The 125,816-nt window shown below is 35.8% G+C and overlaps 2 protein-coding genes and 1 pseudogene across 4 annotated transcripts in view; 1 reads left to right on the top strand and 2 right to left on the bottom strand.

Annotated features, from left to right (window-relative positions):
• Positions 1–5,717: 5,717 nt before the first annotated feature.
• SLCO1A2 (solute carrier organic anion transporter family member 1A2) lies at positions 5,718–68,066 on the top strand. 3 transcript variants are annotated; one of them, XM_032159786.2, is made up of 14 exons: positions 5,718–5,795; positions 20,816–20,957; positions 25,078–25,210; positions 30,036–30,142; positions 32,451–32,597; positions 35,761–35,859; positions 36,461–36,682; positions 39,322–39,486; positions 41,049–41,244; positions 42,749–42,914; positions 44,535–44,707; positions 57,539–57,603; positions 58,153–58,270; positions 62,948–68,066. In XM_032159786.2, exons 1-14 carry the CDS (start codon positions 5,736–5,738, stop codon positions 63,165–63,167), a joined length of 2,013 nt encoding a protein of 670 aa, XP_032015677.1. In that variant the 5' UTR covers positions 5,718–5,735; the 3' UTR covers positions 63,168–68,066. The 3 variants fall into 3 exon arrangements, with proteins under 3 accessions (XP_032015677.1, XP_058298888.1, XP_058298887.1); XM_058442905.1 differs by lacking the exon at positions 62,948–68,066 and adding an exon at positions 59,353–59,413; XM_058442904.1 differs by lacking the exon at positions 5,718–5,795 and adding an exon at positions 20,318–20,371.
• Positions 68,067–89,536: 21,470 nt separating this feature from the next.
• Positions 89,537–125,816, bottom strand: part of LOC116472758 (solute carrier organic anion transporter family member 1B1) — a 102,319-nt gene continuing 66,039 nt past the window's right edge. Inside the window, exons 9-15 of the mRNA XM_032159785.1 lie at positions 125,074–125,238; positions 123,054–123,249; positions 119,721–119,883; positions 114,493–114,677; positions 109,130–109,194; positions 106,683–106,800; positions 89,537–90,356 (exon numbers count right to left, since the gene is read on the bottom strand). Coding sequence (XP_032015676.1) covers positions 90,146–90,356; positions 106,683–106,800; positions 109,130–109,194; positions 114,493–114,677; positions 119,721–119,883; positions 123,054–123,249; positions 125,074–125,238 — 1,103 coding nt within the window. The 3' untranslated portion in view covers positions 89,537–90,145. The remainder of the gene's footprint in view (positions 90,357–106,682; positions 106,801–109,129; positions 109,195–114,492; positions 114,678–119,720; positions 119,884–123,053; positions 123,250–125,073; positions 125,239–125,816) is intronic.
• LOC116474066 (U2 spliceosomal RNA) lies at positions 99,719–99,919 on the bottom strand (annotated as a pseudogene).

Here is a 125,816-nt window from a genome sequence, read left to right as displayed (position 1 = left end):
GGTAACAAAGCAATGGTAACAAATACGGTGTATGTATCATCAAGTCAGTCCTTCTTGGACATTTTCCCCACACACATAACCTAAATAAGCAAACTGTATATATTTTGCTATGTGAAGACTTGGTGACTATAGTTGTGTTTACATGATGCAACAGTGATTAGGTAATGTATGCAGGTTGGTTAAAAATCAGTTGATTTGACGACAACATTTTGTTTTATTTGGTATGACATAGAAATTGCAATGCCTACATACGTAAAGTGGGAAGCTGACCAATTATGCACATTGTAAATCTCCTGAAATTTTCTTACTGAGAATCAAAAGAGCATTGAGGACTGAAATTATGTTGTTAAATATGAATAGTGATCCTTCATTGAATGTTGATTGCATGCTAGTTTTACATTATATGTGTGTATACCATATATCTTTTATCTAACTCTATTGCAATGATTTTGGTTGTGTTGGTCATTTGTTTATCTGGCCTCACATCCATTCTCTCCTATCCTCTGATTCTCTCTGTATCCCAAGAGAATAACTCCTGCAAACTAAGTTTTCCACTCCAATGCCACCTGACTTCCTTTTATGTATGTCAGTGGGAAGTACTGGTTTGAGACTGGGGTTGTGGAGAAGGGGAAAGCAAGGTATTTCTGCCTCTCACAGCTTCCTGCATGTCAGCCCTTCCCTTTTCTGATATAGCCTTTGGAGTGGGAGTGACTTTCCACTGTTATAAATCTCTGAGTTGCCCACAATCCCACAATTTTTTTTTTAGCTCTTCTTATATCATTATAACTAGTTTTCCATATAACATCCCTCTATTAAATTATCTATTGTGAGTTCTATTTTCCTATCAGGACCTTGACAAAGATAGATACTGTCTTAATTTTGTAGAAACATTAAGTAACTTGTACAAAAAACACATGGCTAGTTTAAAAACAGGCTCTCAAACCAGTTGTACATAATTTCAAAGCCCAAGTATTTGAACTACAATGCTGCATTCAAGTGATAGTTCAAATGAATACCCAAATGAATACTTTTCATTAATCACTTCTTTCTATTACTTAGCTCAAATTGTCTGCATTATGGCACTAACTAGCTATCATCATCACTGAACTATCTATCTCTCCCAATTATTTATAAGGTCACTTGAGAGCAGGCACATTTTATTCATCTTTGTATCCCCAGTACCTACTACTGTGCTTGGAATGTAGTGGAGTCTTAATAAATATTTGTAGAATAAATGAGTAGTAATCACTGTAATCGACAGAGTGACTTTTATTTCAGCAACCCTGCAAGGAGTCTTATGTAAATTTTATAACTCAATCTTCATGACAATCTTGCAAAGTAGGCATAAATATTTCAGTATCAGAGATGAGGAATAGGCTCAAAGTGTTTAAACAGCTCACAATTAATCTGGGATTAATGCTAGGCTAAGTGGATTACAAGGTCTGCTATTTTGACTATGTCTAGCTGCCTCCCTACATAAATTTGTGAAAAAAATACATAAATAAATGTGTTGGAAAAAACTCAAAGCATTTTATTGAATTTTCAGTTATTTTTTGAGCTTTATGAACAGATAAAGTCTTGTCTCTATGAGAAAAAGGAGCAGCTCAGTATTTACATGCCATATATTGGCACGTAATGGAAATACATATGTTTGTACTTATCTAGTCTACCCAGATAAAAGGAAAATAAGAATTGGGATAATAATCTGAAGAAATGAAATAGTTGATATTGCTGCCACACTAAAATCAGAGCTGGACAGTAAAGTGGTAAAAGATTTCATTCAGGGACTCCTGCGATAGGAGAAAGGAGACCTCAGTGTAGTACTGGGCTGAATTCCGAATATAGCTTGGACAGATGGAGATTTTTAGCCAAGGAGCAGGGTGGGAGTCAGAGGATGGAAAATTACTAAGAAGAAACATCGGGAGTGAGGAGGGATTGTGGCTAAACCAATGTGACAGGATTTTTGCTGACTGAAGGCCAGGATGATCAGATATCACCTGGGGGGTTCCGGGGAATGTAGAATTTGATCAAATATCAAGATGATCAGATGTCAAGAGTGAGGGATTCTCTCTAAACAGACTTGGCAAGATTCTCACTACAATTAGGCAGTAGAGGGCTGGACACCAAGACTGAGGCCTAGAGCGCATAGAGGAGTCAGAACTAGACTTAGGTAAAGGAGTTCATCCTGTTATCAAGTGTGGAAAATGCTGGTTATCCACATGATTATCTACTCCTTCTCTAGAATTACTTGGTATGGTGTGTGACACTGATGATATTTACAACCAATTCCCCTAAACACAGAATTCAGGTTTCAACTTTACTTTTCTGTTTCTTGGTCTATTATCTAGAGTTAGTACATTATCTAAAGTGATAGGGTAGGTATTTTTACTGATGGATTGTTGATGAAAGTGTTTACTTGTGTTTTTGCAAGTTCCCGTCTTTGCTTTGCATGGTGAAATCACATGTATGGGTAACATTTTATGGCTCAGTTAAGTTTCTCCCATAGTTTTTCCAAGCAATACATTCTTAGTACCTCCTCTGAATCTAGAAAGTAAAATAATGCTTATATTTCTAAGACTGAATTGCAGAATTCATTATTTTATTCTTTAGTTTCTGGTGAAAATGAACCAATAGAAGTAAAATAATTTGGTAGACAAAATACAAAAAGCCATTGTTGATTCTACATGTAATTCATTGGCACGTACTTGCTTGGATTAGTGTTGGTTGAAATTGTTTCAGCTGGATACCACCCAAGAGGCTGTTCTCCTCTCACAGAGCTAGGAGCCATTTCAAGATCCTGGAAATAAGTGATTTTTGCAAGATTTTTGCTGATGTAACTTTTTTTCCCCCAGGGAAAGGATGATCTCCTAAGTCTTCTTCATGTATGTACTACTAGCTTTGCTGTGAAGTAAGGTCTTTATTTCATTAATTCGAGAGTAGCGAATAATGTAAAATTAAACACAAGCATTTTTTCCCAGTTGATTTCTAACAATCACAAACTACATCAATTTATTTAATATTGCAAGAGCACGAAAAAGATTTGTTTTAGATTTGTTTTATATTTGTTTTATAAAACTTTGATTATTGTTTTATAAAACTTTGTATTATCTTGTGATTGAGACACATCATTAGGGGCTGGAAACCAACAGGTGTCAAAAGCCCCAGTGTTGCTGTTCAATGGATATAAAATTACAGTCATGCAAGATGAAAAATTTCCAGAGATCTGCTGCATAACAATGTGTATATAGTTAACAACTCTGTACTGTGCACTTAAAAATTTAAGAGAGTAGAGTTTCTCTTATTTGTGTGTTTTTTAAAATCCCAATCAAACAGAAAAACAACACAACACAGAGCTATGACCAGTAGGCATGGAAGAAATCCAACATTTGTGTGAGAAAGCATACTGAAGCATTACCTATTCCCATTTGAATGCTGAGAAAGAGTTAGGGAAATAATATGATTCTCCACTTAATAAAATTTCAGCACGTCTTTTTCATTAGAAGTGATGATTGACAGGGATTTGTTGGTGACACTGTGTGGTCCCGGGAGCAGAAGTCACTGTGTAAACAACGCTGTGCTAACAAAAGAGGACTGTTCACATGGCTGGCACTAGCACAACCTCGAGAAGATGAAAAGACAGCACACGGAATTTCCTGATTTGGGGCCAAGATGGACAACAATGACCATGATATTAACGGTTGGATTTCATGGATTTTATTGAATAAATGGAATAGATTTTGTTAATTTATTTTCCTCCATGAAAATGTTTGAAATGTATCTGAAAATAAAAAATATTTTCACCATATAAGTTGGAAAACTAGGGAAAGTTTAGGGTTAATTTAATCCCATTTAATTTTTTTCAAGTGCTTAGCCTTAAATATTACCTCTTACTTCAGTTAAGATAATAGTTTTTTAACCCCTTTTTCAATATGTTAAAACATTTTGAAACAAATCTTCCAGACATGGTGAAAAAACCTGCTCTAGATGGTTACTTAGTGTCACAATTCATGGAGGGAACTATATAGAATTCCCCTATATGGTGATTTTCTGTGGCACTAACTCCAGCTTTTATGACCTCTGGCTATATATGAAAAAATAGACATTTAATATAGTAATGTTTTTAGCCACAGAGAAGAGTGAAGACAGTTTTGACATGGAAGAAGAATAAGTTCTCTCCCTTAGTGTTTGATACTGTGACTATATTGGGCTAAGATAATGGTTAGGAGAGAGAGAATAAAAAAGGGGAGAGAGATTGGGTTCTAGATGCATGAGAAGAAAGAAATAAGGGCAGTTGAGAACAATAACCTATGAATTTTTTTACCATATACATAACAAGCAAATTGCATTTCCTTCTACACCGTCTGGTTCTATTCCAATGTGTTTTATTTAAAAGTTTTATCTTTCCCAATAAAAGTTTAAGTTCCTTGGAATCTGGGTCCAAGTATCTTCCACAGAAACATGCTTCTCTCACTAGTTTATATTCTCCGTAGGCATGTACTTGGCTTTCTTGCTCACTGCTGAATGCTGGTGCATAGCACCATGACTGGCACAGAGTAGATGTTCAATAAATATTTGTTGTATCTGTGAGAGAATGTGTAAAAATAACAAAACTCAAACATAATAGTGCAGTGACTATTGCCTTAATGTGTGTGTGTTTGGGATTCAGCACATTTGTAGAGGTAAAGCAGTTGGTTTTTTAAAAATTTAGTGCCATTCAGGATCACTTGTTAAATGGATATTGTTTAAATGACTTAATTAATTAATGCTGGGGATACTGTTAAGAAATCATTCTAGAAACTAGAATAAATATTGCCAAAGTGAAACACTTTGGTTTTGATACAAAATATTGTCTTAGTTTCAAGATGTAAAACAAACAAAATCTTTGATGGGTTTAGTAGAATTTATTTGAGTTAAAGTCAACTTTTTGTTTTATATATAAAAATGTGTGCCTGTATATTATACATCTGTACATATATTTCCACATATAACTATACCTATTACATATAGCTACATATAGATATCCGTTTATATGTTTAATCTCCTAAGTCTTACATCTTAGTTTGCAATTGTGGGATTATTTTCCAGATCATAGAATTATTTGTTATTTTTACTAGGTTGTTTTCATGATTAAAATTCCATGTCTCCCCAGGTTTCCATGTATCAGCAGTGCCCCAGAAAGTGTTTCCTTTCCTGAGACTCTAGGGAAGCCTTGGAATGCAAATAACTTGAAAAGAGAGCCTGGCCACAAAAAGATTTTTGAGCCTTGGTAGGGTTACTGAAGCAGGTTTTTAGCACAAACACAACTCAAACTATGAGTGTTATTAAAAGCAGCTATTTTCATGTAAGTCCTTTGGTACTATTTGTTTTGGCTAGAGAAGTGAAAAGCTTTCTTTTAACCATGTGACCATTATTTTGCAAGATCATAACAAACAATGCTAATATCTTTAATCTCATTAAAGAGTAACTAAAGTTATTTGATGTACCTTTTGAAATAGAAAACCAACGACTAAATCTTCTCTAATACCATGATTTTCTAATCTGTATTAAAAGCGTTCCAGGTATTTTTGTAATACAATGGATTTCAATTATGTTGTTCGTTTTCAGCACTTACTTCAAAAGAATGATGCTTTACAATTTTGTAGTTAATTTAACATGTTTTTTGTTTGCTTAAAAGGGTAGAAGTAAGACATATCAAGAGTAAAACATAAATAGCTTGGAACACCCTGAAGAGCAACATGGGAGAAACTGAGAAAAGAATTGAAACCCAGAGAATAAGATGTCTTTCCAAGTTGAAGGTATGGAATTTTTGTATGTGGATATATGTGCATGTACACTAGTTTTTAAAATACGACAGTCCTGGTAAAATTGCTCCTATCTGCATGAAGTGATCTAATATTAATGCCATATTGCCTGATCTATTGATAATTTCTTGCTTTAAAGAAGTTGGTTTTATAACTGAGGGTGCGTCTACAGAGGATTATTGATTCAGGCAAGTTAGTCCTAAATGGCTTTGAGGGACTTAAATGGAACATAGGATCCTAAAAATTTCCAGGCACACTTACTGTGGCAGGATTTATTTTTCTGGATCAAAGGCCATGCTCACTCTTGCAGGGTTTCTAACCCAGAGAAGTGTGGGAGTCACTCTCGGAAAATGGCTTATTGTACAGAAATGTTTTGTTGATTTGTATGCAATTACCCAGCAAAACAAACATTTTCTTTAAGCTTCGGCAACATAACAATAATTTCCTATAAGAAAAATGGCCATTTTGTCAACTGTTCTGATGTTTTTTTTTTTCTATTTCAGAGAAAATTCTGTTTTCTAGCTTCAATGTCATTTTACATTCAAACAAAATTTGAATTTATTATAAACCAAGGGATCTGGTCATTTGTCTTGATTCTATGGCTAGTGCCTGCAAGTGGTTTCAAAACTAAGACACTGTCACTCATTTTCTCCCTATCAGAAGTTTGTTTTCTACTTATATATGTGTTGGGGAAATTTAAAAATGTATACAAAATTGGAGAATTATGATATAAATCTAAAAAAAATAGACTTGCCTGAAATGTTATGTTAATTAAGAAAAACTCTTTTGTGTTTCAGTTTTCTCATGTGAAAAGGGTAATAGCAACATTCCTACCTTATAGGATTCTTTTATGTTTGAAACAATGACTGGAATATTGTAAACTTGCAATAAATATTAGCTATTAATATTAACAGCATTTGTGGAGAAAAGTCAAGTGGTATTTATAAACAAGAAGTCTTTAATTTTTGATTGCTTTGGAGTTTAGCAAGGTTAGATATTGATGTGGATGTTATGACAAAATGCTGTAAGCACAAGTTTATCAGGTAAAAGTGAGAGGCAATTGCTTAATAGCAAGTTAGTTTTCTCTGTTTCTCTGAACTTAGAAATATACTCATTAAGCAAAATTCATTAGGAAGCATGAAAGGACTATTTTCAACAAATTTGCTTTAAACTTTGTTGTTGAAAGAAGTTGAAAGGGCATTACTGCTAAAAGCTAGTAGGACTAGCTTTATAAATGTAGAGATTATTTAGCACTAGACATGAGTCAGAATAGCCACTGATTTCTTTCACTCTGTGAATAAAACCAAACAAGTTAGGCAACCCAAGTGTTTTAGTGAAAAAGCAATGGGGTCATGATCCATCTAACTTCCTTTCTTAATATGTTAAGTAGAATAAATTATTTTTCCAAATTTGATTTGTACTTGATTTAGTAGGACTTGCTTTTAAATATAAAATCTGATTTATAAAACTAGGTGAAAGTAGTTTACTCTCAAGAATATGCTCTGAGAAGGTTTATAGTGGGAAGAGAGAATATCCACAAATGGTATTTAATATAAAAAATAGCTAGAGATATGGCCATATTATGCTGTAGTCAATCACAGTTTTGATTCACATTAAGATTGCTATTCAAATTTCTACATCCTTTTCACATAAATTTCTATTTAGTTTTCTCAAAAATAATTGATAATTTTGGCTTAGATGTATTGTGTGGTCTGAATGTGTCCCATCCAAATTCCCATGTTGAAATCCTAATTTCTAAGGTGATGGCAGTAGGAAGTGGGGCCTTTGAGAGATGATTAGGTCACAAGGGTAAAGCCTTTATGAATGGGTTCAGTGGCTTTATAATAGAGGACTAAGAGAGATTAATTGCGTTTTCTGCCATGCGAAGACACAGTGAGAAAGATGGTAGTTTATGAATCAGTATGTGGAGCCTGTAAGACAAAAATAAAATTCAACCCTCCCACCCCCTGCTCCCAGCACTGAATGGACCTCCTCTTGGTCAAGAGCCTTCCAAAGTTAACCAAAAAACAAGTTTAGGCTGTGATGGGAAGGAGGTGTCAGACATGCCTCATTATACCCTCCTCTCTTTTGGAATTCAGAAATAACCAACCAGCATTAACATCAACACAGACCTGAAGTCTGATAAGAAACATTTATATCTATTCTCTATGAAGCCTGCTTACCTAGAGGCTTTATCTGCATGATACAATCTTGGTCTCTACAAGCCTTTATTGTAAACAAGAAATTATTTTTTATTATTGATAATAACTCTTCCAAACAATTGCCAATCAGAACATTTAAAAATCTACCTGTGACCTGCAAGTTCCTGCTTTGAGTTATCTTGCCCTTCCCAATTGAACCAACGTAAATCTTATGTGTATTGATTGATGTATTATGTCTTCCGAAAATGTATAAGAGCAAGCTGTACTCCACCTTGAACACATGTTTTTAGGACCTGTCTGAGGCTGTACTGTAGACATGCCTTAACTTTGCCAAAATAAACTTTCTAAATTGGTTGAGACCTGTCTCAGATACTTTTGGGTTCACAAATTAGCAACCATGAAAGGATCCTGAGTGGCGGTGCCCCTGACCTTTGATGAATCTCCTATGCATACTTGGTACCAGCTTGAGCTATCCTTATGGCTCAAACTGATAGGACAATTTGCTGAGGCCTGGGAGCCCCCACCCACTCCAGAAAATCCACGATCTCCCTAAATTTGGTCAAGATCTAAAATTTATTTTCTCTACAACTGCTCTTTTTGAGTTTTACTTGTGTCCAACAAAGAAGGCAAGTTTTCCTGCTTCCAGGACAATGGAGAGTGGGCAACTCCTTTCTGGAGTTTCAGCTAATTTCCAACAGGGAAGGCAAGTTTGAACTTTTTTTTTCCTGCTTCTAGGATGGTAAACAGCAGTCTTGAGCCAGGGTCTCATTCTTAGATAAGTAGCTGAATTGTTTTTTTTTTTGTCTCAGAGATTCTCCTTAATGACTAAAAATTAGAATTGACAGCCAGCTAGTCTTAATTTCTCCTTAGCGTTAGAGTGCTCAGTAATCATATTGTTGGGGTTTTTTGTTGTTCTGGTGTTTCTCCCATCAGATTTGACCAACTCTACCCAACTTGGTCAAATCAAACGAGAATTCCAAATTATGAGCAGCCAGGCCTCTGAAGTTGCTAAAATTCCTCAGAGCTGAAAAAAAAGAAAACGAATTATGCGCTTGATTTCTGCTGCAGCTTCCTGTCTTAAAAACACAATTGTTCTTTCATTTTCTTTTCTTCAACCTATTTCTCCTTCCCCCTTCACTGTCTGGTACCAAAAAAAGTCTAGAGAAGCCATCAAATGATTGAACCCCTTAAAGCACTCAGAAAAAGGGCATTACTCACCCTTTCTTTCTTTGCGGAGTTTCAAGAGTCATGGGCAGATTCTTCTTAAGGTCTAAAGTGTTCTTATTCAAAGGTAAGTAATTTTTGTCTAATTCAGAGGTTATTTAAGGATTATATATAAAATGAGGTAAAAGGGACCAGGAAATAGGAGATGTAAAGTTATAAAGAGGTATTTTTGGTAAGAAGCTTAAAAGTAATTTTATATGAGAAAGAATCTTGCATAATGAATTTTTGTCCTAAAATAAAATGACTCGTTGTTCAAGAAAGAGAAATATTTAGGTCAAACCAGAAAGTCCAAGCATGTTGTAACAGTCAGATGATCTGTCTGCCTTAGTCTCCCAAAGTGCTAGGATTACAGGCATGAGCCATGGTGTCTGGCCTTTTTAATAGTTGAAACTAAGAAACAGAATTCTTGAAAACAGGCAAATAAATAATATTTTGGATCTGCTTTTGTCTGTATGTCTGTTACAGCTCTATGTTTATATGCATCAGGTAGAAGTGATATTTCACTACCAAATTATACGAAAGGCCTCTAATCACTTGGCTAAAAGAAAATTAAGTGCTTTTCAGACTGAAGGAAGCTACCTAAGATGCTTTTTAATTCATATGACCTTAGTAGTTTTGGGTAAGACTAATTTGGTAAATTTAATCTCAAAATTACCTCCAGTAGTTTAAAATCTTAAAGTCATGTTATGTTAAATTAAATAACTCCTATTTTTTTCAATGGGAATCTGGGTTACTAAGAGTTAAAATAGTAGGAGAGTAAATGGTGTTTTTGGTAAAATTTATAAAAATCCAATGATGTAGCTTTTGCTAAAGAATGTTTTTTTCTAATTTAGAGACTAAGAATTGTTTTAAATGAAGATAAAAATATTATATAGATAAAACTAAATGGATAAAGAGAGAAATTAAAAGATGAGTGATGAGAAACCTTGACTCCATGGTTGCCATGTGGTTACCTATGGTAGGGAGCTGCAGCTGAGATACATTCAATTACAAAAGGTAAAAATCATTAGAATTTAGAGATGGATTATACTCCTGGGGAGTTAGCTCTCTAAATGCATAAGGAGATGCAAACTAATAAAAAAAAAGCAAAAATATTCAATCTCTTGGTTATTGTTATCTGTAATAGCTAAATGAATGTACAAGAATGCTGGGTTGATCCTTAAGGCTGGATCAGGCCCACATGTGGGTCTGTCCCAGCTCAGGCCACTAGCCTCCAAGCTACCCACAGAAAGAAAAATTAAACCAGGGCAACAAAAGTTACCTCTGAGAGCTGTGGTTACCAAGAAGATAGTCAATGTGTGGGAAGGGCAAAACCAAGTAACTATTAAAACCAGAGGGTATAATGCAAAGTAATTGTTCCATTTTGTAGATTGATATAATCAGCTTCTTGAGAAACCTTAACTACTTTAAGGAAAGAATCCTTTATTTTAAAGGCCATAAAATTAAAGAGCTTCTTTGGGTTGATGCAGGATTCACAAATCACGATTAAATTGCTGATGAATATATGTGATCCAAATGTGTAGGAGGTTATTCCTAAGAGAACAACCTGCCTAACTGACTGGATAATTGCTACCGTAAGATCTGTTTACCCTGGAAATGGGACTTCCCAACCATCCCTATACAATGCCAAGTGGAGCACCCCAGATGATGTAGTTGATATGCTTCATAGGCAAGCCATGTGAAACTGTCTTTATAACTGGGATATTCTCCCACTGAATATCATTAGTATCCAGGTCAGTGCCCTGTGACCTCTACCCTCCCCTTTGCTCACTGTCCTGGATTGGCACTGGCCTCTGAAGTAATTCTTTTATGGTCTTGGGACTAGTTCAGGGGAAACTGGGTGGGGGAAGTCCCTCCTGCCCTAAGTGCAGTTGGACTGTACAGAACACTCCAAGGGCCAATGGTAGTTCAGCACAAAAAGAGGGAGGGTCCCCAGGTCAGAAAGAGCTCCAGAGACCTCATGGCATTGTAGGGCAGGGTGGTGGACCAAGGTTAGGACACTGCATAAAACAAGCAATCCCACCACCTCTACTTGCTCATGCCAGGGGAATCCATAACTGCCTAGAGGCCTGAGACCCCTACAAGTGGTAAGGTGAGTAGGCATCTATCCAGCCTAGCAGGAGGATTGATGTCTGTCCAGCCTGGAAGAGGGGCACTAGGTGACTCTCTCCCCTTCTGTTGTAAATACTGTAATTATCAGAGAATTTAAGTTATTCTCATTTGTAACTGCATTTCTGGTTCAGGCCAGAGTCATTTGGTATTAAAAAAAAAAAAAAGACTGAGGCCTGTCCCCATTTCTCTTCTCTTTCCCATAGATTTCCCCACCTTTCAAACTGTTTTGTATCTATTTCAAAGGAAGATATACCTGAGACTGGGTAATTTATAAAGAAAAAGGGGTTTAATGGACTCACAGTTCCACATGGCTGGGGAGGCCTCACAATTATGGCAGAAGGTAAAGGAGGAGCAAAGGCATATCTTACATGGTGGCAGGCATGAGAGCATGAGCAGGGGAACCGCCTTTTATAAAACCATTAGATCTTGTGAGACTTATTCACTATCATGAGAAAAACAAAGAAAAACTCACCCCCATGTTTCAATTACCTCCCACAAGTTCCCTCCCTTGACACATGGGGATTATGGGAGCTACAACTAAAGATGAGATTTTGGTGGGGACACAGCCCAACCATATAATTCTGCCCATGGCTGCTGCCAAATCTCATGTGCTTACATTTCAAAACCAATCATGCCTTCCCAACAGTCCCCCAAAGTCTTAACTCATTTCAGTATTAACCCAAAAGTCCTAGCTTAGGAGCCAGTAAAATCAAAAGCAAGTTAGTTACTTCCTAGACACAATGGGGGTACAGGCATTGAGTAAATAAACCCATTCCAAATGTGAGAAATTAGCCAAAATGAAAAAGATAGAGGCCCCATGCAAGTTTGAAATCCAGTGTGCCATCAAACCTTAAACCTCCAAAATGATCTCCTTTGACTGTGTGTCTCACATCCAGGTCACACCGATGCAAGAGGTGGGTTCCCATGGTCTTGGGAAGATCCACCTTGGGGACTTTGCAGGGTACAGTGACCCTCTCCTGGCTGCTTTCACGGGCTGGTATTGAGTGTTCTGTGGCTTTTCCAAGTGCACAGTTCAAGTTGTTGATGGATCTACCATTCTGGGATCTGGAGGATGGTGCCCTCTTCTCACAGCTCCACCAGGCAGTTTCCCAGTGGAGACTCTGTGTGGGGGCTTCAACCCTACATTTCCCTTCCACACTGCCCTAGCAGAGGTTCTCCATGAGGGTCCTGCCCCTGTAGCACACCTCTGCCTGGACATCCAGGTGTTTCCATACATCCTCTGATATCTAGGCAGAGGTTCCCTAACCTCAATTCTTTACTTTTATGCACCTGCAGCCCCAACCAAAGCTTGAGACTTGCACTCTCTGAAGCAGTGGCCTGAGTGTACATTGGGTCTATCTGGGTCCCATGGCTGGGACCCAGAGCACCAAGTCCAAAGACTGCACAAGAAAACCATTTTTTTCCCTCCTAGGCTCAATGGGCCTATGATGGGAGGGGCGACTGTGGAAACCTCTGACATGTCCGGGAGACATTTTCCCCATTGTCTGGGTGATTAACATTTGGCTTCTCATTACTTACGCAACTTTCTGCAGCCAGCCTGAATTTCTCCTCAGAAAATGGGTTTTTCTTTTTTTATCACATCATCAGTCTCCAAATTTTTCTAACTTTTATACTTTGCTTCCCTTTTAAACATAAGTTCCAGTTTCAAACCATATCGTTGTGAATTAATAAAACTGAATGCTTTTACGAGCACCCAAGTCACTTCTTGAAAGCTTTAGTTTGAAATTTCTTCCACCAGATACCTTAAATTATGTCTCTTAAGTTCAAAGTTCCACTGATCTCTAGTGCAGAGGCAAAATACTGCTAGTCTTTTTACTAAAGCATAGCAAGAATCACCTTTGCTCCAGTTTCTAGTAAGTTCCTCATCTCCATCTGAGACCACCTCAGCCTGGACTTTATTGTCCATATCATTATCAGCATTTTGGTCAAAGCCATTCAACAAGTCTCTAGGAAGTTTCAAACTTTCCCACATCTTCCTGTCTTCTGAGCCCTTCAAGCCTGTAGGAAGCTCCAAACTTTCCTACATTTTCCTGTTTTCTTCTGAGCCCTCCACTGTTCTAACCTGTGCCTGTTACCCAGTTCCAAAGTGACTTCCACATTTTTGGGTATCTTTACAGCAGCACTCCACTCTCTGTACCAATTTACTGCATTAGTCCATTTCATACTGCTGTGAAGAAATACCTGAGACTGGGTAATTTATAAAGAAAAAGAGGTGTAATGAACTAACAGTTCCACATGGCTGGGGAAGCCTCACAATCATGATGGAAGGTGAAGGAGGAGCAAAGTCATGTCTTACATGGTGGCAAGAGAGCATGTGCCAGGGAACTGTGCTTTATAAAACCATCAGATCTTGTGAGATTTATTCACTATCACAGAACAGCATGGGAAAACCCACCCCTATGATCCAATTACTTCCCACTGGGTCCCTCTCACATGTGGGGATTATGGGAGCTCCTATTCAAGATGAGATTTTGGTGGGGACACAGCCAAACCATATCACATGGTAAATTTGGAGGTTAAGTGCTACATGCACACTCCAGGTGACATAACTACCACAGAATCACAGGCTGATCAAATTTGCTGTCCTCATGTGTCTTACAGATGGTTAATAAAACATTGGGGTAATTAACAAAGAATGAGAAAGGCAAAAGGGAGTCAGAGGGCTCACCATAGAGGGTGATCAAAATATTTGGACGTTTCATAAGAAATGAAATAAATAAAATGAAAATTTATGGGGTTGAAACAAAGGTTTTTACAACACTATCACAGGTTGGGTGGACCAAAGGGAACCCCTACTGGTCCTCCAACATTAAAGGGCCCCATATCAGTTTTCGGCATTTGCCCCGGATTGGGGAAATTGAAGAAACAGCAAAAGGCAAAGGTTATAATGAGGGAGCTGACATTGCCTGGGGCAATGCTGAGGCAAATTAAGATGAAGATTGAAAAAAAAGAGCCCAAGTCTCTTGGCTCAATCCCCTGCTGGGAACTCAAATCATTTTTCACCAGAAAAAGTAAAATGGTCTGGGGGCGGAAAAGAAAAGTTCCTCGAACCAGAACATAAAAATGTACAGGTTGATAGGATTATGAAATTTGAAATGTCTAAACAGCCTTTATGTAAGGTAATTTTAAGTCCTTTATCTAAATGTCTTGTGAAAATTGGTATTGTATCTGATTGGGGGATGTTTCTCTTATCAAGTACTATGAAACTGAAGTCATGTAAATGTGCCCTTTGAGGAATGTTAATTGGACACACTAAACGGAAACTAGTAAGATTGCCTGAACCTACAGAATGTAGGGTAGAAGCTGAAGGGCTAGTAGGGACAAATTCTCCACTTCATATCCGTTTGTGGAGCATTTATTAGGGCTTATGGTAAGAGACTGGGAGCACTTCCCAATGACAAATACTAGACTAGAGAATTTCCAGTTGAGAGACATTTACTGTCTTGTTATGGAATGTTAACTGAAGCTACCCTTTTGCTAAAGGAAATAATGGTGCCCCAAAGAGTTCCATAATAAAATAAAAATTGTTTGCATAGGATCTTGCTACCTGAGGATGCAAAGAGGAGATACTTATGAGCAGAGAGCATTCTTTTTCCCCTAGGGCTGACTCTGACTCTGTGAGGAGCTGCTAGATTCTACAGAGCCTGATAAACAGCTCTCATATGACAAAAACTGCTTAGCCTGTGAATGGCAATTCAAGGTGAACAAAGGACATGTTGTTTGGAAGGCTGATGCTCTGGTTAAAGAGACAAGAGAATCTTTTTCTTTTAAATTATTTATTCTTTAGAGCAATTGGGTGAAGTATGTTTTTATGAGCAAATTTACCTTTCTCTCCAAGTTCTCTCAAATTTGGAAACTGTGAGTATTCTGGTTTTATGACAATATAGTTATTTGCATAAGTTTAGTAAGAGTCTTTTGTTTTAAAACAGGACAATTGGAGACACTGGTTATTTTACCAAGTCTTTGACTAGAATAACATATTTTCAGGTAAATTTCCAGCAAAGCCAACTTAAAAAGAGCCTGTATGATCAGTCAATTTCTTGCTGCACTTTATGCAAATAATCAGGCCAAGTATAATAAGCCTAAAACTTATCTTTACACACAAACTGGTCTTACTATAATTTCTCTTTAATAGAAAAGGAGGGCTAGAGAGAGAGAAAAATTGTTTCAAAGGAAAGTTTAACAATTGTTACTAGATTTCAGCCCTGACTTTTGTTTTTGAATGCAGACTGAATCATGAATTATTTCTTGGCTATAATAATCCTCTAAAAATAGCAGATTATAGTTTTTCTTCATATTTTTAGTTGAAACCTAATGAAATAGCTTCCTTTTTCCATTCTGACACACAAATACTCTTTTGATTGTCAAAATATTAATGTTATTTATCTCTCCTCGTTTTACTTCTAAGGAAACTGGAATGATGGTATTCTCAAGACTAGAGATGCAAATCTCTCTCATTTGGCATCCCACTGGGCGCCATCTGTTTTTCACTGCAAATGCCCTTCTGTTAAGACTATACAAGCACCCTCCATCTAGGCCTAAGAACTGTTGAGGAAGAGGTGGGTGTGTGAGATTGTAAGGGCTAGGTTTGAGGAAGTGAATTAGTTCAGATCATCCAAATCAAGGATGGATACACAGATGCCTAAACAGCTGGTGAAACAACAGATTTTGCCTTCTGAGCTATTATGTGGCATCTTTTCATCCAGCCCAATCATAAAGAATGTCATGCTTTTTGTAGAATTAAAAGAAAATAACTACTGAGAGGATAAAGATACCTTGTGACAAAGGCTTCTGGATATAAGACTCCCAGTTATGAGTTGTGCAGATAGATAGATCTGTATTTTTAAATTTTATTTCCATTTATTTATTTCTTTTTTGAGACTCACTCAGAGTCTCACTCTGTCACCCAGGTTGAAGTGTAGGGGCGCTATCGTGACTTACTGCAGCCTTGACCTTCTGGACTCAGGTGATCCTCACACCTCAGCCTCCCAGGTAGCTGGCACTACAGGCATACACCACCATACCTGGCTAGCTTTTTGTCTTTTTGTATTTTTTTAGAGACAGGGTTTTGCCATGTTGCCCAGGCTGGTCTCAAACTCCTGGGCTCAAGTCATGCTCATACCTTGGCCTTCCAAAATCCTGGGAATATAGATGTGAGCCGTGGTGCCTGGTCAGTATATATTAAAAAATTTTTTTTCAGAGCAATGCTTATGTTTTGTGTAGCTAGTTGTTATATGTCCATAACTAAAACCAAGATTATAGTAGCTCGATGCATAGAAGTTAAAGATAAGTCAGTTTTGTAACCTGGCCTTTGGCTTTTTGTTTGTTGACATTTTACTGAAAAAAATTTAAGGGGTAATGAATGCTTGTCCATGTCCATTCCTATCTGGCCTAGAACATTTAATTTGCTATAAGTCTTTTGACTCTAAGTCCCTTGGCCATAGGGGGTCCCACTGAAGGACAGGATGGATCTCAAGCAGGCAGCCATGCCACCCCGACAATGGTATGAGACAAAATAAAAATTTGGTAGACATTGTTGTTGCCTCTGGCAAATCTTAGGTGGAAGAGGCAGGATGTAAAGCAAAAATAAAATTCTGAGGACCCCAACCATCTGAATGGACCCTTCCTCTCAGGCATTCCAAAATTAACCTGAAAAGCCATGATGGGAAGCGGGGTGGGTCAGACACTCCTCATTGTACCCTCCTCCCTTTTGGAATTCAGGAGAAACCAACCAGAACTAACATCAACACAGACTTTAGTCTGACAAGAAACATTTACATCTATTGTTTCTGAAGCCTGCTACCTCGAGGCTTTATCTGCATGATAGAACCTTGGTCCCCACAAGCCCTTATTATAACTCAGATATTGTTTTCTATTGATAATAACTCTTCCAACCAATTGCCAATCAGCACATTTTAAAACTTTAAAACTACCTATGACCTGGAACCCCCTGCTTCGAGTTGTCCTGCCCTTCCAGATTGAACCAATGAAAATCTTACATGTACTAACTGATGTATTATGTCTCCCTAAAATGTATAAAAGCAAGCTGTGCCCTGACCATCTTGGGCACATGTTGTCAGGACCTCCTGAGGCTGTGTAATGGCCACATCCTTCACCCTGGCAAAATAAACTTTCTAAATTGATTGAGAACTGTCTCAGATACTTTTGGGTTCACAGGCATCAGCCAACCCAAATTTGCTAGTGCCTTGCTCTTGGACTTTCCAGTCTTTGGAACTATGAGAATTAAATTTCTGTTGTTTATAAGCCACTCAGCTTAGGGTATTTTGTTGTAGCAGCCCAGATGGATGAAAACACTATATTTAATCTTATTCAATTTCATTTTACTTTCAGCTCTGATTTCTTCAAGACGTTTTTGATACCTACTCTGTCATTAATTCAGTAAACTTGTATTGGGTGCCTGCTATTTGTTAGGCACTTAGTAGGCCCCAGAGCCACAAGGGTAAATAATATATGGCTTCTGTCTCTGACTTGCTCACAGAATAATGAGAGAGGAACTTATAGGCATCCAAACCCATAAATAAAGTGCACTGTAATAGAGGTTGTAATTGAGTTAGGAACACAGTAGGGTGGGAAGATAAAGAATGAATGAATGGTTAGGGCTTACCTGGGGAGCACAGAGGCAAAAGAGGCTTCACAATAGAAGTAATAAAATACCTGAGTCTTGAAAATGAATTATACATTTACCAGATGAACAAAGGGAAGAAAGGCATTATAACTGGAGGAATATTATATAAAAGCACTGAACTATAAAATGGCAGGGTTAATTAACACAGCTACAAGTGGAACACTGTGTCTAAGGACAAGCAACAGGAGATGATACTGAAATATAGATGAGGCTTTGTTTAACATCTTAAAAATCGGAGATTTTTGTTTATGGGAATTACTGAAAAGTTTTAAGAAGTAGAATATGCTAACTATGTATTTTATTAGTTTATTTGACAAAAAATTATGATCCAAATTAGTGGAGGTGGCATGTGAAAGATAAGTTGGAGGTAGACAAGGCTAGAGGAGAGTAAACAGGATTTCAATTGTCTGAGCTAAACTGTTCATACATATGAGAGGTTTCATCATACGTGTGATAGTTAAAGGCGTGGATGGGCATGAACTTCCTAAAGAGAGCATGCATGGCAAAAGGATAGGAAGTACAAGACAGAGGCCTGAAAGGGTTGACCAAAGAAGAGAAGACTGAGTAGAAAGAATCGAGCTGTTAGTCAGAGATATAGGTATGCGTGGGGGAGGAAATTTCAGGAAGAAAAGAGAGATCAATAGTATCAAATGACTGAGAGTCATGAAGTAAGATGACAATTCAGACATAGCTTGTGGATTTGGGATATTTGGGAATCAGGAAGTTGTTTATGACCTTTTATGGAGGTAGTTTCAAGAAATATGAGGCCGTAGCAGACTATAGGGTGGATGGAAGGTTAAACAGTCTAGAGTCTAGACTATTCTTCTTAACAACTTTGTGGTAGCTAGAGTAGCTAACCATCAAGGCTGAGGGAAGGTGTTTTGTTTTGTTTTGCTTTTCTCAAAAGGCAAGAAATGCCTTGGATATATTAATAAGCTAGTGGGGAAACAAGCAATAAAGAGTGTGAGGTTGAAAATAGACAGAAAAGGCTGGTGGCTCATGCTTTTAATTCCAGTACTTTGGGAGGCCAAGGTGGGTGGATCACCTGAGGTCGCGAGTTCGAGACTAGCCTGGCCAACATGGTGAAACCCCATCTGTGCTAAAAATACAAAAGCTAGCCAGTCATGGTGGCACACACTGTAGCCCCAGCTACTTGGGAGCCTGAGGTGGGAAAACTGCTTGAACCCGGAGGTGGAGGTTGCAGTGAGCCAAGATTACGCCACTGCACTCCAGCCTGGGTGACAGAGTAAGACTCTGTCTCAAACAAAACAAAACAAAACAAAACAAAAAACAAAAGAGAGAGAGAGAGAAAAAAAAGAGCAATAATGGATGAATTTGAACCTCAAAAATGGGAAGAATGGATTCAAGAGCAAGATTGGAGGGATTTTATGTACAGGAAAGGGACACCAATCTTTCTAAAGACATAGGCAAATTAGAGAAGATAGGGATAGAGGTAAGTTTGCAGGTGAAGTTGCTGATATCATTTGCTGATCATGAAGAAAGAGCATGTGGCTGGGTTGGAGACTGAGAAACAGAAAAGGTTGTGAGTTAACTTGAAAGGAATATGTGAGGTAGAAAATAAGTTGTGTGATTGGCTCAAGACTGGAGGTGTGGAAAGTGGAAGGTGTGAGAATTTTGAGTGTGCTAGGTAGATAGTAGGTCAAATGGTCTCCCAGGATGCAAGTGTCATCAGAAATTATCTTTAATAGGACCAAGCAAAAATCCCTATGGCATGTGACTGAAGACCACCATTCAAGTTGATGTAAATCTATCTATAATTTGTTCATTTTGAAGCAGTAATTAATCTACCTAACTATACTATTACCAGTATACAGTGCTCCTGTTTTAAAACCTCTTACTAAAAGCTATCTTTTTAAATTTAATAAACCTATCAGAATTTTAACTTTTCATATTTTTAGTAAAATGATAGTAGCTCCTGGTGATTACAGTGGTTCTATCTGTGAACTCATCCCTGATGTTGTTATGGATTGCATCAACCTCACTGTTTCCTGGAACTATACCAATTCATAAGAAGTATGATTGATAAAACATATGGAAATTTACAGTATACATATTAGGCAGGCAGTAAGAATAAACAGAAGCCAAGGGTCCATGTGAGCTGATTCTCCAAGGTTCAGGAAAGCTTCCCAAAATAAAGAGGGTCTCATTTTTGTATGGTCCTCCATTTACACTGCAGTTGAGAAACCCTGAAAACACTCTGTCCCGGGCTTATATGCCTTAGACATAACTGGGATTGCTGAGCTCAAGGGTTGCAGAGCATCCTACTATGGGAAGAATGAGGACATAACTCAGATTGTTCTGGATATTTCCTTCATTGCTGAGAAGGCAGAATGTTTCTGATCAAGAACTGCAAGCAAGAACAGGAAACAGTGGGGTCGGCCAAGGTAATCTGGGGACCTATTGTCCTGCAGAGAGAACTCAAGCATATTTGCTACCGAAATAATGTATTTGTATAATTCTGCATTCTTTCTTTTCATTACAGTATATATGTGAATTCTTTTGTACTTTAGATATCATTGTAGTTCTGAAGAGCTGTTTAAATCATCAGCTATGTATTACTTAGAATGACTGTTTGTTTCTATGTATGTACCAGTATGCTTATACAATAATGAGGCTGCAACTGCCTACAAAATTAGTCTCACTTTGAGTTTTTAGAAAGAAATCACAGTATGACGGCCAAGAGGAACAGACTACCTTTTACAGTTTCTTGCAAATTCAAAGGTTACTTAATTTGGAGACAGTCTTATGGTGGAAGGCATTTTGTCAACAGATGGCAAGTATACAATTTAAAAATAAATTTTTCTATGTTTTCTTATATTTTTTCCTAGATGTTTCTGTTGGCAATAACATGTGCATTTGTATCCAAAACACTATCTGGATCTTACATGAATTCCATGCTCACACAAATAGAGAGACAATTCAACATCCCAACATCTCTAGTTGGATTTATTAATGGAAGCTTTGAGATTGGTAATGAATTATTTTTGAATTTCTTCTTTTTGTATTTTGTCTTATCTATGGAGCTAGTCTGAATTTTATTCTCCTTATTTGCTGTTTTAGGTCATTTAATCTGACTGAGTTATATGTTTTCTAAAACTGATTGATTAGCTTAGCTCAGAATATGCTTCGAAATAATTCATTTAAATATTACCTCATATTAAGACCTAAATATTGCCACATAACCCACCATTGTTCTTTTTATTCTAATAGTTTCTTAGTTATGTAGCATGAGTAGCAGAGTATTTACAGTATTTATATTGAAATCTATAATTTGATAACTCTAAGGGAAACTAAAGACTCCATCTTTATATTTAGAAGATACAAAGGTAGAAGACTGCTGGGGGGCGGTGGCTCATGCCTGTAATCCCAGCACTTTGAGAGGCCGAGATGGGTGGATCGCGAGGTCGGGAGATTGAGACCATCCTGGCTAACATGGTGAAACTCCGTCTCTGCTAAAAATACAAAAAAATTAGCCGGGCGTGGTGGCGGGCGCCTGTAGTCCCAGCTACTCAGGAGGCTGAGGCAGGAGAATGGTGTGAATCCCAGAAGCAGAGCTTGCCGTGAGCTGAGATCGCCACTGCACTTCAGCCTGGGCGACAGAGTGAGACTCTGTCTCAAAAAAATAAAATAAAATAAAATAAAAAAAGGTAGAAGACCTAGAAGATGTAGAAGATATTGTTGGAGACAAAGGAAATTGCCTTACAAATGAAAATGCAAATATTTTTCTGCTATTTGGTCTGGGAGGTTGACTTTTTTTTTTTTCTAAACATAGAGAGAAGAAAAGATTGCTTTTATATCTCTCTGAATTTATTTCAGAGGCAGCCTCTAGGGAAGAATAAAGTCTACTCGTAGATTCTGATTTTTGTGGATGACTGGGAATATGTGACCGTAGAGAGGGAGAATGAGGGAGAGAAAGACTCCTTCCATGGAAAAGTTATATAGAAATATGAGTGTCACTCCTTTCTAGTTTTATAATAGCTTCCACTTTCTTTAAGGTGATAATTGCCTTTAATATAAATATATTTAAAAAATCAGGATTGAGGAGAAGCAAAACTGAAACAAGTGATTCTTGATCTTGTCTACTAGTGTTCAACTCCCTTAGATCTTAGCCTGTATCACCTGTGTGCTGATCCCAGTGAAAGAGTTAGAACTAACTCCATGTATAGCCCATGAATTGACTCAGCTCATAATCTAACGGAAGGTAGAGATGCAGATAATAATAACATTAATTGAATGAAGTAAGTTTGGTAGCATAGATATATACAAGGTCTTACAGGAACAGAAGAAACACAGACTCATTTAGGGAAGCCAGATTGTTGGAGGATAACTAAAAGTTTTCTAGGAGAAGAAATGAGGTTAAGCAAGTGTGAAGAAAATTCCAGTAGAAGAAGCCTAAGAACGATGCAACGTATTAGCCTATGTGAGGAGCAACATTCAGCTTGATAATATTGGCTAGCCAAGATAAAGTTGGAAACGATTAGAATGTGATCCTGGAGAAATGGGCAGGGGTGAGAAATGGGTTAATGAGAGCTTTGTGTGCCTGCTATGGTGTTTATTTTTTAATCCTCTAGATGAGGGAGTGTCACTGAGGATTGGAAGGGGTTATTAACGTTTCTGTGCCAAGGACACTTTTAGCATTCTAACACCATATGATCCTGGAATAATAACTTTAATTGCATAAGAAAGAACCACATGGGTGCAAAGGAAGCCATTTATATTGCAGTAGAATTATCAAAATATTAAAACAAATTTTTATGTAGTAATATTTGTACTTTTAATCAACCCATTAAATTAAAACATTACTAATTTTAAAGTAATTATTATGTCAATATTTTGAATTGTTTGCAAGAGCCATATTGTCATCTGAACATATCTGTAACTTCTGTTGGTGACAATTGGTGACAAAGTTATATGTTCACGTTGCAGTTATGTGAGTCTGAAGCACTGGGGTACTATCTGGGCTGGAGCTATTGATTAGCAAGTAAGTAGGCATTTGCTAAAACTAGAGAGATAATTTATGAGGTTATTCAGGGAGAGGATATAGGGTGATAATTACAATGGACAAAGAATGGATCCTGAGCTGCACAAACATTTAAGGCACAGGCAGAAGAAAAGGAGTCTATGTTAAGAGAAGGAATGGTCAGAGAAACAAGAGGGGGAACTAGGAGAAAATAGTATTATGAAAAACCAAGGAGTAGAAATTTGAAAAAAAAATGTATCAGCAGTGTGAAAAGCATTAGAAATATCCAGTTAGATAAGGATGAAGAACTATTCCCTGGGTTTCATAATATGGAGATAACTGATGATCTTGCCAGGGCACTAGCAAATTTAGAAGCTAGGAAGCAGTGAAGGTAGGAGAGACAAAAGGGGATTAGAGAGGGGGGGAAAAGTGGAGTCTATGAATATGGATGAATGTTCTGGGAAGTTTGGAGAGAAACTAGAGAATATGTGTAGGCTAAAGTCTAGTTGAGAGAGAGAGGCTTAAAATATATATGAGAGATTTTAATTACTAGAGTAAGTGGCTGAAGAAAATGGCAGTGCCCTGGTGATGTGTTTAGTGTTGGGTGGTCAGATGGGCACCACAACCTCTCAAACTGAAGGAAGGTGGTAAGGCCATCGGGTGGAAAACTCAAATGCCTTCATGTTTGATTGCCCCAAATTTCTTGATAAAGTAGAATATATTAACAATTTCTACCACTAGTGGGTGGTGATAGGTAGCTTGAGGAGAATGATGAAGATTAGAAATAGTGTGAAATTTACAAATGCCAATAAACATATCACTTAGCTTACATCTCCCCAGTCAGTTTTACAGGCAGCATTCTCCATACCTTGGAAAAAAATTACTTACCTTTTCCCATGCTTTCTCGTTGCAATTATTTCCTGACAGAGCAAGGCAGTTTAAAACATGAACTCACTCTTACGTGAAGAAGGCAAGTTGTTCCTTTCTTCTCCTTTCAAAAAATAGATACGGATTTCAAACAATGGCCTCTGGAGACACTACCTTCAACACGGATGGCTTTGGTGATGAGATTTTAGAAACCTAGAGAGGTCAATGTGGCTGATATAGTTATTGCGGTGGGGTGCTCTCCATATAAAATAATGTACAAATGGACATATCTTCTACACACAAGGCAGACTAGATAAAAATATAGGTGGAAAGAAAACTTTTCAAAATATACACCACTTAGAAAATTATTAACGCCTTGAGGAAAAGAATTTTTGAAATTTTTATAATCTTGAGTCATTGCAGAGGCATTCTTTATATATAGTGGGAGCAAGGTAGATATTATTTACTGAATTGAAAAATGTATGGTTTGCAAAAAACTTACTCATATATTTGTTTTTTTCCAATCTTTACTCCACACTCTTCAAGGATCCGTCCATCAGATGGGCCTTCCCCCGTAGTTTCTTTATTCTAAAGCTTCATCCTAAGACATGGGGATACATTTTTCATTGCCATTTTTATTCCTCAAATCCAGACTCACTGAAGACCCAGTAGAAGTGGGGGTCTACTAATTTTTACTTAACTGCATTGTCTGATCTAGGGAAAGAAGTAGAAAAAAAAATAGATCCCTGTCTTGCTCATGTTGACCAAAATGAAGGTATTTTTAAATAATGAGTTACAAAACATTCAGCTACCTAAATCTGACTTTTGCTTCTCTTTCTGAGCATAGGAAAACATGATAATGTTCTATGGAGTAGGCATTGAGAGAGAGGCCAGAGGTCACATGCAGGCTGACACCTTCTTTTGAACCTCATTTCCCAAGTCTAGATAGTCACAAATAGAGCCTTTCAAATTTCCCAGAACCATTCTTTAGTCCCTTTCACTGGCTTCTCTTCTTCTCCCCTCTATAAATGTTGGTGTTTCAGAGATATCTGTTTCTGTATCTGTCTACATAACAAAACAGAACCCTTCTTCGGGGCAGGGATTGTGTTATATTCATTTATTATTTAATGCAACCCTAGCACAAATCCAAGTATTTAAGATAGTTGTTATGCAGTAAATGCTAGAATGTAAATGATTGGGTGAGGCTGTTAATTAAGACTTTGTTCATACTTTTTAAAATGATTATTCTCAATTTTTTCCTAGGAAATCTTTTGTTGATTATATTTGTGAGTTATTTTGGAACCAAACTGCATAGACCTATAGTGATTGGCATTGGATGTGTGGTTATGGGCTTAGGCTGTTTCTTAAAATCACTACCTCATTTCCTCATGAACCAGTAAGTATTCCAGTCTGATAATTTTGGGTGGTCAAATTTCACTTGCAGGAAATGAAGTTGCACTTTCCTCTCGGAGCAATGCTTTCCAACAGCATAGAGCACTGTCATGGGAAGGGGAAGATGCACATTGTGTTCCATCTGTCTATTTGGTGCTCTTGGCTGCCTCACTTCCACTTACGTAGTCAGTTTTGTCAGTTTACACAATGGGGATTTGGGACCTTTCTTGTGGAGTTGAGTCTGGTGAAAAGATTCTCAGGACCAGCCAAAACTTGGGATTATTCCCTTCTCAGGACCATGTAAATACTTCTAATTAATAATGAGATTCTGCTTAATTGCAGGTCACCAAGGGACAGACCAGTCAGAAGGCTGATTTTTCTTTTAATTTTTACCAAAGTAACTATGTACAAAGTCATAAAAATAGAAACTATACAAAATGGCTTATATTGACAAAAAATTCTCCCTTGTCACTTATTACTGCTTTCCAGAGGCAAGCATTTATAACTTTTAGCTCTTTCTTGTATTTGCCTCCAATTTCTTTCTTTTTTTCTTCTGTTTTTATTATTATTATTATTATTTATTTTTTTTTTTGAGACAGAGTCTCGCTCTGTCACCCAGGCTGGAGTGCAGTGGGTCACTGCAACCTCCGCCTCCAGGGTTCAAGCAATTCTCCTGCCTCAAGCCTCCTGAGTATCTGGGACTACAGTTATGTGCCACCATGCCTGGCTAATTTTTTGCATTTTTAGTAGAGACGGGGTTTCACTGTGTTAGCCAGGATGGTCTCGATCTCCTAACCTCGTGATCCACCCACCTTGGCCTTTGGTTTTATTTTTGGTTGAGACAGTCTCACTCCCTCTGTCGCCCAGGCTGGAGTGCAGTGGCGCCATCTCCTGGCTCACTGCAACCTCTGCCTCCCAGGTTCAAGTGATTCTCCTGCCTTAGCCTCCTGAGTAGCTGGGATTATAGGTGCATGCCACTACACTCAGTTAATTTTTGTATTTTTAGTAGAGATGGGGTTTCCCCAAGTTGGCCAGGCTGCTCTGGAACTCCTGGGTTCAAGCAATCTGCCCTCCCAAAGTGCGGGATTACAGGCGTGAGCCACCTGGCCCAGCCTTGCCTCTGTATTTCTAAGTAAATGTTATTCTATTAGTTTTGAATCCTGGCATATCCTGCTTTATTGCATTTCACTTTACTGCACTTTGCAGATATTGCATTTTTCACAGATTGAAGGTTTATCGCAACCCTATGTTGAAGATTAGAATCATTTTTCCAACAGCATGTGCTCACTTTGTGTCTGGGTCACATTTGATAATTCTTGCATATTTCAAACTTTTGCATTATGATTGTATCTGTTATGGTGATCTGTGATTAGTGATCGTTGATATTACTAATGTAATTGTTTTGATGTGCCACTAACTTATGCCCATTTAAGATGGTGATTTATTTATGTATTTTTTTTAGAGATATTGTGTTGCCCAAGGTGGGGTGTAGTGGTGTGATCTCACTCACTGTAGCTTCGACCTCCACAGGCTCAGGTGATCCTCTCACCTCAGCCTCTCGAGTGGCTGAAACTACAGGCACGTGTCACCATGCCTGGCTAATTTTTGTATTTTTTTTTTTTTTGGTAGAGACAGGATTTCGCCATATTGCCCTGGCTGGTCCTGAACTCCTGGGTTCAAGCAATCTGCCCGCCTCAGACTCTCAAAATGTTGGGATTACAGGCATGAGCCACCGTGCTGGTCTTAAGATGGTGAATGTAATCAACAAATGTTGCATGCGTTCTGACTGCTCTACTGACCAGCCACTGCCCCATTTTTTGCCCTCTCCGTAGGCCCCCTTATTCCCCTAGATACAAAAATATTGAAATTAGGCCAATTATTATAATAACCCTATTGTGGCCTCCAGGTGTTCAAGTGAAAGGAAGAGTTGCACATTTCTCACTTTAAATCAAAAGCTAGAAATGATTAAGCTCAGCGAGGAGGGCAAGTTGAAAGCCAAGATAGGCCCAAAGCTAAGCCACTTGCACCACATAGTTACCAAGCTGTGAACACAAAGAAAAAGTGCTATTTCAAGGAAGACACAAATGATTAGAAAGTGAAACAGTGTTATTGCTGAGATGGAGAAAGTTTGAGTAGTCTGAACAGAAGATTAAGCCAGCCGCAACATTCCCTTAAGCCAGAAGACCAAGACTCTCTCTTCTATTCTACAAAAGTTAAGACAGATTAGGAAGCTGCAGAAGGAAATGTTTAAGCCAAGAGAGGTGGGTTCATGAGGCTTAAGGAAAGAAGTTGTCTTTATAACATAAAAGTGCAAGGTGAAGCAGCAAGTGCTGATGGAGAAGCTGCAGCAAGTTATCCAGAAGATCTAGCTAAGTTAATTGATGAAGGTGGCTACACTAAATAACAGATTTTCAATGTGGATGAAACAGCCGCCTTCTCCTTCTCCTTCTCCTCCTCCTCCTCCTCCTCCTCCTCCTTCTCCTTCTCCTCCTCCTCCTTCTTTCTTCTTCTTCTCCTTCTCCTTCTCCTTCTTCCTTCTTCCTTCTTCTTTTTGAGATGGAGTCTCATGCTGTTGCTCAGGCTGGGGTGTAGTGGCATGATCTCAGCTCACTGCAACCTTTGCTTCCTGGATTGAAGCGGTTCTCCTGCCTCAGCCTCCCACGTAGCTGGGATTACGGGCGTCTACCACCACACCCGGCTAGCATGATCTCAGCTCACTGCAACATTTCCCTCCTGGGTTCAAGCGATTCTCCTGCCTCAGCCTCCCAAGTAGCTGGGATTACGGGCACCTACCACCACGCCTGGCTAATTTTTGTATTTTTTGTAGCAACAGAGTTTCACCATGTTGGCCAGGCTGGTCTCAAACTCCTGACCTCAGGTGATCTGCCTGCCTCGGCCTCCCAAAGTGAAAACAGCCTTCTTTTGAAAGAAGATGCCATCTCGGACTTTCAGAGATAGGGAGGAGAAGTCTTTTCAAAATATTACTGCTAATTGGCAATGCATCTAGTTGCCCAGGAGCTCTGATGGAGATGTACATGGAGATGAATGTTGTTTTCATGCCTGCTAACACAACATCCATTCTGTGGCCCATAAATCAGGAGTAATATGGACTTTCAAGTTCTACTATTTAAGACACACAGTTTGTAAGGATATTGCTGTTATAAATAGTGATTCTTCTGATGGATCTAAGTAACATAAATTGAAAACCTTCTTGAAAGAATTCACTATTCTACATTCCACTAGGAACAAGAGAGGAGGGCAAAATCTCAACATTAACAGGAATTTTGAAAAGTTGACTCAAATTCTCTTGGATAACCCTGAGGGGTTCAAGATTTTAGTGAAGGAAGTCATAAGACTTTAGTGGAGGAAGTCACTGCAGGTGTGGTGGAAAGAGCAAGATAACTAGAATTTAAGATGGAACCTGAAGATGTGACTTAATTGCTGCAATCTCATAATAAAAATTGAATAAATGAAGATTATCTGTTTATGGACAAGCAAATAATGTGGCTTCCTGTGATGGAATCTACTACTGATGAAGATCCTGTGAAAACTGTTGAAATGACAACTAATGTTTTAGAACATTACACAAAGTTAGGTGATAGGGCAGCAGTAGGGCTTGCAAGGATTGACTCCAGTTTTGGAAAAAGTTCTACTGTGGGTAAAATGCTATCAAACAGCATTATGTGCGGCCGGGCTCACGCCTGTAATCCTAGCACTTTGGAAGGCCGAGGCGGGCGGATCACGAGGTCAGGAGATCGAGACCATCCTGGCTAACACGGTGAAACCCCGTCTCTACTAAAAATACAAAAAAATTAGCCAGGTGTGGTGGTAGGCACCTGTAGTCCCAGCTACTCTGAAGGCTGAGGCAGGAGAATGGCGTGAACCCGGGAGGCAGAGCTTGCAGTGAGCCGAGATCACGCCACCGCACGCCAGCCTGGGTGACACAGCGAGGCTCCGTCTCAAAAACAAACAACAACAACAAAACAGCATTATGTGCTACAGAAAAAACTTTTGTGAAAGGAACAGTCAATTGACACAGGAAACTTCATCATTGTCTTATTTTAAGAAATTTCCACAACCCCCCCAACCTTCAGCAGCCACTACCCTGATCAGCCAGCGGCCATCAACATGGAGGCTAAAGCCTCTACCAGCAAAAGATTATGACTCGTTGAAGGCTCAGATGATTGTTAGCATCTTTTAGCAACAAAGCATTTTCAATTAATGTGTGTTCATTGTGTTTCAGACATAATGCTATTGCACACTTAATAGGCTACAATATAGTGCAAAACAACTTTTATATGCATTAGAAAATAAAAAAATTCATGTGAGTTGCTTTATTGTGATATTCACTTTATTGTGGCAATCTGAAACCAAACGTGCAATGTCTCTGAGATATGTCTATACATTAGTGTTACACAATATGTATTGAATTCCTTGTTTTGTTGTTATTCCTTCCAAAGCATTTATCTTCTTAATTATGCATTATTGAATGTCACATTTTTTAAAGTTTGTGTTCCCTATCTCATAATAATTATTTCCAGGAAATGATAACCTAAAAATCAAAGCAGGTTGATATTTGATAGTTTAAAGGTAGATCATCCACAGGCAGATTATTGAAAGCTAAGTATAAAAAGATTGTACATTTACAGAAAGTGGCAAGTTTTTTAATGATATTAACTTATGATAACTTGGATGCCAAAGATGAAAAGCCATTTTTACTGGATTTGGATATTGTGTTGTATGGGAAGCAGAAGGTAACAATCTGCACATTGCCCACATTGTCTTCATTACTTTCTTAAAATAAACTCATTTTCCCTGTGTTTATACAGATATGAATATGAATCTACAGTTCCAGTTTCAGGCAACTTGTCCTCAAACGGTTTCTTGTGTATGGAAAATGGAACCCAGATTTTAAGACCAACGCAGGATCCATCAGGTTGTCTACTTCATTGTGTTGATTTTTTGTTCAGCGAACTTATAACTAAACACTTTCTGCTGAGGGGCTTGAATGAGATATCGATTGAGTTAGATAAATAAACAAAGATATGTTCTCTCTCCAGGAACTTCCAAAGGAGTTACAATGGGCAATAAGAATAGCTAATAATAAATAATGTTATTTTTCTTATATTTGAATGTATTTATTGAGAGTTCCTTGTTTATTTATTAACATATTATTTAAAAATGAGTCAAAGGGCCAGGTGCAGTGGCTTACGCCTGTAATCCCAGCACTTTGGGAGGCTGAGACAGATGGATCACCTGAGGTCAGGAGTTCGAGACCAGCCTGGCCAACATGGTGAAACCCCACCTCTATTAAAAAATACAAAAATTAGCCAAGCATGGTAGCAGGCACCTGTAATCCCAGCTACTCAGGAGGCCAAGGCAGGAGAATCGCTTGAACCCAGGTGGCGGAGGTTGCGGTGATCCAAGATTGCACCATTGCACTCCAGCCTGGGCAACAGAGTGAGACTCTGTCTCGAAAAAAAAAAAGAGTCAAAGACATCTATCCAAGGACCACTGTCAAGTTCAACCCACAGAGGAAAACGTCTTAGAAGGATGGATTTATGCTGATGATTTGGTGTATATATGATTATGTAAATAGGAACTAGAGACAGAAACAAAGTTCAAGAGATTTGTGTTCTATCACTGATCTTTAATAGCAGGGAAAACAGGCGAGTATGCTATAGTTCTGAATTACTCTATTCCCTTTCTATTGACTTAGGAACTTGTCTTTCTGCTCTTTTTTTTTTCCTCAACTGGAGACAGTGCTTTAAAATTCTACACAATAGCAGTGCTTCTTTCAGCTTCTGGTAGCCCTAGGCACCAGTGTACTCACTTCTGCCCCTTCTGTCCCTTCTGCTAAGAGACTTGTATAATCTTCTGGTTATACTTGGTCTGGAGATGACTCTGATGACTCAGCATTTTTGTGGGGACATTTTTATTCTGGATTCATGTTCGTGGAAATTGCAGTAGTCCACAAGGGGGGGAATTTCATGACCATCATTGAGTCAGGAAACCAAAACAGTTTCAAAAAGTTGAAAAATATCTGTTTCAGAAGGAAACCAAAGAACCCCCATGGGGGAAACAAAGGAAAACAGTGACATTAACAGTGGCCTATGTTCTCTTCCTGAGCTGGCTATTGCCAAAGACTGACCCAGGTGCTATTCGGCTTCGCTGTGGATATAGCAAAACCTTCCCATTCTGGCACATCTCCAGGAAGGTGGATTGATGCTTTCAATTTTGCCCTAGAATAGGCCTAGAGTTTGCCTGTGATCTCTAGACACAAATCACTTTGTGCATCACACAAAAAATCCGTATACCTAGAAATAGAGACTATTATTTTCTGAGTGGAAATAATGGAGAGATAGTACTCACAAGAAATTCCTGCACCCAGCTGTGGTCAGGACCTCACAGTCTCACCTGGCCAATTTGTAGGAGGTAAGAGTGCATTGTCCTTCACTTCCCTGAAAACAGGACTCCACAGAGCTTCCTCACAGCTTACCAGCTATTTTGGCCTAGAACACAGATGACAAAGAGATTGACAAAATCCTTCAGAGATCTCCCTGTCTTTCTCACTTTCTATTCCCTTTGGTCTAGTCTTTGTTACTCTACTAAGCAGCTGCGGCTCCAAGGATTGGGGTGGATTTCTGTATTGAAAGTTATTTGGTGGTTACAGTATACAACACGCTCTATAGAGAACCTATGATGATTACCCAGTTAAATATTTTTAGTTTCTATGAAATAATTAGAGCTGTAGAGAATTCACACTTTAGCGAACTTTTGTTTAAATCTCATAAATATAGTACCAATTCTAGAGAAAGATATTTTTGTCTCCCCAAAGTTGGATAGGAATGGGGAAGCACTTGTAGCAGCTGAATGAGTCCAGAGTTGCTGAGAAACGGAATCTCTTTGATTTTTAATGTTTGCCAACTTCTGTGGTGTAACACTGCTATGAAACTACCAAGGAGGTGTCACTGAACACTGAGTTGGGAGGAGGTGTGTATACTCATCTCTCCCAACTCAGTAGGGACTGGCTCCAGCATATCACTTACACTTGTCCATACTCAAGTCCACTGTCAGAAAATGCACTAGGGGTGCCCTGAGAAGTCATTGCTGGAATAGTAATATAATTCATTGACAAGGGGCCATGGTCATATAACTGTGAAATGCCTACAGAAAACATAGAATTAATATTACTGACACTTTATTGTCAAAGCGCTAATGTCATGTCTTTTTTTTAAATGCAGAGTGTACAAAGGAAGTTAAATCATTAATGTGGGTATACGTCCTAGTAGGCAATATTGTACGTGGAATGGGTGAAACTCCCATCCTGCCTTTGGGTATTTCCTATATAGAAGATTTTGCCAAATCTGAAAATTCTCCTTTATATATTGGTAAGTTTGAAAATCTTAGCTTCTTTTCAGGGCAATATGTTCCTGGAGGTTAGAAATTAGTTATATTTTTGTAGTCTTAGTGATTTCCACAATGATGAGTAGAGTGTCTTGGCACAGTTGGGCTTCCATAAAAGTTTGTTGAATGGAGATGAGATATGCTAAATGACAATGAGCCACTTTGTTAATAAATCTACTTTCTACTATTGGAAATACGACAAGTCTAGTGCCCCTGGAGGTGACCCTTTCATTTGCTTGGCACCACACTACATCCAACTTGTTAAGAGATTTGCAAATATTTTCTTTAAAATGTTCTGTGCATTCAAAACCTTTCTCACTATTTTCACTACCTCTGTTTTTGTTGAGGTTCTCATTACTTCGTCTGTAGGTTCTCTTTATTAATTATTTTCTCTTCAGTATTTTATTTTCTCAGTTTTTAAGAAACATTCTTGCAATATAATTTTTCTCAAGCATTGTTTTAATCATGTCTTCTCTACTATATTTATGACACATATAAGTTCCTCATTTACTAAATCTGATCTGCCCACTTATTACTCATGGGTCTGCATGACATTCACTTACTTAGTTTCTATATAGTTTCTCTTCTTAATGATCTCTCCATATAGTCAGGCTTCTTCATATTTTTCACAAATATGTTTTCATCTTTTTGTTTATGTTTCTTGAAATTACCATTTTAAAATCCATGTAGGTCACCTGGAACAACAGCCAACTTAAGACCCATCTTCTTGTGCTGCCTTCCAATCTCTGAAATATTCTTAATTTATTATGCATGACTTGCTTATATTTTTTATTATTCTATCAATAGTTGGTCATAAACTCATAACGTTTAGTATAGGGACATTTTGCCATTAATGTATGTAGGCATATCTTTTAAAAACTAAAAAAGTCAGAGAGGGTGAGAGAAGATGGAAATGATTACACATAATCAAGATGGATGAAAATATTGAGGAATCATTAACCCAAGTGACTTTTGACACATTTTGGCAACTCATTAATTTTGCAATAATCTTTTTCAGTGATTTTCTATTCAGTCCTTTTAACTTCTTCACACACTTATATTAAAAGAATGCAAACACTCTCCTACAATAAATAACAAACACCTTGCTATGATGTCTATTTCTTTATTCAACAAATACTAAGGTGTATTATATATAAATGTAGCTGTGATAATCTCTATACATATTAAAATGAGGATGATGTGGTCCGTATAAGGTTAGTAAATAAAGAACTACATAATTATTAGTACTATATATATAGTGTGTGTATATATATGTATATACATATATAGTGTGTGTTCATGTGTGTGTCCATAACCAAATAACTATAAATCAAATAGCTCTATACCAAGAAAACAGTTCCATGTATGGCTCTGGAGTTTAGAAGAGAACATAAAAGCTAGGTTAAAAGTTGGAGAATTGACCAGGTGTGGTGGCTCATGCCTATAATCCCAGTACTTTGGGAGGCCAAGGCGGACAAATCACCTGAGGTCAGGAGTTTGAGACCAGCCTGATCAATATGATGAAACCCCGTCTCTACTAAAAATACAAAAATTAGCTGAGTGTGGTGGTATGCGCCTGTAATCCCAGCTACTCAGGAGGCTGAGGCAGGCAGATCATCTGAGGTCAGGAGTTCGAGACCAGCCTGTCCAATATGATAAAACCCCATCTCTACTAAAAATACAAAAATTAGCCAGGTGTGGTGGCATGTGCCTATAATCCCAGCTACTCGGGAGGCTGAGACAGGAGAATCACTTGAACCTGGGAGGTGGAGGTTGCAGTGAGCTGAGAGCGCGCCATTGCATTCCAGCCTGAGTAATAAGAGTGAAACTCTGTCTCCAAAAAAAAAAAAAAAAAAAAGTGGAGAGGAAATAAATGAAATCAAGAGGGAGAAATAAGGTTGCTGTGGAAGAACATATATATACTGAGAGACATTAGGATAAAATACTGGGAAAGACTTTTACTTAGTAAATAGAATAGGAGAAAGGAAAATCAAAGAAGGAATAGTCATAAGAACACAATGAAACAATACATGTATAGTTTAATGAAACTCTTAGGAAGAAATGTAAAAAGAGGATTTGGCCAGCAATGTCAAATAACCTAGAAAGCTAGGAAGATGAAGACCAAAAAAGGACACTAAATTAGTGACAAAGAGATCACTGTGGCTACCTGAGAGTATTTGGAGGAGAATGTAAAAGGATTTGAGTAAAGTGAGTGAGAGGTGAGGAAGTAGAGGCAGAGAGTATAGTGAAAAGGAGAGAAAGCAGGGTGGATTTGAGATTTTGTAGAATCATTGGCTATGGGGAAATTGAACGCGCACAAGAGAGGGAGTGTTTGGTAGAGCAAAACCTTAGAGAAGATAGAAGGGGTTGGAACCAAGAAGTTAGGTGTGAATAGGGTGGGTTCGCCAAGAACCATGGAGAAGGCAGAGATAATAGGCAAAGCCAAATTTTGAAGTGAACAGGAAGAAAGTTGAAGAAGCTCGTGTCTGGATTTTCAGAGATCAGGGAGGGTTCAGCATAGGTTCTGAATTGTAGGCAAGTGATGAGACAGCTGATGATGAAATTTTAATGGATAAGAATTCAAGTGAAGACAGATAGGACTGATGGACATGGAAAATAAAACCGTGGAAGTAAAGGAAGGAGAACATGATAAAATCAAAGAGTTGTATCATATAATAATAATGAGGACATAGCCAGAAGGAAGTTTCAAGTTGCAGATCTGAGAGTGAAACTTTTTTGAGGAATGTGCCATGAGAAATCCATTATAAGATGGTATTGCTTTAGAATTCTTCCCAAAACATGCCTGTGGGATGAATGAACAGGACCTTGGTTATATCACGACCTAGTCGATGGCATGATCCCAGCTGGGACTGCCTGTGCTGCTACAGTAAATCCCTCCCTGTGACCCAGCATGAAAGAGAATTTGGAGGCCAGGGAAAGTGGCTTTAAATTATGAGGCTTCTTTTTCAACATTTACAGAAACAATCATCATTTATATGTACATCAAGCTTAACTTTCATATAAATTGTATATCTAGTCAAAAGCATCCAAGGCAAAAATATTCGGTCTTCAGGCTTTTCATAGAGCTAGAACTCTTTATGTGGGCATATAACTGTACTATAACCTTATACTTTTATTTATTTTTAGGGCTTATAGAAACAGGAGCTACTATTGGTCCTTTGATTGGACTTTTGCTGGCATCATTCTGTGCAAATGTTTATGTTGACACTGGATCTGTGAACACAGGTAATTCAATAAAATCTATTTGTACAATGTCTAGAGTATACAAAGCATCTCAGGGATGTTATCATATATAATCATGGCCTTACTTGACCTTCAAGTTGATAAATGATCTCTACTTTAAAAGTGAGAAAATCTACTGGAGGAATTTAAATAACTTTTCAAATATTCCAAACCAGAAAGCAGTAGAGCAAAATAAAATGCTAATCTGACACAGAATCACATACTCTTTCTAGTGCACTTCAACTATATTTCTTGGTTTTACAAAATTTAAGCATGTAGGTTTGAATTTATTTCAATTAAGCAATCATTTGTTGATGATGAAATAGAACTTTAAGCAATCATTTGTTGATGATGAAATAGAACTTGTAGCTGTTTAGTTAATACCTGCTTTTAAATCCCTTACATGATAGACAGATAACCAGCCTAATTTATTACTAGACAATATTATAACACCACATATTATTAGAAAAATTTTATCAGCGTCTGAATTATAAGCCAATTTTATAGTTGGTTAGGACCCAATAATTCTAATTTTAATAATTTTCTAGAGTTCATACAGAAAATACTGACTTAAGCTAATAACAGTGTATGTATTTTTTTACAGATGATCTGACCATAACTCCCACTGACACTCGTTGGGTTGGTGCATGGTGGTTTGGCTTTCTGATTTGTGCAGGAGTTAACGTGCTCACTGCCATTCCTTTTTTCTTTTTGCCCAAAACACTTCCAAAGGAAGGACTAGAGAATAATGCTGACATCATTAAAAATGAAAACGAAGACAAACAAAGAGAAGAGGTCAAGAAGGAAAAATATGGAATCACTAAAGGCAAATATACATATTTTAAATACTATGCAATTGACCTTTTATTTCATATAGATATGTCTGTATTTTAGTCTAACATTATGATATGCTATGCTGTATTCAGACAATTTGTCATCAACAGTCACCAGTCAAGAATACCTAACTAGTCCGATTCTTCCTATGATACTACTTGAAAATAAATATTATAATTTGGAAGCTGAAATATTTCAGATCAGCATTTGTGTAAACTTTTATGTCAGTCTTGGCACCCTCCTCTCTCTCTTTCATATATATATATATACACACACACATACACACATATACACATATATACACATATATATGTACACACACACATATATACACACATATATACACACATATATGTACACACACATATATATATGAGAGAGAGAGGACAGAGAGGATCGTGTGTGTGTATATATATATATATATATATATATGGTCCTATTTGCTCAAAAAACCCATTTTACAGAGAACATAGGTTGAATTGAAACAAAATGAACAAGCAAATTTAAACTAAGAACAAAAGTAGGAAAAAGTATACTCTAATCTTAATAGGTAGTATAGTTTTGTAACCAATGTGTTAGTTTAACGATGAGCTTCCTGGAAGTTAAATCAGAAAAAAAAAAAAACATGATCTGTGACCCACCTCTCTATACTTGTTAGAGAGAAGAATAATAATTTATAAAAAGAAGCAGTTCTCCAAGGAAGAAATAGTAAAAAAAAATTTAAAAATGATCATATGAGATATGATACAGGTAATATTGTGCCACATAGTGGTTTTCCAGCAAATGAAAGGGTAAATTGCATGTAACATGTTTTTTTGGTACAGAACCTCAATAAAAGCTCAAAGTATAATTTATAGCAGGTTTTTCTGTGGGAAACTAAACTAAGATAGCCTAAGTATTTAGTACTCAAGAACACTGGTGCTCAAACTTGGCTGCACATTGGAATCACCCAGGAAATTTTAAAAATGATTGGTGCCTGAAAGTTCTGTAGTATTCCCAAAAGGTCTAATTTAATTAGTGTGGGTGTGTGGCCTGGCTATTGGCACTTAAAAATGTTTATTTGATGGATGATGAGGGTCTCAGTTTTCTGTCAAATGGGGATAATAATAGTACTTACTATAGAATTGTTGTATGAAGGTAAAAGACATTCTAGCACACATTATTATTAATACTGATACTAGTGTTAGTACTTTTATTGTCATTATTGTTTCTATCATCACCCATAAGTTACAACGTCAATTTGCATAGAATTTTTCTTAACTATTGTAAATTCTCTTAAATCATAATTGAGCATAATTTAATACATCTTCGGTCATTAGGAGCCAACTCAGAATCTTGCAAATTCTCAGAATCATTCTGATGATATTAAAAACTCTTCTTAAAGGATTGTTATGGACTGATAGACCTCTTGTGGTCTGCAAGATCGGTTCTATTTTCAAAATTAGGAAAGAGCTTAGCTTGTTGCAAGACATAGAAAACAAACTTGTGCTACTGAAACTCATCTATTAGGACAGGGATGTCAACAAACATGGGTGACTTAAAAAGCTTCAGAGTCCAGACAATAACTCTCTCTCCTGTCAGGTACCCTATTCATAAATATAAATTTTACAATTATAACTCATTTATTTGCATTAATCTGTGTGTCCTCCTCTTCTAAATTGTTTATTTATTGAAATTTTGTTCCAGAATGAATTGTGAGCAGTTTATTAAGCAAACCAGGATTGTGCAAAATAAGAAAGTCAAGACAGAGAACATGTGGACAGGAAAAGTGAAAGGAAATTAAAAGTGAGAACTTGAGCTCGAATGTAGCAGTGTGACCAAGAATATTTACCAGAGGCAGGCCACACATTACTAGGGGCAGGCCACACATTACTAGAGGCAGGCCAAATATTACTAGAGGCAGGCCACAGATTTGGCTCTGTGCTTTTTCTAACAGGAATCATTTTTGATTAAATCATTTACATAGTCCTTAGAATGTACCAAATGAATCAGCATCTCTGAGGGTGGGACCTGGATGTTGGTATTTTAAGAAATATCTCCAGGTAGATCTTGCTGAGAACCAATGGCAGAACCACTGAAACTGTTGTTCTGAAGAAGCAAAAAAAAATTCCGGATACTTGAGAACATTCATATCTCATTAATTCCCACATACCTTTATTTCAAATGTTCAGGGAGTGATAAAATAAATATTTATGTGAAATCTTCTTTATCAACTTGATTTTCCTCCAGACTTTACAGAACAGAACAAGCATCTTTCATTCTAATGAGCTGTAGAAAAAAGAATATATTAATAGAAGAACAAAAGATTAGAAATAAAATGCTGTGGATGTAGACAATATTTTGGTCACTTTGTAGTTTTGCTTATTGATCTTTAAGACTCGATAGTGACTTATTGAGAGCAAAACTATTGTGTTCTGATCCCTACCCAGTCAGCTACAACACTGACTTCCAGAAGCCACCAAAACATTGCTATGACTTCAGCTTTCAAGGGGAAAAAAGAATTAGCAAACACATACCTATTAAAAAATAGTAAAGAACATAATTTGCTGAGGAGGTGGATGTTTCAGGAAAAGTCAGTCACAAAATGCAAAGCCAAGTTCGTTTGACACAGTTGTCATTCTTTCATTTCAGATTTTCTACCATTCATGAAAAGTCTTTTCTGCAATCCAATTTATATGCTTTTCATACTTGTAAGTGTGATACAGTTCAATGCATTCGTTAACATGATCTCCTTCATGCCTAAATACCTAGAACAGCAATATGGAATATCATCTTCAGATGCAATCTTTCTAATGGGTATGTTTGTTTTTCTCTGCCTTACTAGCACACTTTTTCCCCTATGAAATGGTGAACAGTGTGATGGCAGGTGTAGCAAACTCCTAAGTTGAAGCCTTTTAGGATATTTTTTGTCTCTGGTGGATTTCTTCCTTCTAATCTCAAAAAAAGAAAGAAAGAAAGAAAGGGTAGAGAAGGGAAGAGGTCAGAAATATCTTGATTTTCTTCTCTCTGAAGTCAGAATGTGAATTTATATTAATGCAAATATTTGGGAGTGCAAAAATTACATATTTTCAGATAGGATTCTGCATTTTACTACCAAATTTTACTCGTTTGGTTCCAGTTCAAGGATTCTATGTTCCTCCTAATTTTTTGGTCCCCCTAGTGGTTTTAGGTGTCTCTGCAACCACACACATTCGGCTTTTCCTGCAACCACACTAACCTCAGTGGTTTTAGCCTAACCTGGGTTTTTCCTGGGATCTTTCCACTGTTTTGAAAAGTCAGTATCTCAGGCTACTTGTATCCACACTACCTAAAGTGCTTGTGAAAGCTTCAAATACCTGAGGTTCCCCCTCAGACACACTGAATCAGACTCTAGGGCGTGAGGCTCTGGAAAGGATTTTTAACAAGCTCTCTCAATAATATGATTCAGGGAGCCAGATGCTCACATTGTACAGATGGAACCTAGGGCTATCTTCTCCTTTTTCTATTCTTTTTTTTCTCTTATTGGGAAGCGTTCAGAGAGGAAGAGTGCTGGCCAGTAGCAGCAAAACATGAAATGTAAATACACCTGACAGCAACAGGCTCAGCAAAGTGACTCTCTAAAGTACCTTCAACTGGGTGTGGTGGCTCATGCTTTTAATTCTAGCACTTTGGGATGCTGAGGACTGAGGATCACTTGAGGCCAGGAGTTCAAGACCAGCCTGGACAACATAGCAAGACTTTGTCTCTGCAATTTTTGTTTTTAAATTAGCCAGGTGTGGTGTTGTGCACCTGTAGCCCCAGCTGCTTAGAGGGCTGAGGTGGGAGCATCCCTTAAGCCCAGGAGGTTGAGGCTCCAGTCAGCTATGCTCATATCACTGCACTCCAGCCTGGGTGATAGAGCAAAATTCTGTCTCTAAAAAAAGAAAAGAAAAAGCACTTTGAGAGGAGTCTAATTCTTGACAACCAAAGTGAGGATAAGTAACTGAAAAATTGTATATATATATTCTCATTACACAGAATAGAGCGTAATAAATGAATAAATTACTGGCCAATTTTGACTTGCCACTTCTACCTGGATCCTAAGAAAAGAGATTTTTATCATGATCTCTGCCTATAAGAAATTCACAAGCTACCACAATGAGTTAAATGAATGATAATATAATAACAAGAGTCTCCCAAAATATACTTCCCCATTATGGGGCATTTCGAAATCTCCCTGTGGGTAATGTGTAACTAAGTGGGGATAAAATTAAATCATCCTTCTTCACTATGAGTTGGACCTAAATAGTTTCTTATATAAGACATATTACATAAAAGTGATAACATGTTTGTTCCTTTGGTAAGTCATTTTGTAAATAATATTTTATTTGCATTTATAGGTATTTATAACTTACCTCCAATATGTATTGGATATATAATTGGTGGCTTAATTATGAAGAAGTTCAAGATTACTGTCAAACAAGCTGCCCACATAGGATGTTGGTTATCCTTACTTGAGTATCTTCTCTATTTTTTATCTTTTCTCATGACTTGTGAAAATTCTTCAGTTGTTGGAATAAATACCTCTTATGAAGGGTATGTTGTTTTCTAATGAATGTCAGAATCCTTCAACAAACGGTTAATATTATATTTTTTACAATGGCAATGCATGATCAGATCATTTTCTTATTGGAGTTAATGGTAGTAATCCACGCTCTTCTTGTATCTTTCCTCCATCTGTCGATCAAAAGCCAATCTATCCAAGCTCTAGGCTTATTAGCGAGGTTGGGAACATATCACAGGGTGAGTGAATTCATGACTGTATGTGCATGTGGGTGTGTGTGCATGATTGTCTTTGTGATATCCGAGTAGACATTATCCTATGAAAAAAACTACCTACAGTTTTAGGTTGTATTAAAATATGTTATCCATATATCTTACACTCCCATAACTGAGTAAAACTAAGAGTTGATTATACAGTCAAAATGGCCTTTATATGTTTCCACAATGGGCTTAAGTTTGACATAATTAAATCATAATACATGATAAATTAATTAATACATAATTCATATGTTTCATTTGTATTGCTATGTCTAAAATATTGAAGTTTCATATTTTGTATTTTAAAGGTTATCTGGGTTTTACTGAAATGTTTTCCATTTCAGTGGTGTACATTTCAGCGATGTACATTAAAAGAATTCACCTGTAGGGCGTATTTTGACAATCAAGCTATCAGTTAAAATGAAATAAAGAACATCCTAAAATGTTTTTTTCAAAATTATCAAGGTTTATTAGATTGAAATAATTTCAAATGTAAAATCATAATATAATTTTATATACGCTATTTGATTTGAGACTCATGAACTTCACTTAAGATAAGCATTATTATCTCCACTTTACAGATGAAATTGAGATTCAGAGAGATTTAATGATAAAAGGAGTTCATTTCAAATCTCTTCAACCACATGAATATAGAAATTGATTTTAAAATTGGAATAAATTTTAAAGATTGCCTCCATCTCCAATGATGCTGATTCCCAGACAGAATGTGTAGAAAGTCGCACTGTGATCTAGTCTGAATTCAGTCTCTAAACTGCTATGCAAGTGCTCTTTCAATCATATTACAAACACTGGTCACTTTTTATATTAGTAGAATGCATTTCTTTAATTCAAATACCTATGTTTCTGGAGCTAAATGTATTATCTATATTACAAATGGAACTTGCAGATTTTTATCTTCATGCTAGTCCTGTCTTGCTATTTGCTACCTAATGGATGAATCACAGAGATTAGTTCATCTTCATCTTCGAGATCTAATAGTATCTGAAAACATGACTCCACATGGTAGGCGCTCAATTAATGCTTGTTTATTGCCTATATATTCTTCTGAGATAAATCATTGAAAGAGCGGCTATGTGGTCACCAAAGCAGGTCTCTTTTATACCAAAGCTATAGTAAACAGGTCACACATTGATGATTGGAAGATTTCTCTTTCTATTCATGGGAGGAGAGGAAATCTAATTGGGGATTGAGATGAAAAGAAGAAAAAAAGGAATGAATCATCTTTTAATATCTATGGCATTATTTTAAATCACTTCAGAATTCCACAAGATTTATATATGGAAAATAACATCTTTGCTGATTGCAATGTGGATTGCAACTGTCCATCTAAAATATGGGATCCTGTGTGTGGAAACAATGGCTTGTCATATCTGTCAGCTTGTCTTGCTGGTTGTGAGACATCCATTGGAATGGGAATAAACATGGTAAGACATCCTATTTGACAGAACTTTTTTGAGTTGCATTGGTACTTCCCAACTATGAACTGGGCCTATATTTAATAAAAGTAAAATTAGTGTTTCCTCAAAACCAAATTAGTTTTTTTGTATGTGGAAAAATAACTCTATGATGGTCACTTGATTACCTTTTATTTCCCAGATCTTATGTGAAACCTTCATAGCATCTGAACAGTGATCTGAAATTTCCAAGAAGTTTATATTATTACTCAAATAATTTGGGTTGTAAATACTCTGGACTAAAAAAATTTTATCATTGAAATAAAGTTGGCTGTTTTGATCTCAATTGTCCAGCTAATTGCTTTGCTATATATATATATATATATATATTTTTTTTTTTTTTTTTTTTTTTTTTCTCCATGTATATGTATGGATGTGTTTTCTGTGTTTTTCACATTCTGACAGTTCTTTGAGAATTTAGAATTGGGAATGTTCTCTTGTCTCTAAGATATTGCAATATAATATAACAACAGTAGTAATACTAATATAATGTTGGTTGGTGATCAAAGTAAACTATATGTTTTGATTCTTATTAAGACCTGGAAACGTAACAATTCAAAAAAGGTTGACAATTCTGTTTTTGAAATAAACTATTCCTTTTCTTTTCTTTTTTTTGAGACGGAGTCTCACTCTGTCGCCCAGGCTGGAGTGCAGTGGTGCGATCTTGGCTCACTGTAACCTCCACCTCCTGGGTTCAAGCGATTGATTCTCCCACCTCGGCCTCCTGAGTAGCTGGGATTACAGGCACACGCCACTATGCCCGGGTAATTTTTGTATTTTTAGTAGAGACAGGGTTTCACTATGTTGGTCAGACTGGTCTCAAACTCCTGACCTTGTGATCCGCCTGCCTCGGCCTCCCAAAGTGCTGGGATTACAGGCGTAAGCCACTGCGCCCTGCCGAAATAAACTATTTCTTTTGAAGCAAAGCTTTGTTTATTTGTAAGCATCTAAATATTTCAATTGAGCACTCTGAAACAGATTTTGTTTGTCCAATGTAGTGTTGTATCAAAACACTGTTTTGAAAAGCGTATTGGCTGGGCGCAGTGTGTCACACCTATAATCCCAGTACTTTGGAAGGCAGAGACCGGTGGATCATCTGAGGTCAGGAGTTCGAGACCAGTTGGCCGACATGGTGAAATCCATCTCTGCTAAAAATACAAAATTTAGCTGGGCATGGTGGCGGGCGCCTGTAGTTCCAGCTACCCCGGAGACTGGGGCAGGAGAATCACCTGAACCTGGGAGGCAGAGGTTGCAGTGAGCCGAGATCGCACCACTGCACTCCAGCCTGGGCGACAGGGTGAGTCTCTGTTTCAAAATAAATAAATAAATAAATAAAATAATAAAAAAGTGTGTCTTTAGGGTAGCTTATTAGTTATTACAAATTTACTATTCATATTTAGAAAAATATACCATTTTTCTGAAATCACCCTTCCAGTTTTGTTATATGCTGTTATCTTGAGAGATGTCATAGTGGAGATGGAGTAAAGGGAACAAGCAGTCTCCATCTTGATCCAACTGGCTGTGTAGAAAATGTTTAAAATTTGTGTTCAAGATTTTTCTTTCTTAGTATAATATGTTCTTTTTTGGCAGGTGTTCCAAAATTGCAGCTGTATTCAAACATCAGGAAATTCATCTGCAGTACTTGGGCTGTGTGACAAAGGACCTGACTGTTCCATGATGCTCCAGTACTTCCTAATCTTGTCAGCGATGAGCAGTTTCATTTATTCTTTGGCTGCCATACCTGGATATATGGTTCTCTTGAGGTACAAAATTATTTTCTTTATTTATATTTTTTTGGGGTCATTTATTAAGGTAGCTTGTTCTAAGAAAGTCACTCAGGACTCAGTATCTAAGAACTCAGTGCTCTAACTTACCATTTATTAAGGGTTTTGTATTAAGCATTATTGAATTTCACAAAATTTTAAAGTTAGCAATGCACATGTTCATCTGCTGGCATTTCAGTCCTATTCCTCCCTATTTTTCTTCCTTATTTCTTAGAGTTAAATGAGTAGACCTCTCATTTTGTGACAAAAGAGACAGATTTATATCTTAGGGTAGGCCATATAAAATGGCCATTTTGATAGGTCAAGAGTGGGTGCCTAGCAGCCATTTCCCAGGGTTCAACCTATAGGACAGCAGTGCAAAGCTGTCAGAAGCCCCCATCTCGTTAAGGGCACTTGATCTTTCTGAGCTCCATTTTTCTTTAATAATAATGGGCCTAATAATAAATACTTGGCTCTCTTACAAGGCTACTGTGGGACATCAATGCTGAAAGACTTTCTAAAACTAGGAAATTGCAGAGCTAGTTTTTAAATTTAGGTATATTAAATAAATCTTTCAACTACACCACTCTTCGTGCCTAGTAAACAATCCTGAACATAGTTTGCATTTTTTCTCCCTTTTTCTTCTTCTTTTGGAGCTCGAAAGTAGTTAAGTTAATCACAATGCTCAAGTCATAACACGTTATCATCATAGGCCAGTGCAAGGATTCTCTTTTATTTTACTTCATTTATTTATTTATTTCTATTCAATTCCCTACTTCCAGTCACCATAGCTGCTCACTTAAATATGACAGATAGATGTCGTTAAATATGCATTTCCTTCGTAAAATATTAAAATTTTTTTTGTGTATATGTTTTTATATTCACACCAATGGTGGTGTGGTATTAAGTCTTGTTCTGGTTCATAAGGTAGATGCATAGGTAAATTCACCAGTCCTATTTAGAGTAATTTTTATATCATCACTTCATGAGAGTTGGAATTATCTAACTTTGTGATGTTGACTAATCCAATGGGTGTAAAATACTAATGATAGCTCATTGACGTGTCAATATGTGATTTCCTGATATACTGAGCTTAAGCATCTCTTCAAACAACTTTTTAGCTAAAAGTTATTCATGATGCTTATTCAATTTATTTTACCCATTTTACTCATTATATTTCCTACATCCTGTGTTTTTCTTGATGAATTTGATGATTACTATGTAAATTACAGATATTAATGTAATACTGTTTATATCATACAATTATCTTCACTTAGTCTGTCTTCTTTCTTTTAACTTTTACAGTGCCATTTATGAAATGAAATCCTAAATTTTGTTGTACTAAAATCTAACAAGTTTCTTGCCTTAGCGTTTGTGTATTTGGAAGGGAAGTCACATTTTAAAAATTGCTTCCACATTTCTAACTTATAAAAATATTCCCTTAAATTTTATTCCTCTCTAGCTTTCCAGCTTTACCTTTTGCACAGTTTTTTTAAGCCATCTCAAATCTATTTTTATATGTGGTTTAAGGGACATAGATATCCAGTGTTATTTTTCTCTGAATAATAAAGTTGTTTTCCAAAATCATAGCGTATATAATACATCCTTTTTCCTTTGATTTGTGGTGCCACCATCTCAAGTTTTTATGTAATGTGAGTCTATTTTTCATCCTTATTCTGTTCCACAGATTTATTTGCCTGTTCTCATACCAGCGTCACCTTGATTTAATTACTTTGGCCTTGCAAATGTTAATATCTCATATGGTAACTTTTCCTCACCCACCTGCCATCTTCACTTTCCTTTATTCTTTTATTCTCAAACTGATTTTGCTGTCTGTGGATCTTTATATCTTCATAAGAATTTTGATTGAGTTTGTGTAGATTCCATAGATTACTTGGAGAAAATCTGACACCAAATATTTTTGAACATGTAATATCCTCTCATTTGCTTAAATATTCTTTTGTATCCTTAAAGTTCTTAAAAATTTTTCATAAAGGTGATGTGCCATTAGATTGCTTCTTAAGTACTATATATAAATATATAAATTATATATGCACATATGTATACATATACATCTCTATATGCACACACACATATATGTACATACAGCCACACAGATACATACACATACGCATACATACACACACACACACACACACACACACACATTGAGAAAAACAAACCATTCCTCTGTTCAAACAGAACACTTCTGATAGGCAGATGTGTGGATTATTTTCCTACACTGTCCAATTCTGCAACACCAGCTGGGTGTTGTACTGTTCCATGCAATTCTGGTGCTATCTGCACAGACTTTGCATCAGATGGCACAAGTTAAAGGGTTCAGTCCTACAAGACTGCCCCCACTTTAGATGTCAATCACAAGTCCAGACACCCTGGGCTGCTGCTTCTTTTCTTTTTTTTTTTTTACCCTGGGCTTCAGACTGACAAGCTATGCATTAAGGTTGATGCCTCCATTTTCTAGAATGGCTCACAGAACTCAGGGAAGAAATACTTTTCTTACATTTACTGGTTTATTATGAAGGTTATTATAAAAGACACAAATGGAAACCAGGGTGGAGTTGGGGTGTGCCACTCTCCTGGCATGTGGATATGTTTACCAACTCAGAAGCTCATCAAATCTCCTAGTTCAAGAGCTTTTTAGGGAGCTTGATCTTTAGCACACACATCCCACTCCATCCTCCTGGAGGTCTGAGTATGGGGCTGAGAATTCCAATTTTCTAATAACTTGGTGTTTCTGGTGACCAGTCCCAACCTCAGTCTGGGAGCCCACCCTGTCGTTTCATTAGTATAGACTCAGGTGCGATCAAAACAATCTCCTTAAGAATGACAAAATACATTCCTATCACTCGGGACGTGCCAAGGGAATTCCAAGAACTCCAAGGACCATGTGCCAGGAGCTAGGGACAAAGACCAAATATATTTCTTGTGATGAGACACACACACACACACACACACACACACACACACACACACACAGAGAATGGTACCATTACCATCACAAACATATAATATACATATATATCCATTCACATGTAAATATTTGTGATTGCAAATATATAGAGACATGAATATGTATATTTGTGATTTTAAGCTGATTTATATTTGTATTGATTTTAAATATATTTAAATTTATATTTGTAATGCTTGTAAATAATTGTGATTATCAATGTGATTGTACATGGTATTTTGTATGTATATGTATATATGTGTATCATTTCCCCCATATACAAATATAAATTTTACATCTAGATTATAATTACATAGCATATAATTAAAATTATACATAAAATAAATCAGAAGTAAAAATTAGATTTAAATAATTATATAATCATATATAAGTATAGTTTTTTTAATTTTTAATTTTTATGAGTGTATAGTAGGTGTATACATTTATAGGTTACACGAGATATTCTGATACAAGCATGCAGTGTGTAATAACTATATTAGGGTAAATGGGGTATCCATTCCCTCAAGCATTTATCCTTTGTGTTACAAGCAATTCATTTATACTCTTTTAGTTATTTTAAAATATACAATTAAATTATTTTTCACTATAGTCACTCTGATACACTATCAAATAGTAGGTTTAATTCATTCTTTCCATTTTTTCGTACCTATTAACTATCTTTACTTCCCCACCACACCCAGGCTACCCTTTCCAGCCTATGGTAACAACACTTCTGCTCTCTATCTCCATGAGTTCAATTGTTTTCATTTTTTCTTTTTTTTCTCAGATGGAGTCTCACTCTGTTGTCCAGGCTGGAGTGCAGTGGCGCAATCTTGGCTCACTGCAACCTCCGCCTCCCTGGCTCAAGTGATCCTCCTACTTCAGCCTCCTGAGTAGCGAGGACTACAGGTGTGCACCACCACACCCGCTAATTTTTGTATTTTTAGTAGAAATAGTGTTTTATTATGTTGGCCCAGCTGGTCTTGAACTCCTGATCTCAGATGATGCACCCGCCTTGGCATCCCAAAGCGTTGGGATTACAGGCATGAGCCACAGTGCCCAGCCTATTTTCATTTTTAGCTCCCACAAGTAAGTGAGGACATGCAAAGTTTGTCTTTTGGTGCCTGGCCTACTTTACTTAACGTAATGACCTCCAGTTCCATTCATGTTATTGCAAATGCAAGGGTCTCATTCCTTTTTTATGGCTGAGTATTACTCCATCATGTATATGTACCACATTTTCTTTATCCATTCATCTATTGCTGGACAGTTAGGTTGCTTCCAAATCTTGACTATTGTGAATAGTGCTGCAAGTTCCCTTTACTCCACATCCTCACCAGTATTTGTTATTGCCTGTTTTTGTATAAAAGTCATTTTAACTGGGGTGAGATGATATCTCATTGTAGTTTTGATTTGCATTCCTCTCATGATCAATGATGCTGAGCACCTTTTCATATAACTGCCATTTGTATTTATTCTTTTGAGAAATGTCTCAAATTTTGCTCATTTGTTAATTGGATTATTAGATTTTTTTCTATAGAGTTGTTTGAGCTCCTTACATATTCTGGTTATTAATCCCTTGTCAGATGGGTAGCTTGCAAATAATTTCTCTCATTCTGTGAGTTGTCTCTTCATCTTGTTGTTTCCTTTGCTGTGCAGAAGGTTTTTAACTTGATATGATCCCATTTATCCATTTTTTTCGTTAGTTATCTGTGCCTGTGGTGTATTACTCAAGAAATCTTTGTTCAGTCCAATGTCCTGGAGAGTTTCCTGAATGTTTTCTTGCAGTAGTTTGATAGTTTGAGGTCTTAGATTTAAGTCTTTCATCCATTTTGATTGATTTTTGAATACGGCAAGAAATATGGGTCTTGTTTCACTCTTCTGCTTATGGATATTCCATTTTCCCTGCACCATTTATTGAAGAGACTGTCTTTTCCCCAGTGTACATTCTTGGCATCTTTGTCAAAAATGAGTTCACCGTAGATGTATGGATTTTTTTCAGAGTTCTCTATTCTGCTCCATTGGTCTATGTGTCTGTTTTTATGCCAGTACCATGCTGTTTTGTTTATTACAGGTCTGTGATATAAATTGAAGTCAAGTAATGTGATTCCTCCAGTTTTGTTCTTTTTGCTTTGGATAGTTTTGGCTATCCTGGATCTTTTGTGGTTCCATATTAGGACTACCTTTTCTATTTCTGTGGGGAATATCATTGGTTTTTTGATAGAAATTGCATCAAATCTATAGATTGCAGATTCCTTTGTTTGGTTTTAGCAATATTGTTCCTTTCAATTTATGAGCATATAATACATTTTCATTTATTTGTATCCTCTTCAGTTTCTTGCACCAATGTTTTACGGTTTTTATTGTAGAGATCTTTCACTTCTTTAAGCTAATTCCTAGTTATTTTATTGCATTTGTAGCTATTGTAAATAGAATTACTTTTTTTTAGACTGCTTGCTGTTGGCATATACAAACACTACTGATTTTTTATGTTGATTTTGTATCCTGCAACTTTACTGAATTTGTTTATCATTTTGAATAGCTTTTTGGTGGAGTCTTTAGGCTTTTCAAAATAGAAGATCATATCATCTACAAACAATGATAATTTGACTTCTTAATTTCAAGTTTGGATGCTCTTTGTTTGTATTTCTTGTCTGATTGCTCTAGCTCAGACTTCTAGTAGTATCTTGAATAACAATGGTGAAAGTGGGCATTCTTATCATGTCCCAGATCACAGAAGAAGGGCTTTCAATTTTTCCCCACTCAGTATGACACTTACTATAGGTCTCTCATATATGGCCTTTACTATGTTGAGGCATGTTCCTTTTACACCCAGTTTTTTGAGAGTTTTTTTTTTTTTTTTTTTTTTTTTTTTACCATAAAGCAATGCTGAGTCTTATCAAATGTTTTTTCCACTTAGTTGAAATGATCATATGGTTTTATTCATTTGTTCTTTTGGTATGATGTATCATATAGATTGATTTGCATATGTTGAACTATTCTTGCATCTCTGGGATAAATCCCACTTGGTCATGATGAATGATCTTCATGTGTTGTTGAATTTGGCTTGATAGTATTTTGTTGAGGATTTTTGCATCAATATTCATCAGTGATATTAGCCTTTAGTTTTCCTTTTTTTTTTTTTTTCTTACGTGTCTTTTTCTGGTTTTGGTATCAGGATAATACTGGCCTCATAGAATGAGTTTGGAAGGCTTCTCTCCTCTTCTGTTTTTCAGAATAGTTTGAGTATATTGGTATTATTTCCTTTTTAAATCTTTGGTAGAATTAGGCAGTGAAGCCATTGGGTCATTTCTTTGCTGGAGACTTTTTATTACAGCTTCAATCTCATTACTTGTTATTGATCTGTTCAGGTTTTGGATTTCTTCATAGTTTAATCTTGGTAGGTTGTATGTGTCTAGGATTTCATCCATTTCTTCTAGGTTTTCCAATTTATTGGCATATAGTTGTTCCTAACAATCCTTTGGATTTCTGTGGTATCAGTTGTAATGTCTTCTTTCTCATATATGATTTTATTTATTTGAATCTTCTCTCTTTTTTCCTAGTTATTTTGACTAAACGGTCATCAGTTTTGTTTTTCTTTTCAAATAACTATTTTTTTTTTGTTTTGTTGATCTTTTGTATTGTTTTCTTCATTTCGATTTCATTTATTTCTACTCTGATCTTTATTATTTCTTCTACTAATTTTGTGTTTGGTTTGCTCTTGCTTTTCTAATTCTTTAATATGCATTATTGGTTTTTTTTTCTTTTTTTCTTTTTTGAGTCGGAATCTCACTCTGTCGCTCAAGTTGGAGTGCAGTGGCGCGATCTTGGCTCACGGCAACCTCTGCCTCCTGAGTTTAAGCGATTCTTCTGCCTCAGCCTCTGGAGAAGCTGGTACTACAGTCTCACACCACCACGCCCAGCTAATTTTTGTATTTTTAGTAGAGACAGGGTTTCACCATGTTGGCCAAGATGGTCTTGATCTCCTGACCTTGTGATCCACCCACCTCAGCCTCCCAAAGTGCTGGGATTACAGGTGTGAGCTACCATGCCCGGCCCATTGGGTTGTTTATTTGAAGTTTTTCTTCTTTTTTGATGTAGGCATTTATAGCTATAAACTTCCTTCTTAGTACTGCTTTCACTGTATCCCATGAGTTTTGGTATGTTGTGTTTCCGTTATTATTTGTTTTAAGAAATTTTTTAATTTTCTTCTTAATTTTTTCATCGACCCACTGGTCATTCAGGAGCATTTTGCTCAATTTCCATGTGTTTGTATAGTTTTCAAAATTCCTCTTGTTATTGATTTGTAGTTTTATTTCATTATGGTCAGAGAAGATACTTGATATTATTTCAATTTTTTTGGATATTTTAAGACTTGTTTTGTGATCTAACATATGGTCTATCTTTGAGAATGATCCATGTGCTGGATTCATATTTGTATTCTGTAGCCATTGGATAAAATGTTCTGTAAATATTTATTAGGTTCATTTGGTCTATAATTTGGATTAAATCCAATGTTTCTTTGTTGATTTTTTTTTTTTTTTTTTTTGGTCTGGAAGATCTGTCCAATGCCGAAAGCGAGGTGTTGAATTCTTCAGCTGTTATTGTATTAGGCTCTCTCTCTCTCTTTAGCTATAATAATATTTGCTTTATATATCTGGGTGCTTCTAATGTTGGGTGAATACATATTTATAACTTTTATGTCCTCTTGCTTAATTAATCCTTTTATCCTTATATAATGATCTTCTTTGTCTCTTCTGACAGTTTTTGTCTTAAAATCTATTTTGTCTGATATAAGTAATGCTACTCCTGGTCTTTTTTGTTTTTATTGGCATGGAGTATCTTTTTCATCCCTTTATTTTCTGTGTCTCTGTCTTTATGAGTGACATGTGTTTCTAGTAGACAACAGATTATTGGGTATTTTTTTAAATCCATTCAGCCACTTTATGTCATTTTATTGGAGAGTTTAGTCTATTTACATTAAATATTCTTATTCATAAGAAAGGTCTTACTGCTGCCATTTTGTTATTTGTTTCCTGGTTTTCTCTTCTTCCTTTTTTTCCTCCTTTCAGTGAAGGTGATTTTCTCTAGTGGTATGCTTTAATTTCTTGCTTTTTTATTTTTTGTGTATCCATTGTATGTTTTTTGATTTGAGGTTACCATGAGGGTTGCAAATACTATCTTATAGCTCATTTTTAGGTGATAATACGTTAAAACTGCTTGCATAAGGAAACTAATAAGCAAAAAGAAAACTAAAAAAAAAAAAATTCTACATTTTAACTTTGTCCCCCTGATTTTTAACATTTTGTTATTTCTATTTCTATTTTATTTTACTATGTCTTGAAAAGTTATTAATATTTTTGATTGGTTCACCTTTTAGTCTTCCTAGTTAAGAGTAGTTTATACATCACAGTTACAGTGTTATAATATTCTGCATTGTTCTGCTTACTATTTCCAGTGATCTTTGTACCCTCAGATGAATTCTCATTGCTCATCAACATCTTTTCCTTTCTGATTGAAGTACTCCCTTTAGCATTTCTTATAGCCTGGGCTGGTATTGATGAAATCCCTCAGTGTTTGCTTGTCTGGGAAAATCTTTATTCCTTTATGTTTGGAGGATATTTTCACCAGATATAAAGGTAAAAGTTTTTTTCCTTCAGCACTTTAAATAAGTCATGCCATTCTCTCTTGGCCTGTAAGGTTTCCACTGAAAAGTCTGCTGCCAGTTGTATTGGAGCTCCATTGTACGTCAGTCACTTCGTTTCTCTTGCTGTTTTTAGAATTGTTTATTTATACATGACCTCGGGGGGTTTATTGAATTCCTTGAGGTAATCTTCCTTGGGTTAAATCTGCTTGGTGTTCTATAGCCTTTTCGCCCTTGGATATCAGTACCTTTCTCTAGGTTTGGGAAGTTCTCTGCTATTATCCCTTTGAATTATCTTTCTACTCTTATATCTTTCTCTACCTTTTCTTTAAGGCAAATAGCTCTTAGATTTGCCCTTTAGAGACTATTTTGTAGATTGTGTATGTGCATTTCACTTTTTTTATTCTTTTTTCTTTTGTATCCCCTACTGTGTATTTTCAAATAGCCTATCTTCAAGCTCACTAAATCTTTCTTCTGCTTGATAAATTCTGCTATTAAGAGATTCTGAGGCATTCTTTAGTATGTCATTGAATTTTTTTAGCTGTAGAATTTCTGCTTGATTCTTTTTATTTATGTCAACCTCTGTAAAATTCATCTAAGAGTGTTCTGAATTTTTTCTCTGTATTATCTTGAATTTATTTGAGTTTCCTCAAAATAGCCATTTTGAATTCTCAATCTGAAAGGTCACATATCTCTCTTTCTCCAGGATTGGTCCCTGCTGCCTTGTTTAGTTCCTTTGGTGAGGTCATATTTTCCTGTATGTTCTTTATGCTTGTCAATGTTTGTTGATATCTGGGCATTGAAGAGTTAGGCATTTATTGTAGTCTTCACGGTCTGGGTTTGTTTGTGCCATCTTTCTTGAGCAGGCTTTCCAGGTATTCAAAAGGACTTGGGCCCCCAAGCCCAGTAATGCTGTGGTTCATGTAGACTCATAGAGTTACCACTTTGGAGGTCTTGGATAAGATTCAAAATAATTTGCTGGATTACCAGGCAGAGATTCTTGTTCTTTTGCCTTAATTTCTCCCAAACAAATGGAGTCTCTCTGTGCTAAGTTGCCTGGAACTGGGGGTAGGGTGATGCAAGCACCCCTGTGGCCACCACCACTGGGACTGTGCTGGGTTAGATTGGAATCCAGCACAGCACTAGTCTCACCCAAGACCCACTGTTACCTCTACCTGGCTACCACCTATGTTTGTTCAAGGCCCAACTCTACAATCATCCAGTGGTAATCCAGCCATGTTTTTGTCTTTCCCTTCAGAGTTGTGAGTTTTCCCAGTCCCTAGGAAGGTCCAGAGATGCCATCCAGGAGCCTGGGATGCGTAAAAAATCATACAAATCTACCTTGTGTTCTATTCTAGTGTGGCTGAGGTGGCACTCAGACTATGAGAAACACCTTTTTACTCTTCTCTCCCCTTTCCAAAGTCAGAGGAGCCCCACCCCATGGCCACCACCACCACCACAGGCTCACAGGGGATACTGCCAGGCCATCACTGATGTTTACTTAAGGCACAAGTGTTCTTTAGTCAGCCTGTGTGAATGCTGCTAGGCCAGGGCTCACCCTTCAGGGCAGTTAGCTCTCCTCTGGCCCAGGAGGGCAGGTTCAGAAATGCCAGATCCAAGGCCCAGAATCTGGAACTGCAAAAACATGCTTGGTGCTCTACCCCTGGGGTCCCTACCCCCACTGGGCCACAGAATATTACCAGACCCTGGCCTGGTAGGAATCTGGCCTCACAGCAGGAGGGAGCAGCCAGTATTACCCCCTGAGCTCTGCCTCCTGTCAGATCAGCTGTAGCATTAGATTCTCATAGGAGCGTGAACCCTATTGTGAACTGCACATGTGAGGGATCTAGGCTGCTCACTCATGGGAATCTAACTAACGCCTGATGATCTGAGGTGGAACAGTTTCATCCAAAATCATCCCCGACTCCTGCCTGGTCAGTGGAAAAATTGTGTTCCACGAAACCAGTCCCTGGCGCAAAAAATTTGGGAACCGCTGCTCTACCCCACTGTAGCTGAGCTGTTACCTAAGATGCAAGACAGAATTCTCTTTGTTTCCTGTGCCTGTGCTTTTCTCAAACAGAAAGAGTCTCTCCCCACAGCTGCCCCAGCTCTGAATGTGCTGAGTCTCATCTAAATACAGCACACCTGAGTCTCACCCGGGGCCCATAACATACTACCTGAGTATAGCTGTTGGTTATTCAGGCCCCAAGGGCTCTTTAGCCAGCATGTGACGTATCCTGCCAGTACTGAGTCCTTCTCTTCAAGACAGCAGGTTCCCTTCTGGTCCAGGGTATGTCTAGAAATGCCAGCCAGGAGCTAGGGCCTGGAATGGGCACCTCATGACCCTTACCAGTGCCCTATCCTACTGTGGCTGAGCTGGTATCACAGATGCAAGACAAAGTCCTCTTTACTCATTCCTCCCCTCTCCTCAAGTGGAAGGAAGGATTCTCTTTTGGAGCCACAAGCTGTGCTGCCTGGGGTTGGGTGAAGGGTGGCACAAGCACTTCCTTAGCTTCCCTGGCTGGTGTCTCAGTAGGTGATGTGACTCCCAAGTCCATTGGCTCCGAGCCCAGCTCAGCACTAGATCTTGCCTAGGAGTTGTAGTCCTTGCAGCCTAGACTGCCTTTCAAGTTTATTTAGGGAGAGCACGTTTGCCCATGGTGGCGAGGCTTGCTGGAACTCAAGTTCTAACTGTGGGGCTGGATGATTACTTTCCGGTGATGGCTAGTCTAAATGCTCCCTCCGTGGGTAAGAATCAGCTGAGTTTAGCTTGGTTTTGCTTTCCACTGTGACAGGGCAGCATAGCATTTAATGAAGTCTCAGAACCACTGCATTCTTCCTCTCCCAAGTGCACAGATTCCTTCTCCATGCCATGTGGCCACTGCTGGGGGATGGGAGGGCTGGTGTTGGCAATTCAAGACCATTTTTCCTGCTCTCTTCTGTGCCTCTTTCTGTGATACGAAGTTAAAACCAGGTATTGTGAGTGCTCACCTGATTTTTCGTTCGTACAAAGGTTTTTTTTTTTTGTATGTAGATAGTTGTTAAATTTGGTGTTCCTTCAGGAGGGATGATTGGTGGAGCCTTCTATTTAGCTCCCTGCTCTACCCCTCCCTTATAAACATAAATTATTGCACTATTTTGGACAGATAGGTCTCTGTGTGTGTGTGTGTGTGGGTGTGTGTGTGTGTGTGGGTGTGTGTGTGTGGGTGTGTATGTGTGTGTGTGTATGTGTGTGTGTGTGTGTATGTGTCCATATTTATCTCTATCTCTATCATCTCTACGCATAAGTAAAGATAGGTCTATAGGTATATGTGTAGTACTGTTTTCTCTTATGTTTTCTAGTTGGTTATTGCTGGTTTAGAGGAATGCTGCTGTTTTTAAAAATTTACTTTTTATACCGCATCCTGTCTTATTTGTTCTAATAATTTATTGATTTTGTTAGGTTTTCTGTGTAGGTTTTTCAGTGTGCAAATATGACAAGTTTTGTCTTTTCACTTCCAAACCTTACACATCTGAGACTTCTAAAATTCTCTTATAGCATAAATTAAAACCTCCAAGATTTATTTAACTATAGTTGTGATAGTGAGTATTCTTGTTCTTTTCTAAATAAGAACTGTATAAGATTTATTTATTGTTATTCTTACTGCAGATTTTTAGTGTATCTAGTTTCTGTGTTATTAAAAACAATTTTTTTTTTTTTTTTGAGACGGAGTGTAGCTCTATCACCCAGGCTGGAGTGCAGTGGTGCAATTTCAGCTCATTGCAACCTCTGCCTTCCAGGTTCAAGTGATTCTCCTGCCTCGGCCTCCCAGGTAGCTGGGATTACAGGCACCCACCACCACACCCAGCTAATTTTTTGTATTTTTAGTAGAGACAGGGTTTCACCATGTTGACAAGGCTGGTCTCGAACTCCTGACCTCAGGTGATCCGTCTGCCTTGGCCTCCCAAAGTGCTGGGATTATAGGGATGAGCCACCGCGCCCGACCAATAAAATAGGCATTAATAAGAAAAAGTGATGGGTAAAGTGCCAGTGACCAGAAATGGGCTCCTGTGTAGGCTGCCAGCTGGATAATAAAGCCCTGAATAAACAATAAGTGAGCATGAAAGTAAATTCTGAATGTTCATTATGTGTGACTAGCTTACAACTGGCCTTTTCAAGACAATATGATAGTTTTAAATCTTTATTTTTCTTTTATTTACAAACTTATTTACTTTTCAGGTGCATGAAATCTGAAGAGAAGTCCCTTGGTGTGGGATTACATACATTTTGCACAAGAGTATTTGGTAAAAATAGTTATTTTTTTCCCACATCCTATCAGAACAATATTAAATACTAGATAAACAAGATAATTATTTCAGAAAAACAGTCTAGCAAATGTCCCTTCTTTATGTAAAAAGCACGTTACAAATATGAGAATGCAGCACACAAAGAGATAGAGAATCTCTTTTACTTGAAAAGGCCCTGTCTGACCTTAATTACACTATTCTTTGTTTGAAGATTTGAAAATAAAATGAAAGAAAATGCTCTGCCCAAATAAAATGTACATATAATTGGCCCAAAACATTTAAGAATATATATAAAGTTCAGAATCTTTAATTCAATGTTTTACTCTACTAATAATTATGTTGCATTTAACCATAAGATTACTTGTCTTTTAATAATTTAGAAACTTTACAGTAAAAGTAACTCATCATTTCTAAAAATAAAATTTAGACCATTAGATTTATGTTTTGATAAACTTTGCAGTACAAAAAAAGAAAATTGAAATATTTCCAAATAAATCAAGTATCTTAATTCTTGTTGATAGATTTTTCTTTCCCTGCTGATTGTAGCTGGCATTCCTGCACCTATATATTTTGGCGCTTTAATGGATTCCACATGTTTACACTGGGGAACTTTGAAATGTGGTGAGTCAGGGGCATGCAGGATATATGATTCCACCACCTTCAGGTAAAGATAATAATTTGTTTAAAATTGTTTTATAAGCATAGACTGTGCATAACACAGTACCATTCATATGTAACTTTTTCTTTGTCAAGTGAAAAGAATACTTTTGTGTTTATTTCCAAAAGAGATACTGATGTTATATCTCCATTCCTTATTTGCATACTAGAATTGTATTTTCCCATTATTTCTCAAGTGTTTGGTAAATATAAGAATACATGGCTTCCCTAACCTTGGCTTTCAAAGTGTTGTTTGTGAAATTCTTAGCAGTCAACACAATATTGAAGGTAATGGTTGTGCACTGATCCCTATCCAATTTATATTGCTTTCTAAAGGCCCTTTGTTTTATCCTGCATGATTTCCTCATCTAACGAGTCTGAAGCCTCACTTCACGTCCTCTCACCATCACTCTCTGGTCTCCAAAATCATATCTTTTCTCCCTCTTTAAATTTTGCTGAAACAATCTTTTTCATGTCTCCTAATGCCTTCTCTTTGGTAAATACAAATCTAATTTTGAATAAAACTCTTTGTTCTTTCTATTTTCATGTTCTTTTTCATTAGGAAATTTGACTTTTGTTTAAATTTGAATTAACTTCTCTTGAGGGGGCAATGATAAAGCTACTTCATTCAATATAAAACAATTTACCATCGTTTAAAGCATTCTAAGATATTGGTCTTGATCAGCAAAAGGACATATATCAAGAAGTATGGGGAGAGCAGACAGCAGGAGATTCATCCCTGTATCTATTCCCCTTTCCCCCAGAGCTCCCTAGGAGTGATGCTGAGGGAAATACATGCTATGTATGCTGTGGATTTCTACCACAGTTGAGGAACCCCAAGGGTCACTATTGAGGGCTGGCCTCATCCTGCTTCTTGGATTCTTGTTGATAGTATCCTGAATTAAATGGTGCTTGAGACACATTAAACAGACTTGGCTCCATTCTCTGTTAGTCAGACCAATTAGACTGGCCAATGAAATGGTGTATCCTGAGAAAATCTACCAGAAGCCAAGATATTCTAGAAATAAAGGTAAATATTGTTGGTAGACAATTCTCCATGGATCCCTACATTTCTGCTTTTCTTGTTAGCAGGGGCACTGAGAGCATTTTTTCTAGACTATATTTTCAAGGATGTTGGAACAGTAAATGACCTTGGAAGATATAAATAGTGTCTCTCTCAAGGACAGAGGGCAGGTAGTTTGTTGTCCATGATGATAAGAAAATGTCTGTCTCTGAGGCAAAGTTTGGGCAGATTTTTTTTGAAGCCCATTTAAAAGATTGGGGTTTCCTAAATTCAGGACTTTCTAACTGTGGCCCAAATCCACTGTGTGCACATTTACCTGGTTCTCCCTCTGTCTCACCACTTTGGGACTTGGAAGGTAAGGAAAACCAAACTGAACATGAAGTTTGTGCTGACTTCTGTGTTGTGAGTGAAAAAAAGTCCTTTGTCTCTGACCTATGAGCCTTGTATCTTTTGTTAGCATCCTTGAAACTGTGGCAGGCTAGCCTGTTAGCTTACGAATGAAGTAAAATCTTAGACTGTTTAACAATTCTTGAGAACAAACTTCTGATTACCTTTAAATTTTGCTAAAAATGTGAAAATGATTAATTAGATTTATTCCAACCAACAGAAGGGGAGAAAATGCAATAGTGGTAATTCATAAGAAAAAAACCCACACAAATAAGTTAAAAAATAGGCCTAAGTGGTTTTGCAGATTGGTTAAACGTGCTGGTTAAAAGATAGCAATTTTTATATTGGACTTTTCAAAATTTGAACTACATGTTGTTTATAAGAGACAGATCAAAAACATAAGATGATTGAAGATAAGGTTTTAAAAAGATCTACCAGGCACATACTAAATCAACTTCTGTAGTTATATTAATGATTTAAACAAAGTATAAGTTAAAGGGAAAAAATTAATAGGGTTAAACAGGGATATTAATAATAAAAGGAAAACACTACAAAAAATATAGAAAAATTATGAACCTATGTAAATCTATCAACATAACCTCAAATATACAAAACAAAAACTTATAAAATTATAAGAAGAAATCTACAGAATGGAAAATTTCAATATACTTGTCCTACAAATGAATATTAAACACAGATGAAAATGAGTGAGGATACAGTATATTTCAACTTCAAATTGTACAAAAGTAATTGAATATACAGATAAATGTATATTCTATATGAATATATATAATCTATATGAATCTATAATACATCTATATCTATATCTACATGAACACATGGATAATTGTTAACCGAAATACCAGCACCTACGCCACTAAAAAGTTAAAAAAAAGTATTGATACCACATATATCCTGTTTTCTGTTCACAATGCAATGGAGATGAAAGTCTATAATAAAAGATGCCCAAACCTCAAATGTTTGAAAAGTAGAAAAAAAATGCAGACTTAAATTACTCATGGTTTAAAGAATAAATTACAATAAACAGAATTAAATAATTAGAACTCTATGTCAATGAAAGCACTGAATAAGAAAACTTGTGGGATGAAGCTAAACCAACCAGTAATCAAAGGGATTTTTAGAGCTTTAAATGTATAAATACATATACACTTATGTATATATTTGCATATGTACAAATATATGTATATAAATATGTATATTAATACATACATATAAGTACATATATACATATTTATTTACATATGTGTATAAATAATGTATATTTACATATGTATAGATGTTTTACATATGCAAATATGTATGCAATATATATTCACATATGTATATACACATAGGTATATATGTTTATATACATGTATGCATATAAATATGTATATATTTATACATTTAAAATATAATATGTATATAAATATATACATATATACATTTACATATAAAGGCTGAAAATTAATGAACTTAGAATTTAGAAAAAACAATAAAATATATACAAATGATGTAGAACAACCTGATAAATGACTCAATAATTTACATATTGATGTATTTCCTATCTCAAATAAGAATAATTGATACAATGTATTTTTAAAATTCAGAAGGGACATATCTTGGTTAAAAGACAATATAAACATCATCCTAAACATCTGTTTTTTCAGAAATTAAACAGAAACATAAAGGAGTAAACAAAGCTGAATTCACAGGCTCTATGTCTCAAAATAGGCAGTGGTTTCTGATATCAGCTTCCAAAGGAAGAATAAGGTACTTCTAAGTCAAGAGACTAAATCCAGATTCAGTGTTTTAATCCAATTAATGAGGTAAAACACCTTGTACAGGGTTTAGTGTTCCTCAAAATTTGATACTCACTCAGAACTTCACAATGTGACCTTATTTGCAGATAGAGCATTTACAAGTGGAATTAGTTAAGTTAAAATGAGGTTATACTGGATTACAGTAGGCCTTAAATCCAATCACTGGTGTCCATTTTTTTCTGAATCCTAGTAATATTTCATAATAAAAGAAAATTTTAGAAGTAGAAAGATAAAAATGAGATGCAGAAATTAATAAATAGACTATATACCATAGAGGGAATAAGAAAGTAAAGAACTACGTTTTTGTAAAGGTGCAAAGATATTACTAATAACGACACTGTGGAAAGGCAAACAAAGAAAGAGAGGAGACACAAATAAAACATCATTAAGGATGAAGAAGCTAATATAAGTACAGATATTATAATACTTACATAGGGATTTTAGATATAACAATTTTGAAACATATTAAATAGATATTTTTTCTAGACAATTATATATTACCAGATTTTATTATAAATCTATAGAAATATGAATATTTTTATAGTTACTTAAAAATGCAAAACCTTCAAAAATGCTCATCTCCCAAAGCCACCAAGTTCAGATATTTTTCGGGAAAGTCTGAAAAAACCTACAATGAACTGATGATTCATTCATAAATTATGCAAGTTATTCTCAGAAACAGAAAAAGGGAAAATTTTGTAATTCATTTCACAAAGCTAGTACAATCTTAATAATCACACTGGACAAGTTCAGTACAAGAAAAAAATTTGTAGGCTAATCTTATACATGCAAAAATTCTACAAAAAAATTGATATATTGAATCTAATAATGTATAAAAATTACAAATATGGTTTATTTTAAGCATGCAAGGATAGGTCAACATCAGAAAATCTATTGGTGTAATAGACGCTATTAACACAATAAAGGTAGAAAACCTTGTATATTCTTCTGACTACAAGCAGAAAAGTTATTTGGTTATATTATGCACATTCATCATTAAAATTTTGAGCAAGCTCATAATAGAAAATAACTTTCTTAATCTGATCGAGGTCATCTAAAGAAACTCTCACAAGAGTATATATTATAATTCATGATGATTCTTTGGAAGCATTCTTACTAAATACTAGAATAAAACTGCTATCACTATCAGTATTAATTTTGAGGTGAAGATCCTACTCAATGAAAAACTAGTTATAACAACAATAACAAAACATTAGAAAAATGAAAATAAATTTGGATTTTCTCAATGGGAAAATTAAAAAAACATAAAATATTTTAACAAATACTGAAATTAATAAGAGAGTTTAGCAAAGTTGCTTATATAAGATCAGCATGCAAAACCATCAGCTGCTGTTTTTATCAAAATAAAATATAAAGATATACAAATTTAGTTTGCACTAACCACACTGTCTATGTAATATTTAATATGTTTTAACTTTAAAAAAAATAGATACATCTACCTCGGATTGCCGGCAGCACTAAGAGGATCAAGCTTTGTTCCAGCCTTAATCATCTTAATTCTTTTGAGGAAGTGTCATCTACCTGGTGAAAATGCCTCTTCAGGAACTGAGCTTATAGAGACAAAAGTCAAAGGGAAGGAAAATGAGTGCAAAGATATATACCAAAAGTCCACGGTTTTGAAAGATGATGAATTGAAAATTAAATTGTAATTGTCCTATTATATTACTTTTTTCAGAATTAGATAACATGCTGTACAACTTAATTGTTTTAAAAATCAATAGAGATACAATAGATAACTTTTTCTTGTCTTTAAGAACCTAAAAAAAAATCTCTTAACTCAAAAGAATAAAATGTTCACTAATGATATTTCTAAGGTATCAATGACACTTAAGTTTTCCTAGGAGGGACATCTATAACAGCCCCCTAAAGAAGATTCTTAGAGCCAGCTTTATTTTTATGTTGAAACAGCAATTTCTCTTAATTCATCAAAGTGAGGGTGTACTTCCTACATCTCCTTCTACTAATAGTTCTAAAAATTTTCTGTTATGAAAACCTATTTAATTCCACTAAATTTGTGCTTTGATATTGGAATTATTCAGATACCTAAATTCTCATTCTGTTATGTGAAGATTTAAATATTTTATTCAAGTTTATCACTTCCATGTGAGAGAGGCCTACATCTTCTTATTCTATTTAGGAATCGTTCTTTAACTCTTCTTATTCATTCTAGGCATGACTCCTATATAATAGATTACTCATAAATATACTCTCCTACTTTCAATTTTTTCTCTTCTTTATTACTCATACATTTGCTCAATTTGTACAGAGTACTGACAAACTTAAGCAGGTTATTAAAAATCATGAGGCAAAGATTGTTGGATTTTTTTTTCAGTAATTCAAATCCGGTGACTACAGTCTTTCTTAAAAACATGTGTCTGATTCAAAGGATGAAAGGACAGTATTATAAAAACTCCAGCTCTTAAAGGCTGTTTGTAATGTCAGATATTGTCAAAGAACCACTTTCTCAGATTCAGGACTCTTTAGACCAATGCTTATACCACCCATTGTGTCCTAAGGTAGAACACAAACACTAATTTTCCAAAAATAATCTTAGACAGTAGCTTCTGTTATGAAACAGAGGTTAGTAAAGGCTAAGGTACATAATAAAAGCTAAATCTACTTATATTATTATTTTGTAAATTATGGATAAAATTAAAAACAGGGATTTTAGACATAGAAAAGGACTTATTAATATAGGGCTTCTGGTAAAAGAGAACAGAATGAACAGACAAATACCTGTTTGTCTACTCCTTATTCTCCTTCCTGTTGAAATGACAATCAATATATAAGAATGACATAAATCCCTAATGAATGAAGAGAATGGAGTAAGGAAGGGTGGGAAAAGTGGGTGTCAATACACTATGGTTATTTATGTGTACTGTAAATGGAGTGAGAGTGTCTGCAGGGATACAACAGAGTGGAGGAAGCTGAAATACAGAATACACCTAGAAGGAGCCTGGAAGTATGAAACTGAGTTGCCAGTTCAAAGTGTGAGTTGGTAGCTGGACAGAAGGCAGGCCTGTTAACTGAAGGACTTTGTACAGATGCTTTATAGGTTAATATGATTTCCCAAATGATCAGATGCATCATATGGAAAAAGAAAGCAACTGAGAAAGGCTGTATAGAACAGGTTTAGGGGGAAGGATGAAAAGTTAAGTTTCAGTTCCATGAAGTTTGAGACTTCAACTCAGGGCATATAAAAAATAACCAAGGTTCAAGCTGAGACTGGCTTTGAAACAAGAGAGAGGAACTAAAATCATTGGAAAGGGGGAGTTTAACTCTGATGTAGGTATGACTGCAGCAGTGAGATACTGTATTAAGATCTGATGACATGAAATTTGGCGGCACTTCCTTCGTGGTGGGAGGAAGTGAGGAGAATGGCCTGGAAACTAAAACAAGGAGAAAAGACTTACCTATATTCACAGAGCAGCAAGAAAAAGTAAACAGCCACTGCAAGAGAAGGTTTCAGGGGAAATCAGATTTTGCTGAGTGTGCGATGCTGAAGAGAATGCTCACTTCTGAACTGGAATCTGAGATAAAAAGAAGCAAATAGGATATACATGGAAGTTAGACTTATGGAAATTAGAAGAAGGGAAATGAGAGATAGCTTGGAATTCTGTGGCTATTTAGGTGACTGACATAAACGGGAGCAGAGGACATAATGAGGTTAGTTCTTATGGATTCAAGGCAGATAGTGTTGGTGAAACCGTGAGTGTCAAAATTAGGCAAGGTGGTGACTGGGCTCCCTGGTGACCTCTTGTCATGGAGCAAAACTGAATAAGCAAAAACTTACTCAAGCTCCTGAGACCCATTCATCATCCCTATTGATAGATTTGAGATGATCTGAGAAAGCTGAGTCTTACTTTGTGGACAATTCACCCACTTGAACTCCCTCAATGGAGCATCATAGGCCCAGAGAGACATGGCTATGGACTTAGTACCTTGGCATCACTTTTATCCCCTCATGGAGGAGATGGCATTTTACTCTGAAGACGTAGGGTTCTCCTTTGACACTTCTTAGTGGGAGAAAGCAGGTCAGAGAAAGTGGGTGTTGGAGTGCTTTGGGATCCCTCATGAACTCTGTTGTTGGTATACATGAAGCCTGGGAGTTTAGTTCTTATTCTGAGCACTTGTACTACTCTCATGAGGGTAGAGATAATGGCATAGCAGACAGACATGGAGAAGAGAAACAAGAGAACAGGTAGTGGGAAGTCAAGAGTCAGTAATTTTTTTACTTAATATTGTGGGGAGTATAAAGTTAATGAAACTAGAAATAGTGGTTTAATATATTACTTATAATTCAAAAATTAACCTATATTTACAGATGCTTACACAGTTTCTTTGTGAATCCACCTATGGTTTTATCTTAATTAATTTTTTATTTCAAAGCAATGAAATGTTGCTTTGTGGAGTCAGATAGCATTATATCAGGTAAATGGGTTTCTGCTAGATCTCCACATTATTGGGGAGATGCTTGAACACCTCAGAATACACACACCCTTAAGGTTCAAGGGCTGGGGTTGAGTTCTCCATAAGGAACTTTTCCTCCTCCCAGAAGGGCGATCATTGTGTAGATAGACATGGAGACAGAACCAGAATGACTTCCATGGGTGGAAATAGTGCCATCAGAATCGTTTATTATTATGAAATAAATATTATTTATCTACATTGAAAAAATACTACTCCTCCTAAAATCATTAATTTCTCCTCCTAAAATCATTAACTTCGCCTCAGATGATTTTAAGACATTTGAGTAACAGCACATGAAGTGGTAAAGACCCTTAGTCTTTCTGGTATATTAGAGCAGACTTTTAATCAGTCTCTGGAAGGACACTAGGGATTGCAGCTGAATAAATATATTAAGAATAACAAATCAGTTCAACACTGAGTAGAGTCCGAGGTGGGATTTTCTGTGGAAATTCTCTTATGTCTCTACTAACAATAAGGCAGACAAGACAAAGACTAAGTAATTAAAGAAAAGCTCGAAATGTTTTGTAACCAAAAGCTTGAAATGTTATGTAACCAGAATGTTACGTAACCAGAGCTGTTAGATCAGATACTTGCTGATTCATGGGTGAACCTCCTCTTTGTGGGTCCTCTCATGCATCCCCATTTTCAGAATGTAAATAATTTGACTTTGTAGCCTTTCCAAAAAGGGTACTATCCCACTTCTCCTGGCATAAATCATACATTGACTGAACGTTCACCATCTAAAAATCACTCATGCTCCTTGAACCAAGGTCATTATCAGAGAAAGCTCCTGGTGGAAGAGGTAGGTTATAGATGTTAAAAGAGTATGATTTCTACATAAGAAAATATAGAAATTGACAGAATGGTTCTTATTTACTGGGCCTGGAGAATTCCTGTTCTGGCATTCTTAGATCCCTCAAATTTATTACCAAGGAGAAAAGGAAAAAGAGGCTAGCAGGCAGTAGGGTAAGCCATTGTTTGCTTGCCAAGGAACTGGAGAGTGCAGGTTTCAGGCCCCCTTGAGGAAATTCTCCTGAGCCCTTAGCCAGGAGAAGAGAGCAGAGAATGCTTTTCTGTAGGATCCCAAGAGGCATAAAAGAGGATGAGTAACTGGGTCCTGTGCCAAGTTCCCGACCCCTAAGCCTTCCCAACATGGAGAAACTACAGCAATGTTTAAAAGTTTCTAGGTTGGAGGAACAAACTTGAGCATCAAGGGCAGATGATTTGTTAACACAGTCCTGTGCAGAGGGCTCCTTCAGAAGGCATCCCCTGTGATCCAAACACAGGGAGCACCTTCTACTTTCTGGCCTTATGCCATCAATGCATCCAGCTGCAATCCGTCCTCAAACCTGGAATCCATCTCTTGACTTCCCAGCCAGACCACATTCCATCCCATCACTGTGTCCCACCCTGCCCAGAATGCATGCTGTTCTCCCAGAGTCTCATGGAAATGAGGCCTTGCACTGAAATAGGCTGTGGGAAACAAAAGGATAAGCAGGTCTGGACCAGTCTGTAATGGTAGCAGGTGAGAACAACTTGTGGAAAAACACATGAGTTCATTAGGAAATAAGGTGACAGATCCCCAGCTGGTGAAGAACTAGAATGTCTATTATGCTCATACAATTGATGTTTTATTTTAATACACCAGAGCTACCATACAAAACTTCCCTCCATGTGAAAGGCTCCAGATAAAATTCCGCCATCCCTCCTCTCCTCATGTCCTCCTGCTCAGACCCACCTTCATGCCCCTAAACCAATCTGCATCATGCCTGTTTCAGAGAGTCATGGGAAGATGGGCAGTGCCTCCATTGTCGCCATTCCCCACACCTCTGCACACTTCTGCCCCTTCCCCTCTAGACTCCACAACTTCACAGTCTTATGTTGTAAATATTCCTGTACAGTTAGTAATGATCAAATGATCCTGTGGTCAGAGGCCTCTTTGGCAGTGTCTTCTTACCCTTAAGAAAGGTCATGAAATTCAGAAGGGGCAACTTTTCAAGGAGAGCTTTGGAGTCATTTCTGTGTGAGACACTTGCATAATCCTGTAAGATTGCTTTTATATTTAAGGAATGATGTTACTTAACAAATGAACAAAAAAAAATTACAAATAAATTTTTTAACAATGTTTACATTGGCTTAATCATATCTTCTCTCTTCCATGTCCCTTCCCTTCTCCTCTTCCCTAGAGGTTACAAAAATATACACCACTTTCAGTTATCTAAGTTGTCTCCCCTCCTTCAAAGAGGAGAAAGGCTGGAGAGAACATGGGAAACATGAATCCAGTGATAATAACCTCAGTCAGCAATTAATTTCATCATCCAGTTTCTTCCAATGGAAGGGTTAACAGGAAAATGGTCAAAGGTTGACAAGAAAAAAGAATTGAGGAATTAAATGGTTAATTCACCAAATGTAAAATGCCCCCAAACTGGAAAAGCACTAAATTAGTTTTGAAGGAAGAACAGAAGGGAGGAGTGAGAGAACATAGGAAGAAAGAAAGGAGAGGAGAAAATAAAATAAGGTATAAACTAGTTTGAAGATTATAAAAACGCAAGGTTTTGTTTCTCTTTTTTATTGTAACTTAGACGAAGCTTCCAAAAACAATTATCTATGTAAAAATAATTTTTCCTAGAAGATTCTGGGAGGATAGCAGAGTAGGGAGCACCAGAAATCTGTCTTCCTACTTAGACAACAAATTCATTGGCAGATTATGTCTTATGTAACTATTTTGAAACTCTGGAGCCCATTGAAGGCTTACAACTTCCAAGGGAAGGCTTAGATATAAATTGAGGTTAATTTTGGTCAATTTCAGCCATTAGTAGAGTAGCAACTACCCATCCCCCACGACCAGTTCCATGGCAGGCAGCTGAGCACTTGTTCCAAGAGCAGCTTGCAAGCAATGTGTGGGGGCCAGGGCGGGCAAAATCATCCTGTCCTTCAAATTTCAGGTAGCTGTTCTCAGAATGCTGGTTGCTGCTTCTAACCACAAAGATGCAAACACATAAATGGGCAGCCATTGTTTTTGCACCTCCCCTCGTTGTTGCAATCCCCTCTCTCATCAATTGAAGTGATTTCTAGAGGATTTAAAGAGCCAGCACTACTTTTCCCCCTTTCATTTTTTTTATTTTTCTCCCTTTGGGAGCCAGACATTAAAGACTAAGATATTTAATAGCAACTGTATATATAGGGAAAATTAGAAAGGTACTGCACATGGCCAGGAAAAGACACAGGCTCAGAAAAGACCAGAGATGTCAAGTTTACACTTTATGCTGATCCCTGGCACAGAGGCAGCATATAAGTATTAAAAACAACAGCAAACCCTAAGGAAGGGGAAATAACTGATTTATAGTTACAATATTTTTTAGATTCAAATGTCCAGCTTCCAACAAAAAGTCACAAGGCATATAAAGAAACAGAAAAGCATGGCCTATTCAAAGGAAGAAAATAAATCAATAGGAGTTGTTCCTAGAAAAGACCTGATGGTAGATCTACTAGACAAAAACTTTAAAACAACTCTCTTAAATATGCTAAGGAAAGATGTGGAGGAAGTCAAGAAAATCATGTGCAAACAAAATGGAAATATCAACAAAGAAATAGAACACTTGAAAAGAAACATTTCCGAAGCTGAAAATACAACATCTGGAATGAAAAATATACTACAGGGATTCAAAGGCAGGTTCAAGCAGGCAGAAGAATCAGTACACTTAAAGACAGGACAATGGAAATTACTGAGTCTGAGGAACAGAAGAGTAGAAGATTGAGAAAAAGTTGAGAGATCCTAATGGACTTGTGGGACACCATTCATCAGACCAACATGCACATTGTGGAAGTCCAAGAAGGAGAAGAGTGAGAGAAAGAGGAAGAGAGAATATTTGAAGAAACAGTAGCTGAAAACTCCCCGTATTTGATTAATAATATGAATTTAAACATCCAAGCTCAACAAACTCCAAGTAAGATGAACTAAAAGAGATCCATACTTTGTCTTTTGAAAGACAAAGACAAAGAGAACATTTTAAGAGCAGCAAGAGAGAAGTGACTCATCACGTATCAGGGATTCTCAATGAGAGTAACAGGAGATTTCTCACCAGAAACTTTGGAGGCAAGAAGGCAGTGGGCAAGTACATTCAAAATGCTGAGAGAGAGAAAAAAATCAACCTGTGAACTGATACTTCTACATCTGGCAAAATCATCCTTTAAAAGTGAAGGAGAAATTAAGACATTCCTATATAAACAAAAGCTGAGCAAGTTCATTAACACTAGACCTTCCCTGAAAGAAATGCTCACAGGAGTCTTTCAGGGTGAAATAAAAAGACACTGGACAGTAAATTGAAGCTGTATGAAGAAATAAAGATCTCAATAAAGGTAAATATGTGGGCAATTATAAAAGCTAGCATTATTATAACAATAGTTTATAACTCTACTTTTAACTTTCTACATTTTTTAAGAGACTAATATTATACAAAAATTATATTGACACTTTTGTTTGTAACTCCACATTTTGTTTTACATGAAATTTAAAAGATTAATGTATTCAAAATAATTATTGGCCAGATGGGGTGGCTAACACCTGTAATCCCAGCACTTTGGGAGGCTGAGGCGGGCAGATCACTTGAGCTCATGAGTTTGAGACCAGCCTGGGAAACATGGCAAAACCCTGTCTCTACAAAAAAATACAGAAATTAGCTGGGCATGTCAGTGCACACCTGTGGTCTCAGCTACTCAGAAGGCTGAGGTGGGAGCACGGCTCGAGTCCAGGAGGCAGACGTTTCAGTGAACTGAGATTGTGCCACTGCACTTCAGCCTGGGTGATAGAGCCAGACCTTGTCTTAAAAAAAATTATTAGTTTATGTTTTGGGCACACAGTGTACACAATGCCTAATAAGGATGGAATTTTGTGGTCAACAACCAAAAGAGTTGGGGATGGAGTTGTAAAAGAGCAGAGTTGTGTATGTTATTGAAGTTAAACTGGTATAAATTCAAATTAAACTGTTATAATTTTAAGATTTTTAAATGTAATCCCCATAGTAGCCACACCAAAAAAGCTATACAGTATACACAAAAAGAAATGAGAAAGAAATATAAATACTTAATTACTAAAAAAATTAAACACAAAAGAAGACAGTAATTCAGAAAAGGAGGGACAAAAAAAGCAACATAGAAAACAATATAAAACAAGTAAGAAGATGACAGAAATAAGTCTTTCCTTATCAGTAATTACTTTAAATTTAAATATATTAAACTCTCTAATCAAAAGACAGAGATTGGCAGAATGGATTAAAAAAATGAACCAACTCCATGTTGTCTACAAAAAACTCACGTAAGATGCAAAGACACAAATTGACTGAAAGTGAGTGATAGGTAAACAATAACCAAAAGAGAGCAGGAATGGCTATACTAATATGAGAAAAAATAGACTTTTAATTTTAAAAAGGTTAAAAAAGATAAAGACATTTCATATTAATAAAAGGCTCAATACAGCAAGATGATATAACAATTATAAACTGTTACCCACCTTAATAGCAGATCATCAATATATATGAAACAAAAACTTTGGATAGAATTGAATGGAGAAATAGACTATTCTACAGTAATAGTTGGAGACTTAAATACCCTACTCTCAATAATAAATAGAATGACCAGACAGAAGATATATTAGAAAATAGAGAACTTAAAAAACGTAATAAACCAACTATATCTAACATATATCTAATAACACCATACATATTCTTCTTAGTGCACATGAGACATCTTTCAGGACAGAACATATGTTATACCACAAATTAAGTCTCCACAGATTTAAAATGATTGACATCATATGAAGTATCTTCTCCAATGAAAACAAGATGAAGTTAGAAATCAATAACAGAGGAAAGGTTGGAAAATGTATAAATTTGTGGAAATTAAGCAACATACTCTTAAACAACAAATAGACAAGCTAAAATTTTTTAACAAAAATTAGAAAATACTTAGAGAAAAATGAAAACAAAAACAGAATATATAAAAATGTTTGAAATGCTGTGAAAGCAGTGCTAAGGGGAAAATTTATAGCTATAAATTCTTACATGAAAACATTTTAAATTAACAATCTAACTTTTCATCTTAAGAAATAAGAAAAGGAAAGAAACTAAACCCATAGTTAGAAGAAAAAAGAAAATAATAAAAATTAGAGCAGCAATAAATGAAATACAGAATGGAAACACAATAGAGAAAATCAATGACAGCAAAAGTTGATTCTTTGAGAATATCAACAAAAGTAATGCTTTAGCTAGATGGACAAAGAAAAACAGAGAGCAGACTCAGATTGCTAAAATCAGAAATGAAGGTGGAGACATTACTATTAATACTAATTCTACAGAAATAAAAAAGATTATAAGAGAGTACTATGAACAGTTGCACAGCAACAAATTGGATATTCTAGATGAAATGAGCAAATTCCTAGAAAAACAAAACTTATCAAGACCAACTTATGAGGAAATAGAAAATGTGAATCAACCTATAAATAGTAAGGAGATTAAATCAGTAATCAAAAATTTTTAAATGAAGAAAAACCCTGGACCTGATGGCATCACTGGTGAATTTCACCAAACATTTAAAGAACTAACATTAATCCTTCCAAAACTTTTCAAAAAAGCTTGAAGGAGAGAGTACTTTCTAACTCATTCTATGAGACCAGCCTCACCCTGCTACCAAATCCAGACAAAAACACTACAAGCAAAGAAAACTAAAGACCAATGGCCTTTATGAACATTGAGGCAAAAATCTTCAACTAAATACTAGCGAACAAAATTTATCAGCATTTAATATTAAAATGATTAGAAACATAACCAAGTGGAATTCATTCCTGGAATGCAAAGATAGTTCAAAATATGAAAACTGATGAAAAAAAAACACACACCACATTAACAGAATGAAAGAAAAAAACCACATGAACATCTTAATTGATGCAGAAGAAAATATTTGACAACATTCAACACATTTTCATGATAAAGACATTCAACACACAAGAGAAAATGGAAACTACCTCAACATAATAAAAGCCATATATGAAAAGCCCATAGCAATCATCATACTCAATGGTGAAATACTGAAATCCTTTTCTCTAAGGTCAGGAATATGGCAAGGATGCCCGCTTTTACTACATTTATTCAACATAGTGCTGAAAGTTTTAGCCAGAGCAATTAAGCAAGAAAAAGAAATAAAGAGCACCTAAGTCAGAAAGTAAGAAGTAAAATTATCTCGGTTCACAGATGATATTATCTCTTATGTAGAAAACCATAAGAATTCTGGATGCAAAAATCTTCAACAAAATACCTGCAAATGAAATCCAGCAGCACATCAAAAAGTGTATCCACCACAGTCAAGCTGGCTTCATCCATGGGATGCAAGGTTGGTTCAACATATGCAAATCAACAAAGGTGATTCATCATATAAACAGAACTAAAGACAAAAACCACATGATTATCTCAATAGATGCAGACAAGGCCTTTGATAAAATTCAACATCTCTTCATGTTAAGAACTCTCAATAAACTAGGTGTTGAAGGAACATACCTCAAAATAATAAGAGCCATCTATGACAAACATACAGCCAATATCATACTGAATGGGGAAAAGCTGGAAGCATTCTCCTCGAAAGCCAGCACAAGACAAGGATGCCCTCTCTCACCACTCCCATTGAACATAGTATTAGAAGTTCTGGCCAGGGCAATCAAGAAAGAGAAAGAAATAAAGAGTATTCAAATAGGAAGAGAGGAAGTCAAATAATCTTTGCTTGCAGATGACATGGTTCTTTATCTAGAAAACCCCATTGTCTCAGCCAAAAAGCTTCTTAAACTGATAAGCAACTTCAGCAAAGGCTCAGGATACAAAATCAATGTGCAAAGATCACTAGCATTCCTATACACCAACAACAGGCAAGCTGAGAGTCAAATCACGAATGAACTCTCATTCACAATTGCCACAAAAAACAATAAAATACCTAAGAATACAGCTAACAAGGGAAGTGAAGGACATCTTTAAGGAGAACTACAAACCACTGCTCAAAGAAATCAGAGAGGACACAAACAAATGAAGAGCTATTCCATGCTCATAGATAGAAAGAATCAATATTGTTAAAATGGCCATACTGCCCAAACCAATTTATATATTCAATGCTATTCACATTAAACTGCCATTGACACTTTTTACAGAATTAGAGAAAAAATTGGAAAATTCATATGGAACCAAAAGGAGCCCAAATAGCCAAGGAAGTCCTAAGCAAAAAGAACAAAGCTAGAGGCCTCACATTTCCCAACTTCAAATTATACTACAAGGCTATAGTAACCAAAATAGAATAATACTGGCACAAAAATAGGCACATAGAACAACAGAACAGAATAGAGAACCAAGAAATAAGACTGCACACCTACACTCATCTGATCTTTGACAAACCTGACAAAAATAAGCAATAGGGAAAGGCTTTCCTATTTAATAAATGGTACTGGGAGAACTGGCTAGCCATATGCAGAAAATTGAAACTGGACCTTTTCTTATACCTTATACAAAAATTAAGTCAAGATGGATTAAATATTTAAATATAAAACCCAAAACTATAAAACCCTCAAAGAAAACCTGGGCAATACCATTCAAGACATAGGCACAGGCAAAGATTTCGTAACGAAGATGCCAAAAGTGATCGCAACAAAAGCAAAAATTGACAAATGGGATCTAATTAAACTAAAGAGCTTCTGCACAGCAAAAGAAACTATCAACAGAGTAAACATACAACCTGCAGAATGGGAGAAAATATTTGCAATCTATCTGTCTGACAATGTTCTAATATCCAGCATCTATAAGGAACTTAAATTTATAAGAAAAAAGAAACCATTAAAAAGTGAGCAAAAGACATGAGACACGAGCAGACACTCCTTAAAAGCATACATACATGCAGCCAACAAAGGATACGAAAAAAGCCCAACATCACCGATCATTAGAGAAATGCAAATGAAAACCACAATGAGATACCATCTCACATCCATCAGAATAACTATTATCAAAAAGTCAAAAACTAACAAATGCTGGTGAGGTTGTGCAGAACAAGGGAGACTTTTACACTGTTGGCAGAAGTGTAAATTAGTTCAACTGTGGTGATTCCTCAAGACTTAGAGGCAGAAATACCATTTGACCCAGCAATCCCACTATTGGGAAAATACCCGAAGAAATATAAGTCATTCTGTTGTAAAATACATAGATGTGCATGTTTACTGCAGCACTATTCAAAATAGCAAAGACATGGAATCAACTTAAATGCCCATTAGTGATAGACTGGATAAAGTAAATGTGGTACATATACACTATGGAATACTGTGCAGCCACGAAAAGGAATGATATCATATCCTTTGCAGGGACGTGGATGGAGTTGCAACCCATTATCCTCAGCAAACTAATGCAGGAACAGAAAACCAATACCACGTGTCCTCACTTATAAGTGGGAGCTGAATGATGAGAGCACATGGACACATGGGGAGAAACAACACACACTGGGGCCTGTCAGAGGGTTGTGGGTGGGAGGAGTGAGAACATCAGGAAGAATAACGAATCTATCAAAATATGTCACGTACTGCATAAATATATATATACCTACTATGTATCCATAAAAATTAAACATTTAAAATACTAATAAAAGAAATAAAACATTAGTAAATGGGAAAACATTCTGTGTTCATGGATTGAAAGACTTAATATTGTTAAAAAAATCCATGCTATCCAAAGCCATGTGTAGATTTAACACAATTTCTATGAAAATTTCAATGACATTTTATATAAAGATAGGAAAACCCCATTTAAAATTTATATAAAATCCTAATACATACTGAATGGCTAAAAAAAAAAAATCTTGAAGAAGAACACAATTGGATGCTTCACATTTCTTGATTTCAAAATATATTGCAAAGCAACTGTAATTAAGATGGTGTTTTACTGGCATGAATATATATTTATGTAAACCAATGAAACAGAATAGAGAGCTCAGATATAAACTTTTGAATATACAGACAAACGATTTTCAACAAGGGTGCCAAGATTACACTATAGGGAAAGGAGAGTCTCTTCAACAAATGGTGTTAGGAAAATGGAACACCCACATGCAAAGCAATGAAGTTGGGCCCTTACCTTACACTATATGCAAAAATTAACTCAAAATGGATTAAATTCCTAAATGTAAGACCTTAAACTTCAGAATAAAATGAAGGAGAAAGTTTTAGGGCATTGAATTTGGCAATAACTTTTAAAATATGATACCAAAAACACAGGCAGTGAAATAAAAAATACACAAATGGGACTACATAAAACTTAAAAATCCCAAAACAACAAAATGTAAAAAATAGAATTATTATATGCACCAGTAATCTTTCTTCTGAGTGTATATTCAAAATAATTCAAAATGAGATCTTGAAGAGATATTTATTTGCACATTCATGTTCATTCATTGCAGCATTATTTACAATAGGCAAGATGTAGAAGAAACCCAAATGGCTAGTGATGAATGAAGAAAACATTATATATACATATAGGTATGTATATATATATTTTAAGATACACGGTGTGTGTATATGTAGAGAGACAACATACACACACACACACACGCTAAAATATTATTCAACCTTAAAAAAACTTCTTGTTTGAGGGTCTTCACAAGCCAAACCCAGCCCTTATTTTTAGTCAATTTCTCAATTCACCTATAAGTACCTGCAGACTTATGGAACCAATGTTCCCAGAAAAAAGCTCTCTGCCCTCCTGTATGACTTTTCTCAAGCTGGAATGTCCTCCCTCATCTCTAGGTCATAAGAGATGGCTTATTCCAAATAATATCATTTTGATATTTTCTCAAGATACCCCTACTTTAAATAATTTCTCCCACCCTGCTGTACCACTGGAGAATGTGTATAGTGATAACTGATAACTCTTCTCTATATTTCCCCTAGTCTTCTAGATAACTATTCCACACCTCTCTTCTAGATCTTAGGATAAAATTCTAAGGGCTCAGAAAACAAGTGTGTAGAAAACACAGAACATAAAATATATATTTATCATGACCATCAAAATATTTCTCCCTGAAATATGTAAACATTTTGTATATAAAAGAAATGTTGATACTACAGAATCTCAGTGGTTCTTACCTGGATTTAGACATGCTGACATTAGAGAATATCGATAGTTCCTACCTGGATTTAGAACCTACAGCAACTCCAACAAGTCTATCCATTTTCTGTTGTTAAAGTCTCTTTTTAAAGACTTAGTATTTTTTTTTTTATGAGTCCAATGATGATTACCCAATTAGGTCTTTGTACTAGGTAAACAGAAAACAGAATATTTAGCTAATTCTAGGAATTCACTCCAGGCTCCTATATCTTAAAGGTTATATTACTAATTTCTCAGAACTAACATATCATTTTATGTTAATGTTAAAAATAAATTTTGTTTCTGGGAATGACTTGTATTATATTGTTTATTAAATTGTTATTATTAAATTAAGCATAAGATTCTTTTTTCTTTAGAAATACAAATACAACAGATTATTCAAAGTATTTAAACTCTTCCAACTAGTAGAGAAGAATCAAATAGATGCAATAAAAAATGATAAATGGGATATCACCACCGATTGCACAGAAATACAAACCACCACCAGAGAATATAAACACCTCTACACAAATAAACTAGAAAATCTAGAAGAAATATATAAATTCCTGGACACATACACTCTCTCAAGACTAAACCAGGAAGAAGTTGGATATCTGAAAAGACCAGTAACAGGCTCTGAAATTGAGGCAATAATTAATAGCCTACCAACCAAAAAAAGTGCAGGACCACACAGATTCACAGCCTAATTCTACCAGAGGTACAAGGAGGAACTGGTACCATTCCTTCTGAAACTATTCCAATCGATAGAAAAAGAGGGAATCCTCCCTAACACATTTTATGAGGCCAGCATCATCCTGATACCAAAGCCTGGCAGAGACCCAACCAAAAAAGAGAATTTCAGACCAATATCCTTGATGAACATTGATGCAAAAATCCTCAATAAAATACTGGCAAACCGAATCCAGCAGCACGTCAAAAAGCTTATCCACCACAATCAAGTGGGCTTCATCTCTGGGATGCAAGGCTGGTTCAACATACTCAAATCAATAAATGTAATCCAGCATATAAACAGAACCAAAGACAAAAACCACATGATTATCTCAATAGACGCAGAAAAGGCCTTTGACAAAATTCAACAACCCTTCATGCTAAAAACTCTCAATAAATTAGGTATTGATGGGACATATCTCAAAATAATAAGAGCTATCTATGACAAACCCACAGCCAATATCATACTGAATGGGCAAAAACTGGAAGCATTCCCTTTGAAAACTGGCACAAGACAGGGATGCCCTCTCTCACCACTCCTATTCAACATAGTGCTGGAAGTTCTGGCCAGGGCAATCAGGCAGGAGAAGGAAATAAAAGGCATTCAATTAGGAAAAGAGGAAGTCAAATTGTCCCTGTTTGCAGATGATATGATTGTATATCTAGAAAACCCAAGTGAAATGAAATTATACTGCAGTAGTGGAGGAGATGGTTTGCGGTAGGGGAGATGACCAAGACTTACAATTCCATTTTTACTGAAATATTGAATTAACTGATGAAAAGGTGTTTTTCTCCTTGAACTGTTTGATGACTGTGGGAGTAGAAGTATATCTTTATGTTAAAAGAAAAACATTCTCAGCTTAAAGGCTATAAAGGCAAAAGGGAGTATTTTTTTCACAGCTAAGTAGCTGGCATCATTCAACAGTTACTAAGCACCTCCCAGGAGATGCTATGCTAGTCATGTTCTTCAGCGTAAAGAGATAAATGATGCTTCCTCTGAACTGAGTGACTAGAAGAAGTCATTTAAACTTTCTTAGCCTCAGTTTCCTTATTTGCTAAGTGAGGATAATAATATTTATCTCATATGTTATGAAAATCTTCAACACAATGAACTAGCACTGTAAACCTCAATTTTATTTACACGTAGTTTCCCCTTAAAGCTTGTAGGAGAGTTACCATTTATTAAGGTTCTCAAAAGTATTCAAGAGCACTTATAAGATTAAAAGGGGTGGCTGGGCACGGTGGCTCATGTCTGTAATCCCAGCAGTTTGGGAGGCCGAGACAGGCGGATCACGAGGTCAGGAGATCGAGATCATCCTGGCTAACACGGTGAAACCCCGTCTCTACTAAACAAAATACAAAAAGTTAGCTGGGTGTAGTGGCGGGCCCCTGTAGTCTCAGCTACTCGGGAGGCTGAGGCAGGAGAATGGCGTGAACCCAGGAGGCCGAGCTTGCAGTGAGCCGAGATCGCGCCACTGCACTCCAGCCTGGTCGACAGAGCGAGACTCCGTCTCAAAAAAAAAAAAAAAAAAGATTAAAAGGGGCAAAAATTAAGTTAAACTTAATATAATAAAAGTTAAACATATAGTTATTTTTTAGGAGACCAAAAAATAAAAAATAAAAAAGGAAACTATTAGCTGTGCTTTTGCAAAGGACAGTAACACTTTGTTAGCCCGGTAGAGGGCACTGAGGACAGTGAAGCCATGTCTGCTGTTTAAGGAAGAAGTTTCTTTCATAAGGAGATTGTCAAGAGGAAATCATCAGGAAGGGGAAGTTAACTTATCTAAGAGAGATTTTGGGAAGGGAGAGGTTGCAGTTCATTCTTGGTTGTGTTCTCTGATAAGTGCCTGACATGTATTTGTCATTGTAATTGATTTTCAGTGGTGGTTCTATCCTGTCTGCAAACTATACACACAAGAGGCAAGCTGACATTTGTTATCAACTTGAATTTTTACCCAGGGAAAAGGTTAGCATGCAGGAGAATTGGGGGACTTGCAGGTAGCGATAATATTTTCCTAAATGTTGGCTTAAAATCTTCAACAATTCAGTGGAAATGATGGATGCATGTGATATAGTAACAGACATATACAATAACAATCACACACACACTCACTAAACATGCATGTACACTCACACTATTCCCCGCATGCTCATACTCACATGCTCACTCACACGCACACACCCATGCGTCGTTATCATGTAAGATGCTTACCACTGTGACTCCTGCTTTACATGTGATATTGAGCAGCTCTGTATTTTGATAGAACTCTCACAGGATGAATTCATCACTAAAGCACCCTGTGAAGCTAAATGTGCTATTTCATTTAATTACTGAAGGATATATTCTTAATACAACAGATGTAATTTAAATTGATACTCTGTTGTTCTCATTAATGACAATAACCCATCAGGACCTGCTGTTTCTTGAGATGATTTTCAGTTAGATCTAATAAAAACCTATCAATAGGCAGTATAGATAGGGAATGCTTGTCTTACTGTTTGCAAAAGATTGACAAAAAGCTCTAAGTCATTTCATAGCTGAGCCAAATCATTGAAATGTAAATTTTTAAAAACTTTTAAAACACTGCCCTCTTTAGGACTATCTAAGATTAACATTTTGTTAGTCATAAGCTTACATGATGCCCACATCTCTGTGAACAGCAAGATCCCAAGATTTGGGATGGAGCAACTCAAGCTAAGGGCCCACATACACGCTAAAAGGATGGAGTGGAGCTGCCATAAAGTTATGCCTTATGCAAATAAGATGCCCACCCCTCTTTTTTTTTTTTTTATAAAAGTCTTTGGATTTTTTATAAAAGTCTTTGGATTCAACTGTAAAAACGGCAACACTCTTCCAGACCCCCTCTCCACAGTGGAGGGCCTTCTACTTTAGCTTATTAAGCTTTCACTCCAACGTCACCCTTGGTGTCTGCACTCCTTAACTTTCCTGGTTGTAAGACAAAGAACTCCTGGGTACTACCTTAGGCAACAAGAGATTGCTACATTGTGGTGCATTGGCGAGACTGTAACAATGTGATTTTCAATGTTGCAGGTGGGGGGGACTGGTTGGAGGTGATTAGATCATAGAATTTGATCCATCATAAATAGATTAGCACCATCACTTAGTAATCTGTGAATTCTCACAGTTAGTTTACATCAGATCTGGTTGCTTAAAAGAATGGGATTTCCCCTCTTCTCTCCCTTTTGCACCTGCTGTCATCGTGTGACATGCAGCCTTCTTCTGTCACCTTCCACCATGATTGTAAGCTTCCTGAGGCCTCACTAGAAGCAGATGCCACTATCATGCTTTCTGTAAAGTCTGCAGAACCATGACCCGATTAAACCTCTTTTCTTCATTAATTACTTAGCGTCAGATATTTACTCATAGAAAAGCAATTACACTAATACTTGAAGTATGTTATTTCAATGAATAATTTAAACTGTAATGGGAATGGGAAGATGCAAGTTCTATTCCATCAGTCTGTTTTGTGCTTGTGGCTCTCTCACTTCCACTCACAGAGTCATTATTGTCAATTTTTTTCAATAGGAATTTTGGACATTCTTTCCAAGGAGTTGAGTCTCATGTAAATATTCTCAGGACCAGGCAAAATTTGAGATTATTTCCTTCTTAGGATTATTTAGACACTTCTAATCAACGAGATTGTGTTGTTTTTATTTTATTTGTGGTTACATAGTAGACATATATATTAAGGGGGTATATGAAATATTTTGATACAGGCATGCAATGTAAAATAAGCACATCATGGAGAATGTTTTATTTATTCCCTCAAACATTTGTCCTTTGGTTTATAAACAATCCAATTACACTCTTTCGGTTGCTTTAAAATGTAAAATTAAGTTATTATTGATTATAATCATCCTGTTGTGCTATAAAATATTAGTTCTTATTTATTCTTTCTGTTTTTGTTTGTATTCATTAACCATCCCCACCCACCCCCTACTCCCACTACCTTTCTCAGCCTCTGGTAAACATTCGTCTACTGTCTGTGTCCGATTGTTTTGATTTTTAGATACCACAAATAAATAAGAACATGTGATATATCTCTTTCTATGATTGGCTTATTTCACATAACACAATAATCTCCAGTTCCATCCATGTTGTTGCATATTACTGAATCTCATTTGTTTATGGCTGAATAGTTATCCATTGTGTACATGTACCACATTTTCCTTATTCATTCATCTGTTGATGGATACTTAGGTTGCTTTCAAATCTTAGCTACTGTAAACAGTGCCACAACAAACATAAAAGTGCAGATATCTCTTAGATGTACTGATTTCCACTCTTTTGGGTATACACCTAGTAGTGATATTGCTGGATCGTATGGTAGCTCAATTTTTAATTTTTTGAGGAACCTCTAAACTGTTCTCCATAGTGATGGTACTAATTTACTTTCTCACCAATAGTGTACAAGTGTTCCCTTTACTCCACATCCTCACCTGCATTTGCTATTGCCTGTCTTTTGGATTTAATCCATTTTAACTGGGGTGAGATAATATCTCATTGTAATTCTGATTTGCATTTCTCTGATGATCAATGATGTTGAACACATTTTCATATGTCTCTTTTCCATTTTTATGTCTTCTTTTGAGAAATGTCTATTCAGAAATTTTGCCCATTTTGGGATTGGATTATTACATTTTTTCTTATAGTTGTTTGAGCTCTTTATATATTCTGGTTATTAATCTTTTGTCAGTGGGTAGTTTGCAAATATTTTTCTGCCATTCTGTGGACTGTCTTTTTACTTTGTTGATTATATCCTTTGCTGTGCAGAAGCTTTTTAACTTGATGTGATCTCATTTGTCCCCTATTACTTTGGTTGCCTGTGCTTGTGTGGTGTTTCTCAAGAAACTTTTGCCCAGACAAATGTTCTGGAAACTTTAAATCTATGAATCTACAAAACTGTGAAATTATGAATCTCAAACTATGAAACTACAAAAAGTTGCATGACATGTCATGAAATAAACAGTTTCATAGTTTGATGTCATAGATTTAAGTCTTTAATTCATTTTGATTTGATTTTAGTTAGTTGATATTGTGAGAAATAAGGATCTAGTTTCATTCTTCTGCATATAGATATCTAGTTTTCCTAATTCCTGAAGAGACTGTCTTTTCCACAGTGTATGTTCTTGGCATCTTTGTCAAAATCAATTCACTGTAGGTGTGCAAATTTGTTTTTGAATTCTGTCTTATGTTCCATTTGTGTATGTGCCTATTGTTATGCCAGTGCCCTGCTGTTTTGCCTGCTACGTTCTGTAATATAATTTGAAGTCAAGCAATGTGATTTCTCCAGTTTGTTCTATTTGCTTAGGATAGCTTTGGCTCTTCTGAGTCTTTTGTGGTTTCAGATAAATTATAGGATTGTTTTTTCTACTTCTGTGAAGAACATTGTTGAGATTTTGACAGAGATTGCACTGGATGTGTATATTGCATTGAGTAGCGTAAATATTTAACAATATTGATTCTTTTAATCCATTAACATGGAATATCTTTATTTGGTATCCACTTCAATTTCTTTCATTAGTATTTTACATTTTTCAGTATACAGATCTTTTACTTTTATGGTTAAGTTATTCCTAGGTATTTAAATATATGTGTGGCTATTTTAAGTGGTATTACTTTTAAAATTTTTTTCACATTGTTTACTGTTGCCATATGGAAATGTTAGTGATTTTTTATATGTTGATTTTTTATCCTATAACTTTACTGAATTTATTTATCAGTTTTAACAATTTTCTTGTGGAGTCTTTAAGTTTTTTAAAATATAAGATTTTGTCATCTGCAAACAAGTAAAATTTGACTTTTTTTCTTTCCAATTTGGATGTTCTTTAGATCTTTCCTTTGTTTAATTGCTCTAGCTAGGACTTCCATTATTATGTTGAACAACAGTGAGAGAAAGTGGGTGTTCTTGTTGTGTTCCAGATCTCAGAAAAAGAGACTTTCAGGTTTTCCCCACTCAGTATGATACTAGCTGTGGGTCTGTTGTATATGCCTTTTATTATGTTGAAGTATGTCCCTTCTATAACAAGCTTTTTTTCAGAGCTTTTAATCATAAAAGAAATGTTTAATATTACCAAATGCTTTTTAATTATCAAGTGAAATAATCATATGTTTTTTATCCTTTATTCTGTTGATATGATGTAATACATTGGTTGATTTCTGTATGTTTAAACATCCTTACATCCCAGGGATACATTCTACTTGGTCATAATAAATGGATATTTAAAATCTATTGTTGAATTTGGTGTTCTAGTATTTAATTGAGAATTTTTGCATTAATATTTATCAGAGATATTGGCCTGCAGTTTTTGTTTTTGATGTGTCTTTGTCTCATTTTTGACATCAGTAATACTAGCTTTGTAGAGTGAGCTTGGAAGTATTTTGTTCTCTTCTATGAAATAATTTGAATGGGATTGCTATTAATTCTTCTTTAAACATTTGGTAGAATTCAGCAGTTAAACCATTGGATCCTGCACTTTTCTTTACTGGGAGCCTTTTTGTTATGGCTTTGATCTTGTTACTTGTTTTTTTCCTGTTCAGTTTTTGGATTTCTTCTTGGTTCAGTCTTGGTAGGTTGTATGTATCTAGGAATTTGTCCATTTCTTCTAAATTTTCCAATTTATTGGCATATGGTTGCTCATAGTAGCAAATAATGATCCTTGGAATTCCTGCAGTATCAGTTTTAATATCTTTTTTCATTTCTGATTATATTTATTTAGATATTCTTTTTTACTCTTTGCCTGAATGTCAATTTTGTTTAACTTATAAAAAATCAACTTTTTGTTTTATCTTTTGTATAGTTTTTTTAATATCAATTTTATTAATTTCCGCTCTGACCTTTATTATCTTTTTTCTTCTACTGATTTTGGGTGTAGTTCACTCTTGTTTTTCTAGTTGTTTAAGATGCATTGTTAGATAGTTTCTTTGAAGTTTTTTCTCCTGTGGCGTAGGCACTTATAACTATAAACTTCCCTGTTAGTACTGCTTTTCCTGTATCCCATAGATTTTGGTATGTTGTGTTTCCATTACCATTTGTTTAAGAGTTTTTTCAAGATTATTTTTAATTCCTTCATTGCCCACTGGTCATATAGGAGCATATTGTTTAATTTCCATGTAATTTGTATTGTTTCCAAAATTTCTATTGTTATTGACTTCTAATTATTTTGTCCAGAGAAGATGCTTGACATTATTTCATGTTCTTTCAATGTATTAAGACTTGTTTTATGACTTAACATATGGTCTACCCTTGAGAATAATTCATGTGTTGAGAAAAAGAATGTATTCTGCAGCTCTGGGATGAAATTTTCTGTGAATATCTATTAGATTCATTTGGACTGTAGTAGAGATTAAGTCTGATGTTGATTTTTTGTCTGGAAGATTTGTCCATAGTGAAAGTGAGGTGTTGAAGTCTCCAGCTATTATTGTATTAGGGCCTATATCTCTCTTTAGCTCTAATAATATTTCCTTTATATATTGGAGTGCTCCAGTGTTGGGTGCATATGTTTTCAAAATTCTTGTATCTTCTTGCTGAGTTGGCCGCTTTGTCGTTATGTAATGACCTTGTTTTTGTCTCCTTACAGTGTTGTCTTACAATTTATTTTGTCTGATATAATCATAGTGACTCCTGCTCTTTTTTAGTTTCCCTTGGCATGGAATATGTTTTCCCATCCCTTTATTTTTAGTCTATGTGTGTCTTTATAAGTGAAGTGTGTTTCTTAAAGACAATAGATCATCCTATACAGCCTGTGAAACCATGAACCAATTAAACCTCTTTTCTTTATAAATTACCCCATCTTTGGTTCTTTTTTATAGCAGTGAGATAACTGAATAATAAGAACAATTTAATCCATTTACATTTAATGCTATTATTGATTAGCAGAGACATACTCCCACCATTTTGTTACTTGTTTTCTGGTTGTTCTGTGGTCTTTTCATCCTTCTTTCTTTCTTCCTGTCTTCTCAAGTGAAGGTGATTTTCTCTGGTAGTATAATTTATTTTTTGCTTTTTATTTTTTATGTATCTATTGTATGTTTTTTGATTTGAGGTTACCATGAGGCTTGCAAATACTATCTTATAACTCATTATTTTTAACCTAATAACAATTTAACACTACTTACATGAACAAACAAGCAAAAATAAAAGTAATAAAAAATCTACGCCTTAACTTTTTATCTCCATGCTTTTCACTTTTTGTTGTTTCTATTTATAGCTTACTGTACCATGTATTGAAAAGTTGTTGGAGTTATTATTTTTGATTGGTTCATCATTTAGTGTTTCTACTTAGAATAATAGTTCACATACCACAGTTATGGTGTTATGACATTGTGTTATGCTGCATATTTAGTATTACCAGTGAGTTTTGTACCTTTAGGTGATTATTTATTGTTCAATAATGTTCTTTTCTTTCCATTTGAAGCACTTCCTTTAGCATGTCTTGTAGGATGGGTCTGGTAATGATGAAATTCCTTAGCTTTTGTTTGTCTCGCTAACTCTCCATTTCTTCTTCATGTTTGAAAGATATTTTTCTTGGACATACTATTCTAGGGTAAAAGTGTTTTTTTTTTTTTTCCTTCAGCACTTTAAATATGTCATGCCACTCGTGCCTGTAAGGTTTTCAGTAAAAATTCTGCTGCCAGAATTTTGGAGCTCCACTCTATCTTAATTGTTTCTATTATCTTGCTGCTTTTTGGATCTTTTTTTTTAATCTTGGACCTTTGAGAGTTTGATTATTAAATGCTTTGAGGTAGTCTTCTTTGGATTATATCTGCTTGGTGTTCTATAACCTTCTTGTACTTGGATATATCTTTCTCTAAGTTTGAGAAGTTCTCTGGTATTATCCCTTTGAATATACTTTCTACCCCATCTCTTTCTCTACCTCCTCTTTAGGGCCCATAACAGATATGCTCTTTTGGGTCTATTTTCCACTTTCTGTAGGCTTGTTTTATTGTTTTATATCCTTTTTTTCATCTCCTCTGACTGTGTATTTTCAAAAAACCTGTCTTCGAGTTCACTAATTCTTTGTTTTGCTTGATAAATTCTGCTATTAAAGGATTCTTATTCATTCTTCAGTATACCAATTGTATTTCTCAGCTACAGAATTTCTGCTTCATTCTTTTCAATTATTTCAATGTCCTTGTTAAATTTATCTGATAAAATTCTGAATTCCTTCTTTGTGTTATCTTGAATTTCTATGAGTTTCCTCAAAATAGCTACTTTGAATTCTCTGTTTGAAAGGTCACATACCTGTTTCTCCAGGAATGGTTTCTTGTGCCTTATTTAGTTCATTTGGTGAGGTCATGTTTTCCTGGATGGTGTTGATGTTAGTAGATATTTGTCTGTCTGGGCATTGAAGAGCAAAATATTGTAGTCTTGGCTGTTTGGGCATATTTGCAGTCATCCTTCTTGGGACATGTTTCCAGGCATTTGAAAGAACTTGATTATTGTGATGTAAGCTGTGTCTGCTTTAGGGAGTACCCCAAGCCCAGTAAAGCTGAGGTTTTTGCAGACTCGTAGAGGTACCGCCTTGATGGTCTTGAACAACATCCAGGAGAATTCTCTGGATTTCCAGGCAGAGATTCTTGTTCTCTTGCTTAATTTCTCCCAAACATAGTCAGTCTCTCTGTTCTAAGCCAACGAAATCTAGGTTTGGAGTGGCATAAGCACCTCTGTGGCCTCCAGAACTATGACTACATTGGGTTACACCTGAAGCCAGCACATTTATGAGTCTTGCCCAAGGTCTGCTATAATTACTCCCTGACTACTGCCTATGTTTGCTCAAGGCCATGGGGCTCTACAATCAGCAGGCAGCAAAGCCAGCAAGGCCTGTGTCCTTCCTTTCAGGGTGGTGAGGTCCCCCAGGCCCCATGTGGGTCTAAAGGTGACATCTAGGAGTCAGAGACTAGAGCCAAAACTCATAAAAGCTACCTGGTGTTCTATCATATTGTGGCTGATGTGGCACTCAAACCACAAGACAGTCTTTCCCACTCTTGCCTCGCATTTCCAAATACAGGGGAGCCTCAACCCATAGCCACAACCACTTCAGGCCCATAGGGAGTACTGCCAGACTACTGCCAATGTTTCCTTAAGGCCCAAGGGCACTTTAATCAGCTTCTATTGAATTCTGCCTGACCTGGGATTCAACCTTCAGGACAGTGGGCTCCCCTCTGGCTGAGGGCAGGTTCAGAAATGCTATCCAAGAGTCAAGTCCTGGAATCAGGGACCTCAAGAGTCTGCTTAGTGTGTTAACCCCTGTGATCTCTCTGGTATCTGAAGCCAGAAAGACTTGGAGGCTCATCCAAGGCTCTCAGTGTAGTACCTGGGCATCAATATTATTGTTTGCTGTTGACTAATAAGAGATATACCAGTCTGATGATTGATTTTTAATTTTACCAAAGCCATTTATGCATAAAGTTGTAAAAATAAGATTATATCAAAAATCTCATATTGAAAATGAGTTTTTCTCTGCTTGTTATTACTGCTTTCCAGAGGCAAGCATTTACAACTCTTTTTAGCTATTTCTTCTATTTACCTCCATATTTCTAATACTTTTAAGTAGAGGTTGATCCTGTGATCCTGCTAGTTTTTATTTCTGGCATACTTCATTTTATTGAACTTCACTTTATTGCACTTCCCATATTTTGGTGTGTTTTTGTTTGTTTGTTTTTTCAAATTGAAAGTTTGTGGCAATCCTGCATCAAACAAGTCTATTGACATCATTTTTTCAAAAATATGTGCTCACTTTATGTCTCTGTGTCACATTTTGCTAATTCTCACAATATTTCAGACTTATTCATTATTATTGTATCTGTGATGGTGACCTGTGGTTAGTGATCTTTGATGTTACTATTGTAATAGATTTAACTTGCCACTATCCAGGCTCATATAATATGTGGAACTTAGTCAATAAAGTTGTGTGTGTTCTGAATGCTCCACCAACCAGCTGTTGCTACATCTCTCTCCATCCCCTTGGGCCTTCCTATGTCCTGAGATGGAACAACATAGAAATTAAGCCAATTAATAACCTTACAATGACCTCTAGGTGTTTGAGTGAAAGAAAGAGTCACACATCTCTCATTTTAAATCAAATTTTAGAAATGATTAAGTTTAGTGAGGAAGGAATATCAAGAGCCAAGGTAAGTCAAAACTAAGCATCTTGCATTCAGCAGTTAGCCAAGTTGTGAATGCAAAAAGAAAGTACTTGAAGATAATTAAGAGTCCTACTTCAGTGAACACACAAATAATAACAAAGTGAAACAGACTTATTGCTAATATGGAGAAAACTTCAGTAGCCTGGATAGAAGAACAAAGCAGCCACAATGTTCCGTTAGGCCAAATCTAATCTAGAGCAAGGCCCTAACTCTCTGTCATTCTATGATGACTAAGAGACGTGGGAAAGCTGCAAAAGAAAAAAAGCTGTAGAATTTGCTTCATGGGGTTTAAAAAAAGAAGCTGGTTTCATAACCTGAGTACAAAGTGAAGAAGCAAGTGCTGATGTAGGAAGGTGAAGCAAATGATCCAGGAAATCTAGCTAAGATAAGTATGAGAGTGGCCACATTAGTCAAAGTCAATTTTTCCTAATACGTTACCATAAGTCCAATGGAAACTTAACACATAATGTAATATGTTGTTTGACAATCACAGCTAGCGAATATTGGAATGTCTTTATTTCTTCCACAATACTTAAATGTATTCTAAATTTACTTAAACAAGATAATTGTTAATTATACATTGATAAAGTCTATGAAATATATAATTTTATGTGAGTAACAGATATTATTGTAGCATACATCCAGGCTGGACTTCAGGCCTTAGTATTATAGTTCAAACTGTGTGTTTGTTTGTTTAATAAAATAGACACTAGGCATTTCTCTTTACTTAGGATATGAATCTAGCTCCCCCTTTTTAACCTCTACCTGTATGATACTCATTTGTTTTATTAAGAATTACAATTACCTGAACAAGTATTTTTTCTTTTGTGACATGATAACCATGTCTCTCACTTTAAATTTGTATGGATCATATAGTCTAACCTTAACCACAAATACATAGCTATAACGTAACAATGAGTACTCTCATTTTTTTCTACATATAGTTTGTTTTATTATAAATTCATAGGCTTATTTTTATACTTCCACCATAAAGGATGTGGAAATTCTTAGTGAAAGGACCAGGAACTCCTCAAAAATAACATCTTACCGAATCAATGCAATGCTGTTTGGAAACATAGAAGCAGAAGTGGCTTTTCTTCTCCCCTTAATAATGTGTTTCACTATCTGCCCCAGCAGAAGGGACAAAATGTTTATTGTTATTTAAGGATTCTAAGTTTGCTTCATCCATGACACTTCCATTTTCTGATACATTAATATCTTTCTCTTGATATTTTTTCTTCATGGCATAAATTAATATAATATATAAAACAAGTGATGAGACTCTTAACATTGAAGACAAGCCCAAGTAGACCCATCTGTGGAAATAGACAAAATAAAACAATAAATCATTTTAAATTGTGTGTAATAACTTACAACATTTTCTCCAGTATCCAGATCCTAAAGAAAAAAAATCATAAATAAAATATTAAGATAATAATTCTAATAATTCTCTTTATTGGGGCATGATGATATATTTTATTATTGTAATAGGGTTATGAAGCCATAGAAACTATGCTCTAGTTGCCTCTGGCCTTCTTCATAGAACGAGAAAAATATACAACTCAAGCCCTCTTAAGCCATCCTGCCCCACCTACAGCTAGGAGGAGAAACTGAGAAGTATGTCTGAAATTTATAATCCAGAGGCTACTGGATTATAACTAATATAATAAAACCTAAATATAGGCCTGTAGAATGCTACCCTTTCTCCAGCACCTTACACCATATTAATAAAGGCTTATCAAAGCAGTTCCTTTTACACAATGCATTATGCTTAGCTGTAATGAAAAAAATTGCCAGTCATACCAAAAGTGAAAAAATAAAAACATAGATTGAAAAGAATAAGTAAGCTTTAAACCAGATCTAGATATGTCAGGGACGTGGAAATTTTCAAAATGGAATTTAAAACAACTATGATTAATATGTTAAGTGTTCTAATCAATAAGGTAGATAGCATTCAATAACAGATGGGCAATGTAAGTATAAAAATAAAAATTTTAAGAACCCAAGAAAAATGCTAAAAATAAAAAATTCTGTAGCAGAAATAAAGAGTGCCTTTGATGGGCTTATTAATAGATAGAACACAGCTGATGAAGATGCTCTAATTTGAGGATATATCAATGAAAAACTCCAAAACTGAAAAGCAAAGAGAAACAAGACTAAAAAGTAAACCAATTGAAATTATATATAAATTTTGAGACAATTATATAAGTGTGTGTAATAGAAAGGTTAGAAGGAAAACAAAGAGAAAAGGAGCAAAAGAAATATTTTTAAAAAATAATTACTGGCCAGGTGCAGTGGCTCACCCCTGTAATCCCAGCACTTTGGGAGGCTGAGGCAGGCAGATCATGAGGTCAGGAGTTAGAGACCAGCCTGACCAACATGGTGAAACCCCGTCTATACTAAAAATACAAAAACTAGCTGGGTGTGGTGGTAGGCGCCTGTTATCCCAGCTACTCAGGAGGCTGAGGCAGGAGAATCACTTGAACTTGGGAGTCAGGGGTTGCAGTGAGCCAAGATCATGCCATTGCACTCCAGCCTGGGCAACAGAGTGAGACTCCATCTCAAAAAAACTAAGAATTTCTCTTAAATTAATGTCAGACACTATATCACAGATTCAAGAAACTTAGAAAATGCTAAGAATTTGTCCTTTGAGTTACAAACAATTCAACTACACTTCCTATTTTTAAATATACAAATAAGTTATTATTGACCAGAAAAACTACATGTAGGTGTGTTATTTTCAAATTACACAAAGTCAAAGATAAAGAAAACTTTATCCTGAAACTAACCAGAAGGTAAAACAAATTTTATCTATAGGGGAGAAAATATGTCAGACTTCTCTTCAGAAACTATGCAAGCAAGAAGAGAGTGGAGTGAAATATTTAAAGTCTTAAGAGAAAAAAATCACCAACTTAAAATTCTGTACTCTGTGAAATTCTTTTAAAAGTAAAGTAGAAATAAACACATTCTCAGACAAACAACAATTGAAGAAATGTTTTTCCAGTACATCTTCCTTGTAAGAAATGTTAAGAGCAGCTTTTTAGAGAGACTCATATAGGTCAGAAACTTGATATACATAAAGAAAGGTAACATAAAAATTTGTAATTACATAGTCATATAAAATCAGAGTCATATAAACTAGTTAAGAACACAACAGAAGAAAAAAGAATAGAAGACAAAAATAGGATCAAAGAACATATATAACAAACAGAAAATAGTAAAATTATGATCAACATTAGTCTAACAACATCAGTAGTCACTTTTAATGTCAATGATCTACATCCAGCAATTAAAAGACTGAGTTTGTTAAAGGATTAAAAAGAAGAAACAAACTATATGTAGTCTCTAAAAGATCTACTTTAAAGATGTATAGATTAAAAGTAATTAGATAGAGGAAGATATATCATGCTACCACTGATAAAAAAAAAAAAAGAAGTCAAGTTCTTTTCAAGATGGCAGACCAGGGACATCAAATTACAGTTCTCCTCAGAAAGAAGATCAAAGTTACTGGTGAATAAGGAAGTTCCAAATGAAAAACTGAGGAAAGAGAGCCAGGAACTGTTAAAGTGCCCAGAAGAAGAAGCTGTGGTGCAGTAAAGAAAAGCAGTAAAACCTGGCAATAATCAGCCCCCAGAGAATCCTGTGAAAATGTAGCTAAAAGTGCTTCTCTGCTCCCCTCACATCTCTGTTAATCTGCTGACCACCAAATTGTTGGGAATTTCCTCTGCCCTCTTGACCCAGGGTAATGCTATTGGTGGCAATTTGGGAACTCCCCAGGGATAGACAACTAGGTGGCCAGCCTGCACAGGTACGGCTGCATCACCTTCCTATCTAAAGGAAGGATGTGCCACACTGTTTGTGCATCTATAGTATGCCACTGACCTTCCTGAGGATTCTCCATCTTTGAGTCACCACATCACCAAGTTCCTGGCAAACATATCCAACAAACTTCTCTGACTTTGGCAGGCACAGGGGTCAGTGGACTTTGGGGAAACAGCAAGACCTCTGGAGATCTAACCCTCAATGTGATCTTCCCTTAAGAGAGTGGGGACTGTAGCCAACTATAGCTTCCCTTGGGACAAAGAGAACATGGGCACAACACCAATTACTAAAGGAGGCAGTATCAACACTCAGGAATGAATCTGGATAGAGGGTAATTTCCCACCCTCTCCACCGTACACTGTTGTGGACACAGCAGTGGTTCTTCCTGCTGAAGACTGTTATGTATGCACTCAGATAAAGCATCTTTTATGTTTTTTGCAGGAATTACAGCCCAGATAAAAGTGAGCCTGCACTGCTTGGGCTTATATGAAGGGCGGGGTCCAGCTACCCCTCCCTACACATAACAGTAGTATCCTGGCAATGGAGGACAAACAGATCATGGAGTTGCCTGCTCTGGACTTGGGAAAGAGGCTCCACCCTGAACCCATTTTTATGATAGTCACTGGAGGGGCATGCCTGTAGCCTGCAGCTGCACTGCAGCTAGCCCCCAAGATAAGATTCCTAAGACCTCCATACCCTCAGCCACATAACAGATGGTGTGTCAGATCATACATCCAATACGTCGTAACAACAAGTAACATCTAAGAAAACCACTGCACAGAATCTATCCACAACCAATGGACCCCTATTAAGCCGTGGCCTCACGAAACCCAGAAATGAGGACAAACCATCATATACAACATACACCACAGTCATATCCTCAAGGGAAGAAATAATAAAAAATTTAAAATGTCCTATTCAAACAACAGAAAATTCAAAATAACAAATGTCAGCTTCCTCAAATGAGAAGAAATCAGCACAAAACTCTGGCAGAACAAATAGCCAGAATATCTTGACAACTCCAGAGGGTCGGTCACACAAGCTCTCTAGCAATGGATATTAATCATATTGAAAAGTTTGAAATGACAGATAAAGAATTCAAAATTTAAATTGCAAGAAAACTTAAGAAGATCCAAGAGGAAGTTGAAAACCAATAAATGAAACCAGAAAAACAATTTAGGATATGAAAGCTGAGATGGATGTATTAAGAAAAAAACCAGTAGAACTTCTGGAATTAAAAAATTTACCAGAAGAATTCCAAAATACATTTGGAAACTTTGACAATAAATTAGACTAAGCATAAAAAATAATTAAAGATCTTTGTGATAGTTAATAATGAGTGTCAACTTGATTGTATTAGAGGATGCAAAGTATTGATCATGGGTGTGTCTGTGAGGGTGTTGCCAAAGGAGATTAACAATCGAGTCAGTGGGCTGGGAAAGGCAGACCCACCGTTAATCTGATTGGGCACCATCTAATTAGCTGCCAGCATGGCCAGAATATAAAACATGAAAAGACTAGACTGGCTTAGCCTCCCAGCCTACATCTTTCTCCTGTGCTGGGTGCTTCCTGCCCTCAAACATCAAACTCCAAGTTTTTCAGCTTTGGGACTTGGACTGGCTTCCTTGCTCCTCAGCTTGCAGATGGCCTGATGTAAGACCTTGTGATCATGTGAGTTAATACTCCTTAATACACTTCCACATATAATATATATATATATGATATATTTATGAGATATATAGATATATGATCATGTGAGTTAATACTCCTTAATATGCTCCTATATATATATAAAATCATATTTTATATGTTCTTTTAGTTCTATATATATAATATGATATATAGGATATATAATATATATAGATTATATATATAATCTATATATATCATATGATATATATAATCTCTCTATATATCTTTTTTATAATATTTTATATCCCTCTAGATAACCCTGACTAATAAAATCTTGAAACTGGTCTTTCAAATTAACACAGTCATAAAAAAATAAAGAAAATAGAAGGTAAAAAAAACAAGTGCTGGCTTTGAGAAACATGGAGTTATTTAAAGCAACAAGACCTATGAATAATTAGCATTAATGAGAGAAAAGAAAAAGTAAGCAACTTAGAAAACACAGTTGTGGGAATAATTCAGAAATTAAAAAATAATCTTGCTACAGAGCTTCACATCCATATACAAGAAATTCAGAGAACACCTATGAGGTACTATACAAAACAACCATTCTAGAGGAATATAGTCATCAGATTGCCTAAGTTCAACTTGAATGAACAAATCTTAAACGCAGCTAGAGAAAAGGGCCAAATTATTTATGAAGGAAATACCATTAGACTAAAGGTGAACTTCCCAGCAGACACATTACAAGCTAGAAGAGATTGGGGGCCTATTGTTAGACTTACAAAAGAATAATAATAATAACGACAGCCAAGAACTTCATAACTTCCCAAATGAAGATCTGTAAATAAAGTAGAAATAAAGTATTTCCCAGACCAGTAAATGCTAAGGAAATAAGTCACCACCAGATCAGTTTTAGAAAAAATGCTCAAAGGAGTTCAAAACAGGAAAAAAAAAAAGACCAATACTTGTTACCATAAAAGCACACATAATTACAAAGCCTACAGATCCTATTAAGTAACTATACAATTGCAACTATAAAGCAACTAGCTAACAACAGTATGAGAGGTACAAAATCTCACATATCAATATGCACTTTGAATGTAAATTGCCTAAATGCTCCATATAAGAGACATACAGTAGCAAAATGGATTAAAAAAAAAAAGGCAACCTTCTGCTGCCCTTAAGGAATCCATCTCATATGTAAGGACACCCATAGACTTAAAGTAAAAGGATGAAGAAAGATCTATCTTTCAAATGGAAAGCAAAAATAAGCTGAAATTCCTCTCTTTGTATCAAATAAAACAGACCTTAAACAAACAACGGTTAAAAAAAAAACCAAATAAGTGCATTATACAATGATAAAGCATTTAATTCAACAAGATTTAACTAATCTAAATATATTCACACTCAATACTGAATCAATCATATTTATAAAACAAATACTACCAGACCCAAGCAAAGAGATAGAAAGTAGTACAATGAGTAATAAACTTCCACACCAGACTGACAGCACGAGGCAGGCACATCATCAAGGCCAAAAGCTAAAAAAAAAAAAAAAAAAAAAAAAAATTCAACTTGAACTAGACTCTTTACCAACTGGATATAATAGATATCTAGAGAATACTTCACCCAAAAATCAGAGAAAATGCATTTTTTTATCTGTTCATAAAACATTCTCTAAAACTAACCACATTCTAAGTCATAGGTCACAATAAATTTTTTTAAAAATCAGAGTTATAACAAACATCTTCATGAAGCACAGTGGAATAAAAATAGAAATAAATATCAAGAGCAACTCTCGAAACTACACAATTACAAGAAACCTATATAACTTGGTCCTGAATTACTTTTGGGTAAATAAAATTAGGGCAGAACACAATTTTTTTGTTTTAAACAAATGAAAATCGAGACAAAGTATTTTAAAACCTCTAGGATATAGCTTAAACAGCGTAAAGTGGAAAGTTTATTGCACTAAATGCTTATGAAATTTTCACTGCAAAACTATAACTGAGACTGAAAGAGAGCTGACCTAACCAACTCCATCTTGCTTCTATCCTCCAAGCTGTTCCTGTTGATTTCTGCGTGTAAGCCGAACTAATTCTGGGAGAAATTTAGTTTATAGCTTCGAGTTTAAAACCAAGACAGTAACAGTCCTTTCCCAAAACAAACCAGCTTCTTGCCTGGGAAACAGACTACCTTTGTAGGACTAAAAAATTAGCCAAAAGATTAGAAATTACGATTTAGGAGTAATGCATCTGGAGGCTACAAGATTCTGACTCTAACCAAATTGCTCCTGAGGATAATAGCACTATTGTAAAACCTAAGATCAATACCTGATATATTTTGCAGATCCTGAATTTCACAGATGAGCTCACGCCACCCGGATGGATAAACTGGCTTATCTCATCCTGTGGCCCCCTCCCAGGATGAGACTCAGCGCAAGAGGACAGTATCAACTCCCTATGATTTCATCTCTGACCTGACCAATCAGAACTCTTGACTCACTGGCCCCCCTACCCACCAAATTATCTTTAAAAACTCCAGTCCACAAATTCTCAGAGAGACTGATTTGAGTAATAACAAAACTCTGGTGTCCTGCACAGCTGGCCCTACATGATTGATTCATTTGCACAGCTGGCCCATTGCAACTCTTTATTGCAATTTCTCTGTTTTGATAAGTAAGTTCTTTCTTGATAAATAAGCTCTGTCTAGGCAGTGGGCAAGGTGAACCCGTTAGGTGGTTATGCACATGGGGTCTCATCTGGGAATGCCGTTGTGCCTACCTGCCCATGGTTCAGTGGCCCTGCTCTGGTGATGGGTCCAGAGGCCAGCCCGAGTGGCTGCTGAGTTCTCTTGGACTATGGGCTGACTCTGGCACTGTCTCTACTGGCAGGGTGCTGCTGACCCAATGTGCATGGATTTAATTGCCATAGAGAAATAGTTCCTGGAAATAATGTCTGTCTCTAAACTAATTTCGTGAGTATTCTAGGCACTGCCAACACCTCCTTCCTTCGCCCAGTTGGTTTGGCTCCTTTGGAGATCGTGATTTGACTTCTGTAGGGGCCTTGGTTTGGCTCCTTTGGGGCTCTTGGATTTTTTTTTTTTTTTTGAGGTCTCAGTTCAGCTCCTTTGGAGGTGTTGGTTAGCTCTCTCTAATTAGTAGGAACAGTCTTGGTTCAGGAGATTTCTCTTCAATCAAGAAGATTTCATGGAGATTTCTCAGGTGGAGAATAAAAGGTTCATTTGGGAGGAAGACTCAGAATTCTTGGTTAGAAGTCGTGGTTTGGAAGGCCTTCTGTCTGTCTTGTCTTTGTTGTGTGTGTGTTTGTATATGTGGAGGAGACCTCTAAAGGAACTACTGATGGAAGTCTAGGACACCTAACTCAGAAAACCCTCATTATTTGTCTGGTCACATTCAGTGAGTCCTGAAGGAAGCTCAAAAGGCCTGAGTCGGCGTGACTGTCCACTTCTTCATCTTGCCCAGAGACCTGAATTCCCAGTTGGAGGTTATCCCTCCAGATCTTGAGTGGATCAGAGATGATAGGGACCAATGAAAGAAAGCTTGAGCCTCGCCAGGTCAATATTGGGTGCTGAATGAGGTGACAAATGTCTGTTTTGTTATGTGTATTTTGCTAGGCTGGGGTGGAAAACGTTAATTTGGTTCCTCATGCAGCCCATTGGGCAGCATCTTGCAAAAATGAGAAGCTTTTGCCTATGGTTTTATAAAACAGAAAAGGATAATTTTCTTTTGCAAAGTGGCTTGGCCCCCAAAGGTATGGTGCAATGAGCACGGTCATCAAAAGCCACTTCATTCTTCTGGAAGCTGCAGAGAAAGGGAACCCGGAAAAGTGGTATGCTGGCAAAAGGGGTAAGAATTTGTTACCAGCCAAGCTTCTGGTCTGTGTCTCTCTGTCTCTGTCTCTGTCTCTCTCTGTCTGTCTGTCTCTCTCTCTCTGTGTGTGTGTGTGTGTGTGTGTGTGTGTGTGTGGTCTGATTAATAGAAAAATGAATTTTTGAGACTAGTCTTAGGCTTTAGCAAATCTGGTGTACTTTGTGCTAAGAATTTGTCTTTTAGTGTTGTTCTGTAATGGAGAGGGGTATCATAGGAAAGAACGTAGAAAGTAGGCTTAGGATTCCTATAAGCCTACTTTTTAAGCCAGCCTCTCGGGCTGGTCAGTTACAAACTTTGCTATGTATTCCTGAAACCTATACTGGATGAGGTTTCCCTCTCATCTTGTTTTATGTCCTTGGGAGCTTGACCTTGTAACCATGTGGCAGTACTTACTCTTAGTCTCTGCCATCTAGAGGACAGGAATTTTGTAGTTAATGTCATAGTTAGCTCTAAAAATTATCTTGAGCAGTTAAAAGCCTTTGCAAGCTTGAAACTGGTTGCACTGGAATCCTTCTGGGAAAGGTAATGAAGACTATCCAATGCTGTAGCTCAGAAGCTAAGGGTTTGTCTTTTCACAATGGTGGCCTGGGACTCAATTCTTGGCTCAGGGAATGAGTGCTTTCTGATTTGATATTCTTGTGGCTTTTTCCATTTGTTGATTCTCTACTCCATGACCAACTTCTGGCTTCCCTTCTTGAATTTTCATTTCTCTGAGATACCTCTGAAGATTCTAGATCTTGTAAAAACTGCTCACCACCTATTTGAAAATACCTCATACACTCATGGATAAGTTACAACCTTAGTTAAGGCTTATTTATTTCACCTAGGAGATTACTGTTTCTAAAGAAGTTCAAAAGCCAGAAATACTGGCTGTTTGGCCTTGCTAAAGTCAGATAATAAGAGATATAAAGGATTTTTTTTTAAAGGGCACTACAGCTAAAAGTCAGCTTAATTAAAAATGGATATCCCAGTGCTCTCCCATTCTCACTCTCCCTCTCTCTCTCTTTCTCTCTTTACAGACACACATATACGTATGTGTGTGTATATATATATACACACACATATATACATGTATATATAGCATATACATATATACACACATATATACATATATGTATATATATGTGTGTGTCTGTGTGTGTGTGTGTGTGTGTGTATATATATATATATATATATACACACAAGACCTTTGTGCTTTTTCTCTTCTTGGACATTGTTTTTTTGAGAAGAAGTTTTTATTTATTTATTTTTCTCACTTGAGTGAATTATTTCCTCAGTCTGTCTTTTTGCCCCTCTTAATGACCACATGAAAGGAACTAATTTCTAACAGACGAGGAGTCCTTGGGAAAAAATAGGAGGTACCATTTTTGGGAAAAAGCTCTGTTTTCCTCATGGAACCCCAGGCACTGAAGGAGGATAGAACTCTCTTAAAATGAATCAATATTTAATAGCCTTCTAAAACAGAATGCATCAAATTAAACTGAAAAGAACAGATACTATACTTGATCTTAGCCAAAAGGCCGAGTTTGTTTTTTGCGGCACTATTCACAATAGCAAAGACTTGGAACCAACCCAAATGTCCATCAGTGATAGACTGGATTAAGAAAATGTGGCACATATAAACCATGGAATACTATGCAGCCATAAAAAAGGGTGAGTTCATGACCTTTGTAGGGACACGGATGAAGCTGGAAACCATCATTCTCAGCAAACTATTGCAAGGTCGAAAAAACCAAACACCACATGTTCTCACTCATATGTGGGAATTGAACAATGAGAACACATGGACACAGGAAGGGGAACATCACACACCGGGGCCTGTTGTGGGGTGGGGGGGAGAGGGGAGGGATAGCATTAGGAGATATACCTAATGTAAATGACTAGTTAATGGGTGCAGTACACCAACATGGCACATGTATACATATGTAACAAACATGCACATTGTGCACACGTACTGTAGAACTTAAAGCATAATAATAATAAAAAAAGAAAGAATCAAATTAAGATAGGTTCATTGGTGAATTCTATTAAACACTTAAGTAAGAAATTATACCAAATCATTACAATCTTCTTCAGATGATAGCAGCAGCAGAAGTACTTCCTATTTCATTCTGTGAGGCTAGCATTATCCTAATACCAAAATCAGACAAAGACATTACAAGAAAAGAATACTACAGAGGGCTGGGCGTGGTGACTCACACCTGCAATCCCAGCACTTTGAGAGGCAGAGGCGGGCGGATCATCTGAGGCCAGGAGTTGGAGACCAGCCTGACCAACATAGAGAAACCCTGTCTCTACTAAAAGTACAAAATTAGCCGGATGTAGTGGTGCATGCCAGTAATCCCAGCTACTTGGGAGGCTGAGGCAGGAGAATTGCTTGAACCTCGGAGGTAGAGGTTGCGGTGAGCCATGATCGCACCATTGCCCTCCAGGCTGGGTAACAAGAGCAAAACTATGTCTCAAAAAAAAAAAAAAAAAAAAAAAAGAAAACTACAGAGCAACTTCTCTCATGAACACAGATGCGAAAATTTTCAAAAAATATCAGATTGAATTCAACAATGTATAAATACAGTATACATCATGACTAAGTGGGATTTCCCTCAGGTTTCCAAGACTGGTTCAACATGCAAAATGAATGCTTACAGTTCATTACATTAACAGGCTAAAGAATAATAATAAAATGACATGATCACATCAATAGATCTAGAAAAATGAATTTGCAAAATCACTCATTTATAACAAAAACTCCCATTAAACTTGGAATAGAGGAGAACCTCCTCAACTTGATCAAGAATATCTACCAAAACCCTACATCTAACTTCATACCTAATAGTGAGAAACTCAAAGTCTTCCCACTATGGTCAGGAACAAGTCAAGGATGTCGCCTCTCACCACTGTTTTTCAACATGGTACTGGAATTCGTAATTAATGTAATTTTAAAAAAGAAAAGAAAATGAAATGTATATAGATTGAAAAGAAATTGTCTTTGTTTACAATATGACAATTGTCTAAGTAGAAAGTTTAAAATAACAGACAAAAACACACTTGGAAATAATAAGAATTATTGCAAGGTTTCAGGACACAGGATCTGGGGTTAATATAACAAAATCAAACATCTTCATATATATCATCAGAGAAACATGAAACTTGGAAGCCATCAAGATGTCCTTCAGTAGGTGAATATATAAATAAACTGTTATACATCTAGACAATGGAATATTATTCAGCAATAAAAAGAAATGAGCTATCAAGCAATGGAAACACCTGGAGGAAATTTAAATGCATGTGATTAAGTTAAATAAGCTAGTCTAAAAATGCTACATACTGTATGATTCTGGAAAAAGCAAAACTATGAAAACAGTAAAAAGCACAGTGGTCTCCAGGGGTTTTAGAGGAGGAAGGAATGAATAGGCAGAGTGGAGGATTTTCAGGGTAGAGAAACTACACTGTATAATACTGTAATGGTGGATATATGTCATTATACATTTGTCCAAACCCATAGAAAGTACAATGTCAAGAGTGAAACCTAAAGTAAACTGTGGACTCTGGGAGATAAAGATGTGTTAATGTTGTTTCATCATCTGTAACAACTGTATCACCCTTTGTTGGGAGACATTGATAGTGGGATAGGCTACGCATGTGTGGGGCAGGTGGTATGTGGGAAATCTCTGTAATTTCTCCTCAATTTTACTGTGATACTAAAACTGCTCTAAAAATAAGAGTTTATTTTAAAAATTCATAAGATAACAATTTAACTTTTTATATATTAATTGGTAAATGCACTGCTCTTTTTTTTTTTTTAAATTCCACTTTACACAATTAAGCAATGAACACAAGTGACCAAAAAGAAAGTGATAAGGGCCATGAGTTAGCTACGATGTGGTAAGTCCCAAAGATGGTTGGTCATTTCCAGCTGGTTGGAATGGTGTGAATTTTATGAAAGAAAAGGGTGTGTGAGCTAAGCCTGGAGCATTTCCTGGCAGTTAGAAGCCTAATACTTGTCTTAGTTGGCTAAAATCAAGGTATTAGCAGGGCTGTATTCCTTTCTGGGACCTCCAGGAAATAAGCTGTTCCTTTGCTTTTTCTCACTTCTAGAGGCCACCTACATTCCTTGGCTCCTGGCCCCTTTCTTCCATCTTCAAAGCCAGCAACAATAGACTGAGTCTTTCTCACATCACATCCTTCTGACCTCTTCTTTTTATTTTTTAGGATATTTGTGGTTACATTGGGCCCAACCAAATAATTTTCTTATCTTGAGTTCAGCTAATTAGCAAACTTATTCCATCTGCAACCTGAACATAGTGTAATTACAGATTCCAGGGATTAAGACAAGATATTTAAAGAATCCACAGAGAAGTGAGGTTACCTTAAAGGAACAAGAAAACAGACAACAGCTAACTTATCAAGAGTAAAATGGAACTTAGAAGACAATAGAATAATATCTTCAATCTGACAAGAGAAAATGATTGTCAATTTAGAATTCTATACTTTGTACATTTCTTTTAAGTGTACAATTGAACTAAAGTTCTTTCCTGAGAAATTTAAATTGGCAATTTGCCACTAAAGAGCTCGCTGAAAGACATTTTTAAAAATCGACTTTAATCAGAAGGAAAATGACCCTAGATGGAATCTGACATGTAAGAAGAAATCAGAGAAAAGAAAATGATAAATATGTGGGGATGTACAAAGACTGACCCTTTAAATCTTAATGTCTTGGGACAAGCATAAAGTACACAAGAATAACATATATTATATGTCTATCTTATATATGCATATATATGCATATTAAATATATATAGTACACATATACACTATATAATGTGATCACAATGGTCTTTGCAGTATATTAAAAATTTGGATACTATAACAGTTTGATCAACAAGAAGAATGCATTAATAAATCAATTAACATAAAATATTTATAAATTCCATTTTAGTTCTAACTAAACCTTCACTGAACAAAAAGGAACTAGTATGGCTTAAAAATAGTTTTAGGGTCTTTTTATACTCAAACCATTATAAAGCCATCGCAAAATGTTACATTAATACTTGAATTTGTGGTCATTGCTTTGGGGAAATTCTGAGGAGCATCTTGCCAGGTGTCCTGGAAATACATGATGATTTCAATAAAAAATGAACACATTCGTAAATAAAGTCATTAAGATAAGTTTATGAAGTTTTCATTTGTAATTTCTTTTCATTTCTTTCTCTCATTTTGTGAGAAATTTTCTATCATTAATATTTAGATACATTTCTGAGAATGCCTGTGGGGTACAATTCTGGAAAAAGCTGGATCGTTTTATCTGCTGGGGATTTTGGTGAATTTACACATTAAATGGAAGAAAGTCTGTTTGGTAAATTTGATCCTAGGTCTTTACTCCAGAGATGTATCCTGAACTAATAAACTTCCTCCACTTTCATATAAATGATAGCATGCTCCATACACATTCTTCATGGTTCTTTTTTTTCATATAAAAATATGTCTTGAAGAAGGTTCCATATTAGTAAACAAATAATTTTTTCTTCTTTTTTCGAGACATCAGACTATTCATTTTCCTGCAGGTAGAACTATTTATTTAATTACTCCCTTATCAAGAGATATTTAAGTTGCTTCCAATATTTTGTCATCATAAACAATGTTGCCATACACATGTATGTAATCTCATATACGTGACATTTTATCTATTTGGGAGTATAGCTATCTGTAGGATAAATTTCTAGAAGTTTGCTGCTGGCTCAAACTTCTGTACTTTTGCCAAGACAATGTCTACTTAACATTTTTGATGGTTGACAATCTGGGTGAGTTTTAATTGCAATCCTGTCATTATCAATTAATTTGAGCATCTTTTTATATATTTAATAGCCATTAGTGATTATTTTCTTTGGAAGATATTTGATTTTTTTTTAATAGAACCTACTTTTTTTTTTTTTTTTTTGAGACGGAGTCTTGCTCTGTCACCCAGGCTGGAGTGCAGTGGCGCGATCTCGGCTCACTGCAAGCTCCGCCTCCCGGGTTCATGCCATTCTCCTGGCTCAGCCTCCCGAGTAGCTGGGACTACAGGCGCCCGCCAACGTGCCCGGCTAATTTTTTGTATTTTTAGTAGAGACGGGGTTTCACTGTGTTAGCCAGGATGGCCTCGATCTCCTGACCTCGTGATCCGCCCGCCTCGGCCTCCCAAAGAGCTGGGATTACAGGCTTGAGCCACCGCGCCCGGCCAATAGAACCTACTTTTTACAGAAATTTTAGATTTACAGAAAAACTGTACAGAAAGTATGAAGAAGTCCCGTATACTCCCCGCCCCACACATACAGTTTCCCCTTTCATTAACAGTTTGTATTAGTGTGGTAACTTAGTTACAATTGATGAACCAATATGAATGCATTATTATTAAGTTCATATTTTAGATTAGAGTTTGCTTTTTATGTGGTTTGTATGTTGTATGGGTATGGGTCCATAGGTTTGACAAATATATAACATCATGTATCCAACATTATAATATCATATAAAATCATTTCACCACCCTTAAAATGCCCTGTGCTCCACTTACTCATCCTTGTCTTTCCCCACTGAGCTCCTAGCAACCACTGATCTTTCATTGTCTTCATAGTTTGGCCTTTTACAAAAGGTCATACAGTTAGAATAATATAGTCAGAAGCTTCTTTCATCTTTTTTAATGTTTTTTTTTTTTCTTTTTTTGAGACAGAGTCTCGCTCTGTCAGCCAGGCTTGAGAGCAATGCCATGATCTTGGCTTACTGCAACCTCCGCCTCCTGGGTTCAAGGGATGCTTGTGCTTTAGCCTCCCAAGTAGCTGAAATTACAGATGTGCACCAACGTGCCTGGCTAATTTTTGTATTTTTAGTAGAGACAGGGTTTTGCCATGTTGTCCAGGCTGGTGTCGAAATCCTGGCCTCATGAATCCTCCCACCTCAGCCTCCCAAAGTGCCTAGATTACAGGCATGGGCCACCGCACCAGGCCCAGAAGCTTCTTTAGATGGCCTTCTTTCACTTAGCTACGTGCATTTAGTTTCTTTCTTGTCTTTTTGTAAGTTGATAGGTCACTTCTTTTTATTGCTGAATAATTTTCTATTGTATGAATGTACCCCAGTTTGGCTATCTATTCACCTATTGAAAGACATCTTGTTTGCTTCCATTTTTTCATACGCAAGTGCAGGTTTTTGTGGGGTCATGTTTTCATCTAACTTAGGTAAATATCTAGGTGCATGATTACTTAACCATATCATAAGCCCGTGTTTTCCTTTGTAAGAAACTTCCAGACTGTCTTCTACTATGGCTCTACTATTTTTTACATTTCCACCAGCAATGAAAGAAAAACTAAAGGAAATTCCTGTTGTTTTGCATCCTTGCCAGCATTGGATGTTATTTTTGCTGATGTTTAAGAGTTCTGTATATATTCAGGATATTTGCCTGTGTCTGTGTTACAAGTTGCAATTTATTCTCGTAATTTATACTTTCACTTTGAAATTTCCTTTTAAAAGTTTAATGATGCAGATTTTATAAATATTTTGTCTTTTTTTCTATTATGGTTTTGGGCATTTGGGTCATACTTAGTTTCTGCTTCGTAGATAATTGAAAGAAATTATACTATGAGTTTTAATACATGTAGTTTCACATTTCAAAGTGTATAATTTGTCAATATATGAATTTGAAATTAGTTTTTTTTAAAGAGGTAAAGTATAATTGTAGCTTTTTGTTTTTCCAGATGCCCATGCAGTTATCTTCATGTCACTTATGGAATATCTCTCCCCGTGAATAGAGTAATATAGAAACATATTTTCCCTTTTTTTCTTAATTGACATATGACCAGAGCCCCAGCTAGTCATTCTGTGTCTTTCTAGAGAAGTCAGAGGCAATTGAATACACACACACACACACACACACGCATATATATATATATATATATATATATGCGTGTGTCTATATTTACATGTGTATATTTATCCTTATATATACTAATATGAGGAGAGTTTTGGAAACAAAAAAGATTCACATACAAATCCTAGCCGTTTTCTATTATCTCTGATTTTTGACAAGTTGGTTATTATCCTTGAATCACAGCTTCTTCATATATAACAGAATAGAAGAAAATATCCATTTCCTATAGTTTCTATGAGTACTAAAATGAGATACCAGATTGCTTGATACCATACTGCATGCAAAGTCAGTTTTCATTAAAAGGTGGCTATCATTATTAATATTATTACATAATGAAAATGACATTCTTTAGGAATTAATATAGTCAAAGAAAAATAATGAAATATATTTATGACAACTTACGAAAATAATGTGGAATTATATGTCCTACATGACCCACGTGTGCCACAGTTGTTGGTAGACCACTTTAAACATGTTGTATCAATCAGAGCCCCAAAATATATTGGAGCTAGAATTCCTCCTGTAATAGGAGAAGAGAAGATGTCAGTCTAGGGAACATATTTTAAATGTAACTGCGTGATATTCCTCATTGATACATTTTGATTAAATAAACGTTTAAAAATTTGGAGGATTCATTTATTATTTTGTTCTGCATCTACACAATAATAAAGATTATTAGAAATCTCAAAGACCCAAATCATGTAGTAATGTCATTGACACCTTTTACCTACTCGTACCCTCCCTACATATATGCATATATACTCTGTTCTTCTTATGATAGCAATTAACTTAAGCTTGAATGGTAAAAAGGAGAATGTTGTTAGTAAAACTTGGAAGTTACGTTGGTTAATATGGGATTTTTCTTAGGCAAAGAAACCTGAAATGGAGTAGAATTACAATTTTATGGGGAAAGGAAAAAGATCTTGGCTCAACTGCTGTAAAGGCAGACTTTTTTTTTTAACACTATTTTAAGAGAATTTAAAAGTGACTGCTTCATCAGAACTCCCTCCTCAGATAAGCACAGGCTGAGCTTCAGAGAGTGCTTAGCTTTTGGCAGGTTGTACTTTTTTCTGGGCTCAGACATCTACTTCCCACTTACTGATGTCATTAGAGCTCACAGTCCAGTGGTTTTCTACTAATTGATTTTGTGCATTTGTAAATACCTCCTGAAGCAGCTTAGGCTAAGTTAGGGCTTGTGGTACTAAATTTTGTTTGTGTTAGTGTTCTGATCACAATGATGAGTAAGTTTTCAGTGGTCTTTTTCTTAGTTAATTTTTATTTGTAGCTCATGATTTTGCAGAATGCAAGGCTTTTCACAGACAGATTATGTTGTTTATATAATAAGTGTCCATCTGCTTCCACTGCTGTTTTAATGAACTCTGAGATTCACTCCTGGTTCTAGGCAAAGGTAATTTGATAAAGAATTTTAGGGACATGCCAGTAGAGAACTATCCTTAAGATGGTGCAACTAAAGTGTTTATAACTTTACTTTGTTCTTTTTTGTACTGCGGTAAATAATTTTCAGAATTTATTTTGCCATGGATAAAATGATAGTGATTGATATATCACAATTTCACTTATTCCATGTAGTTTTCATCAGTCTCAATTTTTTGAGAGTGAGAAATATTAAAATGACAAGGGACTGAGGTCAATGTATCTGAGAAAACCTGGTACTGAGGAAATGAGTGAGAAATTTTCAGGTTTCAAAAATCACAGCCACCCTTTGAAAAATGAAAAATACATGCTAACAATTTATTTTCCCCACATAATGCCACTGATTTGAACAAATGTAATGGATTGTTTTAAGTAACAAACTTTGTCCTAATCACTACAATTTAAAAACTCATAACCTATTTTCTAAATGACTTTTTCAGGTAAATACACTATATAGGCCTTCCACAATTTACACGTTTATTGTATTCAAGACAATTGTTTGTGAATTGCAAGTTTTGTACTAAATGTGTATTTTTTCCATAGGTGCATTTAGGTTCCATCGTGCCACAGACTGGATACATCGAAATAGGATACTCAGAATTAGAATGGTGAAACTCACTTTTTTTCCTATTTTCTATTGCTAAAAAAAAATTTATTCTCATAGTCTCATTTCTACATATGAAAAGAAGTACTAACAACTCAGATGTTACTTTAAGCTTTCGTCACCCAGGTTCTAGCAGAGAGCTATCTCCATTGAATCTGAAGGTAGAAAACTGCCAGGATCTACAGAGTCTGGGAGATTAGACACACAAAACGGAATGGAGGGAAGAAAACCAATGGAATACTATAGCATCTCATTTCCTCTCTTCTATTCCCTTTATATTTCTTCTTTTTAACTTTGAGGATTTGTGACTTTATCATCAAATATGCTTCTTAGACAATTTCTTCATTGTAATTGGGCCATAGCCTGGCCAGATTCCCTGGCCAGATTCCCACACTTCCCAAGCCAGCTTTAGGCCTTGCCTAAATCATGGCTCAGTTTAGAAGTTAGGCCCTTCACTCTGCCGACGAGGAGGAAATATTCTTATTTTTCTGAAAAAAAGAAAAATTTGGAGGACCATCTTCTATCTTTGTGTTTGAAAGAGTGTAATACAAATACAATAATTCCTTAGTCTTAACAGATTGACTTTACGTATAATTAACAATCGAATTCTCTTTTAGGTCGATCACTCAATTTTACTCTGTCTCTGATTGTTTTTATTTATCACAGAAATAGAAATGATACTAGTTTTATTTACTATCATAATTAAAGATTCATTACATTCAGTCTTTAAGCCTTGACATTAATATTTATAACTTAAATTTAATATATGTATGTGTATATATATATAGTACATATTTTTTTTTCATCATACCTAGTACTCGTATAACCATTGAGTGGAAACCCAGTGCAAGTGATTTCAGTTCAGGTTGAACAATTCTGAAATAAGATAAAGGCAAAGAAACATTAAATATCTTTAAAATATCAAAATGAAACAACATTAAAGCCTTCTCCTGTGTTGTTTTTCTTCATGATAGAATTAAGCTGTCAGTTGAATGGCCCCATTATATAAAGTTATATTTTAATTGTTTTAAAAGGCAAACATTTGAGCAATAATAATAATTATTCCCTTATTTATTCAATGCATCATGATTTCAAGATGGCTTAAAAATATTTTCTCATATGGTACTTATGAAAATCCTATGAGAAAGTGGTTAGAACAGACTTTATTATGCCTCTGAAGATACTGATTTTTTGTGGTCTGGTCAGGGTTATGGTAAGTGTGAAAGAGCATGAGTCTACTTCATAAAATGATTTACTTTCCTTTTGGTAGACACCCAATAGTGAGATTGCTGGGTCAAATGGTACTTCCACTTTCAGTTATTTGAAAAATCTCCACATTGTTTTTCATAAAGGTTGTACTAATTTATATTCTCAACAGTATATAAGCATTCCTTTTCCTCAACATTCTTACCAGTATCTTGCTTTTTGACTTTTTAGTAATGGCCATTCTGACTGGTATAAAATGGAATCTCATTGTAGCTTTAATTTTCACTTCTCTGATGATTAGTGATATTCAGCATTTTGTCATATGTTTGTTGTTTGTTGACTGTCTTTTGAAAAATGCTGGTCATATCATTTACCCTATTTTTAATAATTTATTTTCTTGGTGAGTTTTTTGTATTTCTTATAGATTAAGGATATTAGCCCTTTGTCAGATGTATTGTTTGTAAATTTTTTTTTTAATCCTGTAGGTTGTCTGTTTACTCTGTCGATTATTTCCATTGATGTGCAGGAAATTTTTAGTTTAAGTCCCATTAGTCTATTTTTGTTGTTATTGTTGCATATCATCAGTGAACAGAGTTTATTTGAGTTCCTCTTTTCTAATTTGGATACCTTTTCTTTCTTTCTATTGCCTGATTGCTCTAGCTAGGACTTCTCATACTATGTGCAGTAGGAGTGGTGAAAATAGACACAATTGTCTTGTTTCAGGTCTCAGGAGAATGCTTTCAACTTGTTTCCTTTCAGTATGAAGTTGGCAGTGGGTTTGTCATATATAGCTTTTATTATTTTGAGGTATGTTCTTTTGATGCCCAGATTGTTGAGGATTTTTGTCATGAAAGATGTTAAATTTTATCAAATAATTTTTCTGCATCTATTGAGATGATCATATGGTTTTTGGTTTTAATTTTGTCTTATCAAATGGTTTTGGTTTTTAGTTTTTTCTATGTGGCAAATCACATTTATTGATTTATGTATGTTGAACCAACCCTTCATCCCTAGAATAAAAACAACTTGATCATGTTATAAAATTTTTCTTATGTGCTATCGGATTTGATTTGCTAGTGTTTTATTGATAATTTTTTCATATGTTCATCAGGGATATTGGTTTGTGGTTTCTTTTTTTTTCTTTTTTTTTTTTTAGACCAGTCTTGCTCTGTCTCTGTCTCCCAGGCTGGAGTGCAGTGGAGCAATCTTGGCTCACTGCAGCCTCCGCCTCCAGGGTTCAACTCCTGTGAACTCTCAGCAGCCCTTGACACAGTTACTTATGCTCTTTTTGACATATGCTTTATTAGTTTGAGGACAACCCTCTTTCCTAGTTTTTCTCATGAAACCTCCTCAGTTTTCTTTATTGGTTTCTCCTATTATTGATCTTTAAATTAGAGTGATTGAGAACTGATCCTAGGATCTTCTATCTGTACTCAGTCCCTAGAAGATCTCATTAGTTCCATGGATTTTAATGCCGCCTTGGGGGATTGCTTGAATCCAGGCATTCAAGGTTACAGTGAGCTATAATCATGCCATTATACTTCAGCCTGGGCAACAAAATGAGACCTTGTCTCTAAATAAACAAATAAGTCAAAATAAAAATAAATACCGTCTGTATGTTGCTGACTCTAAAATTTATGGCTCTGGCATCAAGGTTTCTCCTGCTGGATTGCATATATGACATTGTTGCTAGATATTGAACAGGCTGCTCAGCTTTATAGAGATAGAACAAATTCTTGCTTTTTCACTTTCCCAATCTACTCTTTCTTAGTCTTTCCCATTTTGTTCAATAGTACCACCATCCTTCCAGAACTGAAGCCAGAACTTTGGGATTATCCTTAAATTATCTTTCTCACATGCCACATTCAATGTATCAGCAAACCCTACTGGCTTTGCATTAAAAAACAAAACAAACGCTGGGTGCTATGGCTCAGGCCTGTAATCCCAACACTTTGAGAGGCAGAGGCTGGCAGATCACTTGAGGTCAGGAGTTTGAGAACAGCCTGGCCAACGTGGTAAAACCAGGTCTCTACTAAAAATACAAAAATTAGCTGGGCATGGTGGCGTGCATCTGTAATCCCAGCCACTTAGGAGGTTGAGGCAGGAGCATCGCTTGAACCTGGGAGGCGGAGGTTGCAGCGAGCCAAGATTGTGCTACTGAACGCCAGCCTGGATGACAGAGCGAGACTGTCTCTCAAAAATAAATAAATAAAATAAAATAAAGCAAAACAACTGAGACTCGTATTTGTTTCATCTACTCATTTCATTTACTTCATATTTTCCTACTATCAGCATCCTCAATCAAGCTTCCATCTTGTGAAGAACAATTTGAGCCTTCTGTTTTCCTTGATTTCACTGTCGTTTTCACAAAACACACTTTCCACCCACAGCCAGAGTGATCTTCTAGTTATGTAAGGCATCTGTGGAAATGCTAATACTTAAATCCCCTTGGGCTTCTCAACACATTTAGAATAAATTTCAAAGTCTTTCCTGTGACCCATAGGATCTGAACTAGGCTAGCTCTCTTGCTGCACTTGTTACCTCTCTCTTCCTTACACACGTTTTTGTACCTTGTGCATGTTAACTATACTTCACACCAGGACCCTTATCTTTGTTCTATCTTGCCTGGATTGTTCCTCGCCTGCCTCCATTTAGCATGGCTTGTACCTTTATTTTCTATCTCTTCATTCAGGTCTTTACTCAAAGGACTTCCAAAGCACAATATCTGAACTAGTATCTCTTACCTATTTTCTCATTTTTGTCAATTTTCTTAACTCTGATTTATTTATCTTTCTAGTGCTTCACACTTACTCTATTTTATATATTTACTCACTTATTTGTTTATTGTTTTTTCTGCTACACACATTCATTCCTTCATTCCTCACCCACACTAAAAGCTAATAAAGTTCTATCACTTTTGTTCACAGTTGCATCCTCAGTGCATACAACTGTGCCTGACACAAAAAATGAATACATGTTGAATAAATGGATGTCCTTCTGCCTACTTAATCAAGTTTAAAAAATAGCCTCATAGTGTAAGCATTAGAAAAGTATTAACCAACTGAAATTTATATTTTATTCTATAGACATATTCACAAAATGCTTATTTCAATAAAATCAAAGGCTAGAGAGAGTTAAATATTTTTGACAAGTTGTAATGCTGATTTAATCAATTTCTGAAATAGATATGATATTGTTATCATCAATGATGGAACAGTTTTTTAAAACTCATGAGTTTAAAGTAAAAGGTAAAACCTGTTGATATGCAAACTATTATTTAATTTTAAGGTTATTTTTAATGCATTAATGAATTTAATTTGGCAAATATGAAAGGCTTCTCCTTTTGAGTAGACATTTTATATTAAGATGGAGCTATATCTGTGGAATATTTAGCATAAATAATTTGATAAGATTTGCAGTCAGGGTCAAAATTAAACAACTGTAAATTCGATTTACAGGTTGATATTAATGTTAACAAATGTTAAAAATGCTTTTGTTTTTTTCATCTCTACCACGTCATGCTGTTGGTTGACAGTGAACTTGTGATCAACAATGTAGGTTTTAAAAGTACAATTGATTGTTAACCCAGGTCACTATACTTACACATGTATATTTTTAAGATCTAAGAGCAATTATTTACATGTTACCAGTTTTAGGTGATTGAATCAACTTGGCCAGTAGGGCATGCATTATCTGCACCCTTCCTAACTCTCCAATCTTATCATGTGTCACAACCTCTCATTCAGTATGTTTCAATCTGCCAACTTCTTTTCATTTCTCAAACACACCAGCTCTTTACTGTGTTAAGGCGTCAGCACCCAGACCCTCTCCTGGAAACACTTTCATTTGGCTTTTTCTTTAGACCTTTAGAATAAATGTTACTTATTTTGTGATGTACTCTGAATCCCCTTCTTCACAGCCCCCCACCTCAATCCTAAATTAACTTTCCTTTTGAATCTTTCTTTTTAGGGAAATCTTTTTCCTGATGAGGACTCAGAACAATTTATAAATATGTGCTTTGATTTTAAGATTATTTATCTAACACCAGTCTTTCTTGTAATTTTGAAAGCTGTATGACAACAAGTATCTTATTGGTTTCATTTACCATGTAATATTCATCAAGCATTGTATCTTTTCTTTTTTTTTTTTTTTTGAGACGGAGTCTCACTCTATTGCCCAGGCTGGAGCGCAGTGACGCGATCTCAGCTCACTGCAAGCTCTGCCTCCCGGGTTGATGCCATTCTCCTGCCTCAGCCTCCGGAGTAGCTGGGACTACAGGCGCCCGCCACCACGCCTGGCTAATTTTTTGCATATGTAGTAGAGACGGGGTTTCACAGTGTTAGCCAGGATGGTCTCCATCTCCTGACCTCGTGATCCACCCGCCTCAGCCTCCCAAAGTGCTGGGATTACAGGCGTGAGCCAGGGCGCCCGGCCAAGCATTGTATCTTTTCTAATGAGCCAAGAAAGGAATTAATTCTTCCTGTGTATTTTCTTATTTTTCTACAAGGGTATTATAAAAGTCATGCTGTGAGTCGATTAAAAGTTTTGGAATGTTATTATCAAATGGAGCATATTTTATATCTAGTTTTCAAATGCTTTATTTTAGTGAAATCAATAGATTTACCCTGAGAGACCCATTAGGATGCAAGGCAACTCAAAATTCAAAAGGTTCTTTTAGGATCCTAGGGACATGCTTTTACAACTGAGACAATTGTCAGTCTGTGTCTTCAGATTCTTAGTAAGAGAAGAAAAGTATGGAATCTGGACTTCTTAATGGAAGAATTAGAGGCAAAATTATTAATTACGGCCTTGAGAGTTCATAGTAATTTTAATAAAATGAATTCTCAGAAAATTAAAATTTGACAAAATATGAATTTGAATTCCCAGTATATTATGTAAAAATATGCATATCATTAGGTGTGTTTATAGTCTCATGCATATGAAAATGTTTTTAAAAGTCATACTTACTTAACAATCAGCATGACATGTGAGGTGCCTCCAAGTGCAGAGAAAAATAAATTGAAGACTTGTATTGCAACAAAAAAGTAAAATTTCCTTGTACAAGCATCATCTCTTGGGCATTCACCCAAATGGGCTGAGTAATTTCTGTTCTGTAGACCAGTTACTTCCAAACAACTACAGTTGTAAAACACCTTAAACGTTGTGTATAAAATATGACATAAGAAATTTGCAAGACCTAACAGTGCTGCAAATACATTGCATTATATTTAGTGAAGTCTCACTCGTTCAAACTAATATATTTACAGTTTAAGAAGATTCTAAAAATACAGTTGCTTAACAGATAAAAGGTAAAATAGTTTTCTGGATTTCTTTCTATATAAGAAAATGTAATTCATGATTGACATTTAGTTCATTCTTAATTTTAAAATTAAGAAACAAAGAAATTAGTGCCTAGAACTCTGCATACAACTTTCTCATCACTATAGATTCTCTTTAATAATTATTTTCCATTCCCTTTTACTCGCTGCAGAACACATACTCTTTTGGACAATCTCTTAGTTTCAGAGACATGCCCTGAAGAGGGATTATCCAAAGAATTCAGATAATTTAGCAGTTTGGGAGGAATCAAAATTTAACTAGAGTCACCCATGAAAATGGCACTGAGTCCAGGAAAAATAGAGGTAGAGAAGCTAAAATTTTAATTTAGCAGACATAAACAAAATCCAAGGATACAATGACAGATGATATTATTACCAGAGAGTTTGAACACAACAGAATGCCCCACTAGTGTTTAGAGCACAGAAGTGGAAAATATAGAAACAAGTGATTTCAGATTTTTAATCAGTTGGACAGTTTATATAGATAGGTGGCATTAATAAATTCTGTTCTAAATCTAGGCTAAAGTTTAAGGGAAGCTCACCTTGAATCTATTAATGCTAAAGACCAATTATTGAAGGAAGAATTGTAGAAGAATTTAAATCTATACATCTATGGTTCTGCCAAACTTACAGTTCTTACTATTTTTTTTCACTAGGAAAATATAGAATAATTTTTTACGGAACAAGTGTATTGGTCAATAAAACTAAGCTTTGGTACAAAGAACACTATTTTAAGAAGTGATGGTTCATTATTGAGGATTTAGTAATAAATAAATAAATACACAAATAAATAAATAATAAAAACTTTGCAGTAGCCCCCGAATGGCACAGTCATTGCCAGTGTAATGAAGATTATGTCTTGTGGTAGACAGAATTCTTTTTAAGGTTTAATATTATGTCACTTTCAGGCCTTCACTAGTGTGCAAAGAGGGAGCATGTATTAACTGGGTCATTCTTATCCAACCATCCAAGACGAACCATCCAACGACCATCCAAGATGAACAAAGAAGTAATTGAAACCCTGAACACCAATATAGAGTTCCAAATTTGAATCAGTACTGAAAAAACCTGCCTATCAGTAAAAGCCCTGGACTAAATGCATTCATAGCCAAATTCTACTGGAAATACAAAAAAGAGTGAGTACCCACTGTACTGAATTATTCTGAAAAATTGAGGAAGAAAGACTCTTTCTTAACTCATTTTTTTGAAGCCAGAATCATCCTAGTACCAAAATACAGCAAGACACAACAACAACAACAACAACAACAGCAAAAACAAACCAACAGGCCAATATCCCTGGTGAATATAGATGAATATAGACGCATACAGATGCAAAATTCCTCAACAAAACACTAGCAAACTGAATCCAGCAGCACATCAAAAAGTGAATTCATCATGACCAAGTAGGCTTTATTTTTGAGATATAAGGATGGTTCAGTATACACAATCAATAAATGTGATTCACTACATAAATGGAATTTAGGATAAACAGTACATGAGCATTTCAATAGATGCAGAAAAAGCTTTCAATAAAATCCACCATCCCTTTATGATAAAGTTCTTCAACAAACTGCACATTGAAGGAACATAGCTTAAAATAATAAGAGCCATCTATGATAAAACCACAGCCAACATCATATATAATGTGCAAAAGCTGGAAGCATTCTTCTTAAGAACAGGAGCAAGGCATGAATGCCCACTCTCACCACTCCTATTCAACATAGTACTGGAAATCCTAGACAGATCAATCAGGAAAGGGACAGAAATAAAACATAGACAAATAGGAAATGAACTCACATTATCTCTCTGCACTATGATATGATTCTATATCTCAAAAACCCTAAATACTCTGCCAAAAGCCTCCTAGAACTGACAACATACTTTAGTGAAGTTTCAGAATACAAAGTCAATGGAAAAAAATTAGTAGCATTTCTATACACCAATAACAGTTAAACTGATACCCAAATCAATAATGCAATTCCATTTGAATAACTACAAAAAATTAAATACCTAGGAATACATTTAACCCAAGGAAGTGAAAGATCTCTACTAGGATAAATACAAACCCTCATGAAAGAAATTATAGGTGACACAAACAAGTGGAAAAACATTCTACTCTCATGGACTGGTAGAAAAATTATAATTAAACCATCTATACTGCCCAAAGCAATCTACAGATTCAATGGTATTCTTATCAAACAACCAGCAAGATTTTTCATTGAATTAGAATAAAACTATTGTAAAATTCAATACGAAAAAGAGACTGAATAGTCAAAGCAATCCTAAGCATAAAGAACAAAGTGAGAGACATCCCATTACCTGACATCAAACTATATTACAAGGCCACAGTAACCAAACAGCATAGTACTGGTTCAAAAACAGACACACAGACTAAAGGAACAGAATAGAGAATCCAGAAGCAAAGCCACACACCTCAAACCATCTGATCTCCAATGAAGCTAGCAAAAAAAAAATGCAATGGGGAAAGTACTCATTATTCAATAAATGGTGCTGGAATAACTGGCTAACTGTATGCAGAGAAATGAAACTGGACCCCTTCTTTTCATATAAAAAATTTAATCAAGATGTATTACAGACTGAAATGTAAAACCTAAAACTATAAAAACCGTTGAAGAAAACCTAGAAAATATTCTGGATATTGGCATTGGCAAAAAGTTTGTGACTAAGTTCTCAAAAGCAATTGCAACAAAAAAAAAAAATGGACAAGTGGGATATAATTAAACTAATGAGCTTCTGCACAACAAAAGAAATAATCAACAGAGTGAACAGACAATCTAAGGAATGGGAGAAAACCTTTGCAAACCATGCATCTAATACAGGACTAATATCCAGAATCTATAAGAAATTTGAACAATTCAACAAGCAAAAAACAAAAACAATATTAAAACATAGACAAAGGACATGAACAGACACTTCTCAAAAGAAGACATACAGGCAGCCAACAAACACATAAAAATGTTTAATCATCAGAAAAATGCAAATCAAAATCCCAAGGAGATACCATCTCACACCAGTCAGAAGGGCTATTATTAAAACGTTTAAAAAAAAAAAACAACAGATGCTGGCAAGGTCACAGAAGAAAGGGAATGCTTATCCTATGTTGGTAGGAATGTAAATTAGTTCAGTCAATGTGTAAAGTAGTTTTGAGATTTCTCAAAGAACTTAAACAGAACTACCATTCAACTCAGCAATCCCACTACTGGGTATATACCCAAAAGAAAATAAATTCGTCTACCAAAAACACATCTACTTATATACTTATATGATCATCACAGCTCTATTCACAATAGCAAAGACATGATCTCAACCTGGGTGCCCATCAACAGTGAATTGGATAAAGAAATGTGGTACATATAGACAATGGAATACTACATGGCCAAAAAAAGGATGAAATAATGTCCCTTGCAGAACCTGGATGCAACTGGAGGTCATTATCTTAAGTGAATTAACATAGGAACAGAAAACCAGGTGCCACATGTTCTCACTTATAAGTGGAAGCTAATCACTGGGTCCACACGAATATAAAGACAGGAAAAATACATATTACAGACTACTAGAGTGAAGAGATAGAAAAAGAGCAAGTACTAAAAAACTACTTATTGGGTATTATGCTCACTACCTGGGGGATGGGAATGATTGTACCCTAAACCTTAGCTTATCACAATATACCCATCTAACACAACTTCATTTGTATTCCCTTTACCTAAAATAAGAGTTGAATTATTTTTTAAAAAATAGCAAAATAAAAATGAATAGCAAAGGAAAAGGAAACAACTGCACAAAAGATTCATTATTGCCATGACTAAGATGTGGGCTTTTAAGTAGTCTTTGGGCCATATTTGTGCAAGTTTATTAAAGTTGTGGCTTGTCTTCAAAATGTGCAGGATGCTTTCCTCTTTAAAGTTCTACGTGCCCTTCCTTATTACAATTGGTAGGTAGGTCCATGCGCAAGAGTAGATGGAGAATGTTTAAAAATCAAACACAGAAGGGCGTGGCAGAGAGCAATAATTATAGCTGACTGTTTCAGTAATGTTGGTAATAGTAAAAGTTCCTAGGAAAACATTACTCAACTTTGTGAGATGTTGAGTGGATTGTAGGCATGGGAAACACCATAACCCATTCCCAATTATAGGGAGCTACCCAGGAGATTAGAGAAAAACCATAGTTCTCATGGAAAGAAAGGTTTTGCAAGAAGAAAGAAATGACATGCCTATGGGACATATTGACAATAGGTGAGCAGGATACTACATTATCTTGAGTAGAAGTGCCAGCTTTGGAAAAATCAAAATGGAAAATCAAGAATAGGGCAGTTAAGTGAGCATGAAGCCTTGATTAATTTCTCAGAAAGTAAAAAGCCTAGTGATCTCAGAGCTAAACAGATCAGAATCTGTATATAACATTGCATATTGATTGTTGTCTTAGTAAGATAGGAAGTGCTGATAATGGGTTAACTCAGGACATTTTCCTGAATTCTGAGGGAGAAAGTAATTCCAACTTAATGAAAATTATAGGCTTCAGTCAAATGAGATGCTTCTTAGATATTCTAAATGCATTCAAATTCTAAAAGGTCATAGTCTTATAATCTCAAAGGAAAAAATTGGGGTTATCTCCAGTTAGAATTCAAGTAACAGAAAAACCTGATTGTGCCCTAAGCAGACTTTTATATAAAACTTTGTTTATACAACATCACACCCATCACAATAACAGATAATACTGGAAACTTTCTCTTTTATCTTTTTTAATGGAGTCCTTAGTTACAGAAAGATTTGGTAAAAAAATTGTTCAATCTAATCTGTGCTTTTGAATAAGGAGAGGAAAGTAAAAACTAATACTCACTATAGGTTTATTGCCACTTGAAGATTTGCAACCTGCTAGACAAGGTGAGATGTAAGTTACTCCATTGTTTCCACAAACTGGTTCCCATTGACTTTCATCACAATTGCAGTCTGAGTTGCAATAAGAAAGTGGTACATCTACATGAGATGTCACTGGATTATTTCTGGAAATATATGATAGATATATATCAAAAAGAGAGAGAGAAGAAAAAGACAAAGAAGGCGAGAAGGAAGAAGTAAAGTGAAAGCAAAGAAAGGGAAAAGAAAAAGAGAAGATAAAGAACTTTTCTTTATATGAAGAAATTTGCTTTGATGATGACGAAATGGCAAAGTTTTTTAATGCTTATTTATTTTATGCTCTCCATCTTTGCCAATACATGACTTGTGACCTAGAAAAAGCAAAATGTAAAAATAAACCAAAGATGTTAAGTAAGACTTAGACAAGAAGTTGTTATAATTCTATTAAGAAATTTCATATTAGATAAGTTACATCTTTTTTCTGAGACTGAGTTTCTCTTCAGTAAGGTGATGACATTAGACTGACATTCCTTTCAGCTCACTGTAAAGTCTTGTGAGTCTACGAATGCTATTTAACTAGGTTGAATTTAAAAATCTCTATTTTAATATGTAAGAAAAAAACAAACATGCTTAAAGCAGAACCTCTACAAAATGAAAAATTAAGAATAATAGAATCAGTTGAAAAAGGCTAGAAAAGCTCAGTATATTTTTGAAATAAAACTATAGTATACTTTATACTGATTTCCTTTATGAAATGGTTATAAATTATATGATTATACCATACCTAAAATTATAAAATATATTTGTATAATTCATTTCTGCTTAAACATTTAAAAATTATTTTCTTTCAAATGTTTAATTTGATAATAATTGAGGATTGATGTGTTATCTTCGAATGAGCGCATAATTTAAATGAAAAACTAAGATTCATACTTCAGAAACTACATTATCGATAATTTTATTAAAAAGCATATTCTGCTTGAGGAAATACTACTTGGAGTGGTTAAGCAGAATGGTTTATGACTACTATAGTCAGAATGTTTGTGGCCCCCAAATTCATAGATTGAAAACTAATCTCGTATATGAAGACTTTATGAAGTCAGGCCTCTAGAAAGTGATAAGGTCATGAGGATGAGTACTCATGAATGGAATTACTGACCCTTTGCCTGCCCCATCCCCCATGCCTGGACACAATGAGAAGGTACCATCTATGAATTAAGAAATAGGCCCTCCCTAGACACCAAATGTGCCATTGCCTTGGTCTTACATGTTCTAGCCTTTAGAATCTTGAAAAATTAATTTCTGTGTATTAATAAGCTACCTAGAATTTTGCAGCCTGAATGGACTAAGACAATAACCCAGTTCAGATATTGCAATCAGTCACATCTGTGTTTATATTAGTTCTGGCACTTCTTTCTAAAATCAGTTTTGCCATTTGTAAGTCATAGATAATAATGTCAACCTCACAGGGTTTTTTTTTTTTTTTTTTTTTTGGAAAAAAATTGGTTCTCAGAAGTCCTTCACACTCTTATAAAAGATTGAGGGCCTGTTCCAAAGGGATTTTGTTAAATTAAGTTGTACCTCTCGACATGTACTATATTAGAAAGTAATACTAAGAAAATTTTAATACACAAAAGTACATAAGCACACATATTTTACCAGTCAGATTGATGAATTAATAACATACCTTGGAGCATTAGAAAATGTCACTATACTGTCAGGATGGCATGAGAATAAAAAGGCAAATAATGTCTTAGTATTATTATAAAAATAGTTTTGAAGTTGTGCACCCCTTGATAAAGTCTCAGGGATCCTTAGAGATATTCAGAACACATTCTGAGAACTCTGCAATAACTCATACTTAAAAAAAATCTTATCCCAGTCGCAGGATTTTATAAATGTTGAATCCATTAATTATATTATTTATCATTAGATTATGAGTCCCATGAGGGAATTGATGTATCCTACAAATATCCTTAATATTTACCTTTAAGGAAGGGCTTAATAAAATTTTATTAAATGAAACAAATTCTGTTTAACTCTGCTGCCATCTTTTGTATACTTTGTACAGTGACTAACCTTGTTGTCAAGAAACTGGCCTGTCCTTACAACCAGGAAGACTTTTGAACTAAGGCTGTGACATAGGATCAGTCTAGAGTCTAGAGACATTGTGTGACTTCAACATGTTACATTTTTTCTGACTCTTCAATAATAAAGGAAAGTATAATAAAAGGGTTGGATTGCATCATCTCTAAGGTTCTTTTGCCTCTAAAATTCAGTATTCTAGGACAATGTATTTTAATTTACTACAGTAGGTGATGGTGGATAGGAGATACCAATAACAGTTCAGAATTAGCAGTGTGCAGGGAAGCAATTTCAGATAAGCTTGGCAAGCCTCCAAGAATAGCACAATGTTTAGAGAAGAAAATGTGGGAATATTTGACAAGTTAAAACCAACACCTCATGGGATCCAGACTTTGAAAGCTCAGCACCAGTAGTAAGCAGCACTAAAGAACATGGTTACTGAATCGTGATCTGAGCATCTCTGCTTGTTGCTTGAATGTGAAACTTCCTAAGCTTAAATTATTGGCTATATTCAGGAAATTATCAGAAAACTGCATAGGATTCTTTCCCTTGATTTGAGGTGGAGACTGTTGCACTAAAAATATTTTGCTATACATGGTAATCATGGAAAAGTAAAGATTCTTCAATGTCTAATATGCAATTATATATAGAATATTTCTTAATGCTACTTCCAATGTAGATAATATCAGAAAAAAATATTAGCTTGCAAAAAAGAAAATTCAGTACAACATTAAAAGTGTTCTTTTGTTAAGATAGTTGTTAAACATCGATATGAACTGTAGATAAAAGTTGTTTAGTCACTTTTGGATAATGCCATTTATGTGACTCTTATGATCCATCCAAGATTACAGTGGTGGTTAAGACTAAGAGTTTTGGACTTGAAAAACCCAAATTTGAGTTAGAATCTTAACAATGCTAGCTGTGTAATCCACGTATTTCTCGAAGCCTTACTTTTCCCATTCATAAAATAAGGATAAAAGTACCCACTACTAATTGTAAGTACCACATATATAATAGTTATTATTATTACAACCTATGTTGTTTCTCTTTAATGGAGGAATAAAAGAATGTGTTTGAGGTCTTAAGAAACAGACATTTTAAAAATTTTAAAATTGAAATTTCTCTTAAAGAAAGTTTAGTTAAAATTGTTTTCTGCTTTATATTACTTATACAGAGACTCTTAATTAGATGGTTAACATATTATGCAATTGATATAGTGATATATACAAACCCATCATAGGTCATGGTTAGGCCGGCAACTGATTTATTTTCACAGAGTATGAAAAAATATAATAGGTAAAAGGACAATGACATTGCAGCAGTAAAAAATGAGAATTTGGCAATTCCAATGGTGTTCAATTTGAATTTTTTAATGATATATCCTCCTAAAAACATTCCACTTGCAAAAATAGGTACGGTTATGACTCCTAGAAAAAAAAGAAAAAAAGTTGTAATCATATATGAGTTTTCTGATATGTCTTTATAGATGAAACACAGTGTATGCCAATCAAATTTATTCAATATTATTGCTTCTTTTTAAAATTTTACTTTAAGTTCTGGGATACATGTGCAGAATGTGCATGTTTGTTACATACATATACATGTGCCATGGTGTTTTGCTGCACCTATCAACCTGTCATCTGGGTTTTAACCCCTGGATGCATTAGGTATTTGTCCTAATGCTCTTCCTCCCCTTGTCCCCCATCCCCCAGCAGGCCCCGGTGTGTGATGTTTCCCTCCCTGTGTCCATGTGTTCTCATTGTTCAGCTCCCACTTATGAGTGAGAACATGCAGTGTTTGGTTTTTCTCTTCCTGTGTTAGTTTCCTGAGAATAATGGTTTCCAGCTTCATCCATGTCCCTGCAAAGGACATAAACTCATTCTTTTTTACGGCTGCATAGTATTCCATGGTATATATGTGCCACATTTTCTTTATCCAGTCTATCATTGGTGGTCATTTGGGTTGGTTCCAAGTCTTTCCTATTGTAAATAGTGCTGCAATAAACATATGTGTGTATGTGTCTTTATAGCAGAATGCCAATCTTATTACTTTTTAAAAAGAAGAATGACATAGCAGCATGGTGGTAGGGGATCTGTGTAATTTGTTCCTGCCAATGATGACAGTTTGGTTTCCTCAATAGCAAAAGGCAGTGTGGCTGAGGATATTTGTTTGTTGGAGCAGATAATTTCTATGAGGCAATTTTGTTTTTCTGGAAATCAACAACAACAAAACACCATCTTTCTGCCTATGGAACTTCATCTAAAGCCTTTTGCCTCTCTCAGATAGAGTTCTAACCCTCAGTAACTCACACTAAATCTGCCCAGAGCTTAACAACATAAAAATTAATATATCTTTGTCATTTATTAAAAAACACATAGAACCTGAATTGACAAATAGGTCTACATACAGGATTAATAATGTTTAATCCCTCCTATAACTTTTCCATATCTTTGTCTAGTAAGAGTTATTAAAGATGAAGTCTTCTCTAGGAAAAAGCTCAGGCTAGGTTACTGGGAGTCAAAACATTACCTTTAGATTTTAAACTTTTATCTTAAGATCAACAAAGAGATTATCGGGAAGCTTGGTCTCCTGCTTCAGTACATTCATTTTCTTGTTTACTTATGACCTAGTTACATACCACATGATAAGTTGTTTAATTCATCATATATTTATTGAATTTCTATAATGTGTCTACAATACTAGAGTTGTGGGAAGAATAATACAAGGAAACTTTCCTTAATAAGCACATCTAAATATGCCATTGAAAATAGATACTGTAGCAAAAAATACTCTGTAAAATATATTTGTTTTGAATTATGCATATTTTGATGTATTTAAATTGATACTCTTTTTCTGGAACTATTAGTGTCATATTTTTGTAAGTAACTGAGTCTTGATTTCAAAGTCCATAAATTATAGAATTATAATGATTATAATTACAAAAGGGTTTGTCTCAGGATCTCAGCACTAAATTATAAGATCCAATTATACAGATACTACCTCTAAATTTTCCATTTATTTGCAACATTTTCTTCAGGAACTCATCTAAAATAAGATGCAACTTCAAATACAGAGCAATAGTGACATCACAAGTTTTATATATTTAATAACATTTGAGAAAGAATACAAGAAAATTATACTTATCCTGTATTACTAAAATACAAAATCACTTTCACAATAAAATGTCACTTGGAATACAGTATTTAGTAGTATTTCACTTATTAAGCACACAAGTAAAAAATATGTCTTACCTAATAAGATGTTAGCCTTAGATGAAGGCTGACCATACTGTTGCTCTACATATTTGAAGACATAAGTAAAACCACCAATATAGCTGCTTACTTGTAACAATGTCAAAAGCACAAATATAACATACAGGGGATTAGTAAGGATGCTTTTAAAAGACTGGAAAAAACCTATAAAATTGTAAAAATAAAGAAAATATTTGAATGCAACTTAAATATACATTTATATCTAAAATTTGTGAACGTAAGTCATGTAAGATTTAAAATTCTATAAACACATAACGCAAAGAGTGAGACTCGTCTGCAATACCACAGGCTGTAAACAGTTTTTAAATATATTTTTTCAATATTTTCCATATGAATATTAATATTTATTAGTTTATTTTACCCTCAAATAAGGTCATACGTAAGTGCTGTTTTGTAACTTGCTTTCTTCACTTAATATTTGGTTATCCTGGGTACTTTACAATACTATTGCAAACATATTAATTTACTTATTCATTCATTCAACAAATGTTAGGTTTTCAACTGGGTACCAGACAATATGCTAATTGTTCAAAAAACAAAAGTGAAGGCCGGGCACAGTGGCTCACTCCTGTAATCCTAGCACTTTGGGAGGCTGAGGCAGATGGATCACCTGGGTTCAGGAGTTTGAGACCAGCCTGGCCAACATGGTGAAACCCCATCTCTACTAAAAATACAAAAATTAGCCAGCATGATGGCACACACCTGTAATCTTAGCTACTCAG

Source organism: Hylobates moloch, unplaced genomic scaffold (assembly GCF_009828535.3).
Source record: "Hylobates moloch isolate HMO894 unplaced genomic scaffold, HMol_V3 SCAFFOLD_8, whole genome shotgun sequence".
Lineage (NCBI taxonomy): Eukaryota > Metazoa > Chordata > Mammalia > Primates > Hylobatidae > Hylobates > Hylobates moloch.
The sequence above is the reverse complement of the archived record's forward strand: the minus strand, read 5'-3'. Positions and strand labels throughout refer to the sequence as shown.

Excerpts from the sequence above, each read along its gene's own strand:
- SLCO1A2 (XM_032159786.2), top strand. The coding sequence starts at position 5,736 with ATGGGAGAAACTGAGAAAAGAATTGAAACCCAGAGAATAAGATGTCTT. Across the intron at positions 25,211-30,035 it reads CCTCATTTCCTCATGAACCA|ATATGAATATGAATCTACAG; the intron begins GTAAGTATTCCA and ends GTGTTTATACAG. Across the intron at positions 39,487-41,048 it reads AGATGCAATCTTTCTAATGG|GTATTTATAACTTACCTCCA; the intron begins GTATGTTTGTTT and ends TTGCATTTATAG.